Genomic DNA, 124,272 nt, shown 5'->3' with positions numbered 1-124,272 from the left:
GGCTGAGGACCAGACACGGCCGCCGGGCCCGCTCCTGGAAGGGTTCAGTCCTTTGATCAGGTGAAGTCATAGATGGACACCTGGACGAGAGCTCGTGACATCGGGTGTGTGACAGCAGCGAGTGTGGTTGACTTCTGGGAGTGTGGAGCTCTGGCTGCGGAGTCAGGGCTGGGCTGCGTTCTCTTCCCACATCTCCGTCTAGACTGTGGGCGGACGGGCGCCGCTTCAGGTCCTCCAGCCTGGCCAGCAGCTCTGCCCCCACCCTCCCTGCTCCAGGGAGGTCGCCCGCCGCTGCGTCCTTTCCACCCTCGCCTCCCTCCTTGTCCAGTCTCAGGCCCTTCGACGCTCTCAACCCCACGGGTCCTCTCAGCATCGGTCATGTTCACTGGAAAAGCCCTCCCTGCGGCCCAGGCTGCCTTGTCCCTCGCCCTTGAATGTGCCCGCAGTGCCGCCTGACCTGCGGGCCCTGAACTCTCCTGTGCGCCTAGATGGCGATTTCTGAAGTCTCCTCTCTTCTCAAGTCCCAGCACTTCCTCCACCTGTCTCAGCTGATGGCCGCGCTTGCTAGGTCACCCAGAAAACTAGAGGCAGTTGGAGCGCAGATCTGCCACTTCCGCTCCCACCCCGAACGCCTCCCTGGCTCTGTCCAAGGGCCGTGGCTCTGGCAGTCTCCCGCCCTGCATGGCTCACCCTGCCTTAGGACACATCTCAGTATACCTCTCCACCCACTCATGGGCTTTCACACCTCTTTTGTGAATAAAGCCTCTGACCCTTGCCCTCCAGGAACCGTCTGATCTTTCTGCCCTACTCTATAGCCTGAAGTCCAGGCTGGGCTTCAGTCCCTCCTTCCCCATGCTGTCTCCAAGCTGCTCCACTCAGACTGCTCTGCAGAAGTTCAGCTGTCCTTCAAGTTGCTGAATCCACGGCTCGATTCTGCAGCCCTCCTCCCCCTCCTCTTCCTCTCCTCTTCCTCTCCTCCTCCTCCTCCTTCTCCTTCATACTAAGGATTGGCCAGGGGGCTCTGTCACTGAACTACCCCTCCAGCCCTTTCTATTTTTTATTTTGAGACAGGATCTCACTGCGTTACACGAGCTGTCCTGGGACTTGCAACACTGGGCCTCCTGAGTTCTGGGATGGTAGCATGAACCACTGTGCCCGTCTTCTTGACTGACCTGGAAGCAGTAGGTCACAACCTGTCAGCCTGACTTCCTTAGACACTTCAGTTAGCCAGGCGTGGTGGCGCACGCCTCCAGCGCTCAGGAGGCTGAGGCAGGAGGATCTCGAGTTCAAAGCCAGCCTCAGCAACTTAGGGAAGCCCTAAGCAACCAATAAGACCCTGTCTCTAAATAAAATATAAAGAAGAGCTGGGGATGTGGCTCAGTGGTTAAGAGCCTCTGGGTTCAGTTCCCCATACGCCCCCCCAAAAAAAATAAAAACAATACCTTAGACACTTCAATCTTTTGGCTTCCAGGATCTAGCAGTGGGCCTGCTGTCTCTCCCTTGTGTGTGGCTGCTGTTTTGGCCCCTTTGTTGGGAATTCTTCATGTCCTGGCCTCTTTCAGTCACAGAGACCCAGGACTCAAGCTGTCTTCTCTCTATACCATTTCCTAGGCAATCTCACCCAGGCTCATGGCTTTACATACTGCGGTGGCCAGTCTCCAAGCTGGCCTTGAAGGACAAACAGAAACTGCACTGTATACGCCAAGGTAAGGTTCTAAAAGACATTGTGGTTCTTTCCAGGTGAGGTGGCACACACCTGAAATTCCAGTGACTCAGAAGGTTGAGGTGGGAGGATCACAAGTTCAAAGCCAGTCTCAGCAAATTAGTGAGGCCCCAAGCAACTTAGTAGGACCCTATCTCAAAATAAAAAAAATAAAAAGGCTGAGGATATAACTCAGGGGTAAAGCACCCCTGGGTTCAATCCCCAATACGAAAGAAGAAGAAAAAAAAAAGAAAGAAAAAACCCATCGTGGTTTCTGCCTGGCTGTCCCTTGGATCCTTTGCCAGCTGCCATGTTATGAGCACACTCAAGCAGCCCTATGGACGGGCCACAGGCTGAGGAGCCATCTGGGAAGGGGGTCCGCCAGGGCCGGCCAGGCCTTCCAAAGACTGCAGCCTCACTGACATCTCAATTGCAACTTTGCAAGAGACCCTGAGCTTGGACCACCCCATGAAGCCACTTCAAAATTCCTGATCTTCGGAAACTGTGTGAGATACTCAATGCTCATGAGTTTAACCTGCTAGGTCCGGAGTGACAATGGCACAGTGAGAGCCAATACAAATGACCAAGCAGAAGTTGAAAACCCCCAAGTTTATGTCTCCAACCTGAGCCTGTCCCCTGAACTCTACCACTGCTTCCAGTTGCCTACTCACATCCACACTGGGGTGGTCAAGAGGCAACTCTGAGGTCCACCTGGCTCCTCCTCTTCCTCCTCTTCCTCCTCCCCCACGTTGAGGCTGCACTTTAACAGCCACTCCATCTTCCAGTCACTCTTTTTATTCTTCTTTCTCTTATATTCTACCTCTAGGCTGTCAGGACAATGCGTTGGCTGTACCTTCAGAACAAATGCAGAATCCACCCTGGTCCAGACTCCTCCATCTTTCCCCTGGATTGCAGCAACAGTCTTTCCCCTGGTCTCTGATTTTTTTCTTGTCCCTGTCCCAGTTCATTTTCTGTTCCTCTAATAGAACACGGTCCACCCAGTGACATGAAGAAGTTTATTTGGCTCACAATCTGGAGGCTGGGGAGTCCAACACTAACCAGCAGTTCTCAGGCTGCATTGTCTCATGGTGGAAAAGCCCTCTGGGCGAGCCGGCATGGCAAGGGGACAAAGCACAGGGGCACACTTGCTGTTAACAACCGGCTCTCAAGATTACCCCCCACAGGAGGGTGGGGTCCTGGCGACCTACCCACCTCCCAATGCTGCCATGCTGGGAATTAAGGTTCCAACACATGAAACTTCGGGGTACATGTTTAGACCCCGGCATCCCCCTGGGTCCCTTCTCCACACAGCAGTGACCTTTCAAACGCAGCCCTCCGAGGCTCACTGGGCTGCTGTGGCCCTGGAGCCCTTCACGTGGACAACCTCCCTTTCTCCTCCTGCCCGCATTCACTCTGCCCTTCCACTGTCCACTGACCCTGCCAGGCACCTCCTAGCTCAACACTGTCAATGTGGCCACCTACTTTGGGGAAACAGCAGAAGAATCTGGTGGGGCAGGAAGCCTGCAGGAGCACAGGAAGGAGAACCCACACCCCTGAAGCCCGGCTGGGGCCTAGGCAGACCACCAGAGAGTGTAAAATAACCAACACTCACTGAGCGCTAGCACCGAGTCACGTCTCGCTCCACACGCCACCAGTCAAGTGCGTCACCAGCCGTTTTGCTTGGGAATAATTCCTAGGAGCCTAAGTCAATCCAGGGCAGAGAGGTCAGAGGAGGAGCCACAAACCTGAATTTCTGTCCTCTTGGCTGGTATCTCCTTGCAGTGTGCTCCAAGCAGAGATCATCCCTGCCTGCCCAGGTCACATCAGAGACAGAGTTCTACTTGACTGGCCTTTTACCATTGTCAGAGCTGAGGCTCTGTAAAGTTAGAGGTTCAGACGCCCCGGGGTTGGGGATGTGACTCGGTGGTAGAGCGCATGCGTGAGGCCCTGAGTTTGATTCCCAGCACTGAAAACTGAAAACAAAGTGTGTGTGTGTGTGTGTGTGTGTGTGTGTGTGTGTGTGTGTGTGTGTGGTGTTTCTCTGCAGAGCTGGGGCTGGGGCGAAGCACCTGCCTACAGTGCTGAGGCCTGGGTTCAATCCCCAGCACAGAAGAGGAAAAAAACCTGTAGAATATTCTCCTATTTTGTATCTAATTTAGCAATCTGATTGCAGGATTTCCTCTTTTTTTCCTCTTGACTACATGTTAGATCTTTCTTTCTTTCTTTCTACGGATTGAACCCAGGGGTGCTTAGCCACTGAGCCACATTCCCAGCCTTATTTTGTATTTTTTTTACAGACAGGGTCTCACTGAGTTGCTTAGGACCTTGCTAAGCTGCTGAGGCTGGCCTTGAATTCTCAGTCCCCTGCCTCAGCCTCCCCAGCTGCTGGGATTACAGGTGTGTGCCGCTACCACACCTGGCTGCACTCTTCTTTAAACTGGCTTTGCCATCTCACTGTTTCTCTTGTTAAATAGTTAAAAGGAAAAAAAAAAAAAAAAAGCACGCACCAAAAACCTGAAGTAGGCTCATTGTCTAATTGTATAAAAATTCTTTTTCTTTCCTTCCTTTTTTTCTTTCCCTGTACAGGGATTTAACCCAGGAATGATTTACCACTAGGCTCTATTCCCTAGTCCTTTTAATTTTTTTTTTTTTTTAGCTGTAGATGGACACAATATTTTTATTTTATTTATTTTATGTGGTGCCGAGGATCAAACTCTGTGCCTCACACATTGCTAGGCAAGCACTCTACCACTGAGCTACAACCCCAGCCCTTTAAACTTTTTATTTAGACTCAGGATCTCACTAAGAGGTCCAGGCTGACCTCAAATTTGCAATCCTCCTGCCTCAGCCTCTCAAATCATGGGAATTATAGGTGTGTGCCACTAGGCCCAGTTCAGAATTGTTCCTAAATTTCTGAAAATTAAGGCTTAACTATACTTATCCACACACACATTCATATCCCCGCTTACCTAAGAATCACGAGACGCTAGACAGAATCCCCAGAGCTGAACACCTGTGTAGGGCAGCAAAGTCCTAGGAGTAAGTGCAAAAGGCCAGAAGCAGACCTCAACGGATTCAGAGAAGCCTTTTATTCATTTTTGGACTCAGGCACCGGTGGGGCTCATTTTTCAGATGCAAAAATGGCCCCCGTTACAGAGGGGATTTTGGTTTTATAAGGTACCATGAGGATGGTTTAATCATTGGAAGCTGCACACATGCAGTTTGGGCAATTCAGGGCTAATTGTACAGGTTACGAGGGTGAAGGTTGAAACTCATTGTCTGGGGAGATAGGAATCTAGATCCCGAGGGACTAGTACCTAAGAGAGACAGCATGTCCCTCTTGGTGGTCGGTAGGGGAATGTCTTTTAAAGCCTGGAGTTTTTCTGGGGATGGTGTGGGAGGTGGGGGTTAATGGGATGCCTAAATATGGTACTCCAGGGGAGCAGAGCTGGGCCTTAGATTGAGAAACCCAGTAGCCCCAGGAGGCCAGGGAGTTAAGCAGGATGCTAGTGTGACGCGTGGAATGTTTGGAGGAAGGGCGACAGAGCAGGAGGTCATCCACATACTGTGTAAGGTGGCTAGGGGATAAGTTTAGGGTGGCCAGGTCGCACTGGAGAGCCTGGCCGAAGTAGTGGGGGCTATCCTAGAAGTCCTGCGGAACAAGGGTCCAGGTGAGCTGCTGCGAGAAGTTAGTGTTGGGGTCTGTCCAGGTAAAGGTGAAAAGTGCCTGAGGCAGGACAGAGGGGATAGTGAAGAAAGCATCCTTCAGGTCTCACACTGAGAACTGTGTGGTGGAGGCCGGGATAGGAGGTGAAGCGGGTAAGGGTTGGGCACCACAGGATATGTAGGAGCAACTGCCTCCTTGATTTTTCTGAGGTCCTGGACTAGTTGGACTGGCACTGGGTCTCCTTACTCCGAGGATGGAAATCATGAAGCAAGTAGGTTGGCACAAGGAGTTGGGCCTATGACAAAGGGTAGATGGCAGCTTCAAACCTTTGAGGATTGAGGGGGTTAAAGGATGTTGGGGGAGGGTTACATAATGGGCAGGGCCTCTCAGTTGGATGTGAACTGGGGAATGGTGTTTTGCTACTTTAGGTTGAGAAGTATCCCAGACTGTGGGGTTAATCGTAGCAAGTAAAGGACAACCGGGAGGCTTAGGGGATGTAGGGACCGGTCCTGGTCAGTGTGAATTAAAAAGATGGTAGTGGGGCTGGGGAGATAGCTCAGTCGGTAGAGTGCTTGTCTTGCAAGCACAAGGCTCTGGGTTCGATCCCCAGCACTGCCAAAAAAAAGAAAAAGAAGAAGAAAGATGGTAGTGGATTTAAAGGGGGGATGATCACGGAGGCTTTTAATTTGTGAAGGAGATCTTGACCCAAAAGGGGGACAGGGCAACGTGGCATAACTTTAAAGGAATGATAACGAAAGGGATCCAAATGCTCACAAAGAGGGGGTGTTCGCAGTGGACATAACTGGGGCGTCTGATTTAAAAGTATATCCATGCCATTCATTCAAGAGCGAAAGGCTTGCCCCACTGTGGACCGCAAATGAAGCTGCATGGCCGTTCACCGTCCCTGTGACCCGGGGCTCCTCCGATGGGCCATCAGAGGTGGCAGGGGCAATGGAGCCCGGGCCCCGTCATTCCAACAACTCAGTGAATGGGACTTGGAATCGGGTGGCTGTGCTGGGGGAAGGGTGTCCTTCCCTGAAGACAGTCGCCTTCCCATGTCCCCGTTGTCCACACTTGAGACAGGGTTTGGAGGGGTTCCTCGGGCTAGGGCAGGCTTTTGCCCAGTCCCTGTTGCCCGCATCGGAAGCAGGGTCTGGGAGGTGGATGGGTGGGGCCATGAGCCGTGGCCACAGGGCTTTCCTCGGGCTCTGGACGGATTCAGCTTTAAGATGTCGCCCTTCCTCCTTTTTGGTCGCATCTTCCTGGCTGGTAAAAACTTTGGAAAGAAGTATCTAAGAGTAACTGCTGAGGAGACTCAGGCCCCTTCTCTAACTGAGTTCCTGGCGGACGTCAGGTGCAGACCCGCTGATAAAGTCAAAATGAAGAGAGAGACTGCCACCAGGACTGTGTATACTCGGTGACAGCCTCAGCAAGCGGAGCCAAAAATAGGCTGGGGTTTTCATCAGGTCCCGAGTAATTTCCTTGATCTTTCCCAATTAACTCAAGTGTGAGAATTTTTTGTCATTCCTTCAAGGAGGCAAGTGACCATGTGTTGGAGTCTGAGGACCCCGGGCTCTTGAGGCCGATAAGTCCGATTAGGTCAACTGCAGGGATAGCAGCGCCTGTGGCCGGATGGACATTAGGGTTTGGCCCCGCAGGAGGTCCGCATGATCTTCAGCAGCCTGCCAAATGCGCGTGCGTTCGTCAGGGGTCAGGTGGGTGTTAATATATGGACACACCTGCGCACATAGGGTGGTAGGCCCGAGCCAAGCGGGTGAACGCCTTCCTATATTTAGCAAGGTTTTCGGAAAAAGATCCCAATCTATCCTCTATTGGGGACATATCTGTCATGGAGAAGGGAACATGAACCCGGACTATATCTTCAGCTCCTGCCACCTCCTGGAGAGGGAGCATGTGTTTTGCTGGGAGATTTTTAGGCCTTGTGCAGGGAGGGGAAGGAAAAGGGAGGGGGAACTAGTGTTTGGGGTCTGGGGAGGTGGATCTGATGGCAGGGCAGCTGCACTTTGTGGAGAGGAGTCAGCTATGGGGGACTTTGCTGAGGAGCACTTGATGGGGTAGCAGTGGGACCTGATGGGGGGAGGACCTGATGGGGGGCCATGGGACCCCGGTATCTGAAAGGAGGAGGTTCATCTGCTATTTCTGGGGCTGTAAATGAGGGAGAGAGTTGTGAGTCTGTAAGAATTAATTGCAAAGTGGGACAAGCTTTGTATAATGAGGAGTTTGAGCGAAGGACAAGAAAGGCTTCGAGGTACGGGACCTCGCTCCATTTGCCATTTTGCAATGAATGATTTTTTAAGGTTTGGAGAATTTCTTGATCAAAGGTTCCATATTTGGGCCATTGGTGCAGATTATCTAATTTGTAGTGTGGCCAAGTTGGAGTGCTGAGCTTGATGAGGCGTTTGATTTTGAGGTCAGTTTAGGACTAAAGGGTCTTAAAATTGCTAATGAGACAACCAAAGGGGAGCCCCGTGGAATTGACTGACATTCCCATGTCGGGGGTGATCAGGGTGTCAGACGAAACCAAAGCGTCCCCTGGATTCATTTCAACACCAAGCTGGACAGTGCCATCAGAAACAGGGGAACATTTTCACCCCAATTTCAATGGTGGGGGACCCCCGGGGTTCCATGGGTCAAAAGACGTTGGTCTCAGGGCAGTTGTCTATCTGCTTGAGACCAGACGGTTGGACAGTTTTACCCCTCTGGAGAATTTAAAGGCCAGTGTTGGATGCAGGAACAAAATGGCAAGAGGTCTCTGACCCAGAGGTCTGCAGGGTATCCAGAAGGAGGGAGTGGGGAGAGGGTACCAAAGGTTAGGGGAGGGGGTCAGAAAGAGGACGCCTCCAGCAGCACTAAAGGACTCCATACAAGTCCTTGCACCATCCATGTGGCATAGGCCGTGAAAACCTAGCCCAGGGTTGGGGTCAGTTTCAGAGAAGGTGTGAAGGGTCTCTTTCTGCAGGGTGGGGTGTGCATAGTCAGTCTGGGGATTCAGCTCTAGTGTAAGTGGTGGTTGGAGGGACCCCTGACTTCAGAGGACATAGGGGTGCTGGACTCTGGATGGTCACTCCCTAAGTCTCATCAGCCGTTTAACTTAACCATGGGGAGAAGGAATGGGTTTCATGGGACGGGGAAGGGCACACATTGCCTTACACCCATTTCCAGTTCAGGAGGACGGCTGCAGACCTCCACGGATGCAGAGAAGACTTTATTCACTCGGGGACTTGGGCGCCACCAGGGCTCATTTTCCGGATGGGAAAATGGCCCTCAGTTACAGAGGGGCTTTTAGTTTCATAGGGTACAACGAGGATGGTTTAATCATTGGAAGTCACACACGTGCAGTTTGGGCAATTAGGGGCTATTTGTACAGGTTACGAGGGTGAAGGTTGAAACTCATTGTTATCTGGGAAGATAGGAATCGGGATCCCAAGGATGAGTGCTCAGATCTTGCCCATTGTTTTACTTTCTCTGGGATCCATTGTTTCCCAGGGTTTCAATATTTGCTGTGCCTCCATTCAGAACAAATTTGCCATGGGGGAGGGTAAAAGTCCAGGGCCCAGCGTTCAGTATTCGTCCCTTTCCCCCAGGGCCCACGGTTATTAGGAAAGGATTTATTATTAGGAAAGGATTTACCTGGAGGTCAATCCCTGGCTAGTTTCCCCTCCCTCCTCCTGGGCTGCATTATCCCCCCCGGGGGTTTTCCTGCAGGAATATTATTTGCATAACCCTTCACTAGGCACAAGCCCTCAAGCTCTGAGAGCCAAAATTCAGATGCACCTCCAGTCCTAAAGAGTGTGGGGCCCTAGGGGAGTTCCCTCTACCTCTCTTCTCCCCATTGCATAATCTACCAAGGGGAGGTGGCTTATCCAAGGCCACCAGATGGGCAGTGGCTCTTCCCACCCCTCCCTGGTATCTTTCTGCACTTTGGAGTTAGAGCAGGTACCTGGATCTCCTGGGGGAAGGAATGGGAGGAGGGAACTCAGTCCCCTTTCTTGTCCCACCCCAATGCTTACCTTGGGAACATCACCTCTGAGTGAGCCTAAGGGCAGGGCCATGAGTGTAGGGGGCCAATCAGGGAACAGAAGGAGGTTGAGGAAGTCAGGGGGTGGTCCAGAGACTGGCTCACTTCAGAGCTGGTGGCTGCTTGCCCCCCACCCAAGTCCCAGGCCCACAGACACAAGGTGGAGTTGCATTTCAGCTGGGAAGTTTATTGCTGGGACCTAGAGAGTTGCTGGCTGATTACGTGGCTTCTGACAAAGTGCCCAGTCTTTGGCCCTCCCAGGTCTGACTTTGGTTACTGTATATGTGGCGGGGAGGTAGGACGGCAGGCCCAGCAGCACTGCCTTCTGGGGGAGGAGAGGCCATAGAAAAAGGTGTGCTTGTGGGAGGGCTCGGCCTGCCACTGGTGATGGGCGGCAACAGTGGCGCCTGCAGGGCGGGGCTTCCTCCTGCCAGGCCTGTTTCCCTCCGCAGGGTCTGGTACAGCAAGGTGGGCTGGAACACAGGGGTGCAGGGCTGCAGTGGGTAGCGAGCAGCAGCAGCTGGGCTGGGATGCAAGGAGGAGGCAAGCAGCGGGGCTAGGCTGAGGGTCTCACCAGGTTTTGTAGCTTCTCCCCCAAGGTCAGGTTGTCCGCTTGGGTAGTGATGAGTGCCTCCCGAAGCCTAGGGTTGAAAGAGGGAGCCCCTCAGCGCCCAGGCTGTGGTCCCAGGAGCCCCGAGCCCAGCCTTCTGCATCGGCTCTGTGACCTGGCACAGCTCCCTGAGACCCGTGTTTCCTGCACGCCCTGTCTTCTCAGCACCACTGTTGGGAAAAAGGCCCGTGCTCCCCATAAGACTCGGCAGGGCCCCAGAGGGACTGATCTTGCTTTTCCCCCACTTTAGCAAGAGGAGGACAGGCTGCTTCATCCCGTGGGCTAGGCTGCAAATTCTGAGGTTCCCTTGGAAGGGGATCAGTGGCAGAGGGTGGCCACCCCTGTGGGCTGTGACAGGAGTCTGTGTGGCTCCAGGTCACTGAGGGTCAATGTGGAGTGCCCAAGCACTCCAGGCCAGCTGTGGATGGCAGCATCATCACTCAGATCCACGGTCAGGGGAGCCCGTCGGTGGAGCTAGGGGAGAGCTGTCAGGCCCTCTGCCACCAGGTGGGGCATGACCCTGCCCTTACCACGGAGGGGCACGCAGCCACGGGATTGTGCAGACAAGTTTCCAAGCCCAACATCTGGAGAACAGCCCGTCTCCCCGAAAGACAGCCCCCCGCCAGTTCCTGGACAATTAAAGGCAGGGGATGGTTGCTGATGGGCAGCTACTAGACTGCCTACCAGTCCTGCCGTGTGGACGTGACAGACTGAAACTGAAGAGCTGTGGCCAGATGTGGCCCCACACTTGTGCAGCCCATCCTGCTCGTGTAGAGGAAGGGAGGAGGGGGGGTGAGCAAAGACTTGAGCCTTCTGCCGTCAGCCACAGTCCTGGCTCACCTCCTGCAATCACTCTGCAGATTCCTCATCTCCTTTGAGGTCCGCTGGGGGCCCCAGTCTTCCTGATCAAGGAACAGGTTCTCCTGGATCTCCGAGTCCCTGGGGCAGGTGGGCAGTGAGAGTTGGACCAGAGGATCTGGAAGCTGGGCAAGGGGCAGAGTAGGGGTGCCTAGCCCCAGGCCCAGGCTCCTGGAGTCCTGTCTGCACAGCCCAGGGTGGAGTCCTACCCTGGTCTGCATGTTCCTGTGGGGAGGATGCACCCTCTGCCCTCCGCCTGATTCTCCCCCCACTCCTCTCTCTCTCTCTCTCTCTCTCTCTCTCACACACACACACACACACACACACACACAGCCTTACGATTCAGAGCCTCCGGGTGCGTTCAGAAGTGTAAACAGGAACGTGAAGGCAGGTTCTGGCTGCAGGTCTAGCTTTTGCTCTGAAAAAGGTGGCTTTGCCGAGAAGGTGCTGCGATGACTCCAGTGACTTGAGGCTGCTGCGCCTGCCATAGCCCTGCGCAGTCCCAGCCCCGGGAGGAAGGTGTGGTGGGAGGGGTGGATGAGAGCTGTCCAGGACAGTCTCCCGTTTGCTGGGCCCAGACTCCCCAGTGGCTGAGGCCACAGCAAAAGGTTAGGTTTTCACCTGGGCCCAGGAAGAACCTCTCCAGTCCCCCTCTGCCTTGGGAGGCCCAGTGTTTGCTGTCACCTCGGTGTTTGACTCCCCGGAGACCTGAGGTTTAGGTATTTCCTCTTCACCAGCCTGCACCGCTGGATTCAAGACCTGCTTGGAGTGGGCTCCTTGCCTGCCCTTGAGAGACTGAGGGAGACACAGGCCTGGTTGGTGATCCACACCCACCTTGCCACCAGTCTGCCTTCCCTGGGGCAGCGTTCATGCCTCCCTGTCCAGCAATCTAGAGCCTGCAGCGTTGTCAGATTCAGCAAATACAACACAGCGTGCCTAATTAGTTTTTTATATCTTAGAAACACAGGCTTTGTGTATGTGTGTGTGCACAGTGCTGGGGAACTAACCCGGGACTTTGCACACAGGCAGCAAGTACTCTCCCACTGAGTTTGACCCTCAGCCCGAGACCCTTGCTTTCTAACCCACCTAACTGTCCACTACCATCAAACAAGCTTCTACTCAGACTAGACTTCACTTCCTGACACCATCCCATACTTGTCCCTGAGACCATGTTCTTAGTCATGTCACTCCCACCCCACTGTCCTCTCCACTCTGCCAGTGAGTCCTGTCTACTTTTCTCTGCTGAGCAAGTGCCCCTCCCCCAGCACCTGAGAATGGGTCCATGGGGGTGCCATGGATGAGGCTGAGCCTGAGGACATTTCATTTCCACCTCTAGAGGTGGTGTGAGTCTACCAATGGGACTAGAAATAGCAATTTCGTCCCAGGTCACAAGTCTGAAGCTGTGGGTAATTCAACGCTCGCCCCTCCTGTTCTCCACCTTCTTTCCATGCCACCATGAATGTTCTGGCTGATGCTCTCAAGAGCAGCAAGAGAGAGGCAAACACCAGCCTCTCATCAGATTGTGTTCCAAAGTCATTGGTTGCTAGCTGTGATGAGAAAGCATGGGGACACTGGCAAGTTTGAAATCTCTGATGATCACAGAGCTGGGGAAATTGTCACCCTCACAGGCAGGTTAAGCGAGAATGGAGGGATTAGCCCAGATTTGATGTACAACTCAGGATCTAGAAGACGGTGAGGTCATCTACCCCCATTCCGTCAGTCTGGTTTCCTGAGACCAATGATCTCAGCTGGCATTACAGACCACAAGGAAGCAAGATAAAAGTACAGGAGGGAAAATCCCAGGGTCTTCTTTCTAGGAACCTAATACATCTATTACACATGCAAGGACTATAAAATAATACTATATTTTATAAAATATTATTAAATGCATATACTATTTATGTAAAATATGTATAAAATACCTTGATGGGAAAAAAATGTCATGTCAATAGACAAGATTGTCACCATTTTCACCCTCAGATTTTTCAGAACCCTGTGCATCTGTTGGCCATGTGACTAAGGACAAGCTGTGACCTTAAATGTAGGCCATCTTCGCCCTGAATTCTGCCTGGGCCTGAGGGACCTGTGGGCTTCTGTGCATGTGCTCTGTCGTATGGAACCTTTCCAGACAGTCACACTCTTGTGCACGTGGTGTAAACAGATCCCTTTGTAGAGTGCCTTGTCGCCCATCACTCCAGGGACTTGCCAAGCTTCAGGGTGGCTGCTCAGAAGTACACATCTGTCATCAGGGAACCTGGCAGAGTATAATGAGGTCCACTGGCAAGACTCTTGCCTCTGATCAGTTTGCTTTGGAAACTAGGTTTAACAAAACAACTTTAAAGAAGATAAAAATATTCCCAGCCCACTGTCTGTGGCATGGGACACAGGCCAGGTCCTGAGTGTACAGAACCCATGAGTTGTCTGAAGTTCCTGGGGAACTGACACCCAGGTACGCAGATGACTACGGTGCAGGGAGAAGGGGCCTGTGCAGAAAGCCCGGGTGCCAGCGGAGCCACGATCCACTGCAGCTCCAGGAAGACTGCCCAGAGGGGGTGCGGCCCGATCCCAGTGAGGGGGGATGTGAAGGCAGAAGAGTGCAGGAAAAGCAGGATGGTTGAGGGCACGTGCGCACAGGCATGAGACACTCCACTGGTGTGAGCAGGTAAAGGGCTATGGCAGGGCCTGGGCCATGGTCCCCGGTGAGGAGAATGCAGGGAGGTCTTGGTGTTTGTCTACGGAGTTGTCTGGGTCATAGTTTGGGGGGTGGGTGAAAGAGGTGCACCACGGGCAGGAAGCCAAGAGCCTCAGGAGCGAAGGAGAGGCAAAAGCAACTGCTGCCACCACACTGCTGTCTCAACTGATATCGCCGGGGAGGACGTACACGGGACCATGGAAGCCGGCCCCAGGATGGCAGGCACCCATTGGGTACTAGCAACCCCATGAAGAGCGGCCAGTGAAATACAGGATATCCAGTGAAATTTAAATTTGGGATAAAGGACATTCTTTTTTGCTTTGTATAGCATGTCCCAAATATCGCTTAAGACATACTTGTATTATCAAATAATTTATCTAATTTTGGATATCATTATCCTAAAAACAAAAAAGAAAAACACAAGCCTCAAGGAAGCCGAGTGAGCCAGGTGCAGCAGTACACACCTATGACCCCTGCACTGCCAGAGGCTGAGGCAGGAGGATCATAAGTTTGAGACCAGCCTCAGCCACTCAATGAGATCCTGTCTTAAAATAAAAAGTGAAAAGGGCTGGGGATGTGGCTCAATGGTAAAGCGCCCCTGTTCAATCCTGGGTACCAAAAAAAAAAAAAAAAAAAAAAAAGTCCAAAGAGGCCAAGTGACTTCTCTACGACCTCAGAGGAGTCAAAGGGTCAGGTGGATCAGCAAGGGATGCTGTTGGAGAGCTTGCCATCTTGTCAGTTACAGTGGCAGCACAGGGGAGGAAGTCCATCTGGTCTAGACCAGATGTGGGAGGAGAGGGCCTCGGGCCAGAGCCTCAAGCAAGGGCTGGCAGCACCCAGGGCTGAGTTGGGGTGAGAAGGCAGGAGGCTATGTGGCCCTGAGGTCACTGGTTACTTCTGTCAGAGCAGTGACTTGAGTGAGCCAGGGCACAGGGAATAAAGGGGAAGGAAGCAGGTCTCTCAGCTCAGCCTCAGGAGGGAGCAGGGGCTGCGGCCCCAAGATGCTGTCGAGACTGCTGGATGGCATCTGTCACAATAAAATGAGAACCAACTGGCCAGAACTTGGAGGAGAGAGGAACAAAGTCCTGGAGATGACAGAACTGAACTCCAGGGTGGAAATCTGGCCTTGAAGAGGCCTGTCTCCCCTGGGTAGGGGAAGTGGATGGTTCTGGGGAGAATTTCCCGACCTCTTCTTTGGAAGACCAGAAGGCAAGAACAAAATAAGGGTTGGTGGCACCTACATTACCGTTCCTGAGCCTTACCACAGAGCAACTGGGAGAATTCCTAGGAATTGGCCTGTCTGACCCTTTCTCCAGGGGCTCCTGCATCACGTACTGCTGAGCGGAGTCCAGGCTGGGCCACCGGGTGAGGGCCACAGGCTCCTTCAAAGGAAAGGGAACGAGGCTGCACTCAGGGGGGTGTGTGTTCCCAGGTACCTCACCCAGACCTGCTTTCTTCCCCTGAGGACAGGGATGAAAGAAACAGACCAGGGTGTGGGTGCAGGGATCTACCGCAGGGCCAATGAAGAGAGGCAAGGCTGGCAGCCTGTACAGAGAGACGATACTTGTGAATATCCTGGGCTTGGCATCCTGGGTTCTGCCTCTGACATAATAAAAGCACACTCTTGTGAACAGGCAGAAACTCTTTAATCAGGTCTGTTTTATTTTAAAACAAAATCCCAGCTTTTCCTTACACTGCACACAGTTTCTGGAACATAGAAAGGTTTGCTGTGACAACCCAACATCATGAGGCTCCTCCTGATTCTGCAGGACTGAGACTTCCCAAAGGTTCTGCCCTGCTGGCCAGCTGAGCAAAAAGTTCTGCAGGTGCGGTCCAGTCAGACACCTGGATTGGTCCCAGCAAGGGGGCCTGCACACAGCCTCCCACAGGGCACAAGGTGCTGGAGAGACAGCCTGGGCCTCCCAGGGGTTTCACACGTGCCCACCAGGCCCACACTGCTGCACCCAGTCCCCTGACCAAGTGCTCCTCTTCCCTGGTGGTCCACCAGCCTTTCCACATGCCTCTCAGCATCTACCTCCACAAGCTTTAAGCATTAAAAGTGCACCGGCCTGGGGCACAGTGGGCCTCACAGTGGGAGGGCAGTCTTTGAAACCACATCCTCTACCAATATGGAAAAAGGAACAGTGCGGAAAATCCCAAGACAGTGAGATGGACCCCCAGCCATCTCAGCTCCCAGCACCCACCTGGGCAGCATTCTCACGTGAGGGCCTAAGGAGACGAAAAGTGAAGCTGCCACCAACCCCAGCAGTGTTCTGGCACACGAGAAAAGCTTCCTAAAGCTTTGTAAGTATATCTGCAAAATGCTATTGGGACTAGGACCTTCCAACCATTTTTGTCTTCTAGGGTTGAGGAGACTACGCAACTCATTTTGTAAGCAACAGGTGTGGGCGAGAAAAGGGGTCACCTCCTGACCCCTGCGTGGGCTGCCTGTTCAGAGACGATGAGCCCCAGGGTGCAGGGGATTTGGAGTCCATGGCCCCTGGCAGCCACGACCTGAAATGCACTCTGCCAAGCAATAGCGCCCCATCAGCCTGGCATTCACCAAGCAGCTCGGCAGCAGTACAGCGTACACAGCTCCGGCATAGTCGACGCTGGTGGTCTGAGACTCAACTCAGGCTCCCCACGCCTCTAAAACCTGTCACCATAGGTTGAACATCCAGCTTCTTCCTTGAGGGTACAAGTGTCCTCCAGCCCACGATTTCTCTCCTGAACTACCCACAGAATCTAACTCAAATCCTCTTTACATAGATGTACCTGTGGCTGGGGACCAAGCCATCAAGAAGGCAACTCCAGAGGGACAGCCTAAGGCCGGCCACACACTACGGGTCCTGCTTAGAGCAACCACAATTCCCAAGAAAAGCAGAGATAGCCACTGAGCCCTAATACTTTGGAAAGACAGGAAGGAGGGGATGACCAGTCAGGACCCCAATGAGTGGCCAGGCCAGGTAGGCCCCATTTCCTGAACCTGAGGCTGCTGTTGGGGCTGCCCAAGCCTCACGTGCAGCCAATAGCACTGCACAGGCCAGCAGAGGGACCCCCCAGTGTCTTCTCCATTGAGAGGGACTATGTACAGGGAGAGGAGGGGAGTCTGGCCAGGGGCACCCCCACTTCATTTCATTCAATCAGGAGGTCAAACTGCTCAGCAGCTTCAAACTCAGCATTCATGGCCGCGGCCCACTCATCCAGCTCGGATTTCTGGGGAAGAGAAATGGGGGCAGGTGAGTGGCAAGGTGGCTGTACTGGCTAGAGCACATCACCCACACCCTGGAGGTGCTGCCTTCCCCCAAGTCAGCTGAGCCTGGCCCTGCATGTCTCCTGTGTGTGTGGCCAGACGGCAGAAATGGCCACGCCCCTCACTCACCAGGATCTCCGGCAGCTTTTTCTTCTTTCGTTTCTCTTTCAGGACAGGGGGAGAGATTCCAGGGAGCGTTGTGTCTGGGGCCCAGGGCTTTGCAGGGGCCCCGGTTACATTTGAACACACCACAGGTGAGACTCCGGACAAGTCTTCAGGACCCCCAAAACCAAAGTAGGAGCGTCGGCCTGGAGTAGAGGTGGAGGCGGAGCCGAGGGCCTCCAGCCGGCTGTAGGACCGCCTAACCTTCTTAGACATTTCCAAGTCTCTGGCATCCAGTTCTCCTTCTTTGAAGCTGGCCTCACCATTCAGGGCACATGACATAGGAGTGGTGGTGGGTGTGACAGGGATACTAGGTGTCTTGAAGAGGTCCTCTTTAGTAGGCTCCCTGTTAGGAGGGTTGTTTTCTTTCTCCAAGAAAAAAGCAATCTGTACCAGAACAGGAGAGAAAACACCTCTCTGGACCACTAACTTCCAGAAAGGCCCAGGAGACTGGATGGGAAGGGCAGGTACTTTTAAAAGAAACCAGTTACTGCTTCTGAGGAGCCTGCTTTTGTGACTTAAGAAGACTTGCCCCATCTGCTGGTGCTGTCACTGTTTCCAAGTGTGCCCAGCATCCAGTTACTTCTGTCACCCAAGCTTCCATCTAAATGAGCTCGACAACCTCCTAACCCCTGCCTGTCTCCAGCCTTGCCTTCTGTGGTGCATTTGCTGCACAGCTGCTTAAGTTTTCCCTAAAAGGTCCACTCAGTCAGTAAGTACCTATTTGATCACCTGTCTTGTGCTGGGCACTGATCTAGGCACTGGGAACACAGCAAGGAAGAAAATGACAAAACCTCTACTGCCACAGGGCTTCAGTTCTAGTGGGGGAAAGCGTGACAAGAACCCATGTGTTATGTTAGGGGTGTTAAATGCTACAGAAAACCAGAACCCCCCCAAAACCCCAACCGAACAGGATAGAGCTATGGGAGTGGGCTGGAACTGCAGGCCTCACTGAGGAGACACATGAGCTACAACTTGACACTGGTGAGGGAGCGGGTCACGTGGACATCCAAAGGAAGTGCTCTCAGCAGCAGGAACAGAGATGCAAACGTCCTGAGGCAAGAGTGTGCCAGTCAGGATGAAGAAACAAGGTGACCACTGCAGCTGCCGTGCATGACCCCCGGGGAGAGGAGCTGGAGATGAGGTTTGAGAGGTAACGGGCAGGGGTGTTTCACAGGGTCCTCTGCAAGCCACTGTAGAGCTTCTGGAGAGACCAATGAGCCACGGCAAGGGTGTGAACAGCAAAGGCAGCAGACGTCTATTTTAGAGGTACATGTGTTGGCTCCTCATAATTCCACTCAGCTCCAGTGCTTCCTCAGAGAGGCTGTCCCTCACCATGGAATCCACATCAGCCTGTCTCACCTCTGCTAGCTATTCTGTCACAATGACCTCTTTTATTTCCTGTCTAGCAATACTGCTATCTGATGTTGGCTTACTGAATGGTTGACTCAGTCACCCAATCAGAATGGGAACTTCCAGAGAGCAGGGGTCTTTCCTGGCTGACCTGCCTACACCTGGCACTTCCAACAGAGACTGCATGTTGTAGTGCTCATAAGTACTCACTGAATTCATGCCCATGAATCTGGCACTGAGTTTTCTGGAGGTCAAGACAAGGGCGGGCAGGACAAACTTAATGACTCTTGTGGTCTAGAACCAAGGAAGTAGATGTTATCAAAAGAAGCTTTTCCTTGCTTCAAGCTTTGGGAAATCAGCCCAATAGGTCTTGGTAAAAGGGACGATGAACAGAATTGGAATCACCCTTGACTACTTCTTCCTCATTTCCTATGGCCAGCTGCCCAGATCCTAGCAACTTTATCCTGCTCAGTGTCTCATGAATCTATCAGTTAACAAATAAGAAGGAGTGGCTACCACTGGGGAGATGGAAGGCCCTGCTCTCAGGTGTCTGTGTTCATAGAGGGAGAGAAAGACATTAAACATGCAAGCAAATACACTCATGCTGATAAGGCCTAAGGAGAATTACACAGAGAAAGTAACAGCGATCGGGTAAGGATGTCAGGGAAGGTCTCTGGGAGGAGATCCCTGAGTCCAGTCCTGTGTGACTGGCCAGTCATGTGGAAGGTGGGGAAAGGAGGGGTGCCACCCTGCCAACACCTTAGTCAGGCCCTCATCATCTTACTTCAGGACTTCTGAGCTTCACATCCTCACACCTGGTCTTAGGGCCCCAGCATAGCCATTCTCCTCATGGCCTCAGAGGGATCTTTATGTAATACTCAAGCTTGACTCAGTCACTACCTTGCTTAAAACTTTTCAAAGGTTGACTGGAGGTATCTTAGTGGCAGAGTATAAGGCCCTAGATTTGATCTGCAGCACCACCCACAACAACAACAACAACAACAAAACATTTCCAAAGGCTGCTCACAGAACAAGGATGAAGGCCAAATCCCAGAAAATGGTTTTCATGTCTCATCAGGATCCGCCCTGACTTAGCAAGCTCTCTCCCCTACCCTGACTAGGTCTGTTACAGAAACAAACTGCCATTTCCCACACCTCCTAATTGTCTTTGGACTTTAGATCTCTGCAAACATGGCTTACTTTGCCCAGAGTACCCCTACTTTAAAAATTTGGTTTAAGTCATAAAGAAGAATAAAATTATGGCATTTGCTGATAAATGGATGGAACTGGAGAACATCATGATAAGTGAAATAAGCTAGACCTAGAAAGTCAAGGGCAGAATGTTTTCTCTCATATGTGGAAACCAAGCCAAAATAAGGAAAAAAAAGAAAGAAAAAAAAAATAAAAATAAGAAGGGGAGAATCCCAGGAAAAGAAGAGAGAGATCCATGGAACAGAGGAAAAGGATTGAGGGGAAGGAGAAATAGGGAAGAACAGTGGAATGATTTTGAGCAAACATCCCTATGTACATGAATATAACAGTGAATCTCACCTTTATGTATATCCACAATACACTAATTAAGAAAACTATACATAAACAGAAGAAAGATGAATGCAGTAAAGGGAAGATGGAGAGGAAGAAGGGAGGGAAAGGGGACATACTGAGGATTGAATTGGAGCAAATTATGTTCCATGCTGTATAATTATGTCAAAATGGACCCCAATATCAATACACATATTAATAAACTAATATAAATGTAAAAAATAATAAACATATGTTAATAAGTAAAATACATATTAATAAACTAATTTTTAAAATTCTAAAAATTTTGGTTTAAGTATTTCTTTGTAAAACACTCCCTGAGCCACTGGGTTGGATATCATCATGGAACCTGGTTTTCCTTATTGTAGCCCTGGGCATACAATATTGTACTCACTTGGTTACTTGTCTTTCTCCCCATTTGTAAGTCCCACAAACTCTTCAAAGGCAATTAGCATTTCTCATTGACTATTTCTTCAGATTTCCTCTTAATGAAATATTCTCAGTAACAATTTCTGCTAAAACTGTAAAAGCACCATGATACATAACTCATAACAACCACAAAGAAAAACTGAAGACACAATGGATTTGAAAGAAGACAGCGGACTGGATAGGACACAGCTCAGCATTCTAAGGAAAATGGTATAAATATGCTCGTCATAAAGAGCTGAAAATGAAAAAAGTCTGCAGAGAGTAATCAAGATTGGCAACGCAATGCACAATGGTATCCAAAAGCAAATTGTTCCAGAATACTACAAAAGAGCTCCCTGGGTAGATGTGAGAGGACAATATGCCACCCCCAGCTCTAGAGTGACCTGGCTCCCACTCAACTAAACAGGTGGAAATGAACTCACCCTAGAGCTCCTGCGAGGCGAATGGGTGGATGGGATCTGTGGGGAACAACACCAACTGGTCAAATAGCCAGATCCCAGTATTGGCCTCCCACTCAAAACCCCGTCTCTTAGTCCTCACCTCTACAGCATGAGCCACGATCTTCTTCAAAACGATGGGCTTTCTGACTGGAGCCGCATGGGGTGCCTGGAGAAGAGGAGTGATCATGAGTTCTACATCAGTGCTGGGGCCTCTCGGGCAGTAACTGAGAAATCCTGGGCTCACCTTCCCACTGACTACAGGAAGGATGCTCGGAAGATCCGAGCCTGATTTCCGCTGGGACCTCCGCAGAGGCGTAGTTGGAGATGGGGTCCTGGGCCCTATAAAGAGAAAAATGATCAGAAGTTGGGAAAGACTCCAGGCCCGAGTCGAGAGACAGGTGCCGGAGTGGGCAAGAGAAGGTTCCCAAACGAACCCTTTGGGGGCGCCTTCCTGGGGCAGAAAAGCATCCTTCGGCGTGGTGGGGAAGGGCCTGCGTTCCCCAAACGGCTTGGTCCCACCTCTCCCGCGTGCCCTCCGCTCACCCGAGAGCCGAGCGGCCCCTCCGGACCGCGTTCGCCTCTCAGACATATCTAGTCCTGGCCTCGACGTCCTCTGCCGCAGCAGCCGGGGGCTCGCGCTAACTGGGAGAGCCGTCTGCTGCGGGAAGTGTTCGAATTACCCGCCCGGCCAGAGAGGAAGCGGAAGTGACGTGAGGCGGGAGGGCCGCTACGCTCGGATTTCCGCCTTCTTCGCCCGCCTTCACTTTTCGCCTCTGCAGGGGTGTGGCCGGTGGCCGGTGGCGCGGTGTCGTCATCAGCGCGCGCCGCACCCGGAAGAGACGTGGCAGCGGAGGGATAATCGGAGCGGCTGGCGCTGAAGAGGGCAGAGCGGGAGCTACGAAGAGCGCAGTCCCGGTCCTTCCGCGCCTCGAATCACCTCTCGCGCACATCGGGACCGGTGCCGCGGCGGATCAGTAACATCGAGAGTGGGGGGTCTGTAAAGAGAGGGGCGGGGCTAGTAAGGGGTGGGGCCCAAAGGGACTTTGGGGGCGGGGCCACTGGTATCAGGGGTTAGCCGATGGAGAGGCCTGCCTGGGGGCGGGCTACAGAAAGAATGAGGGGTCGCTGGAGGCGGGACTTATGTAGGGGGCGTGACCGACACCAGCCAGATGGGGAATTTGGGTTTGTGTGCTTGCGAGATGTGTCGGCGGAGTTGAGTGGAAATGGACCGGGCTGGTGAGAACCAGGTGGCGGCTTAGTACGACCTGGCTTCTTCCCCAGGGTCGGTCATGGGACTTTGCAAGTGCCCCAAGAGGAAGGTGACCAATCTGTTCTGCTTCGAACACCGAGTCAACGTCTGCGAGCACTGCCTGGTAGCCAATCACGCCAAGGTGGGGTATTGAGAGCAGCGCCTTACCAGGTCTCTGGGTGGGCTATGGATTTTGGCTTCCTCCAGACCCTTAAGGGACATGGCTCTAGAATGTAAGCTCCATAAGGGCAAGGACTTGGTTTATTTTGCTCACTCCTATAGCCCCATCCCCTAAGAGAGTCAGGCACACAGTAGGCTCTCAATAAATGTTTACTAGTTGAACAAACATAAGGATGTGTCTCTGTGGTGAGAGAAAAGAGGCAGCTGGACTTTGGAGTGGTTGGTCTTGGAGCCCAGGTTCCAACTGTGACTTCTCTTTCCCACTCCATCCAGTGCATCGTCCAGTCCTACCTGCAGTGGCTCCAAGATAGTGACTACAACCCCAATTGCCGCCTGTGCAGCACACCCTTGGCCAGCCGAGAGACAACCCGCCTCGTTTGCTATGGTGAGGCTTGGTCATCCTGGAGGGATCAGGGTAGCCCCAGAGCCCATCTTCGTGACTGGTTTACATGCCCTCCTCCAGAAAGAATAGAATGAATTACCCAAAACTGGGAGGCCAGAGCCCCAGATTCCTGTCCTTTTAGGTTACTTCCCTGCTGTGTAAGCTCAGGCAAGTCATTTTCCCTTTCTAGGCCCCTATGTCTTTTCCTAATACTGCTTCCTGCCCTACCAGTCTTGGAATGTTGAGCAAGAGCCCGTCAAACTTATGGGGGTGGCAGTCTGTAGCCACACCAGCATGGAACTTTCAGATATTTCAGATCTGTTACTAAACAGAGGAAGAGTTTCCCACATTAAAGTTAGCTAGAGGGAGCCAGCAGTCATATGTGTTATGACTTTGGTCTGGTGTAAGAGCCTCAGCTTCAATTTTTGAAGGAGCTGATGCCAAAAGGACAGTTGTGTTTGTGTGTTTCTCAATGTGACAGTGTGTGTAGCTTGCGAGACTTTAATGTACATTGTCTTTACATGGATGTTCGTTAGTACTTGTGGATGATCACAGGTGTGTTGTGGACATACAAGGAGAACACATGGCTGAGGGACTTGAGTGTTAGCAGCCACATGAGCGTGCAGGAGCTAGTGTAGATGTAAGGAATGGCGCTTGTGTTGGGGTTACAAGTTCATAAGCACAGGCGTATTTGTGTCCATAGATGTGTATGTGCATCTGTGTGCCTATGTGTGTATCTACGAATCCTTGTTGCAACTACTCTTGATTCACTGTTAGCTCAAGGGGTGTGATGAGTGCAGGCCTGGAAGGGACTCCTTGAAAGGGTAGGTGGCATTTTCTTCCCACCCATTCCCACCTCTTTGTGGGCGAGGCAGTTTTGTAGCATCTGCCTTGACTTGGTGGGTGGTATCCAAGAAGGCCAAAGTCTTAGGGAACACTGCCGAAATGGACCCGGAGAGAGGAGGGGAAGGAGAGGCTTTAGTCATACATATAGGTATCCATTCATCCCTGCAGTGGGCTGGGGGCTGTTGCTGGCCTAAGAACCCAAAGAGTCTTGTTCCTGTGTCTCTCCTCCCTTACATCATGGGCCCTCAGATCTCTTCCACTGGGCCTGCCTCAATGAACGTGCCGCCCAGCTACCCCGAAACACAGCACCTGCTGGCTATCAGTGCCCCAGCTGCAATGGCCCCATCTTCCCTCCAACCAACCTGGCTGGCCCTGTGGCCTCTGCACTGAGAGAGAAGCTAGCCACAGTCAACTGGGCCCGAGCAGGACTGGGCCTCCCTCTGGTGAGTTTCTTTGTCTCACTATTTGTTTGCCCTGAGCCTTACCTTAGCCATATGGGTGGGTGGGAACAGCACAGGGCAGGCTGGTGACCCAAATTCCTTCCTACAGATTGATGAGGTGATGAGCCCAGAGCCGGAGCCCCTCAATTCCTCCGACTTCTCTGACTGGTCCAGCTTTAATGGTAAGTGGTGGCCTTCACCTTCTTTTGGGCCTTTGCCTCCCTGCATTACTGACAGCTCTCTCCCTACCCACAGCCACCAGTCACCCCGGACAGGAGGACATAGACAGTGCTTCCGCTGCCCCAGCCTTCTACAGCCAGGCCCCCCGTCCCCCTGCCTCTCCCAGCCGACCTGAGCAGCATACAGTCATTCATATGGGCAGTACTGAGCCCTTGACTCATGGTGAGCCACAGGATTATCCCAGCCAGAGGACAGAAAGGGCATGGGTAGTGTGGGTGGAGGGAACTTAGGAACCCAGAGCCTCCCCCAAAGTGGCACTTCCACACCCCAAGCACAGACATGGCCTCCCCATACTTCTAAGGTGCTCTGTCAGGCTGGGGAGGGTAGGAGACCCTCGTGTACAGGGCCAGTTTCCCTGAGTCTGTTGATGCTGGTGGCTTCATCCCTGCAGCCCCAAGGAAGGTGTACGACACACGGGATGATGACCGGGTACCTGGCCTCCACGGGGATTGTGACGATGACAAGTATCGCCGCCGACCAGCCCTGGGCTGGCTGGCCCAGTTGCTCAGGTACACGGGGTCGATTGGGGCAGGATGACAGGAAGGGAGGAGAGAAGTAAGCCGGGAGAGGAAGAGATGGATGACAGAGGGGCTGGTTCTGGGCAGTGGTGGTCTCTAGTGCAGGGGCTGTGCAGAGAGGCCTCAGCTGGACAGCAGCTACCTTGGTGTGCCCCTCTCTGGGGCTGTCCTTGCCTCCTAGGAGATCTGGACTTGGGTTCTTTGTGGCCCCTTCCTGCTCCAGCAGCACCCAATCTTTTAACTCTCCCCCATGCCCGACACCCCAGTTTCTAGAACATAGTCGTGCGCCTCAGCTGCTGTGAGCTGCACAGTGACTCCATTTGGTGGCAGGTACAGGGGCGATCATCCCTGTGGCACAGATGAGGAAACCAAGGCTCGAGAATGGTGACCAAGGCTCTTCTCTGTGCCATGGGGGCCGCCAGGGACCAAGGGCCTGACCTGACTCTCCCCTCATTCCCCCCAGGAGCCGGGCTGGGTCTCGTAAGCGGCCGCTGACCCTGCTCCAGCGGGCGGGGCTGCTGCTACTGTTGGGGCTTCTGGGTTTCCTGGCCCTCCTCGCCCTCATGTCTCGCCTGGGCCGGGCTGCGGCTGACAGCGATCCCAATCTCGACCCACTCATGAACCCTCATATCCGTGTGGGTCCCTCCTGAGCCCTTGCTTGTGGCTGGGCCAGTCTAGGACCTGGGATCCTGAGGGGGAAGGCAGGGAGGCCAGGGGTCTCTTTTCTGCTCCTCTTCCTCAAGCCTGAGACACTGAGCTCCCTGACCCAAAGCCAAGGCCACCGGAGTGGCTACAGGCTGGGCCGGGAGTCCTGTAGGTCAAGCATTGATCTTAACCTACTTCCCCCTGGGTTTCCAGCTTCCCACCCTCACCCCTTGAAGGAGCTGACAGGTGCAAATAAACAGCAGACTTTATTAAAACACCCAAAGTAGCCTTTTCCTTCTCCCTCCTCAGCCCCATCCCTAGTCCCCAGGCCTCAGTGGTTCTCTTCCCGGTATTGGATGGCCAGAAACTCCAGGGACAGGCGGTTGAAGAACATGGCTTCATTGAGCACTGGCAGAAGAGAGAGCCCTCATCAGCCCCACACCCCTGCCCTCTCCTTGTCACATCTTAGGGTTCCGAAGCACCCCCTCCTCTTAGCACACCTCCTCCCACTCACTCAGGATGGTCAGGGCAAAGCACCGCAGAAACTTGTCATCTGTCATCTCCGCGTAGAGTGACCCCATGGCAGCCCAGCAGATGCTGATCACCTGGGAGAACTGTAGGCCCATCCAGTGGGAGAGTGGTCCCCTTACATGTCAGCAGGTCTCCCTCAGTCCCTCAGCCCGAGCCCCTACCCCAGGCCTACCATCAGGACGATGGTGTATTGGAAGCTCATGTGGTCGTAGTGGTGGGTGATGCAGAAGTTATGCACGTCGTTGGCAAAGACGGCCAGGTGTATAAAGAAGAGCATCAGTGCGGTCATGGTGAGCATCAAGCCTGGCGGAAAGAAGAACACAGCTATGCGGTCGCGCCACCGCATCCTGGCCGCTGTGTGGACTCAAGTCGGACGTGAGAGCCTGACAGCAGCACCCCAGAAGAGCGGCAGAATCCTGAGGACCTCGGGCTCCCCATGGAACGGCAGTGGGATTCCAGAACCAGAAGGACACTGGAGGGGACAGAATTCTAGAACACAGGCTGCTTCCAGCAAACACAAGAGCGCTTCCTGGATGGCTGGGGTTGCTCTGAGTTGGGAGGAGTGGGCACAAGGTGCAGGGCAGCGGGGGCAGCACCCACCGTGGTTCCACCCTGACTGCTGTGTGCATCCCCACAGTGTGAGCACGTTCCACAGACGAGTGCCTGGGACGGTCAAGTTGAAGGGCACGTCCCAGGTCCACAGCAAGTCTTAGGCAGATGAGATTAGGACCCTGGGGTGGCTGGAAAGCATCCGAGGTGAGGGTGCCAGGCTGGACCCCAGTTCCAAGTGTTTGCCCCACTCCCTGCTGGGGTGGAACTAAGGGAAGAGAAGGGACGACATGTCCTCTGTTGCTGTCCGGGGACCTCCGAGCCCTCCCAGGTGTAGCTCGGAGCAGCTGGCTCTCCACCTTCCCTCCTGTTCCTTAGCTCCCATGCCGGCCAGCTTCCCCCTGTCTTCAGATGCTCAGAGCGTCTTCCCGCCCAGCACCTCTGCGTTCCCGGAGTCCCAGGGGAGTGCCGGGGCTGGCGACATCAGTCTTCCTTTGTTCTCCAGTCTGAGTCACGGGTCGTTTTCCTCAGACTTGTGCAGCCATTGAGCCACACTGAGTCTGTTCTGAAACGCAGATCCCATCCTTCTTGAGGCTGTGACAGCAGGGGCAGACAGCACAGAAGAACCAATTCCTCCATGCAGGTGAGGGGAGAACTCCAGGGCTGCCACAAAACAAACCAGAGGAAGAGCGGGAAATGGTGTCAGGGCACAAAACCTCCCAGGGACTGAAGCAGGAGAGGGCACTGGCGTCCGGCACGCCAGCCTGCTGTCTCCCGCCCAGCTGCCTGCCCAGGAAGTTAGGCTCTAGATCAGGCCAAGACCTGAGGTCTCCCACCTCCAAGCAGTAGGACTAGACCCACAGCCGTCATCACGCTTGCTCCCCGCTCCCATCTGTCATCCATCACAGCAGTTCCTCAGACCCCCTCCCTAACCATGTGGCTCTGTCATTTACCCAGGACCTTGAACATGAGAAACAAGTGCCACACCCCCAGCCCACTAGAGTTTGAATATATGGTTTGTCCCTCTTGAACTCATGCAAGAGTTTAATCCCCTAAACCTCATATTCATGGTATTAAAAGGGCAGAAGCTTTAGCAGGCTTTGGTGTTCAGAGGTGAGGCTTTGGGGTAGGTCATTAGGGTAGAACCCCTTTAACAATTCTCGAGGCTTTACATGAAGAAGAGAGACCACACAGACAGATGCACACATGATGTGATGCAGTCAAGGGGAAGGGGGCTTGCCAGAAGCTCTGTCATGTGTGGACTTCCAGCATCCAAAATAAACCTCTTTTTATAAAGTAGCCTGCTTCAGGCATTTCATTATAGTAACGAAATTACTATAGGACATGAACCTATGTCCTATAGTAAAAAGGTGATGGCCCAACACATGTCCATGGTCCCATTGTTCAGACAGATATTGCACATAAGTTTTCATTTGAGTATAAGTGGAATTTGAAGTTTCTAGTTCAATGCTATTTTAGAAGGAGCCCAAACAATATATGAATATGTTCTTATAAAAGATTAGCATAATCTACAGGCATACAGAGGATGATAACAATTTCCCTCCTGAACCCTGATCCCACAGAGGTAACCTCTTCAGTTTGAAGAGGCAGCACCTTTTGGAACTTTGTACATCTAAATGTACACATATATGCATGATTTTGTTTATTTGCTGATACCAAATGTTGAACCACTTAACCACTGAGCCACATGCTCAGCCCTTTTTATTTTATAATTTTAGACAGAGACTTGCTAAATTGCTTAGGGCCTCACTGAGTTGCTGGGGCCAGCTTTGATCTTGCTATCCCCCTGACTCAGCCTTCCAGGTCACTGGGATTATGGGAATGTGCCACTGTGCTCAGCTATCATGCATAATTAAAAAAAAAAAATAACATGCCTCCAGTCCCAACTACTCAAAAGGCTGAAGCAGGAGGATCACTTCAACACGAGTTCAAGACAAGCCTGGACATCACAGCGAGATGAAAAAAAATTTTTAAAATCATACCATGGGGCTGGGGAGATAGCTCAGTTGGTAGAGTGCTTGCCTTGCAAGCACAAGACCCGGGGTTCAATCCCCAGCACTGCAAAAATAAATAAGTAAATAAATAAATCATACCATATGTACTAACAAAGTATGATTTTTGAAGAGATAAAAACATTACATCTAAACATAGGATGAATATGTAACCAAGATCTTTTATGAACTCATCAATTAGGGGAGTCCTCCTTATTAAGATGGTAATCCACCTTGATGACCTGGATGTGGACAGGTATTTAAAGAGGAATGTCAAAATATGATTACTGGAGCCATGCACTGTGGTACATACCTGTAATCCCAGCAACTTGGGAGGCTGAGGCAGGAGGATCACATGTTCTGAGGCCAGTTTCAGCAACTTAGACCATCTCAAAATTTAAAAATACAATGGGGATTTAGCTCAGTAGTAGAGTGCCCCTGGGTTCAATCACCAGCACCAAAAAATATAACAAAATATGATTATTGAGTTAGATACAAAATTGGTTCATGTCCTACAGGACAATAAAATTTATTACCTTTTATTTTGCTACTGGATATAAATATTTTCCATCTCTCCTGGGCAATATCTAGTTTTTACTTCAGAGTCTGAACTCCATAGTAAATACTAAAAACAAGTGTACATTCCTATGAGTAATTGCATAATCCTCAGATGGGCTTGTGAAATAGTGCCCCACTATGACATCAAAAGCAAATGCTGTACTCTTCCAATTTTGGGGTAGTGTTGCCTGACATTATTCTGCAGTTTTTTAAAAAAAAGTTTATAAACTTCTTGGAATAGATCTAAACTTGTGTGTTGCGGGGTGCTGGGACAGAGCTCAATATTTATACTCTTTATTTAAGTTTATAGATATAGCTTCATAAGCTGAAATCTAATGTATTTATGCTTAATTTTTTTAAAAATTCAGTACCAGGAATTGAACCCAGGGACCACTGAACCACATCTCCAGCCCTATTTTTTTTTTTTTTTCTCGTGAGACAGGGTCTCACTGAGTTGCTTAGGGCCTTACCAAGTTGCTGCAGCTGGCCTCAAACTTGCAATCCTCCTGCCTCAGCCTCCCAAGTCACTGGGATTACAGATGTGCACCATCACACCTGGCTTAATGTGTTTTTTAAAAGAGTCTCTGAACATCCCATTGATTCAGAGGTCAACAAACTTTTTTTTTCTGTCAAAGATCAGATAGTAAATGTTTTAGGTTTTGTGGGCTTTAAGGTCTCTGGGGCAAGTGTTTGAGTCTGCTATTGTAACTCAAAAGAAGTCATAAATAATAAACAAATGATCATGACTGTGTTCCCGTAAAACTGTACTTATGGACACTGAAGTATGAATTTTGTGTAATTTTCAAAAGTTATGAAATTTTTTTTTCAACCATTAAATTTTTTTTTAACTTGGCAAGACCCTGCCTCAAAATAATAAGTAAATAAATAAATAAATAAATAAATAAAAGGGCCGGGATGTGGCCCAGTGGTTAAGAGCCCCTGGGTTCAATCCCCTGGTAAAAAAAAAAAAGTAAAAACACTGTAGTTCATAGGACCTATGAAAACAGGTGGTGTCCTGCATTTGGTCTGCAGGACCCCTGGCAAAGAATTAAATGAATAGGCTTTTTTCCATTCCATTCCATCCCCACTCCCAGCCCATGGTAAGTAATGTTTCAAGGGCTACGCTGATGAAGTCTTTCTTTCCTTCCATTCTGACTCAGTATGTTCCCATTTGAACTTCAAGTCATTCCCCACTCCTGTGCTTCTGCTGCCATTAGCTGCACCTTTTTCCAAGGCAGAAACCTGGGAATCATCCTTCATGCCTTACCCAACCCTCCAGTGGCACATCCCGTCAATCATTTACGGTCTGCAGGGTGTGTTCTAAGCATGAGGGAATAGAGGTTCTCAAATGTGCACGCCAGAACTTTCTCACTTTCTCTCTCTCTCTCTCTCTCTCTCTCTCTCTCTCTCTCTCTCTCTCTCTCTCTCTCTCTCTCTCTCTCTCTCTCTCTCCTTTTTTTTTTTTAACGCGCCACAGGTACTTCTAAACAGTTCTGATGCATCACAGGACTGGGTCCCAGAAACACTGCGCTAGCTGCACCGTGTGGGTTACCGTTCAGGCATTAATCCCCGCAGTCCCCTAGGGAGTATTTAGGTGAACAGATTTCAGTGATTGTCCAATCTATCTGTGCACATATTCCGTGTGCCTCTTTCCAGCAGGGATGAAGGATTGGGGAGCCACGACCTGGCCCTCTTCCGAGAGAGCAGCAACCCAAGGCAGTTCCAAACTGGGGGAACTCAGGGCTCTCCCGGAACCGTCGTCACTCGGGAAGGACCGGATGTGAGGGAACTCTACTCTCGAAGGACCTAGAGCTGCAGGGGGACATTTCACCTGAAGGACTGCCACGTTTCAACAACAACTTTATGGGTCCCGGAAGTGCTGCTCCGTTCTCCCTTTCCATCCTCACGCCCGTGGGCTGCAGTTGGAGCGATGGCGGCGACAGCCGCCGGGCCAGGCCCAGCATCTGGACCTGGAGACTCCCCGGAAGGGCCCGAGGCGGAGGCTTCGGAGCGGCGGCGGAAGGCGCACGGAATGCTGAAGCTTTACTACGGACTCTCGGAAGGGGAGGCGGCTGGCCGCTCCGCGGGGCTGGACCCCCTGGACCCGACTGATCTCAATGGGGCACACTTCGACCCGGAAGTGTATCTGGACAAGGTGTGTGTGGAGTCGGGGGTCCAGGCTCCCGATGTCTCCGACCCCCAGAACCCTCCGACATTGTCGTGGGGGTGAAGGGAGCAGGGGTCATAAGAGGAGAACGACCCCTGGCCAGGGTCGAGGTTCGGCCGGAACCCCAGAGCGTGGGCAGGTTGGGACTGGCTCAGGTGGTGATGGGGTCTGAAGTCCCGCGGCTGCGGTTCTGGTAGGGCTCGGGTAGGGGGCGTGGCCCAGGCCCTGACCGCCGGGCTGCGCATAGGCGGAGCCTGAAGGTTACAAGTGCTGACAAACCCCAAACCGGGTCTAACCCAGTGATCTCTGAGGCATGCCACTTGTAGGCTCCATACCTGGGATTCGTGACAGGGGCGGGATCAGGGTTTTCTTGCACGGAAATCCTACCGTTTGGGGCCAAGGGTGGGGGACATGAGTGCCCTCTGACCTGAACACTAACCACCCTACTTCTCTAGTTGCGTAGAGAGTGCCCCCTGGCCCAGCTGATGGACAGTGAGACCGACATGGTGCGGCAGATCCGGGCTCTAGACAGCGACATGCAGACCCTGGTCTATGAAAACTACAACAAGTTCATCTCAGCCACAGGTGATCCCCGCGAGGACACGAGTCTAGCATCTCTCATTCCTCCTGTACTGGGAGAATCAGGGGTTTAGAGGGAGGAGACCCAGTTTCCAGTCCTGCCCTGACAGTACACTATCGCCTCCCTCCCTCTGGGGCTTCAAGAGGGTTGTTTTAATACCAAAGAGGAGAAATGATGAAATGAAATTTTTAAAATGAATTTATATAAAGCATGTAAAGAATTCCCAACACTAAGGAAGCCTCAGAAGAGTTTTTTGTTTGCTTTTAATTAGTGGTAGTTTTTGTCTCTATTTCAGACCTGCTTCAAGGTGGATGGCCTTGTTCTTCTGTTCCTTCCTTCTTACTCTCCTTCCTCCTTCCCTAATTAAGCAAGGAGAGAAAACTGATGACATTAGAGACACAAGATCACATAAAGTCTTCTTTAGTCTCTAGCACTAGACAGTGTTCAGCTATCATCCTCACTACCTTCTTTCCTGTTTTGAGGAGCTGTGCCTCAGACTTGGGTAATAATTTTGGACCCTCACATACTTAAGTCCAGGAGACAAGATCCCAAGGGTTTGACTGCAGTCTAGAATGTTCTGGGAGCCTCTGTGGGTGTTGTTCTCACAATATGGTATTGTTGTACCATAGGTACCCTCCTAGTGTCACAGTGCTGGATGTAATAACACATACTCATGGTTTTGTTTTTTTTTAATCTGATGTGAAGCAGGTCCATCAATGAATAGGCACCTCTCTGTTTACTAATGCCAGCATTAATACACACACACACACACACACACACACACACACAACAAAATAATTTATGTGCTGAGAAATTTCTCAGGCATTTCATAAACATTACATTTTTACATTTATTAGAATATGCACAATATTTTGACCCTTAGCTCTTGCTTAATACCAATGGTTTGGCTTATTTAAACTTTTTTTTTTCCTAAGAAGAAGGGGAAAAAAATCAGAGTAGATGTTAGGAATATTAGGTGTGTTAATTTATAAACACAATGAAGTCTTATATTCATTCAGGAAATATACACTAAATGCCTTTTTTAAGGTTTTTTTAAAATTTATTTTGCACATTGGGGTTCGGTGAACCAACGTGACAAAGCTCCTGCCTTTTGGAGCCCACATTCTAGTTGAAAAGACAGACAATAAGTAAACACAGAAGTAAAGGTGGTAGTAAGTGCTTCAAGAAAAAATTGAGTAAGAGGAAAAAGTATGTTGGAAGTCCTCCTTTAGTGAGGGTCAGTATGAGAAGGCCATTCTGAGGTGTGACCTTTGAGCAGGGCTTTGAGAGACAGAGCCAGCCAAAGGAGGGGGCGTTGGGGCAGGAGAGACAGGCCTGGAAGAGAAAGCACATCTGGAGCATCCAAGTGCAGCAGTGGAGTGTGGTGAGCTTAGTGGGCTAGAGGGTTGGTAGGGATCAGGTTATAGAAGGACCTGGTGGTTTTAAGGAGCCTGCTTTTTACAGTGAGATGGAAGAGCGAAGAACTGTTGATCTGGCTTATGTCTTAAAAGGGCCCTTCTGTCCACTTTGTTAAAAATGGGGCTGGGATCATAGCTCAGTGGTAGAGCGCTTGCCTAGCTTGTGTGAGACACTGGGTTCAGTTCTCAGCACAGCATATGAATAAATGAACAAAATAAAGTTCCAAACCAAACATTACAAAAAAAAAAAAAAAGGGACTAGAGCCAGACACATTGACACACACACCTTTAATCTCAGCTTGGAACATTGAGGCAGATGATCACAGGTTCAAGGCCAGTCTCAGTAACTTTGTGAGACTCTGTTTCAAAATAAAAATTTAAACCATCTGGGGATGTGGCTCAGTGGTGAAGCACACCTGAGTTCAATCCATAGTACGGAAAAAAAAAAAAAAAAGGACTATAGAGTTGGGCATGATGGCACATTCCTATAATTCCAGCAACTTGGGAGGCTGAGGCAGGAGGATTGCAAGTTTGAGGCCAGTCTCAGCAACTTAGCAAGACTGTCTCAAAAAATAAAGGCGGCTGGAGATGTAGCTCAGTGGTAAGGTGCCCCTGCGTTCAATCCCCAGTACCCCCCCAAATTAAAAGGACTGTAGGGAAGTGAGGATGGCAGGGACTATAGGCGGCTGTTGTAGCAGTCATGCTGGTGACACAAACCAGGATGTCAACAGTGGAAAAGTAGAATGATTCAAGATTTTTCTGAAGGTCAGTCTTAAGGCATTTATTGATTGAATCACGTGATACACGAGAGAACGAAGATTCAGGGTGATGGAGGCTTGGGACCCAAACCATTGGGGAGAATGGTAATGCTTCTTATTTTAAAGAAGCAAGTTGTGGTGGGAGCAAAATTCAAGGGTCAGTTTTGGCACTGTCAGGCTGAGGTGCCTATTAGAGGAGGAGCCTGGAGCTCAGGGTGTATGGAAGAAGGTGAGGGATGACCTGGGAGGGAATGTGGAGAGAGGAGAGATCTGAGAACTGAGCCCGAGGCATCCTGACAGTCCAGTCAGGAGGACAAGGAAGACCCCGCAGAGGGAGTGAGCAGTTGGAGAGGTTTGAACAGCCAGAAGCATGATTGTCTTGGAAGCTGAGTGAAGAAAACATTCCAAGAAATGGTGGAACTGACAAACGTGATCAAGCACCCAGGAGAGCAGGGCAGCATGGAGTCCTTGTGGACTGGGCAGGGTGTGCAGGGGGAGAGCTCAGAGCCGCCGGAGCAGTGCTGGTGGAAGGGCTGCCTGTGGCCAAGCACGAGCGAGCCCTCATCTACCAGCTGGGTGTAGCTCCGGGGCAGCAGGTCCCTAGCACTGCCAAGGGGAGGATGGGCGGGCCAGTGCTTACCTCCTTAGCAGAAGGGGAAGAAGAATGTGGGCAGGGCCAGGCAGGTGGTAGGTGTAGAGCTTCACTAGAGGCCTTCCAGAACATACCAGGGGTTTTCTCCTTTATCCACAGAGTGCTGAGGCAATGTGTTTAGACAGAGCGTCATGTGGTCAGAGTTGTGATCTGAAAAGATCCCTCCAAGATGGGTAGGGTGGTGCACGCTTAGGCCTGTAGTCCCAGCCGCTTGGGAGGCTGAGGCAGGAGGATGGCGAGTTCAAAGTCAGTCTCTGCAAAAAGCAAGGTGTTGAGCAACTCAGTGAGACCCTGACTCTAAATAAAAGACAAAATAGGGCTGGGGATGTGGCTCAGTGGTGGAGTGCCCCTGGGTTCAATCCTTGTTGCTGCCCCCCACCCCCCACCGCCAAAAAAAAAATCCCTCCAGCTGCACTGGGAGGAGTAGATGGAGAGGAGGCAGGAGTGCAGCCATATCTGTAGTCCAGGCCAGAAATCCTGGGAGCCTGCACCAGGATGATGGGGATGGGCAGGCTGACAGGCACTTGGGGCAACATTGACAACCCCAGGAGCTTTGAATGTAAAGAATCGCCTCTCGTTTCAGCGTAAGTGAATATAGCAGCAAACAGGTGATCCCGAGCTCTCTCAGAACGCGCATTCCAGAGAGGCGGGTGGTGAATGAAGACGTTAAGAAAACAAAACAGGATCATTTATTAGAGTAGACAGGTTTAGAAATGGTGGTCGAGAAAGGCCTTCCTGAGATGGGGACAGCTGAGGCGAGTGGTGGGATCCCCCAGGAGGATGTGGGGGCAGGAGGACTCCAGCCGAGGGAACAGCCTAGACAAGGCCCTGGGAAGTCCTCCAGTGCACTGGGGACAGCAGGTTTGGTGGTGGAGGGAGCTGCACTTGACTGGAGGAGGGATGGCAAACCTTTTTTGAAAAGGACCACAGTATGTGGCTTTCTGGGCCATCTGGTCTGTTGTATCTATTCAGCTCCACCACTGTCACCTATAGCTTCCGTGGGTGGCGTGTGGATGAACGAGCGTGGCTGTGTTCCAGCACAACCTCGTTTACACAAGCAGGTGGCGAGATTCTGGAGTGACATGAGCAAAAATGCTGGAGTAAATGCATTTGATATCTCTCTCCTCTATAAAAGCAATGAAAATTGCCACAATAGCCTGAAACAACTTCTTTAGAACTGTAGAAATTAACCAAGGTTTGCAATAATCTAGGAAATAAGAAAAATGGCTGAATCTTGGTAAGAATAGTGAATGCTATGACTTTCCCCCCACCCCCAGTACTGGGGATTGAACCCAGGGCACTTAACCACTGAGCTATATCCCCAGCCCTTTTTCATATTTTATTTAGAGACGGGTCTCACTTAGTTACTTAGGGCCTCCCTATGTTGCTGAGGCTGGTTTTGAACTTGCGATCCTCCTGCCTCAGCCGCCTGAACCACTGGGAATACAGGCGTGCACCCAGCCCTGTGATATTTTAACTTGCCTTAGCCCCACTGCTTGCTCTCTGACTGAGCTATAGCCTTGAAAAATCATAGCCCATAGTTTTGGTCCTGGACGGAACACAACAGAGATGGAGCCCTTTCCAGACCACATACTCAATGAATTGTCCTTATCTGACCTGTCTGGTGGTTTCTTCTTTTTCTTTCTTCTTTTCGAGATGGGGGTCTCACTGCATTCCCCAGGCTGGTCTTCAGCTCAGGAGCTCACGTGCTGCTCCTGCCTCACTCACCTCCCAAGTGCTGGGACTAAAATTGTTCCTGGTCCTGGCTGTCTGGGGTTCCTTGAAAGACTTCACTCTGTAGGTCTGTCATTATTTGACTTGACTTAGAGGTTGCCTAGTGCCAAAGGCCTCTCAAGGGGGAGCTTGGGGCTGGGGAGATGGCTCAGTTGGTAGAGTGCTTGCCTTGCAAGCACAAGGCCCTGGGTTCCATCCCCAGCACCCAAAAAAAAAAAGTGGAGGGGCTTGTCAAAACAGTTATAGAGGGGCTGGGACTGGGGCTCGGTGCAGAGAGCTCACCTAGCATTTGCAAGGCACTGGGTTCAGCCTCAGCACTGCGTGAAAATAAATTAATAAATAAAGGTATTATGTCCATCTACAATTAAAAAAACAAAACAATTATAGATAAGTGGTATGATTGCCTAAGTTCATGGATACTAGTTGGGTTAGCTAATAGTCTAACCAAAAAATCTAAAAGGAAAAGCTCTGAAATTAGATGTCCATATCTCAGGAAGGCCACGCATTTGCTGGGCTGTACGTGTGCTCAGGAAGGGCCTCAGGGTGCCCTAAGCTCCCCTGTGGCTTATCTGGAGTCTCTGTACGAGCAGGAAGTAGAGGCCAAGGCCACCTGGCTGGCTGCATGTTAAGGTGCCAATACATACACACACAACCAGGGAGAGTTATGGGCTCCAGGAATTTAAGGAATTTTTAGTCTAATTATTAGCTGACCATTAAGCCAATCAAGTGAAGATATCAGTAACCATATACAACAAAGAACACAGACTTTGTGGAATTTACTCAGAAACTAATTATATCAGGTTAGTAACTCACAAAAGTCACTAAACAAAAACAGCAACTACAACAAGCAGCAACAGTGAACCCTGAGGAGGGAGGAAAATCTGATTCACTGAGTTGTCATATTATTTTAAATGTCTCATTTTCAACAAAAATTTACGAGACATGCAGAGACAAGAAAATATGGCCCGTTGCAGTAAAAACAATAATAAAAACTGTCTCCAGTGAAGTCAAAACACTGAATTTACTACATAGACCTAAATCTGTTGTTTTAGGTATATTCAAAGAGCTAAGGGGGCTGGGAATATGGCTCAGTTAGTAGAGTGCCTGCCTTGCAAGCACAAGGCCCTGGGTTCAATCCCCAGCACTGCAAAAAAAAAAAAAAAAAAAAAAGAGCTAAGGCAAATGATGTCCAAAGATGTAAAGGAAGAGTTAGCTGATGCACGCCTCTATTCCCAGCAACTTGGGAGGCTGAGGCAGGAGGATCAAAAGTTAAAGGCCAGCCTTAGCAACTTAGTGAGGCCATCAGCAACTTGGTGAGAACCTGTCTCAAAATAAAAAAATTAAAAGGTTTGGGGATGTGGCCTAGTGTGAAGTACCCCTGGGTTCAATCCCTGGTACCAATAAATAAGTAAATAAAATTTTAAAAGAACTAAAGGAAGATATGAAAATAATGTTTCACCAAATATAGAATATAAAAAAATAATAAATGTAAAATAGAACCAAGTAGAAATGATGTAGTATAATAACTATAATGAAAGTTTTGTATTAAAATGTCTCAACAGGGGTAGGGAGATAGCTCAGTTGGTAGTGTGCTTGCCTTGTAAGCACAAGGCGCTGGGTTCGATCCCCAGCACCCCCTCCCTCCCAAAAAAAAAGGCTCAACAGCAGATTTGAACAAGCAGAAGAATCAGCAAACTTGAATATATGTCAACTGAGATTATCCAACGTGAAGAATAAAAAGAAGGGCCGGGGCTGTGGCTCAGTGGCAGAGCACTTGCCTAGCACATGCAAGGCACTGGGTTCGAGTCTCAGCACTGCATAAAAACAAAAGTCCATTTCTAACTAATATTTTTTAAAAGTTTTTTAAAAGTGTGGTTTCTGTCTTCAAAAATTCTTTAAAGAAAAGAATAAAAAGTAAAAATGATAAAATTGAGTAGAACCTCACAGATTGGTGGGACACGATCTGGTGTGTCAACATGTACACTGGAAGTGTCAGATGGAGAGTGAGAGGAGAGAAAGAATATATGAAGAAATAATGGCTGAATTTTTTTTTTGGGGGGGGGGTGCTGGGGATCGAACCCAGGGCCTGTGCTTGCAAGGCAGGCACTCTACTGACTGAGCTATCTCTCCAGCCCCTGACATTTTTGATGAAAAACATTTATCTGTGTGTCCAAGAAACAAACTACAAGTAGAATAAATGTTACAAGATTGACGCCTGGACACGTTATAGTCAAGACAGAGAAATTAGTGTGTCAGGAGAGAAGCACTCCCTCTTGCAGGAGGGATCATAGCCAACGTCAACAGCTGGGCCTGGGGCCTGAAATCAGCACCCAGCTCAGCAAAAAACAAGACCAGAGATCAACAGCTGATTTCTTAGAAGCCATGGAAGTCGGAAAGCAGTGGAATGACGTTACGAAGTGCTGGAAGGAAGACAGATGCCAACCAAGAATCCTGTACTCAGTAATAAAACTACCCTGAAAAAGAAGAGGAGAGGCTGAGTGGGATTGTGTGCTCCCAAAGTCCTGGCTGTGCAGGAGGCTGAAGGACCCAGGAGTTTGAATACAGCCTGGAAAGAGAGAAATGGGCAAGAGGATTATAAAAATTAATAAGGAAATGTGAGGAACCCAAGATAGCCCAAATGGTCTTGCAGAACAAAATTTGCAGACTCACATTTACCAGTTTCAAAACTTACTTCAATCTAATTAAGATGATAAAATACTGGCATAGGATAGCCATCTAGATCAATTGAATAGAGTTGAGTCCAGAAACAAATGCGTCTTTGATCAATGAATTTTTAACAAAGGTGCCAAGATCATTCAATATGAAGAATAGGTTTTTTTTCAACATATGATGCTGAGACAGCAAATGTCCACATGCAAAAGAATGAAGTTGGATCCCTATCCCACATCACAGATAAAAATTAACTCAGCATGGATCATAGACCTTAATATAAGAGCTAACAATGTAAAACTCTTAGAAGAAAAGTGTAAATTTTCATGACCTTGGATTATGCAATGGTTTCTTAAATATGATACCAAAAGCACAAATAACCAAGGGAAAAAAAGAGATAAATTGAACTTCTCACAATTATCTTGTTTCAGATGGCACTATTGAAAAAAATAAAAGGACAACCCAAAAATGGAAGAAAATATTTACAAAGCGTATATCTAATAAAGGTGCAATACTCAGAATATAAAAAGAACAGCCTGGTGTGGTGGCACATAGCTGTAACCCCGCCTTCCAGGAGGCTGAGGAGGGAGGCTTGTAAATTCTAAGTTAGCCTGGGCAGCTTCATGAAACCCTATCTCAAAAATTTAAAAGGGCAGCCGTGGCACACGCCTGTAATCCCAGAGGCTTGGGAGGCTGAGGCAGGAGGATTGAGAGTTCAAAGCCAGCCTCAGCAAAGTTGCACTAAGCAACTCAGTGAGACCCTGTCTCTAAATAAAATACAAAATAGGGCTGGGGATGTGGCTCAGTGGTCGAGTGCCCCTGAGTTCAATCCCTGGTACCAAAAAAAAAAAAAAAAAAAAAAAAAGAACAAAAGCAAAAACCGTTTGAGCATCTTTTATCAGTTATTCTTTTAATAAGCTGCTGAATTCCTTTTGCTAATTTACCCCCACATCTCCATTCATAAGAAAGACGAATGTGTTGTTTTCATTTTTTCTGTACTCCGTTGTGTTTTCATATCAGCATTGGCCCTACCAAGTTCAGGTGGAAGCTTCTTTTCTGCTGGAGTGCTAGAGTGAGCAGCACTCTCCATGTCCTCTGGGACTGGGTCCTACATACAGAGGGTAGGGACACCTTTCCTTAGCAACTTCTCTGGAAACCATTTTGGTAAATTCTATTTTTGTAGCAAAATACCAGTTTCATCCTTAGAATATAGTCCTTATTAATTCAGTGTTTTCATTTTGTTATCTTTTACATATATTGCAACTTCAGTTGACTTGCTGATGGAGCGAATGTGAGGTGAAGGAAAGATAGGAATCAGAAAGAGCCAGGAGCCAAGATGGAACAGTGGAGAGGCAGGTTTAAGAAGCATGAGGAGTTTTGTTTTGGACACGAGGTGCTCGTGTATCCACACTGAGGTGAGGTGGTCCTTAGGCAGGGCTGTGGTCAGAACTTGGGCAGTGCTGCTTCAGTCACACAGCTGCAGCCAAGAGACTGCATAAGATGCTCAGGGTGGGAGAGCAGAGGGCAGGGACTGTGCACAGGTGGCTGTTCATTCTGCAGATCTGAAGGGAGCTGACGTTTGCTTTTGTTTTCTCCACGAGGTATGAAGCAGGGTCTCCAGTAGAGAGTTACCGAGCATAAGCTGGGTGCAGTGGCACACACCTGTCACATCTGACTCTGGAGGCTGAGGCAGGAGGATGGCAAGTTCAAGGCCAGCTGCAGCAACTTAGCAAGGCCCTGAGCAACTCAAGGAAACCCTGTTTCAAAATAAAAAAAAGAACTGGGGAATGTGGCTCAGTGGCAGAAGTATCCGAGTTCAATCCCCAGTAGGGCGAGGGAGAGAAGGAGAGAGGGAATTGGAGGCTTGAGAACTGAAGAGAAAATATTACTTTGGAAAATGGTAAAGCAGACCCACTCTGAGTTGGGAGGATGGCTGGGTAGTCTGGAGTGCTACTTAGTGACGTGAGGTGATGCCATTTCAAGGGAGAACAGTTCGGGTGATTTTGTGACCCCTCTTGGCTGTTCAGGTTACAAGATTACATAAGTGACTGGTTGGGCTTAACCTGCACTAGTCATGGAAGGAGGGGGCAAGAGAGGCCAGGGGCTGGCAAACACTGATGCCGATAGAGGATTCAAGTGGTCAGAGGGGCGCTGTGAATAGTGATCAAGTGCCAGGGTCCTCGTGTCCAAGGCTCCAGGGAGACCACAGGGTTGTCTGGTGGGTGGACAGGTTGTTGGTAGAATTATAGCTGAGATTTTTGGAGAGGCAGTTCCTGGTGATGGCAAGGAGGTGTGGACCAGATGAGGCAGAGGGAGGAAGAGGTGGTTGAGGAGGTCAGTGACCAGTCAGTGTTCAGGGGCTTGTCCTTGTCACCAATGTCCACCAAGAGGTAACAGGAGGGAATCCAGAGGGGAAACTGATCAGGAACTGAGAGTGGCAGTGGGTAGCACCAAGGGTGAGTATTACACATGGTCTTAAATGCAGTGTGGTTCTGAAGAGAGGTGGGGTAGAAACGATCTAGAAGCATTAAGGGGCCAGGCCCTGAGGTGGCTTGGATGTAAAAGGCGCAGCTTCCTTAGGCAGGTTTCTTTCAGGCAAAATGGAAAGGACCCTTCAAATAATAAAATAGACCATGTTCCAGAAGATGAGTGAAAGGGTTGGGGGGCGGGCAGCCTAGGAAGGAGGAGAACGGAGGGAACAACTATTTATTTCTCCCACACCGGGCATAGAGGAAGCCCCTGGGAGCGAGCAGACAGGTCCCTGCCTTTGCAGAGCTATGTTGTAATGCCACATCAGCCAGTGCTTGTCTTGAGTTCTCCTTAAGATCTAGACACCTTCTGAAGGCAGAGAGTCAAGGGTACAGAGTAGGTACGTGTGTGCAAATGGCGGTGCACTAACATAATGACCCCCAATTTGTGCTGTGAGAAGCCCTGGCAGCCCTTTCACGCTGAATCATGAGTGTGTGCAAGAGCCTTAGATCCAGATCGCAAGCTGGGAGCTGCACCCGCCCGCCCCCAGGTCATCTCCCTTTCCCTCTTCTGGGCCCTTGCTCTGCTAGACACCATCCGGAAGATGAAGAACGATTTCCGGAAGATGGAGGACGAGATGGACCGGCTGGCCACCAACATGGCGGTGATCACCGACTTCAGTGCGCGCATCAGCGCCACACTACAGGACCGCCACGAGCGCATCACCAAGCTGGCAGGTGGGCTCCATCCCGAGCAGGTCCTGCAGCAGGCAGTCCTCTGCTGCGGAGCTAACATGCCCTCCCGGCCCCCCAGGGGTACATGCGCTGCTGCGGAAGCTGCAGTTCCTCTTCGAGCTGCCCTCGCGCCTCACCAAATGCGTGGAGCTGGGCGCCTACGGGCAGGCGGTGCGCTACCAGGGCCGCGCGCGGGCCGTGCTGCAGCAGTACCAGCACCTGCCCTCCTTCCGTGCCATCCAGGACGACTGTCAGGTCATCACGGCCCGCCTGGCTCAGCAGCTGCGACAGCGCTTCAGGTGCGGTCCCTGGCCCTAGCCCCTGCCCACCAGCCAGTGCGGAGTGCATACCTCCAGGGCCCTGGCGGGCTGTGGCCCTGCCTAGTGCCTCCCCTGACTCCTGCCCACCCTGCCAGCCGCTCTAGACCTGCCTCTCACTGCCATTCCCTCCCTGCAGGGAGGGTGGCTCGGGCGCCCCTGAGCAGGCCGAATGTGTGGAGCTGTTGCTGGCCCTGGGCGAGCCCGCTGAGGAGCTGTGCGAGGAGTTCCTGGCGCATGCGCGCGGGAGACTTGAAGAGGAGCTGAGCAGCCTGGAGGCCGAGCTGGGGCCCTCACCTCCTGCGCCTGATGTGTTAGAGTTCACTGACCGTGGTGGCAGTGGCTTTGTGGGTGGCCTCTGCCAGGTGGCGGCAGCCTTTCAGGAGCTGTTTGCGGCCCAGGGCCCCGCCGGTGCTGAGAAGCTGGCAGCCTTCGCCCGGGAGCTGGGCGGCCGATACTTTGTGCTGGTGGAGCGGCGACTGGCCCAGGAGCAAGGTGGTGGTGACAACTCGCTGCTGGTGCGGGCGCTGGATCGCTTCCACCGGCGCCTGCGGGCTCCTGGGGCCCTGCTGGCTGCTGCAGGGCTCGCCGAGGCTGCCACTGAGATAGTGGAGCGAGTGGCCCGCGAGCGCCTGGGCCATCATCTACAGAGCCTGCGGGCAGCCTTCCTGGGCTGCTTGACCGATGTGCGACAGGCGCTTGCTGCTCCTCGCCTGGCTGGGAAAGAAGGCCCCAGCCTCGCCGACTTGCTGGCCAATGTAGCCAGCTCCATCTTGAGCCACATCAAGGCCTCTCTGGCGGCTGTGCACCTCTTCACTGCCAAGGAGGTGTCCTTCTCCAACAAGCCCTACTTCCGGGTACGGCCTGCTCAGGGGCCTTTAGTTATTCCTTCTGCTAATTGGCTCTCCAATGCCCTTTTACTAGTACACATTCACAGGTGATTGGGGAGCTGGGGACTAGTTACCACGGCTCACACAGTCCTTGCCCCTAGGGGGCACTCTAGATGCCTGCCCCCTTCTCCAGGGTGGGGACGACTCAGCACCTAGAGCCTAAGCTACAGCAGAGGAGAATGCCAGGGTGCCTAGTTCTGCCACTGCCACACACACACACACACACACACAAACACACACACACACACCAGAGAGAAGCTGCTCCTGGGCACTTGAGATGCAGGATTAAATTGTCCCTGGGAGAGGGGCCAGGGTAGAGGGTGGAACAGCCCTGGCCTAGAAGAATGGAAGTCTATCTGGGCCCTTCTTCCTCACAGGGTGAGTTTTGCAGCCAGGGTGTCCGAGAGGGTCTCATCGTGGGCTTCATCCGCTCCATGTGCCAGACCGCTCAGAGTTTCTGCGACAGCCCAGGAGAGAAGGGAGGGGCCACGCCCCCTGCCCTGCTCCTGCTGCTTTCCCGCCTCTGTCTGGACTATGAGACAGCCACCATCTCCTACATCCTCACTCTCACGGATGAGCAGTTTCTGGTGCAGGTTAACTTTTGGCCCATGGGAAGAGAGAGGGTGGTGGTTCTGGAAACACAGGAGACTGGGCAGTCCCTTGTGGCCAGGCCCAACCTCCACCCTGTGTTGGCTGTGCCTAACTCTTGACTGGCAGTGGCCCCTGAACTGTCCCTAGTACCCACTGCCTCTGTCCTCTGCCTCTCTGGCTCAGGACCAGTCTCCAGTGACACCTGTCAGTACACTGTGTGCAGAGGCCAGGGAGACAGCACGACGACTGCTGACCCACTATGTGAAGGTGCAGGGCCTGGTCATATCACAGATGCTACGCAAAAGCGTGGAGACGCGGGACTGGCTGAGTACCCTGGAGCCCCGGAACGTGCGTGCTGTCATGAAGCGGGTTGTGGAGGACACCACAGCTATCGACGTGCAGGTGCTGCCCCAGGCTGGCTGCCGTATCCCTGGCAGGCTGGGGGCACTGGGGAACAACACTGCCAGGATCGAGACAAAGTGGGCCAGCAATGCCTGTAGCCATGTCTTATTCCTCAGCCCCATTTCACCTACAAGGAAGCAGAGGGCTAGGGTCACCCAGGAAGTTGGGGCAGGGCTAATGCTGAAGATTGGGTTTCACACTGACTCTTAAGTCCTGCTTTGCCCCATTCCACTGATTCTGTAAATGGTGACCATTTACCCTGTGATTCTTGAAACAAGTGAGTAGACAATGGGGCATCCTCTGCTGAGGCTCCAGGGCACCTGGACTCCTTGTGGTACCTCTTTCACCCCCAGGTGGGGCTCCTGTATGAAGAGGGTGTTCGCAAGGCCCAGAGCAGCGACTCCAGCAAGAGGACCTTCTCAGTGTACAGCAGCTCTCGGCAGCAGGGCCGCTATGCACCCAGCTACACACCCAGGTCTGGCTGGTAGGGATGCTTCAGGGAAGTACAAAAAAGAGGACCGAGAACAATGTGTGGGGTGGACTCTTGACTGCTTGTCTGATTCCTCATGCAGTGCTCCAATGGACACCAACCTCTTGAGCAACATCCAGAAGCTCTTCTCTGAACGGATCGATGTGTTCAGCCCTGTGGAGTTCAACAAGGTCTGAAGTCCCAGGGAAGCCTGGCTGGAGCAGCTCTGCACCAGCCCAGGAAGCCCTAGGACCCTGTCTGTGCCCATTTGGGAGTGACCTTGATCCTCCAGTCTCTATTTCTAGGACTGTTTCTAGGTAGTTCAGAGTACTACCATATCACTTCATGGCCCCAGCCTGGATGCTGGCCTCGAGGCCTCTGCCTTTGTCTCCACAGTAGTTCTGGGTCCTTAGGGATTCCTGGTCACACCTTGGTCTTTGCCCAACCCCAGACCAAGCTCAGGGATCTGTTTTTTTCCCTCATTTCATAAATGGATTTCCTACTGGCCCCATCTCTGCCTCTGATTGCGGGATCCTACTTGTCCCCTCCCCTTCAGATGATGGTGCTAACAATGTCCCTGGGACTTTCTGCCTGGGACCTTCTGTCACCCTGGCCCCTGCTCAGCAGTTGGATGCTCCTCCTCTTAACACCTACAGTTACTCAGGTGCCTTCCTTTGTCCCTGCCTCCAGGTGTCAGTGTTGACGGGCATCATTAAGATCAGTCTGAAGACGCTACTGGAATGTGTAAGGCTGCGCACCTTTGGACGCTTCGGGCTGCAGCAGGTGCAGGTGGACTGCCACTTCCTGCAGCTCTATTTGTGGCGCTTTGTGGCGGATGAGGAGCTTGTGCACCTGCTGCTCGATGAAGTGGTGGCCTCGGCTGCCCTACGCTGTCCGGACCCTGTGCCCATGGAGCCCAGTGTTGTGGAGGTCATTTGCGAGCGCGGCTAGGCCCATCCGATGGGCCGCCGCAGTGACCGTCGGTTCGACACCATGCTCTGGCCTTGCGTTGCGACAGACCTTCACCGAACGCAGGGGTCAGGACCAGCTTAATAAACCTGTTTACGCCTCTGTCTAGCGTGCGCGTCAGAACCTGCGAGGGGTGGGGTTTTGGGGTTGAGCCTTCTGAGAAGCCCGTGAGAGGCCCGCCCCTGAATGCCGATTGGCTGGTGTGCTGGGCCCAGGATGGGTAGGGGGCGTGTCCACTTAAAGACCTCGGGACACAGCACCGCAGCCTCAGCTTTGTGTGCTGACAGGTGCCGGCGCAGCGGGCTGGGTCCTCCGTAGCCGAGCCCTTCTCCGGGATGGGGCGGGCCACGTTTCCTTGACCGACTTTTGTGAGCCCCCACCCCGGGTAGATCGGAAACCATGGCTCCTCGTCAGGGTCCCCAAGCCCCGCTGGAATTCGGGGGGCCCCTGGGTAATGAGGCAGAGACAGGGACCTTGGGGGCGGAAGCTGAGCGGGGGAGGGTTGGAGGGGCGAACTAGGAACTGGACGAGGCAGGATCTGAGGGGGGCACTCGGAGGAAAGAGGGATGGAATTGGCAGGGGGAACGTCTCGAGAAGGAGACGGCACTTTGGGGGGTTGCAGCGCTGCGATTTGTGGACTGGGAGTGTGGGAAGGAGGGTCTTCTAGGGAAAGGGATCGAGAGGCGGCGGGGAGCTCCGGGGCTGACCACCGGGTTCGGAGGCGGACAATGACAGCCTGTGGGGTCAGGAGAGATGGGGGGCGGACGTCCGATGCTGTGGCGCCCTTCGCAGGCGCTGCGGCGCTGATGCTGCTGCTACCGGCCACCATGTTCCACCTGCTGCTGGTGGTCCGCTCAGGCCCGGCGCGCCTACTGGGCCCACCCCCGTACCTGCCAGGGCTGGAGGTGCTGTGGAGCCCGCAAGCGCTGCTGCTGTTACTCACCTGGCTCGGCCTGCAGGCGGCGCTGTACCTGCTGCCGGCGCGCAAGGTGTGAGCTCTGTTCCAATGCTCGGGGGAGGCGGGAGGAAGGAGGGCGAAAAGGCCCACAACCCTTATCAGATCGCCCTGTACCCGCAGGTGGCCGAGGGGCAAGAATTGAAGGACAAGAGTCGTCTGCGTTACCCCATTAATGGTGCCTGGAAGACCGGCCTTTGCGCTGGACTTGCACGGGTGGGGGTGGGGTTCGAGGTCTAGCCAGACGGTCCATGGAGATTAGCTCCCGACCCCAAGCTCCCTTACGTACCTCTTTTATGCCTAGGAGACTCCAGGGAGTTTCCCCACGCCCCTTTATCCCCACTCCCTTACTTCATTTGCTGCTACTCTATGCACCGGGGCAGCTGCTGGGTGGCTCTCCCAAGGCTAAGGTGGTAGCCTAATGGTTTAGAGCAAGGTCTGGGACCTCCGTAAGTTTGCTTCGGGGTGTGCCTGTGTTGGGAGGGCAGTGGAGGTGCCCAACACCAAGGCTTACTCTGCTGTGGTTCAGGCTTCCAGGCCCTGGTGCTGACAGCCCTGCTGGTGGGGCTGGGGTTGTCAGCTGGGCTGCCCCTGGGGGCACTCCCGGAAATGCTCCTGCCCTTGGCATTTGCAGCCACCATCACCACTTTCATCTTCAGCCTCTTTCTCTATATGAAGGCTCAGGTGGCCCCTGCCTCAGCCCTGGCACCTGGGGGAAACTCAGGTGAGAGGGGTCCCAGTAGGGTGGAAATTCGGTAGATGGGTCACTTGCCTGCACCTTCACTCTCCGTTATTCTCTAGGCAATCTCATCTATGACTTTTTCCTGGGACGGGAGCTCAACCCTCGAATTTGTTCGTTTGACTTCAAGTATTTCTGTGAACTGCGACCTGGCCTCATCGGCTGGGTATGCTGGGCTTGATGGGGCTGGCCTCAGGCCAGGGGAGGGCAGGGCCACAACAATGCAGACACAAATCACTGTCACACCTTCGTCCATGTTGAGCCACTGTGTCCTCTACATTGCTCTGGTACCAGGAGACAAAAGAAAGTCACAGGAGAGGAAAGAAAAGAAAAAAAAAAAAAAAATCTGAGCCACAAAGCCTTCATTCTAGTGGAAAAGACAACCAAAATCAGTAAAATATATATAGTGAGCTGGGGGGTGTAGTGCAGTAGTGGAGCACTTGCCAGGCATGTGCCACTCCCTGGATTCCATCCCCAGCATCGCAAAACACACACACTATGGAGGAAAACCAAGCAGGGAGGGAGTTAGGAAGGGACATGCAGTTCTAAATGCAGTAATCAAGTGTAAAATCTATTTTGAGGACAGTGATGACCACATGCTGTTTGATGGTCAAGGTAGTACAGAACCTAGAACTGATCACTGGGCTTAGCAACCTGTCAGTCACTGTTGGCCTTGACAAGGTTCCATTTCTTTCCTTTTCTTTCTTTTTAAAGATGTTGATAGATCTTTATTTTATTCATTTATTTATATGTGGTGCTGAGAATCGAACCCAGTGCCTCACACATGCTAGGCAAGCGCTGTACCACTGAACCACGACCCCAGCCCCACAGTGTTCCATTTCTGTCCTAGGGTTTTGATCACCCAAGATGGCCAATGGCCAAGATTACCAAAGGGACTCTTGAACCAGGTCCCTCATGTCACTTTAGAAATGACCTCACCCTGAGGACAGGAGTGTGATGTGTTCACCATGAGTGTGTTCCCCCGCCGCCAGTCTTTTATTTTTTGATATGGGTTCTGACTATGTTGCCCTAGCTGGCCTCAAACTCAAGATCCTCCTGCATCACCTTCTAAGTAGCAGGACAACAGGCATGCACCACCCTACCGGGCCCCTCTATGGTTCTGGATCCTGTCCTGCTCACAGACATTTCAGGCTCTAAGGCTATTTGCTCACTTGTGAAATTGGATCAAATTAAAGCTTTCTCCCAAGATTAGTGTGAGAATTAGAAAGGTAACCTTCATGCTAGCACTGAGCTCAGCACTGCTCAAATGAGGGTGCTCAGCACGGACTGGATTCCAGCTAACTACTAGTGCTGCACATTTTATGTCAAGTCCTCAAACAGCACCCCAAGGCAGGTCCTCATCTCTGTATCCTACATGGTGGTGGAAAAGTGGGCTTTGAAAAGGGCAGCAACCTGCCCAAGTGGCAAAGCTCAGATTCAAAAGGAGGAGTTTTAACTCTGGAGTCAGAGTCGCAGTCTGTCTACAAGGGGCTGAAGAGTGACTGACCACAGCTGAAAAAAGTGGAGAGGCTGGCACTGCCCCACCCAGGTGCTGCCACTTGGGTGGAGGCAATGGCCTTGTTCCCCACTATCCCAGGTCTTCATTAACCTGGCCCTGCTGGTGCAGGAGGCAGAGCTGCGAGGGAGTCCTTCTCTTGCCATGTGGCTGGTCAATGGCTTCCAGCTACTATACGTGGGTGATGCCCTCTGGCATGAGGTGAGGCTGGACTCAGCAGGGGAGGCTGGGGAGGGTCCCTGAGGATATACTACTAAGCCAGTATACCTGGGTCCTGTCCCTGCAGGAAGCTGTCCTCACCACTATGGACATCATGCACGATGGCTTTGGCTTCATGCTGGCCTTTGGGGACCTGGCCTGGGTACCCTTCACCTACAGCCTGCAGGCGCAGTTCCTGTTGTACCACCCACAGCCCCTGGGATTGCCTATGGCTGCAGTCATCTGCCTCATCAGTGGTCAGTCAGGAAGGGCAGTAAGCTGGGCCCGTTATTTCCCCTTCACTCTTTCATTCATTCACTTTGTTCGGTATCCAGTAGGTAGGTGCTAAGCCCAGGGGATTATCTAAAGCTGGGGCTGAGTTCTGGGTATCCGGGCAATCAGCTGTGGACAGGCTGGTAGATAGTCAGGCAGAAGACTATGGCCCTCAACCCTGACTACCTGCTCATGCTCTCCCCCAGCTATTGGTTACTACATATTCCGTGGAGCCAATTCCCAGAAAAACACTTTCCGAAAGAATCCTTCAGATCCCAGTGTGGCTGGTAAGTTGGGTCCCTTGGGCACCAGAGGTAAGATGGGGCAGGAGGGCTTTCTGGGGTTTTCCACCTCACTCTCTCTTTCCCAGGCCTTGAGACTATCCCCACTGCCACTGGGCGGCAGCTGCTGGTATCTGGCTGGTGGGGTATGGTCCGCCATCCCAACTACCTTGGAGACCTCATCATGGCTCTGGCCTGGTCCTTGCCTTGTGGTGAGTGGCCTGGGTGGGTATGAGGAGCAGTAGCATGGTGACCGTAGGATGCCCAGACAAGTCAGCTACTAGGGAGGAATCCAGTGTGTGTGCTGGGGCAAACCCCAGTGCTGGGTTGGGTTCGTTCCCTGCTGAGCCCTGATGCTCTGAGCCACTAGGCATGGAAACCTTTGTGAACTGCTGTCTGGATGGTCACAGAGCATTTCTGTACAGGGGTGTCCCACCTGCTACCCTACTTCTATGTCCTCTACTTCACTGCACTGTTGGTGCACCGAGAGGCCCGGGACGAACGGCAGTGCCTGCAGAAGTACGGTCGGGCCTGGCACGAGTACTGCCGGCGGGTACCTTACCGCATCCTGCCCTACATCTACTGAAGCAGCTCCCCTGGCCACCAGCCCACCATGATCAGGAACCTGGACACAACTGGGCCCGGAGCTCACGCAGAAAGGGATAAACAGCCTCTGAGAAGGGGTTATTTGGAGCAAGAAGCCACTGCTCCCAAATGGAGACATTTTTCCCCTTTTACATAAATGTCTGGAACCTTGGTGCATTTTTCTCCCATTCTGGGACCAGTGTGTTTATGACCCAGAGCTGGGTCAGTTCTGACCAAAAAGAAGCTGAAAGGCGGTTTGTGGACCCGAGTCTGGGCTAGGTAGGAGAAGAGCTATCACTCAGAAATGGGCCCTGCCAACAGTTGGGCAGACCAGTCATAGTTTTATTAAAACAAGGGTCCCCAGATCAGCCAGGAAGCTCCTCAATGAGAGTCCTCGGGGCAGGTGGCACAGATCCTCCCCAAAGGCGCTCCAGCTCCCCAGTGAGTGCTGCCACCTCCTCCGCTGCCACCGTATGGGCTCGGTGGGCCCTGGTGCAGTCTAAAGCCAAAGGTGTCAGGGCAGCCTCGTTTTCATTGGTCCAGGCCAGCAGAAACTGGCACTTCTTCCGAGCCCGGAAGAGGCGATCTCGCTCTTCCCTAGCGTTGACCTGTTTCCTGGCCCTGCCCAGGGTCTGCGCCAGATGCCCCAATGCTGCCAGCGTGTAGCCTTTCTGGTTGGCAGGACCCTCGCCCAGCAGGATGCGGGCGGCCTCTTGCATAGCACCCCGTGTACCCAGGGGCCCTGGTGGGTGCTCGCCGGTTTCCAGCACGTTGGCTGCGGCCAGCAGGGCTTCCTCCGCAGAAGCGAAGACTTGCTGGGCGCCCAGGGCTCCAGAAACACCCAGCAGCGTGGCACAGAAGTCGGAGAGCAGCTCATCGTCCCCGCCATGATAAAGGGCCAGAGTGTGCGCATAAGCGAAGAGCACGTTGGGGAGCTGGAAGCGCACGAGCGGTGAGGCCGGGCAGCGGCTCAGGCTGGCCAGGGCGGGGATGCGGGGCGGCACTGCGGGCTTGTAGGCCCTGGGGGCGTCTCCAGGAACCGGCTCCGCGGGGGCGGCAGGTTCACTGCTGGGGGCACCATCCAACTCCTCCAGAAGCCGCGGCCCGGCCCCGCGGTCCCACCACCACGGCCGCCACGGGGGCAGCAGCTTCCCGGCCTCGCCGCGGCTCAGCAACCGCTCGAAGGCCGCCTTCTCCGCCGGTGCCAACCCTCCCCAGAGTCTTGAAAGGCCGCCGGGTGCGGGGCCAGTGTTCAGGCCTGCCTCCTCGGGCTCGTCCTCGGTCTCGCGTTGCTCACGCAGCCGGCGTAGGGCGCCTGCCAGGCGGCTGGGCGAGGCGCTGCGGCCACGGAGCTCTCTGAGCACCTGGTCACGGTAGAAGTCTTCGGCGCAGGCACCATGGGCGCGGTAGCAGCGCAGTGAACAGTAGGGCACATTACAGCGTGGACAGGTGTAGCGCGCTGGCTGGGCCTCACCGGCCGGGCAGAAACCACAGAGCCCGGCCGGCTCCATGGCAACTTACTAGCATAGAACACACACCGGCCGAAGCGCAGCCACTTCCGGCGCCTCTTCAGTTACTTCCGTCGCTTTGCCAGGCCGAGGGAGCTTTAGGTTCGGCAAAGCTCCGAGGCTTCTCGTCAATTTCCGCCCACACTCAGAAGTCAAGCTCCACCCCTCTCTCAAGTGGCGCTTTAGGCAGGCGCAGAAACTGCCGCAACGTATGAGCCCCGCCCACCACGGTGACGCAGGAAATCGGAAAAATGCGTAGGCGAGCGCTTCGGTGGTCCCAGCTCGCCCCCTAGTGGTTGTACCAGACCCTGCTCCCCACCGCCCAGGTGTCTAAAAGTGAAAAACTACCTTTAAAGAAGAGCTGGGGGCAGAAATCAATCTTTGCTAAGCGCCTACTTTGGACCATTAATTGTGCCAGTCCTATGGGGGATGAGATACGTCTCTATGCTGAAGGAACAGACATTCTGCTAGGGGAGACAGACAAATTAAGGGGCAGTTAAAGTGGAAGAAAGGCCAAGATGAGGACACCTAGCCTAGATCTGGGTGTTGAGGGCATTGCTTTAGCAGAAAGCAATGTTTAACAAATATCTGAGCTCCTGTTCGATTTCCTAATCTAAATCTGCCTCTTTTTTAAATACCTTCTTCGTAAATACCCCATAGTAGCCAGGCACTGTGAGGCCTATAATTCCAACTACTTGGGAGGTCAAAGCAGGAAGATAGCAAGTTAGAGACCACCCTCGACAATTTAGCCCACCCAAAATAAACAATAAGTGATGGGGATGTAGTTCAATGTGTATATGTACACACAAACAATATTTTATATACACATAAAAATCATCATTCATCTGTTAAATGCAGACTCCATATTGAGGAACAGCAACACAATGAGGATCCTGTCCTAAATGATGAGATGAGATTCCTGTCCTAAAGCTATCTTGTGGTATAACAGATGATGAACCACAAACAAGCCTGTCAAGAACAATAAGGTGTTTGTGTGTGTGCTGGGGAGTGAAACTAGGGGCACTGAATCACTGAATTACATCCCCAGCACCCACCTCCCCACACCACACACATCTTTTCTTTAATTTTGAAAACAGTCTCAAGTTGCTGAGGCCGGCCTGGAGCTTGCCATCCATCCTCCTGCCTTAACCTCCCCAGTTGCTGGGATTACAGGTGTGTACCACCATGTCTAGCTGAAAAATGAGGCCTTGATCTATGGTACCTGTGACATATACCCTGGTTCTTTGGTCTCATCTCACATTCATTCTTTTTTTTTTGGGTGCTGGGGATCGAACCCAGGGCCTTATGCTTGCTTACAAGGTAAGCACTCGGGGCTGGAGATATAGCTCAGTTGGTAGAGTGCCTGCCTTGCAAGCACAAGGCCCTGGGTTCAACCCCAGCCCTGCCAAAAAAGAAAAAACAAGGTAAGCACTCTATTGACTGAGCTATCTCCCCAGCCCCTCATCTCACAATCACATATCCTATCACTTCTGCCTCTAAAATACCTTACATCTATCTTAATATGTTTCATTTATTTCCTACAAAGACTTGGATGGACCACCACTGATGGGCTAAGCTACCTGCCTCCTGATCTGGATGACAGTGTCAATAACTGTTTTCCTAACTTACTTGCCAACCCTCTAGAAAAAAGCCTGAGAGATAGATTATAAGGTTGGGGACATAACTCAGTGGTAGAGCACTTGTTTTGACTAGTACAAGGCCTGGGTTTGATCTCCATCAATGAAAAGCAAAAAAAATCCACAAGAATTTAGATCACAAATCAGGGTTCATCAGTCCCTTGCTTAAATCCCCTTCACCACCCTCTGTTACATTTAGACTCAACCCCAGCTATGGTTTGAATGTCCCAATCAAAACTTATGTTGAGTCCAGTGGCCCACACCTTTAATTCCAGCAGCTCAGAAAGCTGAGGCAGGAGTGTGAGTTCAAAGTCAGCCTCAGCAACTTAAGAGATGCCCTAAGCAACTTGTATTTCTAAATAAATATAAAAACTGAGGCTGTTGCTCAGTGGCTAACTACCCCGGGGTTCACTCCCTGGTACAAAAACAAAACAAACAAACAAAAAACAAAACCTCCACAAAGCCAAAAACAAACTCATGTTGAAACTTAATCCCTATTGTGAAGCATTAAGAGGCAAAACCTTTTACAGGTGATTAAATCAAGGGCTCCACCTTAATGGATTGAGCCATTCATGGATTAATGCAGTGCGGATAAAATAAACCTTTTCTTTCCCATGGCTAACAGGGTCCTGCAGGATCTGCACTCATTGTAGACATCAGTTCTGCTTCTGCCTTTGGAATTCTCTTGGTTGGAACTCTCCCCAGTTCAACACTGGTACTCTGGTCTCATCCTCAGTGGTCTTCCTTAGGGATGCTCCTAAGCATGCCCACAATTCCCCCACACCACACCCTCATTGCAGCACCCTTTGTATGAGGTCATTAACATTTGTAATGAGTTTCCTCATATTTCCCCACAAAAAATTTAAATGTGGGCTAGGGAATGTCATCAATGAGCAAGGACTTGAGGACTTGGGATCAATTGTCTAGCAACCACACACAAAAAAATAACTGCTAAATAACTCAGGGACTGTCTTTTTTTTTTGGCCAGTGCTGGGGATCAAACCCAGGACCTGGAGCATATTAGGCAAGCTCCCTACCACAAAACTACATTTCCAGTCCTAGCTGTGTTCTTTCTTAAAAAACACTACAATATTGGCTGTGACAATAAGCCAGGTGCTACCTAAGCACTTTATATCCTTTAATCTTCACAGCAACTCTCAGATGATGCAGAGACTAAATTAGTTCAAGATCTGCCAGCCAGTAAGAACAGGTTAAAAAAAACCAAAAAAAAAAAAAAAAAAAAAAAAAAAAAAAGGCAGCAGTCTAAGCCCAAGGGCTTTCCCCTGTGGCATGTTATATTAAGAACCAGCAAGTTCAAAAACAGATGAATGGATAAATGGGTTTCAGATGTGCTGGAAGCCTTAGTTGCTGGGAGGGAGCCTTAAATCAGCTCTAGAACTGTTTTTGGGGACATTTAATCCAATCATAGCCTGATTAGGTTTGCAGGGCCAGTCGAGCAATCAGAAGCAAACAAGGTCACCTATCACCATGGTGCCAATGTAATCATGCAATATTGATTTCTGGAGCTGAGGCACAGCAGCTTTCTTGTGCCCTGGACTTTAGTAAGGCCACAGCTAGTTCTAAGTTCAATGAAGGACTAGATTGGCATTTCCTGACTTATCTTCTACCCAAACCCCCTTCCTTCCTAGCCCATTGCTGCCTCCATTTTTTTATGCTTTCTCTTACTAGAAGATGAAAAAAGACTTGTGGGAGGAATTGTCAAAATTATTCGGGATGGGTAATTTTCCAACTCTGTATCTAAGGGCTGGCAAGTCTCTTCTGTAGTTTATCATTTCTTTCTGCCAGATTAAAGGCCTATGCCCTTACTGCCTCTCAGTTCTGGAGGACAGATGACCAGCCCTGAAAACCATACCTCTTCCTAATGCCCTGCAAATGAAGATGAAACAGTGAGCTGTCTGGATGAAGTGGCTTTATTAGAGAAAGCAAAGATTACATAGGGACTTAAGAGTTGGCATTGGGGCCTTTCTTCTTGCCAAAGGTGGGCACAACATTGACAAAGCGCCGGTTGTACTGCATCCGCCATCTTGGCCCGGCCTGTCTTCTTCTTCTTCTTCTCCTGTTTGGCCACCTAGGAAATGGAGGGCTGATCAGACCCTGACTGACCCCTCTTACATGCCTGGCATCCTTCCCTCAGGCTCCTCTCCAGGAAGGAACAAGGCAAACAGACATCAAGGGTCTTTACTTAGCCGTGACAGTAAAGAAACAAAGTCCAACACCACCAAGTCTCACTCACCTTGGGAGTTTGACCTCTCACTTTTCCAGCACGAGCCAGAGAACCATGGACTTTACCTTTGGTGAGAAAAGAGGACAGCAGCAGGTTGAGATGTTTGGCCCCAAAAGGAAATAAAACATAAGCCAGAGTTTGAACCTGTTTTAATTCAGGATTTTCCAGCTCCCGACTTTCAACAAGAACTTAAGAAACACCTTGGGGATCTGACCTGACCATTGATTTTAGTGGGGAAACTGAAAACCAGTCAAAAGTCTGCTGAAAGACTAAGAACTATACATTCTGGCTCATTCTCTCACACCTCTTTAGTCCATTTACAGGTAAACAGAAAAAAAATAACCCGGAATGAAGATTCTAGAAAACACCAAGTGTCTTGTCAGAGAAACAATACTGAGCTGCCAGGACTATGTACCCCATACCCACTGGCTTATCACAGTTCAAAGCGCCCTCCTCCCCGACTTACCTCCAAGCATGCGGGCCGGCTACTTCCAAAAGTGGTCAGGGGCCCTCCACCCCACACTGGCCTAGAGTAGCCTCATCCTCCAGCGGCGTGCCTGCCAAGGAGCACGACTTGATCTTCCGGGGCGATGCCTCCAGTGAGGCTACATGGGCCTACAAGGGGAACCAAGGTTCGTACGCACTCCCGCGGGGCACGAGGGAGAAGAGCACCGGAGGATGGGAGGAGTGCAAGAAGCACCGCGCAGATTTACCTTAACCTGGGCGACCGTCTCCTGGCCGGTTACTTCGAGGGTGTGTAGCTCTTGTGGCGCGGACAAAGAGCTGCATGTCGGCGACTGAGGAAAGAAAGGCTTGTGTGAGAAGAGGAAAAGCGTCCCGGGATTAAGGAGTCAGAGGAGGGAAACGGAGCAGGGCGATCGCGTCGGGATGAAGCAGGCGCGGTGTCTCAACGTGAGGAAAGGCCGGGCCTGATAGGAAGCTCAGGTGGGACTGGAGCCCGGGTCGCCGTAGAGCAGCCCCTGCCTTCAGACCCCGCGCCAGCCTGCTACCAAGCCGTCTTCAAGTCTTACCTGAGCCGCGGCCCGAGCTGCCGCTACCGTGAAGATGGAGTCGAGAAAGAGGAAGAAGCGAGGACGCACACGTCCTCACGCCTGCCTTCGTGCCACGTCACTACTAGCGACCGCACGCGGCCTCTGATAGTTTGTACCGCCCAACCACCGTCCTGGCTCCGCACCCTTACGCTACGCGCAGGCGTCCTTTCGTCCTGGACTGTGCGCGCGGGCGGGGCGGCGGGACCAGGCCGGTTGCGCGCGCAGAGACTACCAAAGGGGCAGGCCAAGATGGCGGCGGCCGCGCTGCGGGCGCGTCGCTGCGGGGCTGGAGCATTGGAGTCCAGCGGGGCTTGGCGCTGCGGCACCAGGTGAGAGCGCCGAGCTTGGAACTGAGGAAGAGGGCTGGGTGCGCGGCTCACTGTTGTTTATTGTAACTCTGCAATTCACTTCCCAGCTTGTGGCCTTAGTTTTCCAGCTAATCGGCGGCACTTGTTCGAAGGTAAATACAAGATTTAGTGGGAAACTGGCAGATCCTGGGGTGCGCTTGGGGAATATGGGGGTTGGGATGGGATGGCAAGAGAGCGCTGGTTAGTCACGACTGAGGGTTCCTGCCCACGACAGTGCGCTGCCTGGGTCCTGTTCTGAATGAGAGAGAGCGGGGGATTGCCATTACTTAAAATGCCGAATCTGGGACTACACTGTCTCAACAGAATGTTCAGATACAACTTTTAAATACTGAAAAATGCCATAGTGGTCAATCTTACTGTTAATTTCCTGTCAGAAAGGAAAAGGGCCATGCGTTTCAGAGTGCCTGAACTTCTTTTCCTGTCCCACTTACACCCTGCACATGGAAAACTGAAGCTTGGTACTTTTCCCACCTGTCACACCTTTTATTTATGCCATTCTCTCTCTGATTGAAATGTTCCCTTCTTAATAAGTTATCTTTTGTTGGGTGAGCCATGTACAGATTTTTTTTTTTTTTTTTTTTTTTTTTTTGCTCAGATGTCAGGACCCCAGGGGCCTCCTGATTACCCCAGCTTCGTGGAATCTGTGGATGAGTATCGCTTTGTGGAGCGCCTGTTACCTCCCACCAGCATCCCAAAGCCCCCAAAGCATGAACATTATCCCACCCCTAGTGGCTGGCAGCCTCCCAGAGGTGAGGTGGGTGGCAGGGGTGGGTTGAAGGTTGCAGGGGAGCATCCCCTCCCCAGTGGGTTCAGGACTCATGTTGAAATCCTGCAGGATTAGCATTGTTTAGTGCCCAAGTAAAGGCTCAGGAGTGGAGCCCTCTGTTCACTAGTACCCATCCATCCACATTGTTGGGATGGAGTCTTTCCACATGGGGCAAAAAAGGAAGCATAGAGAGAAGACTCAAGTGCTTGGACCTCTGTTCTCCCTCAGCAGACCGTGTACCATAATTGAGAACACATTCTGGGAATCAGGCAGTTTGGATTTGAATTTGATTCTGCTATTCATTGCTGTTATGGACTTGGGTTAATCACTTGAATTCTCCCAACCTCAGTTTCAGCAAAATAGAGATAATTTTCTCAGCACCTAAAAACACTTAGTGGAAAGCCCAGCCAATGGTAGGTGTTCAGTGCTTGTAAGTCCTTTGTTCCAGGGATTGTTTTTGGCCTCCTTGACCCAGTGGAAAAGGGCACAGATTGACCTGAGAGGGGACCCAAAGATCCAGGAAGGCATGACCCTGACTTCATTTTTTTCTTGAGCACTTATATGATACCAGGTCCAGTGCAAGGCCTTGTGATACCAGGGTGAACAGTTTGGTCCTGACTGTAAACTGAAGGAAAGAGAAGCCCTGATATCAAGTGGAGGTAGCTTGGTCCACTTGGTTACCATAACCATCTGCTGATTTTGTGAGGGGAAGGACCTTGACTGAGGTTGGGTGAGGCCTGTGATGACTTGGCTTATCATTATCCATCACTGATACAGATCCCCGCCCCAACCTGCCTTACTTTGTGCGGCGCTCTCGAATGCACAACATCCCTGTCTACAAGGACATCACACATGGCAATCGCCAGATGACTGTGATCCGGAAAGTGGAGGGGGATATCTGGGTAAGTGTGTGGGGAAGGGGTGGTAGCAGGGTCTGGTTCGGGACAGGAGTCCTCTGGAGAGGAAGGACTATTGATCAGACCCAATTTGTCATCTTTCCTCAGGCCCTACAGAAGGATGTGGAAGATTTTCTGAGCCCACTGCTGGGGAAGACACCTATCACCCAGGTTAATGAGGTGACAGGTACCCTACGAGTCAAGGGCTACTTTGATGAGCAGCTAAAAGCCTGGCTCCTTGAGAAGGGCTTCTGAGGCCTGCCGAGCAGCCTGCATGGCATAGTCCCCCATAGAGTTCAGGGATCTTGGGAATTGAGAAGTATGTTGGAATCCCTGGGACAGGAAACATATCAGGGCTAAGGACTTGGGGCGGCAGAGTACAAGGGCTAAGACTATGAGCCTAGGCCTTTCTTACATAAGAGGAAAACAGGTATCCACTAGGGAGAGCTGTCAAGCATGAGAGACTCACCTTGAATAGCCAAGGGAGGAGAGGACATTATCTGCTGTCCCTCCCCTCATTGTGGCCTGTTACTTGGGGCGGAAGTGACAGCCCAACCCCCTTTGGGGAAGGGTTCACAGGGCAGAGCCATTGAGCACATCCTTCCTTGGCCCTCGGAACTCACTGCCGGGATCATTCCTGAGCCTTTGCTGTAGGTCAGACCTGGCTGTCCTAGAGGCTGTGTGAAACAGTTGACTCCGGCATAGGGTCCCGGGAGCCTTAAGCTCCAAGTGCAGTGTTGGGCATCAGGGCAGAGTGCCATGAAGTCCAGGGGGAGGTGGGAAGTCTAGTCCTGGTCCCTGCTCTATTCCAAACCCCTTAGGTTTGACTGGGTTTCCATCTCTAAGAAGTCAAGTGATCAGCTTTTGCTGGCCAGGCCAGGCCATATCATGGTGCTTGGGAGCTCCTCACAGGCCAGTCCAAGACCATCCTCCCAGCATGTTGACCTGCATGCAGGAAGTTCCTCACCCTAGAGTCACAAGGGCCAAAGGCCTGAGGGTCCTCCCTCACCCTCAGACTGGCTAAGACAGTGTTTGGATCTGGCTTCTGTAATTGGTCTCTGACCTAAGACAGGGTACTGATTCTCTCTGGAACTCAGTTTATATGTAAAATGGGTATGTCTTTGTAGTTAAAATACAGACCATTACCAAGTCTACAGCCTCAGCAAGGAAAGGGAGCCCAACCCTGACCCTGACACAAGCCCCAGCAGTCGTTAATGCAAGTTTTTATTTGGCCGTATATACAATTTAAGCTATTAAAATTTGTACAATATTTACAAATTAAATAATCATCTGAAACTGTCTCCAGCAACTCTTGTAACACAAAACCAAGGGGAAGAAAGACAGGGACAGGCAGGCCTTGGCTCTTGTGGTCCCTGCCTGGTCCAGAGCCTGTTCTAAACTGGAAAGGAAGAGCTGCACTCCTGGCTCCTCTTTCCTGGGGTCAAGCATTCAAATTCAAAAGATAAAATTTAAGCAGAAAGCCACTGGGTAAGGAAGTAGTTCTGATCCTTCTGAACTCAAGAATCTCGAGTCCCACAATGAGAAGTGGCCTTCCTTTGGATTCTGGTTGCAGTGGTTAAGGAGCAGCACGCTGGCCTCAGCCTGGCTGTGGCTGGGCAGTGGCTGCAGGGTGAGATCGACAGCCTCACCTGAGAGAAGCTGCAGGGGAAGGGACCTGGGGGAGGGGCGGGGCAGGGTCCCTCAGTGCTGCCCGCCTGCCCCCACCCCCAGGCACTCCTTTCCCTGAGTTGTGTGGTTGCCAGTAAGACGTGGAAATGCCACAGGGCATAGGGGGCACAGCCACCACCACAAAGGGGCTTCCGGGGTAGAGCAGGATAAGAAAAGGAAATTGGTACCAGTCTTGGCAGGAGGGCCAGGGCAAGTGCCTGGCCTGCCTCCAGCCCCTTTGGGGTCCACACTTGGGAATGGGAACTAATACTGTTCGGCACTGCAGTGTGACCCCGCACACAAGTAGGGCTTAGAGGGGCTGCCCCTTTTCCCAGAAATGGGTGGGAAAGAAGGGTTTCTCAGAAGCTGAGCCTTTTGCCTTCACAGCTCCAGCTATGCCCCAGCAGAACACAGGGCTGAAGAGGTGGCAAGGAATGCTGCAGCTGACCCAGCATCCCCATGCCTGCCTGGGCCTCAGGGCTGGAGTCCTGGACTGGGAACTCAGCCTCTTTTCACTTGGCCTCAGGGATGCCTCCTCCTCTTTCTCAGAGCTGGGGTTACTACTCCCTGGTGCAGAGAGGGAGCTGGCACTTGGTGGCAGGACATGTTCCAGCGAGGGCTGCTCAAGAGAGCAGGGGCAGGGTGAGGATAGGGGCAGTGTCAGTGGGCAACAGGGGACTCCAACTTTTGTAGGCGGCGGCGGCGGAGCTCTGCAGCATCAGGCTCTCCATCCTCAGGCAGCTCCTCAGCACCCACTGACTCAGGAGCTAAGGACAGAGGGGTCAGAAGTGGAAGAGGGGTCAGAAGCCCTAGCCCACCCTAAAAGGCTGATCAAACCTACCTGGCGGCTTTTCAGTTTCTGGGGCTGGTGGGGAGGCTCCTGGAGATGGGGTGGTGGCTTCAGAACTGGGGATGCTGGTAGAGGAGGCAGCAGCGACCACTGGAGAGGCAGTCTCTTCAGCAGGGTTCACAGAAGTGGCAGGCCGGGGGGGCCTGGGGAGAGGGGAAAGAAAGCAGGTCCAGCCTTGGTAACCTAGCTTAGGCTATTGTCCTGCTCTTGTCAGCCTTGCACGACACAGTTTAGGACAGACTGCCCCTACAGTCCCAGTGACTAGTAGGCACAAGGTAACACATGTGGAATAGACTCTCCAACGGAATGACTCAACAGCCAAGTGATTATTTCCTATGGATTGTGAAACAGCCATTCCCTGTTATCCTGCAGTCTCTGTGCAGGGGTATCAGAACTTGCCCACTGAATAAATCACAAAGTGCTCAAATCTTAACTGGCTACCCTCCAAGCCTGTACTGTCACTGCTAGGTGTAAGGCCTTTAGTACATGTCACCTCTAAACAAGAATTAGAACTCCTCTATTCTTATAAAATAAAGGAGGTCACAAAGCAAGTGAATGGGATAACATTTGAACTCAGGTCAGGCTGGCTCCAAGTGACTTTTTTTTTTTTCTTTTTTTTCTTTTTCTATTTTTGATGGAACCAGGACTTGGTACATACTAGGCAGGTTAGGCAGGTGCTCTACCACTCAACCATGGCCCCAATATCTCCCACCCCCAAGTACATCTCTCTTAACTGCTCCCTCAATTCAGGGGCAATTCCCAGTGTCAGGAGGGTGTTGGGTGATGAGCTAAAGCTAGGAATAATGAGTTTAGAAAAACAAAGTAAGATTCAAGGTCAGCTCACTAGTAAATATCATTCTTCCTTAGCTCCAGATGTGGCTCTGGAGTGGGAAGATAAAGGCACTGGAAATAACTTCCAGAGACCCTGAGTAGGTCTGAAGATAAGTGACCTGAGTAAGCAGGTGATATCAGGAGAGACAAATGCCAAGAACAACTGTGAGGGACCTTTTGGCAAACTGTATAGCTCCCCACTCCTTGTGAACATTCCATGGCCCCCATCCCCCCATGCAGACGTACCCCAAGGAGGCCAGCACAGTGAGGTACTGGTTGATTTGCAGCATGGCGGCGTCCAGCAGAGTGTGGATGTTGCGCAGGCTCTGTAGCCGGGCCTCCAGGTGCTGCCTCTCATGGCCCTCCAGAGCCCGCAGCTCCTCTGGGGTCAGCCCAGCAAAGCCCGCAGGGGGGGCACGGGCTCGGGGGGAAGGCTAGAGGGATGTGGAGGCTCAGTTTGACCGCCTGGACCTGACACCCCGCTACATACACCTTCCAGAACATCCCAGAGAGTGGTCCAACTTACCAAAGGGTGGTGGCAGGGGCATACCCATCCAGGGGGGAGGGAAGGGAAAGCCTGGGGCAGGGCCAGCCTCTGGGGCAGGGGTAGAGCCAGGTGTTGGGGCAGAGGCACCCGTGCCAGCAGCTGTGGTTGTGGCTGCTCCACTGGGCCGAGAAAGGGCTGCTGAAGTGCAGAATGGAAATCAGTGCTGTGGGGTCTTTGGATCCATCCCTGCCACCCTCCAGCTGCTGCAGTACCCAAAAGGCTCACCTGCACTGGTGGATGGAGGGGCTGCAGCCTCTCCTGAGCTTGGGGGAGGTGGAACAGGTGGAAAGGGACCCATGGGGGGCCACAGTGGGAACATGCCTGGAGGAAAAGGAGGCAGGAGGCCCTGGGGGACTGCAGAGAGAGGACAGCGTGGTAAGAAGAGTGCTGAACTGAGACTGACCCCTCCCACTCCCAGACAGGGAGCTTGACTACTGAGAGCTGTGTCCTCTCTCCAGGGACCCGAGCTCAGCACTGGTCACAGTGATTGTAATTGCCTGTTTCTTTTCATCCTCTGACCTGGAGGGCAGAGACTTGGAATCTGCAGCATCTCCCATTCCCAACTCTGGGAAAGTACCCAACACATGGTGGATGGCCAAATGAAGGAATACTCACAGTTAGGGGGCTGAGGCAGGAGTGGTGGGGATGAGGGGCAGGGGGTGGCCCCTGATCCGCAGGCTCAGGAGGTGGTGGTGACTGGGCTGGCAGAGATGCCCGCAGGACATCCATTCGGCAGGTAGGGCAGGTCTGCTGTCGCTGGAACCAGGAGCGCAGACAGCTGAGGAGCAAGACCAGGTAATGGTCAGCGGTATCCAGGGGCCTGTGATCTGCTGTGCAGCCTCCCCAGGGCCCCTCCCACCTGGTGTGGAAGATGTGGTTGCAGGGCAGCCTCTTGGCTCCAGTCACCATCTCTTCTCGGCAGATGATACAGACGTTGTCCATTGCCTGAAGTTCCTCGGGAGTGGCATCTGGATACCTGGTTAGGATGGCAGAACACATGTCAGACCAGAACTGGAAGCAAAGTGACCTGGGACAGAGTTGGGAGAGAAGCTGGGACCAGCCCACTTACAGTGTGTTCATGTTGCGAATTGCTCGGCGAGACATGATGGCGTCTGTCACGGCTTTCTTGAACTGCCTGAAAGAACAGTCAGTAAATGCAGGGAGAGGGATGGGAGGGATCAGGTTAGGAGAGTGAAGGGACAGGGCTGGGCTCACCTCATGGCCAGGTACATGGGTCGAATGGCAAAGAGTGGGAAGGTGTGCACCTTGATCATGATGGTCATGAAGGCCATGTATAGCAGAACCTTGATGAAGCCTGCGGGGAGGGATGCAGAAAGCTGGTCACCGGGTCTGGCAGGTAGAACAGGGGATGCTGGTCTGGGTCAGGAGAGGTCCAGGCTGTCCTCACCTGTAAACAGCTCTGTGTAGAGCATGTACACAGCTTTGTTGTCCCAAGGGTTCTCGCTCTGGAGGTCCACAGAGTGTAGCACATACTTGATGAAGATGGTGAGCACCATAGTCATCAGGATGGCATACTGAAGGGAGAGGGGGAGGTAAGCACCAGCTCCCCTTGCTCCAGCCACGCTCTGCAGTGCCCGGGCCTCAGCACGGCACAGGGCAGTGGTACCAGCACAGGATCTGAACACAGCTGGTCCTCCCAGCTCCCCAACTCACTATGACTTCAGGCAGCTCACTCAACCTCAATTACTCATCTGTAAAATGTAGAATTAACTATTTATTCATAGCAGCATTGTCTTGCCGATTAAAAACTGCAGGTCAGGAGCTCAGCACAAGACTGGCACACAGTGGACACTCGGCAAATGCGAGCTGACACACCTCCCCAGTGGCCCGTCCAGCTAATTCTTCCCTGTCCATCCACTATGCAGAGCCAACTCTAGCATCAGCCTCCAGGTAACCTTCCCTGAGACCCAGGTCAGGCCTCCTCTGCAACAACCTCTTTTGTGCCCTTCTGCTATCAACTAGGAGTGTGGATTGGGGTGCCATGTCTGACTGATCACTGTTCCCTGGTGGCCACACAGCAGGTGCTCAGTAAGGGTCTGTTCAGTTACTCAAGGCACATACAGTGTCACCTTGGACTTGTCTCCCCAAACTCCCAAGCCAGTTTTACCTCAAAGCCAAACACCAGCTGCACAGAGGCCCACGGGTCAGGATGCTGTGATAAGCGTGGCTGACGAAGAGGAAGTCCAGGATACCCAGGAGGAACATAAGGCTGTGGGGACCCCAAATGGGGTAGGGTAGGATCAGCCCAGGGCCTGATGGCCACTTTTGCTCTAGGACAGCCCCCATTCAAGCCCACCATGGCCCAGCCATCTAGTCAGGTGGGCACACTCCACTGGTCTCAGCCCTTGGGAACTCAAAGCTTTGCCAGGGGAGGGTTGTTGGGGTACCCGCCAAGTGAGGAGGCAGAAAGCTAGGGCCCAGGCAGTTGAGAAGCTCTGGAGTGGAACAGGGCAGAGACAATGCAAATTAACTTCCTAAATTATCTTTCCTGTACAGCTGTGGGAGGAGGGGTGGCTTGTGCTCTGGGGTACAGGTCCACAGTAAGTGACTTTTCACCTTCCATTCCTCCATGGTGCCTCTCCTCCCCCAGCTCCCCTTCCCTTCCATAGATCTCACTTACAGACAATTCGGCAGTGAAAGAGCCAGGAGATATTGGGACTGCGTTCCATCTAAAGCAGAGCAGAGTGGGCCCATCAGGAAGGCTGGAGTCCTCCCAACCCCCAACCCAGTCCTCACTGCTCTACAAGCCTGCCCACTGGCCACTCTCAACTCACAAAATCCACACGGTCCTCAGCCAGCCAGTGGAAACACTTGAGGAAGAGGAGGAGAGTGAAGAGTGCAACAAATCGAGGGCTGAAGTCATCCCGAAAAACGGTGAAGGCCAGACAAGTCTCAGTAACAGCATACCAGGAACGCTCCAGAAGGTGCTAGGGGTTGGGCAGGGGATGATGTGGAACCCAGACATTCTGCTTGCCCCGCACCCTGCCCTTCGCTTTCGGGCCAACAACATCTTACCTCCATCTCCGCTGCCCTCAGCTGCCCAAAGAACACCTTGCCCATTACCTTGCCCAAGAGGAAGACAAGGACGAAGGCCTGGATGTACAGGACCTAGGAGTGGGGAAAGTCTATGGTTTGGGGTCACTTTCTGCTGTCCTCTGCCTGGAGCTCATCATTCAGGAACCTCCCCAAGTCTTTATCAGTTTATTTAAACTTAAGCGGCTAGTGGCTACTTCTCCCCTACTGACCTGTAGCCCCGCCTCTGCCCCAAGCAGGCTCCTCCTTCCCTCCCAGAGAGTTCCGCCCTCCCTGAGCCCCGAACTCACTGCCATGCTGGGGCTGGACTTGGTCAAGTACACCACAGTGGGGTAGAACTGGTGTTTGAGGTAGTAGGCATGAGCCACCACGGCCCCGGTCAGCGCCAGGCTGGCCGCCATCATCACTGCGGTGCGGAACATTGCCCTGGCCCGCAGACCTGCGTGGGGAAAGACAATAACGTGTGTGTTCCCCATACTATGCAAATCTAGCAAAGTTCCTGGCACAGCGTCAACAGGAGAAGGGGTAAATCTCACTTCACTCTCGCAACCATCAGATAAAGGGGAGCATATGTTTCCCTGTTTCACAAATGAGAAGCTGAGCCTCAAAGGGGTTAAACGATCACACCGATGCAAGGCCTGAAACCTAGGTCAGTCTAGTTTCAGATCTAGGGCTCTTTCCACGCCGCCTGCCAAGCCGCCGCCTCCTCTGGGGGGCAATGAGGAAAAGCAGCATTGTTGGAGGACCGGGGGGTGGGGGCGACTGCCACCGCTGACCCTGGCGTGAAGGTGCTGGGGTTTAAGGCAAAAGCAAAAATCTGCTCCAGAGGCGGGAACGCTCAGCACGGAATGGGCGAAGCAAAGGCACAGAGGGGCACAGCCTGGGGAGGCGGCAGTACGGGTGACAGCTGTGCCAGGGTGGTCAGTGCGGACGCGCGCCCCGCGGGAGCGGGCGGGGTACGTCAGCCTGGAACCCTGGCGCCCCCCAACCCCCGGGGCTGTGTCAACTCGGGGCACCAAGAAACGGCCGACCAGCAGAGTGCAGCGCGGGGCAGAGGGAGCCGGGTCGCCTTCGCAGCCGCGCACCTGTGAGCGCCAGGAGTTGTGAGCGTCGCAGGCGGGGCCCAGCCTCGGTGACCGCGCCGGCGCCTAAGGTCTACCACCAGCTGACAGGCCGAAAACAGGCGGCGGGACTGAGGGGGCGAGCCAATCCCGGTGACCTTAACAGGAAGGTCGTGGTCCCGACCCCAACCACAACCTGGGGCCCACTTCGCTTCACTCACCAGGAGCCCAGCGCCGCGAGGCCGCTCAATCCCCGCGACTGCGGCAGCCGCTCGGGTTAACAACACTCCCCACCCCTGCGAACCGGAACTTCGGGGGTAAGACACCTCACTTCCGGCGGCGCGGGGCGCGGCGTGGACCGTACCAAATGTGCCCTTCGTTTGCTCGCCTCGCGCGCCTTGCGTGGTGCGGGGAACAGTAGCCTTGCCGCGGTTTCGGGAGTTCGTGCCCACCGAGAAGGGCTAGGCAAAGGGCGAGAAAGGCGGTCGGAAGGGAAGAGGGCAAGGGGAAGGGCTAGTCCCCCTACCCACTAGTCACACATGGTACTGCCTCTGCCGCTGGGGGCACTCAACCCAGTCAGGACTCGGGCTCTCAGAGCTACGGGAAGGTGGGGCATTTTGCAGGCCGTGCCACTTGGAGTGGGCAGTGTGCAAGGGACAGGCTTTACAGTAGCCCTAAGAGAAATGAAATGTTTTAGCGCCTCGTTCCAGGAGTGTTCACAACAGTCTGACAAATAAGGCGCTTTTTGGAAGAACTGGATGCGGAAAACAATTCCTCTCCTCCCTGCTCACCCCTCGAGTTGTGTGGGAGTGAGTTGGGTCCCGTGGCTGCCACTGATTGGTTTCGAGAAAGTTACGCGGACCAATAAGAAAAAGAAAGGAAATTTATTGGCCTATAGAAAGGGAAAAGCGGGTGAGTGGTTGCTAAGGGCGGTAGGCAGCGTTGCCTAGGACCGGGCCCTACCCCAACTGCAGCGAGTGGGCCAAGCGCTGTTCTAGGGCAGGTGATCCCCATCCCACCTCGGGAAACGTTTGCGGCCCCACGAAGAGGAGGGGCGGTCAGCTGTGCGGAGACGGGAGAAGGCTGAGCCTTAATTCCCGCTAATCTTGGGACCGAGTATTCTGCGCAGAAATTGACTTTTAAGCGCCGAATGCCGGTGCCCCTTTCTGTCCCTACGGTTTTGCTGTCCTTACCTGAGGACACTGGTCCAAGGCTGCCCGCTATTTCATTCGGTGTCAGGGTCGCTGACAACTTAGTGCTCTCGTTAACAAAGCGGAGCTAAAGCACTCACTTTGTGTCTTAGGTTTTCCTTCGTCATCTCTTCTAACCATCAGTCACCGAAGTTTTCCAGCTAGGTGGTGCTATCGCCATAGTAAAATGGGACAGTTGGGGTTCAGAGGCTGAGTAAGACCTGTCCTAGGATTCCTAAGGTCCGTCAGCCTATAAATGCCCACGTTGTTCTTCTGTTATCCTCCCCGCCTCCCACCTGTTGACTTTACAGGTTAAGCTTCTAACCAGTAACTGAGTTGCCTCCCCCATAAGCCATTTATGACTTTCTACTGACTACATCCAACCGTCAACTTTCAGTCCTCATTGACTCAGTCCCTCTCACCTTGAAAGTCTCCTAAACTTCTGCCACCCATACGCCCCTACTTTTTTCTTTCTGGCTATGCATCTGCCCCTTCCCTTTGCCCACCGTTTATAAAATATTGTGTCCACGTTAGCCCCATTGCTACTTTTCTTGCATGATTTCTTCTGTGGATTCAACTCCACCACCACCAACCAGATGTTGATGATTTCCAACTGAGGTCTCCTTTGCTTTCAAAACAATTCAGTGTCCCTGGAGTCCACCCACACCCCAACTCCAGAAATCTGGGCAGCATGCTGTGTTCCTCTCTCTGCCCCGACATCCAACCTGGTATGCCATTTCACCTGTAGTCTACAAGTGTGTCTTCTCTTCTAGAAACAGTGAACAAAAGATCTCTGCCTTTGTGACATTTTCCCTAGTAAATGTGATAAACAATAAACAATATATATAACATGAACGAATTATATAATATGTTGGAAGGTAGTAAGGTTAGAGGGGAAAAGAAGAGCAGAATAAAGGGGATCAGTACTGTGGGGGCACTTGAGGCAGGATGCAGTATTGGCAAGGACAGTCAGGTAAGCATCAATGAGAAGGTGACATCTGAGCCAAGACTTGAAGGAGGTGAGGGCATGAGTCAAGTGGATTTCTGGGTAAAGAAATGAAGCTAAAGGTGGCCTGGTCCTGGTTTGTTGGAGGAGGTGAGTGCGGCTAGAGAAGACCTAGCAAAGGATGAGTCATAGGAGAGGTGTCAGGGCCATATTGTGTTGCCCATCGCCGGTATTCTGAGTGACACAAGGACCTGTTGGAAGGTGTTGAGCACCTGACATAGACCTAAAGGATCACTGCATTTTCTCTGTTGGAATACACTGAATGGGGGTGGGGGAGGTGGGAGGCAAGTGTGGAAGCACCCAGTCAGAAGGCTCTTGCAATACATCAGGCAAGGAAGGAAGTCCCAGCGATTCCACCTCCTGTCTGTAGAATTCGTTCTTTCCTTGCCATCTCCACTGCCACATGCCTGTTGCAGACCACCATCATCTATGCCTACACAAATGGAACAGCCTCCTTTCCTGTACTCTTCTCCTTATGTATTATTCATTTAGTGACTAGAAAGACCTGACATCTTAGCGAGGCATAGTGGCACACACCAGTAGCTTGGGAGGCTGAGACAAGAGGCTGAGGCAGGAGGATCACAAGTTCAAAGCCAGCCTTAGCAACATAGCGAGGCCCTAAGCAATTTAGTGAGACCCTGTCTTTAAATAAATATTTTTTTTTTTAATGGGCTGGGGATGTGACTCAGTGGTAAAACCCCTGGGTTCAATTCCTGGTAGCAAAAAAAGAAAAGAAAGAAAGAAAGACCTGACATCTTAGTCGTAGCTTGTCTCATGACTCCCCTCCCCCACTCTGCCCTTTGACCATAAGGCCTTGTTTGTGGGCACCTCAGATACACCACACTCCTTATTCATTTTCTGTTACCATAACAGAATACCAAAGACTGGGTAATTTATAAAGAATAAAAGTTTATTTGATTTATGGGTTTTTAAAAATATTTTAGTTGTAGACGGACACAATGCCTTTATTTTATTCATTTATTTTTATGTGGTGCTGAGGACTGAACCCAGTGCCTCACACGTGCTAGGCAAGCGCTCCACCACTGAGACCTGATTTATGCTTTTTGAACTGGGAAATCCGAGATCACGGTGCTGCATCTGTGTGGCATCTGGTGGGGGTCTTCTTACTGCATGATCATATGATGGAGGGCATCTATGACAGGTCAGAGCAAGTGCGTGTCAGCTCAGGTCTCTCTTCCTCTTTCTAAAAGCTACCAGTCCCATCATGGGGTCCCACTCTGGTGGTTTTAGCTAATCCAGCCAAAGGCCTTACCTCTAAATACCATCAGATACTTAATTTGGAAGTTAACTTTCCAGCACATGAAATTTGAGGGCCATGTTAGAAATCCTAGCTATCATGCCCCAGCCAGGTGTGTCATCTTTTGCATGGGACTTTCCTCCTCCCTGGAATGTCTTGCTCCTCAAGCATTGTCAGGTTGGGGCAGGGTTTCCTGTCTCTGGGTTCCCCTGGTGCTCTGTGGACCTTACTGCATTGGAATTGGCAGTGAATTTCGATCTAGCTTGCACAGACTCTGAGCTCAAGATTGGGACCTGAATCTTCTTTTTTTTTGTACTGGAGATTGAACTCAGGGGCACTCGACCACTGAGCCGCATCCCTGGCCCTATTTTGTATTTTATTTAGAGACAGGGTCTCACTGAGTTGCTTAGGGCCTTGCTGTTGCTGAGGCTGGCTTTGAACTTGCCCTCCTGCTTCAGCCTCCCAAGCCTCTGGGATAACAGGTGTGCGTCACTGTGCTTGGCGGGGCCTGAATCTTTTTTATCTCAACTGAGCAGGCAAGTAGATTTCTGAGCAAAGAATACTACCAGGATTTAAGAAGGTCATTTTATAATGGTCAATTAATTGAGAAGAAATAACAATCCTAAATACTTAGGTACCCAATAACAGAGTTTCACATTACAAGAAACAAAAACAAGAAAGGAAAGGAAAACCAGACAATTCACAATAGCAAATTCAAATTCTCAATCATTGAAAGAAAAAGTAGACAGGAAACCAGCAAGGAGAGAGGGTACCTGAGGAATACTAGCAACCATTCTGACCCAATAAACATTTGGAGAACACTTCACCCAATAGCAGCAAAACTGGTGTTTTTCTTAAGTACTTACAGACTGTTTCAGATGCGACATTCTGGAATATGACAACTAAATTTAAAAGAATTTTAAAAGAAAATTCAAAAGAATTCAAGTTACATAAAGTATATTCTGTGACCACAAAATTTAGAAATAATGAGAAAGATTCCTGGAAAATTCCAAAATAACATACTTTTTTCTTGGGGGCGGTACTAGGGATAGAACCCAGAATGCTTTACTACTGAGTCATATCTCCATTCCTTTTTTAAAAAATACCTTTGTTTTATTTATTTTTATGTGGTGCAGAGGATCAAACCCAGGCAAGTGCTCTACCACTGAGCTACAACCCCAGCCCCCCCAATTCCTTTTCTATTTTTAGGTTGCTAAGTTGCCCAGACCGGCCTTGAACTTGCGATCCTACTGCCCTCTGAGTTGCTGCAATTACAGGTGTATGCCACTGGTGCCCGGCAAAATAGCACTCTTCTGTATGACTCATGGGTCAAAGGAGAAATCAAAGAAGAAATGAGAAACTTTTATTTTTATTATTTTTTTCTAGAAGCTGTTTTGAACTGAGTGAAAAAAAAACACAATATGTAAGAATTCCCAGGATGCCAATAAAGAAGTATTTCAGGGGATGTCTATAGCACTAAATTCTGATGTTAAAAAAGAAAAAAGAAAAAAAAAAAAGAAGAAAGGAAAAAGGTCTGGAATCTAGTATACCTCAGATTCCAACTTAAGGAATTAGAAAGAGGAGAGAAAATCAAAACCAAAGTAAGCAAACAAATAAACAAAAAGGAAGTAGTAAAGTCCAAAGAAGAAATTAATGGAGTAAAAATAGAAAAGCAGCAGAGGAAATCAACAAGACCAAAATCTAGTTTTTTGAGATGGATAAAATTGATAAACCCTGAACTGGATTGATTGGGGGGTGGGGAAGACACAAATTACCGATATCAGAAATGATATCACCATGGATTCTGTAGGCTTGTGTGGGGTGTGTTGTGTGTATACTGGGGATTGGACCCAGGGGCACTTAACCACTGAACTCCATCCCCAGCCCTTTTTATTTTTATTTTGAGACAGGGTCTCCCTAAGTTGCTTAGGGCCTCACTAAGTTGCTGATGCTGACTTTGAACTTATGATCCTCCTGCCTCAGCCTCCTCTGGGATTACAGGTGTATACCACCATGTCCGGTGGATTCTGTAGATATTAAAGGAATAAAAAGGGCCAGATGCAAAAGATTTTTGGCAGTAAACTAGATAACTCCTAAGATTAAGAGCAAGTTAGGAATGTCAGCCTTCCCCGATTGTTTTTTTTTTTTTTTTTTTGTGGTGCTGTGGATTGAACCCAGGGCCTTGTGTTTGCAAGGCAAGCACTCTACCAACTGAGCCAAATCCCCAGCCCCCCCCCCCCCGATTATATTTGATATTGTACTAAAAGTCCTGGCCAGGGTAGTAAAGCAAGAAAAATAAATGAGGTGGGCGCAGTGGCACGTACCTGTTATCCCAGCTGCCCGGGAGGCTGAGGAAGAGGATTGCTGCAACCAAGGAGTTCAAGGTCAGCCTGGGCAACATAGCAAGACAAGGAAGGAAAGGACAGAGGGAAAAAGGGAAGGAGAAAGGAAGAAAAATAAATAAAAGGCACACAAATTGTAAAAGAAGAAATAAACTTTATTCATAGCAATATGATTGTAGAAAATCCTAAGAAATCCACACGCACACACACACACAAAGCTACTAGACCAAATAGTGGATTAGATAGTGCTGCAGAATACAAAGGTCAACATGCAAAAAGCAATTGTATTTCTAATACTAATAATAACCAAGAATTTTTAAAATACCACTTACATAGTATCAAAAATAGCAAAAGTTAGTGATTTTTAGTAAAACACATTCAAGAACTATACACTGGAAAATACAAATTAAAGATCTACATAGATGTTCATGAATCAGAATACTCAGTGCCCCTACAATGTCAGTTTGTACCAAACTGATCTGTAGCTTCAATGCAATGCCAACCAAAACCTCAGTGGGCATTTTTAGAAACTAACAACTGATTCTAAAATGTATATGAAACTTAGATCTAAAAAAATAACTAAAACAATCCTGAAAAATATGAACAAAGTTGGAGGACTTGCATTACCTAAGTTCAAGTCTTATAATAAATCTACAGTGATCAAGAAAGTGTGGCATTTGGGTATAAGGACAGACATATGAAACAGTGAACAGCCAAACAGAACATAGCCCAGAATAAGTCGACACATATGTCGATTTCCTGATTTCCAGATTTCCAGCAGAGTACTAGGCAGTTTATTGTTCCTGTGTGGTGTGTGTGTGTGTGTGTGTGTGTGTGTGTGCACGCATGTGTGTGTCACAATTGCTGGGATGGAACCCAGGAGCTCATGCATGCTAGGCAAGGGCTCTGCCACGGAGCCACACCCCAGGTCCCAAGGCAGTTTGATAGTGAAAGATAATGATTATTACTATCAAAAAGAAGGTCTGAAACAATTGGATAACGTGTGAACACCAAACCTCAGCCCTTACCTTGCATCATGTGTAAACTTTAACTTGAAAGGCATTATAGACCTAAGTGTAAAACCTACAACTACATTTTCTAGAAGAAAACAAAAGTGAAAAAGTTTAGGGAAAAAAATTCCTAAATAGGACCCAAATAGCATAAACTTTCAAAGGAAAATTTGATAAATTAGGCAATCAAAATTGAACATTTTTTGCTGTTCAAAAGATACCATTAAACTGAGAGCAGTGGCACATGCTTATAATCCCAGCAGCTCAGGAGGCTGAAGCAGGAGAACCATGAGTTCAAGCCAGTCTCAGCAACTTATCAAGGCCCTGAGAAACTCAGGGAGACCCTAAATTAAATATAAAAAGGGTTGGGATGTGGCTCAGTGGTTTAAGTGTCCCTGGGAAGAAGAAGAGAGGAGAAGGAGAAGGAGAAGAAGAAGACGACATAATTAAGAATATAAAAGGGCAAAATCAGTTTGGGAGAAAATGTTTGCAAAAACATATATCTGACAAAGGACTTACATCCAGCAAATGAACAATTTTATAATTCAATCATAAGAAAAATCAAAAGCTAATACAAAATTGACAAATTTTTTGAGCAGATATTTTATCAAAGAAGGTTTTGAGATAACAATCAGATAGAAAGATGCTTGGTGGGGGCAGTGGTATGCACGTTTAATCCCAGCAACTCTGGAGGCTGAGGCAGGAGGATCACAAGTTCTAGGCTAGCCTCAGCAACTTAGTAAGATCCTGTCTCGAATAAAAATAAAAGGCTGAGGATGTAGCTCAGTGGTAGAGCACCCCTGGGTTCAATCCCAGTACAAAAAGCAAAACAAAACAAAACAAAAAAATGCAAAAGAAAACTGATAGATAAATGCAAATGAAAACAAGGAGACAATTTTACCTGTAGAAAGGTTGAATGCAGATCTTACAGGGCTGGGGATATAGCTCAGTGGTAGCATGTGTGAGGCACTGGGTTCAATTCTCAACACCACATATAAGTAAATAAAATAAAGGCCCATTGACAACTTAAAAAAATTTTAAAAAGAGAGTCATTCAGATTTTTAAAAAATGAAACAAACTTTGGGGAAAAACTTCATCGTCATAAACATACATTTGCATTATGTCTCAGCAATTCCATTCTAAAGTTACCCAGGAGAAATGAAAACATGTATCCAGGGGCTGGGGCTGTAGCTCAGTGGCAAAGTGCTTGCCTAGTATGTGTGAGGCATAGGTTCAATCCTTAGCAATACATAAAAATAAATAAAATAATTATTTAAAAAAAGGGGGGGAGTTGTGGCTGTGGCTCAGCGGTGGAGTGCTCGCCTCGCACATGTGGGGCACTGGGTTCGATCCTCAGCACCACATACAAATAAACAAAATAAAGATATTTAAAAAAAGAAAAGAAAATACGTGTCCATACAACTAGCAACAGAGAGCATCTCCAGGGATTTCCTGGACGGGACTGGGGTGGGGAATGGATTGCACACTGGTCCACACAAACGATTTGGATGGAAACGTTCTGTATCATGGTGTTGGTGGTAATGATGTGATTTATGCATGCTTGTTGAAGCATGCCAAATTGTACTTAAAGTTGGCAAATCTTGGGGCTGGGTTTGAAGCTCAGTAGTAGAGCACTTGCCTGGCATGGGTGAGGCACTGGGTTTGAGCCTGAGCATCATATAAAAATAAATAAAACAAAGGTATTGTGCCCACCTACAACTAAAAAAAAATGTTTTTTAAAAAAATTGGCAAACCTTACTGTGTGTATATATATATATATATATTTTTTTTTTTTTTTTTTTTTTCTCGCAGTGCTGGGGATTGAACCCAGGGTCTTGTGCTTGCAAGGCAAGCACTTTACCAACTGAGCTATCCCCAGTCCTACTGTATATTAATTGTACATCAGTAAAATTGGCACAAAATTTGTCGTAAGCGAATAGACATTTTGACTTAGACCTTCCCCCTCGCAGGAGCCGATCCTGTTTGTTTGTTGATTTGTTTTGAGATACGGGGGTTAAACCCAGGGGCACTATGCCACGGAGTTATAGCCCCAGCCCTTTTAGTTAATTATTTTGAGACAAGGTCTTGCTAAATTGTTGAGGCTGGCCTGGAACTTGCAGTCTTCTTGCCTCAGCCTCCTGAGTGGCAGGGATTGTGAGTGCCATTGTGCCCCACATGAATTGTTCTTGTCTCCAATAAGTTATCTAAAACTTCTTTTCACACCGTGGACACCATCTTCAGATCCCCACATCCTCCCTCTCTCCAGTGAGAGGAACTGTCCTCCTCCTGGGTACTCCTAGCCTGGAGGGCCAGCCCAGGCGGCTTCCCCAAATATCCCCCAGAAGCGCACCAACTGTGGACTGCCCACACAAGAGCCAGCTTGTCTGTCTGTTGGTCTGTCTAGATGACTCTGGACTTCCTTGTCCTCTGATCGCATTCCTTCAATTAACGAATATTTGCTGAGGATCTACTAGGTACTGGCTGCAGGCCAGGTGCTCGGGACACCGCAGAGAAAGAAATGCAGCCCCAGCCTGTGCAGCTAGTCTTGTGGTGGAGACATGCACTAACCATGAGGGCAGCTGACCCACCTGTTGAATGAACGAATAAGTGAATGGGTCAGTAAATGCTAAGATGATTTTATTGAGCACTAATTATGTGACCAGGCTTAGAGTTGAGCTTTTGGAGTACTCACAATGTAACACTTGGTCTTTTTCTGCTTCAGTACCAACTGAGAAATAGACCAAAATGTTAATTTTGTTACAAATAAACTCCCTGGGAAAATGACGCTTCAGCTCTGTTCACCCTTCCCTGAGTTGGACAGACTTACCCACTCTGCTTCTGAGGATCTCACTTCCTTTGGGTCCCTTATGAGTTTATCTAGTTTCTTCTACTAACCTCACCTAGAAAAGTCTCTTCTCTTTGGGAGGAGTGAGAGTGAGTGAGACAAGGCCAGGAGTGTTAGTTACTCCAGAAAAGCCGGCCTCGTGGAAACAAGAGGAATGGAAATAATCCTTAGATTGCATCAATCCAACCATAGTAACCAACTTCCAACCAATCAGTCAACTGATCAGTTTCAGAGTTCAATGTAACCCAGGCAGCCTAAGACTGGGCACTACTTGATGAATTTGTGTATTACAGATGGCCACGTTCTTCATCACTTCCCCCATAGAGAGGTACGGTTTTCTCCCCATCCCCTTGATTCTGGGCTTTGCTTGTGACTTGCTTTGATCCAATAGAATATGGTAGAAATGACATTGTGCCAATTCTTGGCTTATCCTTGAAGAGAACTGGCAGCTTCTATTTCCTTCTCTTGGAATTCAGCCACCATACTGTGAGGAAGCCCAAGGAGTCTTGTGGGGAGGCCCATGTAGAGGAGAATCAGAGTCCCAACCAATAGCCATAACTAAGCTGCATCCATGGGGATGCACCATCTTGGAAGCAGATCTTCCTGCCCAAAGTGAGGAGCTCCAGATGATGCCTTGTGAAGGAAGGAAGAGCCATCCCCTCGCGGTCTTGCCCAGATTGCATGATGGAAAGAAAATAAATGAGATATTTATTGTAGACCTCTGTGTTTTAGGGTGGCTCGTTTCATAGTAACAGTCTGATTGTCTCCCTGTTCTCAGCTCAGGTCCAGTGCCTACTAAGAGCTCGGTGAATGTTGAAGGGAATAAACAAATGATTGAGTGGGTGGATGGATGGATGGGTGGGTGGATGGTTGGTAAATCAATTGTTGGGCCTGACAGCCCTGGACGGTGAGTTCTGGCAGAATCAGGGACCCAAAGCTTCATGAAGAATGAGGAGACATCTCTGCTGGAATCCTTATAAGTAATTTCCTGGGCAGGGTCCCTAGCAGATCTACTTGTAGTGGTTGTCACAGGCAGAGCAAAACTGAGCTGTCCAAGCGAGGCGAACTACAATTCAAGGGCTAGAAGCCCCTGGGTGCAGGGGCCCCAGAGCCATGCCAGACCTAGTGGAACCGCAGTCACAGGAGGGAAGCCTAGAGCACCACGCTTCTCCTTCCACGCCACTTGGCTCCAGCTCTAAGTTTCACATGCTGGAAACTGTGGAGGAAATGTGAAATAACTTCAGCTTCTGCAGTCCAGGAAGGCAGCTGAAGGAGCTGGACAGAGGTGCAGAAGCCAGCGCCTGCATGCCGCTCCAGCACAGACCTCCCTACCCGGGCATCTGGATTTCTGCAGGGCCTGCTTCCAGCCTGCCTCCCAGCCCCACCGCACACTTTGTATCAAACTCAGCTTGCCTCTCCCCAAACGCCACTTGCCTCTTCAGCCTACCTATTTCACTGGCTCCTCCCAACACCAAGTACCATAGCGAGCTTTTCCCTCTCCTGCTTGCCCAAAAAACCCTTAATGTACACCCAAAGACATTTCTAGTGTCAGCCACAAACCTGAGTGAGTCTCAGTCTTCTCTGCCCATGACATGATGCACACACGACCTTGTATAACCCACACCAGGGCAGGGCTCCGAACAACAAAAACACCTACCACTTAGGTGCTGCAAAAGTCAGAATAATAGCACAGCCAGCCCAGAAGGTCTGAGCTCTGACTCTCCGCCAGGCAGTTTCCATCCTCATGCCAATCCTGTGAGCCAGGTGCTATTATCATGCCTATTTTATAGGTGAGGAAACTGATGCACAGAGAGATTAAGCAACTTACCCAGAGTTGCGCAGCTACTAAGGAATAATAGTCAGGATTTAAACCCAAGCAGGGTGACCCCCTGCACTTTGCTACATGTTCATTTTCTCTATCCCTATGACAGCTTGCCATTTTATTGATGAGAAAACAGATGCTCAAAGGACTAAGAACTGGGGCTGGGGTCGTGGCTCAGTGGTAGAGTGCTTGCCTAGCATGCGTGAGGCACTGGGTTCCATCCTCAGCACCACATACAAATAAATAAATAAAATAAAATGCATTGTGTTCATCTACAACTAAAATATATATTTATTTTTATTTTTTTTTATTTTTAAAAAGACTAAGAACTTGGCCCAAGTCACCCAGCTGGAGAGCGGCTGAGCTAGGATGCTGTCTGCCTCTCACCCGCACCCTCACCTCCACTGAGGGCCTCAGGGGAGCTCCTCCCCAACCCAAGCAGGGTCTGGGGGCCGAGTCATTCCTAACGGTTTCTGGGAAAAGCCAAGGAACAGCTGAAGTCTCTTTGGCACCCTGGCAGACTGCCACCTGAGAGAGTTGTTGAGCCTGGGTGTCCTCAGAGGGCAGAGCAGGGACAGGAAGCTGGGTAGCTCCCTTCTGCAGGGGGCAGGCAGCTGGCTGGTGAGGCCAGTCTGGCACTATGAAAGGAAGCTGAATTCGGGGCAGGTGGAGGACAGAAGCGGGGCAGCACATGTCACCCAACCACGGCACAAGGGAAGGTGCTAGGGCTTGTGTGGCCTTGGCAATCAGCTGGCAGCAGGCCGATGGGCACACATTTACAGGACGTGCAATGAGTGAGATGAGAAATACCAGGGACAGTCAGGAGTTCAAAGACACCTTCCGCCCTCTGAGTCTGCTCACCTGGTTTCAGATCATTGGGGAGGGGGCGCACACCTGTAATCCCAGCGGCTCGGGAGGCTGAGGCAGGAGGATTGCAAGTTCAAAGCCAACCTCAGCAACGGCGAGGCCCTAAACACCTCAGTGAGACCCTGTCTCTAAATAAAATACAAACTAGAGCTGGGGACGTGGCTCAGTGGCTGAGTGCCCCCAGGTTCAATCCCTGGTACCAAAACTCCCCCACTGCCCAGCCTGCTCATCCCTCCGGATGAATGGGTGGTGTCCCTCCCCTCATTCATTCAGTCATTTATTCAACAAGTATTATGCATTGAGCCTGATGAGCCAGGCCTCATTCTGCAGGTAGAGAATAAATTAGTGACTAAAGCAGACGTCAGTCCCTGCCCTCATGGAACTTACAGTGCAAAGACAAAAAAAAAAACTAAAAAAGGAAGAAAGAAACCAGGAGGACTGGAGATGTGGCTCAGAGGGAGAGCGTTTCCTAATGCGTTTGAGGCACTGGGTTTGAGCCCCAGCAGGGGGAGATGGGGGAGAAAGACAGAAAGACACAGAAAAACAGGAAACAGAGAAGTGATGACTGAGAGATCAGGAGGGGAGAGGAGGCTGGAGGAGCAGGAGCTTTGAAAGGAGAGAGTAATTCCACCAGGCAGGAGGGAAGCAGAGGAGATATGCAAGCTGCTGATCCAGGGGGTGGAGGAGCAGAAAAAGGGAGAGATGTTGGAGGTTTGAGGAAGGAGAAGGAATTGTGATTACTCACCTCTGAAGAAATGGAATGGAAACTTAGGAGGGACGCACAGTGGGATTGCCAGGGAGTGCGAGTACAGCCCTGAGGCCGAAGCACAGTGATCCTCTGGCTATGAGTTGCTTTCCCTCCAGTGCAGGTGCCAAGCAGGCTTTGGGATGGGTTCCACGTTGGAGTCTCCCAGGCGTGGTGGTTTTAGGAATGTCCACACATCCTCCGTACTTGTTTCAAGGGGTGGACCCATGAGCTGGGCTCACTCGTTCTAATCAATAGAACTGAATGTAAGTCATGGTGAAAGACTTCCGAGACCTGGTCACTAAAGTCACTTTGACTTCCTGCTTGCATCCCTCCAGGGTCACTTTTCAGGAGAAGCCAGCTGCTGTGCCATGGAGACGCTCAAGCAGACCTATGGGCAGGTTCATGTCAGGAACTAAGGCCTCCCAGCCAACAGCCATGTGAGTGAGCCCCCCAGGAGGAAACCTCGAGCACCACAAAAGACTTCACATGACTGTGGCCCCGACCAACATCTTAACAGCAAATCTCATGAAAGATTTGAATCCAAACCTACTGACCTGAGGGCTGGGTATGTAGCTCAGTGGTTAGAGTACTTGCATAGCATGTATGAGGCCCTGGGTTCAATCCCCAGTACCAAGAAAAAATAAGTCCTGACTCACAAAGACTGTAAGATAATATGCTGCATTTGGATTTAAACCACAAAATTCTGGGGCTAACCTTTATACACCAATAAATAATGTATCAAGTGTCCTTCAGAAGGTCACAACCAGGGGGCAGCGAGCCAGGCTTTCTCTCTTTCAGGATTTTAGGGTTCCTGGAAATCTACTTTTGGTCAGAAGTTAGGAAAACAGAGAGTAAGACAGATCATAAGAGAGGGAAGCTTTTTGTTTGTTTTTCTCCATATATATATATTTTTGTTCTTATAATTATACATAAGAGAGGGGGGTTTTCAAGGGTTAATAATAAAAAATAAGGTAAGAAAATATTTAGTCAATTTTCTATTACTGTGACAAAATACCTAAAAAATCAACTTATAAGGAGGAAGATTTTACTTTGGTTCTTGATTTCAAAGGTTTTACCCTATGGTGATTGGCTCCATTGTTTTTGGTGAGGCAGAACGTCGAGGTGGGAAATACCATGGAAAAGCAAAGCTGCTCACTGGTTACCACAAAGCAGAGAGAAGGGGAAAGAGGCACACAGCAAGGACCTACTTCCTTCTGCCAGGTTTCACCTAAAGGTTCCACCAGCTGGGCTGGGGATCTAGCTCAGTTGGCAGAGTGCTTGCCTCCCAAGCACAAGGCCCTGGGTTCAATCCCCAGTACCACAAAAATAAATAAATAAATAAATGAATGAAATATTCCAACAGCAACCCAGGCCAGCACAAGCCTTCAACACTGGGCCTCTGGGAATGCTTAAGACCCAAACTACAGCAGGCAGTGACATTTAGAATGAAATTAGAGCCAGACACAGGGGTCCCACACCTATAATCCCAGGGACACAGGAGACTGAGACAGGAGGATTGCAAGTTTAAGACCAGCCTCAGCGACTTCACGAGGTCCTGTCTCGAAAAACAAAAAAGAACTGGGGATGTGGTTCAGTGGTCAAGTGCCCCTGAGTTCAATCCCTGGTACCAAAACCACTAATTAATTAATTAATTTTAAAAAATAAAATAAAAATGGCGAGAGGCAGGTGGAAGGGAGAAGGGACTAGGAAGATCCTCTGGTCTGAAGACCTGGGTATGTTAAAAAAGACGAAGAGGATCTCGGAGTGAGGCGGGGTGTTGTGCAGTGGCAGGGCGCTTCTCTGCATGCACAAGGACCTGGGTTCCATCCACAGCACCACAAGCAAATAAGTAAATGTAACAGCAAGATAATAATAATAAATCCAGGACGCCTGGGGCTTGGGGAGTGGAGCTCAGGATGACAGGGAAGGAGTCTGCGGAGGGAGATAGAGGCAGATCAACAGGGCCTGTGAACAGTCTCTTAACGACTTTGGGACTTATATCAGGTGTGGTAAGGCACTGACGGGTTTTGGCAGGACTGAACTGGGAGATAGCGCCCATGGGGCAGGAAGGGTGGTCAGGAAGCAGATGCAGCCACCACAGAGAGAGGACAGCAGCCTGGGCAGCGCAGGGCTGGGCTGGGTGGATGGAGATGCCAAAGGTGCAGAGGGCCAGGATGTGCTCGTGAATGGATGAGGGGCGTGGGGGAGCCTGCTCGCTCCAGGCTTAGATACAGAAGGTAGAATGATTCTCTAAGCGGGGGAATCCAGAAGGTTTAGGGGCAGCACGGTGAATTCACTTTTTAAAATTATAAAATGTTAAGAACAAACAAACAAACAAACAAAAAGGACAAACAAACTTGGATCTGGGCACAGTGGCATGTGCCTGTCAGCCCAGCAACTTGGGAGGCCTACGCAGAAGGATGGCAAAATCGAGGCCAGCCTTAGCAATTTAGTGAGCACCTCAGCAATTTAGTGAGACCCTATCTCAACTTTACTTATTATTTATTTATTTATTTATTTGGTACCAGGGATTAAACCCAGAGACATTTAATCTCTGAGCCTCATCTCCAGTTCTTTTTATTTTTTATTTTGAGACAGGGTCTGCTAAGTTACTCAGAGCCTTGCCAAGTTGCTGAGGCTTGCTTTGAACTTGCCATCCTCCTGCCTCGGCCTCCCAAGTGGCTGGGATGACAGGTGTGTACCACAGTGCCAGGCACCTGAATTGCAATCCTAATTAGCCCCAAATAAATGTAATTTTCTTTGTTCTTAAAAAAATATGAAATATTTTAATTATATGTACTCAAATCATATATTGTTCAGGAATGCATAAAATCTTGTCAGTTTAAAATAAATGAAAAAATTATACAGACGCAATATGAAATTTTTGATATGTATGAAATAATTTATACCAAATGTACCTAAGCAACAGAGTGAACTACAAAATAAACACCCAGCTTGAGAAACATTAGCAAGACCAGGTTTTCCTACTCTTTCCTCCCTGTCGCATCTCTCCCAGCCCAAGACTCTGCAGCCCCGCATTTTATTACCATTTGGAAACTCATCAGCTTCAGTTTATTTTTCTCAAATTCAAGTGGTTATTTTATTCTAAGTGCTTCAGTGAAATGTTTCAGTCGAGGATTGAAGGGATTTGCTTTTTCAGTGCAAAACGAACTGCAGGGAAGTTCCTGGTGTCTAGAGCCTCTCTCAACCAGGCTCCAGGCCTCCCTGCCTGCCGGCCTCCTGTGGTTCCTAGCCTCAAGTTCCCACAGCGGAGACCACAGAGCATGGCTGGCGGGATGCGCTCTGCGTTCATTGACACTGTCCTGCTTCTCTAATCTGCTGAAGAGGTAAAGTACGTTAATTAATGTTCTGATCTCTAACTTTGCATTTTTAGAATAAATTCAACTTGGGCGCTGTGTGTTATCCTTTGTATACATCACCAGACTGATTTCCTCATCCGTTTCAGAGGCTGCATACTTCCTTTTTTTTTTTTCTTGGTACCAGGGATTAAATCATGGTCACTTAACCACACAGCCACATCCTCAGCCCCTTTTGTTTTTATTTTGAGATAGCATCTTGCTAAATTGCTTAGGGCCTTGCTAAATTGCTGAGGCTAGTTTTGGACTTGTCCTCCTGCCTCAGCCTCCTGAGTCTCTAGGATTACAGGAGTGCATCACCACAACCGGCTGTCCTCATACCTTCCAATTGGTTATTGTTTATGTATAGAAAGACTACTGGTTTCTTGTTTTGTTTTGGTACCAGGGATTGAACCCAGGGGCACTTAACCACCGAGCCATATCCCCAGTCCTTTTTTCAAAATCATTTTTATTTTGAGACAGGATTTCACTAAGTTGTAAGGCTGGCCTCAAACTTGAGATCCTCCTGCCTCAGGCTTCTAAGCCGCTGGGTTTATAGGAGTGCACCACCATGCCTGGCAAGACTATTGGCTTCCAAGTGCCAAGTTGGTATCCTGTCAAATTAATTGAAATATTATTTGAATTCGTTTTATCATTGATTCCCTTGGATTTTAAAGTCAACTTTCATATTATAGCATTCACAGATTTATTTTCTTTAAAAATTCTTGTGCTTGTACATGATTTCTCTTATCTACTTGCAATGGCTAATACCTGTAGTAAAATGTTGAATAGTAGTGAGTATTCTTGTGTTCCTGAACTTAGTGATACATTTCTACGGTTTCTGCTTTTAGTAAGATACTGGCATTAGCAATCTCAGAAAAACCAAAGGCGGAATGTTCTCTCTGATTTGTGGATGCTGACTGACAATGGGCAGTGTATGTGTGTGTGTGTGTGTGTGTGTGGTGTGTGTGTGTGGAGTGGATTGGACAGGGGCGTGTGGGGAGAGGAGAGGAGAATGGGAATAGGAAAGACGGTGGAATAAATCGGACATGACTTTCTCCGCGTTTGTATTTGAATACATGACCAGTGTAATTCCACATCATGTCCAACCACAGAATGAAAAGTTAAACTCCATGTAGGTACGATACGTCAAAATATACTCTACTGTCAAGTATCACTAAAAAGAACAAATAATAAAAAAAAATACTGGCATTAGAATATCTATCATCTAGCTAGCTAGTTAGCACTTTTATTAGTATTATTCCATATCTATAGCATAATATTCATATCTATTTATATTAAGAAAGTATCACTCAAGGGCTGGGGAGATAGCTCAGTTGGTAGAGTGCTTGCCTCGCAAGCACAAGGCCCTGAGTTCAATCCCCAGCACCACAAAAAAAAAATAAATAAATAAATAAAAAAGAAAGTGTCACTCAATACCTATTTGCTTAAGCATTTTAATAAAGTGAGATGTTGAATTTTGTGGAAGGTTTCTTTCAGTGTCTATGAAGATAATCATATATTTTTTCTAAAATCTATCAATATAGTATTAATGGATTTCCTAATATTAAACCAATCTTGAATTTCTATAGTAAATTCCACTTGGTCATAGTGTATTGTTTTCTTATTGTGATGTTGGGTTCTGTTTGTGAATTTATTTAGTATGTTATTTAGTAATATTTTTCTTTCTTTTTTTTTTGTACCAGGTAGTGAACCTGAGGGTCTTAACCACTGAGCCACATCCCCAGCCCTTTTATCTTTTATTCAGAGACAGGATCTTGCTGAGTTGTTTAGCCTCACTAAGTTGCTGAGGCTGGCTTTGAACTTGTATCCTCAGACCTCAGCCTCCTGAGCCACTGGGATTACAGGCTGGCACCACCATGCCCAACTTCATAGTTCACTTATTTAAATGTTAATCTCATCCCAAAACACCTTCTCCAGAAATATCCAGAAGAATATATGTCTAGGTGCCAGGGCTCAGTAAAATTGACATATAAAATTAGCTAATAATGGCCTCTTTTTTTAATCACTGAATGTTCTATGAATATACCATGTGAATCATATGAATGGATATACCACTTTTTTTTTTTTTTTTTTTTTTTTTATCTATTCACCTATTGAAGAACATCTTGGTTGAATCCTGTTTGGGGCAATATTAATAGAACTGCTATCAACATCATGTCCGGGTTTTTGTGCAGACATTTGTTTTCACCTCAGATGGGTAAATATCTAGGAATTTCCAACTCAATTAGATAAATACCTAGTATCCAATAATTGCTGGAATATGAAATAATAATCTATTTAGCCTCGTAAGAAACCGCCATCTGTCTTCTGGGTGATGGAACCATTTCACGTCCCGGCCCCAGTGCCTCTGGTCTCGCCGGTGCTCGGATGCTGGCATTTCTAATGGTTGCATGGTGGCATTTCTTGTCGCCTTCCCGCATTTCCCCGATCTCTGTTCACTGTCCCCATTCCTTCCCCTCTCTGTCTCCAGTCTGCATAATTTCTATTGGCCTGTCTTCAAATTCACCGATTCCTCTGCTGAGTGGAACCTGCTGCAAAGCCCTTCAGTGAGTTTTTAATGTCACTGCTGTCCTTTCCGGATCTGGCATGTTCTCTTGGTTCTTTTTGGTTGTCTCTTCAGTGTGTCCTGTTGCATGAGCCACCACCATCGTTTTATAACAGTTGCTTTGAAGCCACTGTCTGCTAAGTCCGATGTCCTGCAGAAACAGCGTCTCTCGCTGCCTTTTCTGCGTAGCAACCACGCTCTGCAGTTCCTTTGCATGTCTTCTGATTTCCTGATGGAAAACTGCATGTTTTTGATAACATTGTAGCAACTCCAGGCACTGATCTCAGGAGACAGTGCAGCTGTCCTGTGCCTGGTCACTTGTTTGTGCCCTGACCCTGTGACATCTATTTTCCTTGCTGCATGTAGCCTAGGACATCTGGGCTCAGAGGTTTCTTTCTTATTTTTATTCATGACCTTGTCTTCCTAGGGGTTGCCCCTGGGTCAGCATAACCTCAGTTATTGGTCAAAGTTTGGACTTCAGTTTGACTGGCCAGTGAGAGCCCCGCTCCTGTTGGGCTGAGCGTGTGGCCTGCAGGCTGCTCTTGGGGCTGAGTGTTTATGTTTTGGCCCAGATTGGGACAGGTACTGGTAGTTTGCAATTTGCTCCCTGCCTGCTTCTGAGATAGTGCGACCTTGTTTGGTCTTCCAGGCTACCAGGGAGCCATGTGGTGTATTTTAAGCCAGGTTTCCTAGGAGTGGCAACTGGGGCAGAGTAACCAAGGTCATGCTTCAGCCCCTGTATCCGCGTAGCTGCTGCCTGGTGTTGAGGGTCTGTGTGTGGCTCTGACTGTTCCTGAGTGGGTGCAGCCTGGTGTATGGGCACAGCCCTCTCAACCCCAGGAGGGACTGTGACCCCTAGGGCTCTTGGCACCTACTCCTTCCCAGCTTCTGTGACTCTTCTGGTTGTTCTGCTGCTTTCTACGTGCTACTGCTATCCAGGGGAGGTTAAGTGCTCTCAGCTACTGTCATTCAAGATCTCTGGCATGTTGGACAGCGCTCACAGGCATTGTTCCAGAACAAACCGGATCCCAAGGGCAAAACTACGGAGCTCTTCCTTCTTAGGCTGTCTCTCCACCTGGGCAGAACTTTGCTCCGCTCTGTAGAAACTGCAAGGATGGCAGAAGCAACTGCTTACCTAGAAAAGACACCCCTCTACAAGCCCGTGGGGCATGGGAATAGTAGCCTCTGGTCTTTTTTTTCTGGCAGTGCTGGGCATGGAACCCAGGGCCTCACACATGCTAGGCAGGTGCTCTACCACTGAGCCACATGGCCAGCCTGGCCTCTGCTCCTCTTAGTTTGCTTTTCCTGACGTGAGCGGTGGGGTCCAGTCTTGTGGGCTGTCTTGCCTATAGTAGGGCTTCTTCCTGGGAAGCATGGACTGCCTGGGGAAAGACGCTCTGCCGCACCTGCCTGGGGCAGGGCTTCCACACGCCAGGTGGGAGGATGAGAAGCAGACAGGCTGTCCCTCCTGGGTGGAATCCACAGCACTACACTGGGAAATGGAGTGGCGGGAGCAATGGGAGCCCTCATTTTCTTGGTGACTCAGCTTGGAATAGGGAACTTCCTGAAGACAGAAGCAGAGGGGGGAAGGAGGGTGTCATGGCCTCCATGCCAGGCTCACTGTTCCTATTGTCAGAGAGGTGATGTCTCCAGAGAAGGGTTTGCGATCCCAGAGAGAAGGGGGTGTTAGCACAGAAAGACTGGGCAGGACGCAAACCTCACAAATTATCTCAGCTGTTTATTCAAAGTTTCACAGGGGAACAGGGAATGCAGGGATGAAATGGCACCCGTGGACCCACGTCCCTGGTGGAAAATGAGTCACTGAACACAGAAAGGGACTGGGTCTATATAGGTATTTTGAGGGGTGGTCTAGCGAGCATATCAGTTTTCTTGGGCACTCAGGAATTTGAGCTGTTTGGGTCAGTGGTCTGTGGGTGTCTGGAGAAGATTTACTTTGGAGGAAATGAACGCCTCCTAGAGATGTTACCTCAGGGGTGACAGAACACCTCCTCCTGTCTGCAGCTGGCACCTGGGAAACCTTTGTCTTGGGAGATGAAGACTATCAGTGTGTGGCCTTCCTTTTCACTCCCTTTTCCCAGACCACAGTACCCTGGGGGTTTTCTCATTCTCCATATCTATTAGGAGGATGCAGGACCATCCGGGTTCTTGGCAGACAGGAGGGAAAAGAATTTCAGCATGTACCAGTCAAAGGCATAGAGGTTTATTTAGGAAAGTAGATATACATTTGAGAGAGGAGGGGTCAGTCTCAAAAGAGAGATGCCCTTGGGTAAAGCAAGGGATACACACTCAAGGGGAAATGCGGGCCATCTCCAGAGGGAGAGAGAATGGGGTGTTGATATGTACAGAAGGCAGGTGCTGGGGCTGGACTAGAGGTGGAGGCAGGCGGAGCTACGCTATTTCCAGCCAGTTTTTCCTTTGCGTGGGCATTTCTCTCTTTTCACCAAGGGCCTGATGCTCAAGCTCAAGATCCACAACTGTGCTTTCTGCATCTCAAGGGCTTGTGGGTAATGCTCTAAGATACAGTATCTCTCTTTATCCTAAATCCCCATTTCATTACCAAGATTTCCCATAAGGAGTGCTTCCCCATATCTGTTACGAGCCTCTGAGATAATTTCCAGACTTTAATATTTTTAAGATCATTTTTCCTGTTAACCGCTGCTTTGTTGGGAAGAGAGGTGTCTATCAAGCTCCTCCCTCCACGGTTCTACACATGGGTAAGTCTTAAAGTTTCTTCATCTAGTAGTTATTTCCCACTTGTCACACGTTTGTTACATTTGTACTTTCTCTCTCTCTCTTTCTTTCCTGAGCAAGTTAACCTAGTGGTTTGTCTTTCTTTCTTTAATCTATGGGGTTTAAAAAAAAACTTTTTTAATTAATTTATTTTTATGTGGTGCAGAGGATGGAATCCAGTGCCTCACACCTGCTAGGCAAGCAGCTCCACCACTGAGCCACAACCCCAGCCCCTTTCTGTTTTATTTTTATTTTTAGAGTGCATTTCGAGTGCACAAATGGGGTACAACTTCTCATTTCTATGGTTGCAAATGCTGGAGATTCACACCATTCATGCAATCACACATGTACATAGGGTCATGATATTTGTCTCAGTCACTATCTTTCCCTCTCCTTTCTTTTTTTTTAATATTTTTGTAGATGGACAAGAAACCTTTATTTATTTTTATGTGGTGCTGAGGATCAAACCCAGGGCCTCACACATGCTAAGCAAGCGCTGTACCCCTGAGCCACACCCCAGCCCCTCCTTCATGTTTCAAAAAATTCAAGTCAAAGTTCCTCTAGAAGCAAGTCCACTGATTTTCTATTCTCTACCTCAACAATCTCTGCTTTGTCCATGTTCAAAAAAAAAAAAAAAATCCTTATTCTTTTCCCTCTTGGTACTTTCTTTCTGGTTATTTTGTTCCTTTTCTTCTTGATCTTAGAATCAATTTATTTTCATTATTTTATGTTATAGAGATAAAAGTGGTTAGTGCTATAAATTTCTTCTGTTCACTGTTTTAAACATCTTATAGATTCTGATGGTAGTATTTCATTATTATATTTGTTTTGGTACTAGGGATTGAACCCAGGGGTGCTTTCTAAGTTACTTAGGGCCTCACTAAATAGCTGAGGCTGTCTTGAACTTGCCATCCTCCTGCCTCAGCCTCCTGAGTTGCAGGGATTAGAGGTGTGCGCCACCATGCCCAGTCATATTGTTGTTTTATAGACATTTTTAAATTCTAGTTTGTTTTTACCTAATTACATTTCTAGTTAGAATTGCCTTGTTTGTGACTTTGTTAGCATTTCTCATTGTGTTCAGATAAATTGTTTGTATTTTTTTTTTTTTTCCCAGTACTGGGGATGGAACTCAGGGCCTTGTGCTTGCGAGACAAGCACTCTACCAGCTGAGCTATCTCCCCAGCCCTGTTTGTACTTTTTGAACTGACTGAAGATTTAATGTAGGATCTTTGAACAGGATGGTGGTTTTTCCAGGGGAATTTTCTTAAGTGCTGGCTTTTGTTTCTTAATTAAAAAAAAAAAAAAAAAAAAAATAGCTCCTCTTGGATATGTTCATCTTTCTTGTTCATTTTTGCTTGCATGGGAATGGTTTACAGGATATTGAGTCAACAGGCTATAGTGGTGCTGGCCTGTAATCCCAGCTACTTGGGAGGCTGAGGCAGGAGAATTCCAAGTTCAAGGCCAGTTTAGGCATTTAGCAAGACATGGTCTCAAATTAAAAAAAAAAAAAAAAGAAAGTCTTAGAAGAAAAGTGTAAATTTTCATGACCTTGGATTATGCAATGGTTTCTTAAATATGATACCAAAGCACAATAACCAAGGGAAAAAAAGAGATAAATTGAACTTCTCACAATTATCTTGTTTCAGATGGCACTATTGAAAAAAATAAAAGGACAACCCAAAAATGGAAGAAAATATTTACAAAGCGTATATCTAATAAAGGTGCAATACTCAGAATATAAAAAGAACAGCCTGGTGTGGTGGCACATAGCTGTAACCCGCCTTCCAGGAGGCTGAGGAGGGAGGCTTGTAAATTCTAAGTTAGCCTGGGCAGCTTCATGAAACCCTATCTCAAAAATTTAAAAGGGCAGCCGTGGCACACGCCTGTAATCCCAGAGGCTTGGGAGGCTGAGGCAGGAGGATTGAGAGTTCAAAGCCAGCCTCAGCAAAGTTGCACTAAGCAACTCAGTGAGACCCTGTCTCTAAATAAAATACAAAATAGGGCTGGGGATGTGGCTCAGTGGTCGAGTGCCCCTGAGTTCAATCCCTGGTACCAAAAAAAAAAAAAAAAAAAAAAAAGAACAAAAGCAAAAACCGTTTGAGCATCTTTTATCAGTTTTTTTAATAAGCTGCTGAATTCCTTTTGCTAATTTACCCCCACATCTCCATTCATAAGAAAGACGAATGTTTGTTTTCATTTTTTCTGTACTCCGTTGTGTTTTCATATCAGCATTGGCCCTACCAAGTTCAGGTGGAAGCTTCTTTTCTGCTGGAGTGCTAGAGTGAGCAGCACTCTCCATGTCCTCTGGGACTGGGTCCTACATACAGAGGGTAGGGACACCTTTCCTTAGCAACTTCTCTGGAAACCATTTTGGTAAATTCTATTTTTGTAGCAAAATACCAGTTTCATCCTTAGAATATAGTCCTTATTAATTCAGTGTTTTCATTTTGTTATCTTTTACATATATTGCAACTTCAGTTGACTTGCTGATGGAGCGAATGTGAGGTGAAGGAAAGATAGGAATCAGAAAGAGCCAGGAGCCAAGATGGAACAGTGGAGAGGCAGGTTTAAGAAGCATGAGGAGTTTTGTTTTGGACACGAGGTGCTCGTGTATCCACACTGAGGTGAGGTGGTCCTTAGGCAGGGCTGTGGTCAGAACTTGGGCAGTGCTGCTTCAGTCACACAGCTGCAGCCAAGAGACTGCATAAGATGCTCAGGGTGGGAGAGCAGAGGGCAGGGACTGTGCACAGGTGGCTGTTCATTCTGCAGATCTGAAGGGAGCTGACGTTTGCTTTTGTTTTCTCCACGAGGTATGAAGCAGGGTCTCCAGTAGAGAGTTACTGAGCATAAGCTGGGTGCAGTGGCACACACCTGTCACATCTGACTCTGGAGGCTGAGGCAGGAGGATGGCAAGTTCAAGGCCAGCTGCAGCAACTTAGCAAGGCCCTGAGCAACTCAAGGAAACCCTGTTTCAAAATAAAAAAAAGAACTGGGGAATGTGGCTCAGTGGCAGAAGTATCCGAGTTCAATCCCCAGTAGGGCGAGGGAGAGAAGAGAGAGAGGGTTGGAGGCTTGAGAACTGAAGAGATATTACTTTGGAAAATGGTAAAGCAGACCCACTCTGAGTTGGGAGGATGGCTGGGTAGTCTGGAGTGCTACTTAGTGACGTGAGGTGATGCCATTTCAAGGGAGAACAGTTCGGGTGATTTTGTGACCCTCTTGGCTGTTCAGGTTACAAGATTACATAAGTGACTGGTTGGGCTTAACCTGCACTAGTCATGGAAGGAGGGGGCAAGAGAGGCCAGGGGCTGGCAAACACTGATGCCGATAGAGGATTCAAGTGGTCAGAGGGGCGCTGTGAATAGTGATCAAGTGCCAGGGTCCTCGTGTCCAAGGCTCCAGGGAGACCACAGGGTTGTCTGGGGGTGGACAGGTTGTTGGTAGAATTATAGCTGAGATTTTTGGAGAGGCAGTTCCTGGTGATGGCAAGGAGGTGTGGACCAGATGAGGCAGAGGGAGGAAGAGGTGGTTGAGGAGGTCAGTGACCAGTCAGTGTTCAGGGGCTTGTCCTTGTCACCAATGTCCACCAAGAGGTAACAGGAGGGAATCCAGAGGGGAAACTGATCAGGAACTGAGAGTGGCAGTGGGTAGCACCAAGGGTGAGTATTACACATGGTCTTAAATGCAGTGTGGTTCTGAAGAGAGGTGGGGTAGAAACGATCTAGAAGCATTAAGGGGCCAGGCCCTGAGGTGGCTTGGATGTAAAAGGCGCAGCTTCCTTAGGCAGGTTTCTTTCAGGCAAAATGGAAAGGACCCTTCAAATAATAAAATAGACCATGTTCCAGAAGATGAGTGAAAGGGTTGGGGGGCGGGCAGCCTAGGAAGGAGGAGAACGGAGGGAACAACTATTTATTTCTCCCACACCGGGCATAGAGGAAGCCCCTGGGAGCGAGCAGACAGGTCCCTGCCTTTGCAGAGCTATGTTGTAATGCCACATCAGCCAGTGCTTGTCTTGAGTTCTCCTTAAGATCTAGACACCTTCTGAAGGCAGAGAGTCAAGGGTACAGAGTAGGTACGTGTGTGCAAATGGCGGTGCACTAACATAATGACCCCCAATTTGTGCTGTGAGAAGCCCTGGCAGCCCTTTCACGCTGAATCATGAGTGTGTGCAAGAGCCTTAGATCCAGATCGCAAGCTGGGAGCTGCACCCGCCCGCCCCCAGGTCATCCCTTTCCCTCTTCTGGGCCCTTGCTCTGCTAGACACCATCCGGAAGATGAAGAACGATTTCCGGAAGATGGAGGACGAGATGGACCGGCTGGCCACCAACATGGCGGTGATCACCGACTTCAGTGCGCGCATCAGCGCCACACTACAGGACCGCCACGAGCGCATCACCAAGCTGGCAGGTGGGCTCCATCCCGAGCAGGTCCTGCAGCAGGCAGTCCTCTGCTGCGGAGCTAACATGCCCTCCCGGCCCCCCAGGGGTACATGCGCTGCTGCGGAAGCTGCAGTTCCTCTTCGAGCTGCCCTCGCGCCTCACCAAATGCGTGGAGCTGGGCGCCTACGGGCAGGCGGTGCGCTACCAGGGGCGCGCGGGCCGTGCTGCAGCAGTACCAGCACCTGCCCTCCTTCCGTGCCATCCAGGACGACTGTCAGGTCATCACGGCCCGCCTGGCTCAGCAGCTGCGACAGCGCTTCAGGTGCGGTCCCTGGCCCTAGCCCCTGCCCACCAGCCAGTGCGGAGTGCATACCTCCAGGGCCCTGGCGGGCTGTGGCCCTGCCTAGTGCCTCCCCTGACTCCTGCCCACCCTGCCAGCCGCTCTAGACCTGCCTCTCACTGCCATTCCCTCCCTGCAGGGAGGGTGGCTCGGGCGCCCCTGAGCAGGCCGAGTGTGTGGAGCTGTTGCTGGCCCTGGGCGAGCCCGCTGAGGAGCTGTGCGAGGAGTTCCTGGCGCATGCGCGCGGGAGACTTGAAGAGGAGCTGAGCAGCCTGGAGGCCGAGCTGGGGCCCTCACCTCCTGCGCCTGATGTGTTAGAGTTCACTGACCGTGGTGGCAGTGGCTTTGTGGGTGGCCTCTGCCAGGTGGCGGCAGCCTTTCAGGAGCTGTTTGCGGCCCAGGGCCCCGCCGGTGCTGAGAAGCTGGCAGCCTTCGCCCGGGAGCTGGGCGGCCGATACTTTGCGCTGGTGGAGCGGCGACTGGCCCAGGAGCAAGGTGGTGGTGACAACTCGCTGCTGGTGCGGGCGCTGGATCGCTTCCACCGGCGCCTGCGGGCTCCTGGGGCCCTGCTGGCTGCTGCAGGGCTCGCCGAGGCTGCCACTGAGATAGTGGAGCGAGTGGCCCGCGAGCGCCTGGGCCATCATCTACAGAGCCTGCGGGCAGCCTTCCTGGGCTGCTTGACCGATGTGCGACAGGCGCTTGCTGCTCCTCGCCTGGCTGGGAAAGAAGGCCCCAGCCTCGCCGACTTGCTGGCCAATGTAGCCAGCCATCTTGAGCCACATCAAGGCCTCTCTGGCGGCTGTGCACCTCTTCACTGCCAAGGAGGTGTCCTTCTCCAACAAGCCCTACTTCCGGGTACGGCCTGCTCAGGGGCCTTTAGTTATTCCTTCTGCTAATTGGCTCTCCAATGCCCTTTTACTAGTACACATTCACAGGTGATTGGGGAGCTGGGGACTAGTTACCACGGCTCACACAGTCCTTGCCCCTAGGGGGCACTCTAGATGCCTGCCCCCTTCTCCAGGGTGGGGACGACTCAGCACCTAGAGCTAAGCTACAGCAGAGGAGAATGCCAGGGTGCCTAGTTCTGCCACTGCCACACACACACACCACACACAACACCACACACACACCAGAGAGAAGCTGCTCCTGGGCACTTGAGATGCAGGATTAAATTGTCCCTGGGAGAGGGGCCAGGGTAGAGGGTGGAACAGCCCTGGCCTAGAAGAATGGAAGTCTATCTGGGCCCTTCTTCCTCACAGGGTGAGTTTTGCAGCCAGGTGTCCGAGAGGGTCTCATCGTGGGCTTCATCCGCTCCATGTGCCAGACCGCTCAGAGTTTCTGCGACAGCCCAGGAGAGAAGGGAGGGGCCACGCCCCTGCCCTGCTCCTGCTGCTTTCCCGCCTCTGTCTGGACTATGAGACAGCCACCATCTCCTACATCCTCACTCTCACGGATGAGCAGTTTCTGGTGCAGGTTAACTTTTGGCCCATGGGAAGAGAGAGGGTGGTGGTTCTGGAAACACAGGAGACTGGGCAGTCCCTTGTGGCCAGGCCCAACCTCCACCCTGTGTTGGCTGTGCCTAACTCTTGACTGGCAGTGGCCCCTGAACTGTCCCTAGTACCCACTGCCTCTGTCCTCTGCCTCTCTGGCTCAGGACCAGTCTCCAGTGACACCTGTCAGTACACTGTGTGCAGAGGCCAGGGAGCAGCACGACGACTGCTGACCCACTATGTGAAGGTGCAGGGCCTGGTCATATCACAGATGCTACGCAAAAGCGTGGAGACGCGGGACTGGCTGAGTACCCTGGAGCCCCGGAACGTGCGTGCTGTCATGAAGCGGGTTGTGGAGGACACCACAGCTATCGACGTGCAGGTGCTGCCCCAGGCTGGCTGCCGTATCCCTGGCAGGCTGGGGGCACTGGGGAACAACACTGCCAGGATCGAGACAAAGTGGGCCAGCAATGCCTGTAGCCATGTCTTATTCCTCAGCCCCATTTCACCTACAAGGAAGCAGAGGGCTAGGGTCACCCAGGAAGTTGGGGCAGGGCTAATGCTGAAGATTGGGTTTCACATGACTCTTAAGTCCTGCTTTGCCCCATTCCACTGATTCTGTAAATGGTGACCATTTACCCTGTGATTCTTGAAACAAGTGAGTAGACAATGGGGCATCCTCTGCTGAGCTCCAGGGCACCTGGACTCCTTGTGGTACCTCTTTCACCCCCAGGTGGGGCTCCTGTATGAAGAGGGTGTTCGCAAGGCCCAGAGCAGCGACTCCAGCAAGAGGACCTTCTCAGTGTACAGCAGCTCTCGGCAGCAGGGCCGCTATGCACCCAGCTACACACCCAGGTCTGGCTGGTAGGGATGCTTCAGGGAAGTAAAAAAGAGGACCGAGAACAATGTGTGGGGTGGACTCTTGACTGCTTGTCTGATTCCCATGCAGTGCTCCAATGGACACCAACCTCTTGAGCAACATCCAGAAGCTCTTCTCTGAACGGATCGATGTGTTCAGCCCTGTGGAGTTCAACAAGGTCTGAAGTCCCAGGGAAGCCTGGCTGGAGCAGCTCTGCACCAGCCCAGGAAGCCCTAGGACCCTGTCTGTGCCCATTTGGGAGTGACCTTGATCCTCCAGTCTCTATTTCTAGGACTGTTTCTAGGTAGTTCAGAGTACTACCATATCACTTCATGGCCCCAGCCTGGATGCTGGCCTCGAGGCCTCTGCCTTTGTCTCCACAGTAGTTCTGGGTCCTTAGGGATTCCTGGTCACACCTTGGTCTTTGCCCAACCCCAGACCAAGCTCAGGGATCTGTTTTTTCCCTCATTTCATAAATGGATTTCCTACTGGCCCCATCTCTGCCTCTGATTGCGGGATCCTACTTGTCCCCTCCCCTTCAGATGATGGTGCTAACAATGTCCCTGGGACTTTCTGCCTGGGACCTTCTGTCACCCTGGCCCCTGCTCAGCAGTTGGATGCTCCTCCTCTTAACACCTACAGTTACTCAGGTGCCTTCCTTTGTCCCTGCCTCCAGGTGTCAGTGTTGACGGGCATCATTAAGATCAGTCTGAAGACGCTACTGGAATGTGTAAGGCTGCGCACCTTTGGACGCTTCGGGCTGCAGCAGGTGCAGGTGGACTGCCACTTCCTGCAGCTCTATTTGTGGCGCTTTGTGGCGGATGAGGAGCTTGTGCACCTGCTGCTCGATGAAGTGGTGGCCTCGGCTGCCCTACGCTGTCCGGACCCTGTGCCCATGGAGCCCAGTGTTGTGGAGGTCATTTGCGAGCGCGGCTAGGCCCATCCGATGGGCCGCCGCAGTGACCGTCGGTTCGACACCATGCTCTGGCCTTGCGTTGCGACAGACCTTCACCGAACGCAGGGGTCAGGACCAGCTTAATAAACCTGTTTACGCCTCTGTCTAGCGTGCGCGTCAGAACCTGCGAGGGGTGGGGTTTTGGGGTTGAGCCTTCTGAGAAGCCCGTGAGAGGCCCGCCCCTGAATGCCGATTGGCTGGTGTGCTGGGCCCAGGATGGGTAGGGGGCGTGTCCACTTAAAGACCTCGGGACACAGCACCGCAGCCTCAGCTTTGTGTGCTGACAGGTGCCGGCGCAGCGGGCTGGGTCCTCCGTAGCCGAGCCCTTCTCCGGGATGGGGCGGGCCACGTTTCCTTGACCGACTTTTGTGAGCCCCCACCCCGGGTAGATCGGAAACCATGGCTCCTCGTCAGGGTCCCCAAGCCCCGCTGGAATTCGGGGGGCCCCTGGGTAATGAGGCAGAGACAGGGACCTTGGGGGCGGAAGCTGAGCGGGGGAGGGTTGGAGGGGCGAACTAGGAACTGGCGAGGCAGGATCTGAGGGGGGCACTCGGAGGAAAGAGGGATGGAATTGGCAGGGGGAACGTCTCGAGAAGGAGACGGCACTTTGGGGGGTTGCAGCGCTGCGATTTGTGGACTGGGAGTGTGGGAAGGAGGGTCTTCTAGGGAAAGGGATCGAGAGGCGGCGGGGAGCTCCGGGGCTGACCACCGGGTTCGGAGGCGGACAATGACAGCCTGTGGGGTCAGGAGAGATGGGGGGCGGACGTCCGATGCTGTGGCGCCCTTCGCAGGCGCTGCGGCGCTGATGCTGCTGCTACCGGCCACCATGTTCCACCTGCTGCTGGTGGTCCGCTCAGGCCCGGCGCGCCTACTGGGCCCACCCCCGTACCTGCCAGGGCTGGAGGTGCTGTGGAGCCCGCAAGCGCTGCTGCTGTTACTCACCTGGCTCGGCCTGCAGGCGGCGCTGTACCTGCTGCCGGCGCGCAAGGTGTGAGCTCTGTTCCAATGCTCGGGGGAGGCGGGAGGAAGGAGGGCGAAAAGGCCCACAACCCTTATCAGATCGCCCTGTACCCGCAGGTGGCCGAGGGGCAAGAATTGAAGGACAAGAGTCGTCTGCGTTACCCCATTAATGGTGCCTGGAAGACCGGCCTTTGCGCTGGACTTGCACGGGTGGGGGTGGGGTTCGAGGTCTAGCCAGACGGTCCATGGAGATTAGCTCCCGACCCCAAGCTCCCTTACGTACCTCTTTTATGCCTAGGAGACTCCAGGGAGTTTCCCCACGCCCCTTTATCCCCACTCCCTTACTTCATTTGCTGCTACTCTATGCACCGGGGCAGCTGCTGGGTGGCTCTCCCAAGGCTAAGGTGGTAGCCTAATGGTTTAGAGCAAGGTCTGGGACCTCCGTAAGTTTGCTTCGGGGTGTGCCTGTGTTGGGAGGGCAGTGGAGGTGCCCAACACCAAGGCTTACTCTGCTGTGGTTCAGGCTTCCAGGCCCTGGTGCTGACAGCCCTGCTGGTGGGGCTGGGGTTGTCAGCTGGGCTGCCCCTGGGGGCACTCCCGGAAATGCTCCTGCCCTTGGCATTTGCAGCCACCATCACCACTTTCATCTTCAGCCTCTTTCTCTATATGAAGGCTCAGGTGGCCCCTGCCTCAGCCCTGGCACCTGGGGGAAACTCAGGTGAGAGGGGTCCCAGTAGGGTGGAAATTCGGTAGATGGGTCACTTGCCTGCACCTTCACTCTCCGTTATTCTCTAGGCAATCTCATCTATGACTTTTCCTGGGACGGGAGCTCAACCCTCGAATTTGTTCGTTTGACTTCAAGTATTTCTGTGAACTGCGACCTGGCCTCATCGGCTGGGTATGCTGGGCTTGATGGGGCTGGCCTCAGGCCAGGGGAGGGCAGGGCCACACAATGCAGAACAAAATCACTGTCACACCTTCGTCCATGTTGAGCCACTGTGTCCTCTACATTGCTCTGGTACAGGAGACAAAAGAAAGTCACAGGAGAGGAAAGAAAAGAAAAAAAAAAAAAAAAAATCTGAGCCACAAAGCCTTCATTCTAGTGGAAAAGACAACCAAATCAGTAAAATATATATAGTGAGCTGGGGGTTGTAGTGCAGTAGTGGAGCACTTGCCAGGCATGTGCCACTCCCTGGATTCCATCCCCAGCATCGCAAAACACACACACTATGGAGGAAACCAAGCAGGGAGGGAGTTAGGAAGGGACATGCAGTTCTAAATGCAGTAATCAAGTGTAAAATCTATTTTGAGGACCAGTGATGACCACATGCTGTTTGATGGTCAAGGTAGTACAGAACTAGAACTGATCACTGGGCCTTAGCAACCTGTCAGTCACTGTTGGCCTTGACAAGGTTCCATTTCTTTCCTTTTCTTTCTTTTTAAAGATGTTGATAGATCTTTATTTATTCATTTATTTATATGTGGTGCTGAGAATCGAACCCAGTGCCTCACACATGCTAGGCAAGCGCTGTACCCACTGAACCACGACCCCAGCCCCACAGTGTTCCATTTCTGTCTAGGGTTTTGATCACCCAAGATGGCCAATGGGCCAAGATTACCAAAGGGACTCTTGAACCAGGTCCCTCATGTCACTTTAGAAATGACCTCACCCTGAGGACAGGAGTGTGATGTGTTCACCATGAGTGTGTTCCCCCGCCGCCAGTCTTTTATTTTTTGATATGGGTTCTGACTATGTTGCCCTAGCTGGCCTCAAACTCAAGATCCTCCTGCATCACCTTCTAAGTAGCAGGACAACAGGCATGCACCACCCTACCGGGCCCCTCTATGGTTCTGGATCCTGTCCTGCTCACAGACATTTCAGGCTCTAAGGCTATTTGCTCACTTGTGAAATTGGATCAAATAAAGCTTTCTCCCAAGATTAGTGTGAGAATTAGAAAGGTAACCTTCATGCTAGCACTGAGCTCAGCACTGCTCAAATGAGGGTGCTCAGCACGGACTGGATCCCAGCTAACTACTAGTGCTGCACATTTTATGTCAAGTCCTCAAACAGCACCCCAAGGCAGGTCCTCATCTCTGTATCCTACATGGTGGTGGAAAAGTGGGCTTTGAAAAGGGCAGCAACCTGCCCAAGTGGCAAAGCTCAGATTCAAAAGGAGGAGTTTTAACTCTGGAGTCAGAGTCGCAGTCTGTCTACAAGGGGCTGAAGAGTGACTGACCACAGCTGAAAAAAGTGGAGAGGCTGGCACTGCCCCACCCAGGTGCTGCCACTTGGGTGGAGGCAATGGCCTTGTTCCCCACTATCCCAGGTCTTCATTAACCTGGCCCTGCTGGTGCAGGAGGCAGAGCTGCGAGGGAGTCCTTCTCTTGCCATGTGGCTGGTCAATGGCTTCCAGCTACTATACGTGGTGATGCCCTCTGGCATGAGGTGAGGCTGGACTCAGCAGGGGAGGCTGGGGAGGGTCCCTGAGGATATACTACTAAGCCAGTATACCTGGGTCCTGTCCCTGCAGGAAGCTGTCCTCACCACTATGGACATCATGCACGATGGCTTTGGCTTCATGCTGGCCTTTGGGGACCTGGCCTGGGTACCCTTCACCTACAGCCTGCAGGCGCAGTTCCTGTTGTACCACCCACAGCCCCTGGGATTGCCTATGGCTGCAGTCATCTGCCTCATCAGTGGTCAGTCAGGAAGGGCAGTAAGCTGGGCCCGTTATTTCCCCTTCACTCTTTCATTCATTCACTTTGTTCGGTATCCAGTAGGTAGGTGCTAAGCCCAGGGGATTATCTAAAGCTGGGGCTGAGTTCTGGGTATCCCGGGCAATCAGCTGTGGACAGGCTGGTAGATAGTCAGGCAGAAGACTATGGCCCTCAACCCTGACTACCTGCTCATGCTCTCCCCCCAGCTATTGGTTACTACATATTCCGTGGAGCCAATTCCCAGAAAAACACTTTCCGAAAGAATCCTTCAGATCCCAGTGTGGCTGGTAAGTTGGGTCCCTTGGGCACCAGAGGTAAGATGGGGCAGGAGGGCTTTCTGGGGTTTTCCACCTCACTCTCTCTTTCCCAGGCCTTGAGACTATCCCCACTGCCACTGGGCGGCAGCTGCTGGTATCTGGCTGGTGGGGTATGGTCCGCCATCCCAACTACCTTGGAGACCTCATCATGGCTCTGGCCTGGTCCTTGCCTGTGGTGAGTGGCCTGGGTGGGTATGAGGAGCAGTAGCATGGTGACCGTAGGATGCCCAGACAAGTCAGCTACTAGGGAGGAATCCAGTGTGTGTGCTGGGGCACAACCCCATTGCTGGGTTGGGTTCGTTCCCTGCTGAGCCCTGATGCTCTGAGCCACTAGGATTGGAAACCTTTGTGAACTGCTGTCTGGATGGTCACAGAGCATTTCTGTACAGGGGTGTCCCACCTGCTACCCTACTTCTATGTCCTCTACTTCACTGCACTGTTGGTGCACCGAGAGGCCCGGGACGAACGGCAGTGCCTGCAGAAGTACGGTCGGGCCTGGCACGAGTACTGCCGGCGGGTACCTTACCGCATCCTGCCCTACATCTACTGAAGCAGCTCCCCTGGCCACCAGCCCACCATGATCAGGAACCTGGACACAACTGGGCCCGGAGCTCACGCAGAAAGGGATAAACAGCCTCTGAGAAGGGGTTATTTGGAGCAAGAAGCCACTGCTCCCAAATGGAGACATTTTTCCCCTTTTACATAAATGTCTGGAACCTTGGTGCATTTTTCTCCCATTCTGGGACCAGTGTGTTTATGACCCAGAGCTGGGTCAGTTCTGACCAAAAAGAAGCTGAAAGGCGGTTTGTGGAACCCGAGTCTGGGCTAGGTAGGAGAAGAGCTATCACTCAGAAATGGGCCCTGCCAACAGTTGGGCAGACCAGTCATAGTTTTATTAAAACAAGGGTCCCCAGATCAGCCAGGAAGCTCCTCAATGAGAGTCCTCGGGGCAGGTGGCACAGATCCTCCCCAAAGGCGCTCCAGCTCCCAGTGAGTGCTGCCACCTCCTCCGCTGCCACCGTATGGGCTCGGTGGGCCCTGGTGCAGTTCTAAAGCCAAAGGTGTCAGGGCAGCCTCGTTTTCATTGGTCCAGGCCAGCAGAAACTGGCACTTCTTCCGAGCCCGGAAGAGGCGATCTCGCTCTTCCCTAGCGTTGACCTGTTTCCTGGCCCTGCCCAGGGTCTGCGCCAGATGCCCCAATGCTGCCAGCGTGTAGCCTTTCTGGTTGGCAGGACCCTCGCCCAGCAGGATGCGGGCGGCCTCTTGCATAGCACCCCGTGTACCCAGGGGCCCTGGTGGGTGCTCGCCGGTTTCCAGCACGTTGGCTGCGGCCAGCAGGGCTTCCTCCGCAGAAGCGAAGACTGCTGGGCGCCCAGGGCTCCAGAAACACCCAGCAGCGTGGCACAGAAGTCGGAGAGCAGCTCATCGTCCCCGCCATGATAAAGGGCCAGAGTGTGCGCATAAGCGAAGAGCACGTTGGGGAGCTGGAAGCGCACGAGCGGTGAGGCCGGGCAGCGGTCTCAGGCTGGCCAGGGCGGGGATGCGGGGCGGCACTGCGGGCTTGTAGGCCCTGGGGGCGTCTCCAGGAACCGGCTCCGCGGGGGCGGCAGGTTCACTGCTGGGGGCACCATCCAACTCCTCCAGAAGCCGCGGCCCGGCCCCGCGGTCCCACCACCACGGCCGCCACGGGGGCAGCAGCTTCCCGGGCCTCGCCGCGGCTCAGCAACCGCTCGAAGGCCGCCTTCTCCGCCGGTGCCAACCCCTCCCCAGAGTCTTGAAAGGCCGCCGGGTGCGGGGCCAGTGTTCAGGCCTGCCTCCTCGGGCTCGTCCTCGGTCTCGCGTTGCTCACGCAGCCGGCGTAGGGCGCCTGCCAGGCGGCTGGGCGAGGCGCTGCGGCCACGGAGCTTCTCTGAGCACCTGGTCACGGTAGAAGTCCTTCGGCGCAGGCACCATGGGCGCGGTAGCAGCGCAGTGAACAGTAGGGCACATTACAGCGGGAAGGTGTAGCGCGCTGGCTGGGCCTCACCGGCCGGGCAGAAACCACAGAGCCCGGCCGGCTCCATGGCAACTTACTAGCATAGAACACACACCGGCCGAAGCGCAGCCACTTCCGGCGCCTCTTCAGTTACTTCCGTCGCTTTGCCAGGCCGAGGGAGCTTTAGGTTCGGCAAAGCTCCGAGCTTCTCGTCAATTTCCGCCCACACTCAGAAGTCAAGCTCCACCCCTCTCTCAAGTGGCGCTTTAGGCAGGCGCAGAAACTGCCGCAACGTATGAGCCCCGCCCACCACGGTGACGCAGGAAATCGGAAAAATGCGTAGGCGAGCGCTTCGGTGGTCCCAGCTCGCCCCCTAGTGGTTGTACCAGACCCTGCTCCCCACCGCCCAGGTGTCTAAAAGTGAAAAAACTACCTTAAAGAAGAGCTGGGGGCAGAAATCAAATCTTTGCTAAGCGCCTACTTTGGACCATTAATTGTGCCAGTCCTATGGGGGGATGAGATACGTCTCTATGCTGAAGGAACAGACATTCTGCTAGGGGAGACAGACAAATTAAGGGGCAGTTAAAGTGGAAGAAAGGCCAAGATGAGGACACCTAGCCTAGATCTGGGTGTTGAGGGCATTGCTTTAGCAGAAAGCAATGTTTAACAAATATCTGAGCTCCTGTTCGATTTCCTAATCTAAATCTGCCTCTTTTTTAAATACCTTCTTCGTAAATACCCCATAGTAGCCAGGCACTGTGAGGCCTATAATTCCAACTACTTGGGAGGTCAAAGCAGGAAGATAGCAAGTTAGAGACCACCCTCGACAATTTAGCCCACCCAAAATAAACAATAAGTGATGGGGATGTAGTTCAATGTGTATATGTACACACAAACAATATTTTATATACACATAAAAATCATCATTCATCTGTTAAATGCAGACTCCATATTGAGGAACAGCAACACAATGAGGATCCTGTCCTAAATGATGAGATGAGATTCCTGTCCTAAAGCTATCTTGTGGTATAACAGATGATGAACCACAAACAAGCCTGTCAAGAACAATAAGGTGTTTGTGTGTGTGCTGGGGAGTGAAACTAGGGGCACTGAATCACTGAATTACATCCCCAGCACCCACCTCCCCACACCACACACATCTTTTCTTTAATTTTGAAAACAGTCTCAAGTTGCTGAGGCCGGCCTGGAGCTTGCCATCCATCCTCCTGCCTTAACCTCCCCAGTTGCTGGGATTACAGGTGTGTACCACCATGTCTAGCTGAAAAATGAGGCCTTGATCTATGGTACCTGTGACATATACCCTGGTTCTTTGGTCTCATCTCACATTCATTCTTTTTTTTTTGGGTGCTGGGGATCGAACCCAGGGCCTTGTGCTTGCTTACAAGGTAAGCACTCGGGCTGGAGATATAGCTCAGTTGGTAGAGTGCCTGCCTTGCAAGCACAAGGCCCTGGGTTCAACCCCAGCCCTGCCAAAAAAGAAAAAACAAGGTAAGCACTCTATTGACTGAGCTATCTCCCCAGCCCCTCATCTCACAATCACATATCCTATCACTTCTGTCCTCTAAAATACCTTACATCTATTAATATGTTTCATTTATTTCCTACAAAGACTTGGATGGACCACCACTGATGGGCTAAGCTACCTGCCTCCTGATCTGGATGACAGTGTCAATAACTGTTTTCCTAACTTACTTGCCACCCTCTAGAAAAAAGCCTGAGAGATAGATTATAAGGTTGGGGACATAACGTCATGGTAGAGCACTTGTTTTGACTAGTACAAGGCATGGGTTTGATCTCCATCAATGAAAAGCAAAAAATCCACAAGAATTTATATCACAAATCAGGGTTCATCAGTCCCTTGGCTTAAATCCCTTCACCACCCTCTGTTACATTAGACTCAACCCCAGCTATGGTTTGAATGTCCCAATCAAAACTTATGTTGAGTCCAGTGGCCCACACCTTTAATTCCAGCAGCTCAGAAAGCTGGCGGCAGGAGTGTGAGTTCAAAGTCAGCCTCAGCAACTTAAGAGATGCCCTAAGCAACTTGTTTTCTAATAAATATAAAACTGAGGCTGTTGCTCAGTGGCTAACTACCCCGGGGTTCACTCCCTGGTACAAAAACAAAACAAACAAACAAAAAAACAAAACCTCCACAAAGCAAAAACAAACTCATGTTGAAACTTAATCCCTATTGTGAAGCATTAAGAGGCAAAACCTTTTACAGGTGATTAAATCAGGGCTTCCACCTTAATGGATTGAGCCATTCATGGATTAATGCAGTGCGGATAAAATAAACCTTTCTCTTTCCCATGGCTACAGGGTCCTGCAGATCTGCACTCATTGTAGACATCAGTTCTGCTTCTGCCTTTGGAATTCTCCTTGGTTGGGAACTCTCCCAGTTCACACTGGTACTCTGGTCTCATCCTCAGTGGTCTTCTTAGGGATGCTCCTAAGCATGCCCACAATTCCCCCACACCACACCCTCATTGCAGCACCCTTTGTATGAGGTCATTAACATTTGTAATGAGTTTCCTCATATTTCCCCACAAAAAATTTAAATGTGGGCTAGGGAATGTCATCAATGAGCAAGGACTTGAGGACTTGGGATCAATTGTCTAGCAACCACACAAAAAAAAGATAACTGCTAAATAACTCAGGGACTGTCTTTTTTTTTTGGCCAGTGCTGGGGACAAACCCAGGACCTGGAGCATATTAGCAAGCTCCCTACCACAAAACTACATTTCCAGTCCTAGCTGTGTTCTTTCTTAAAAACACTACAATATTGGCTGTGACAATAAGCCAGGTGCTACCTAAGCACTTTATATCCTTTAATCTTCACAGCAACTCTCAGATGATGCAGAGACTAAATTAGTTCAAGATCTGCCAGCCAGTAAGAACAGGTTAAAAAAACCAAAAAAAAAAAAAAAAAAAAAAAAAAAAGGCAGCAGTCTAAGCCCAAGGGCTTTCCCCTGTGGCATGTTATATTAAGAACCAGCAAGTTCAAAAACAGATGAATGGATAAATGGGTTTCAGATGTGCTGGAAGCCTTAGTTGCTGGGAGGGAGCCCTTAAATCAGCTCTAGAACTGTTTTGGGGACATTTAATCCAATCATAGCCTGATTAGGTTTGCAGGGCCAGTCGAGCAATCAGAAGCAAACAAGGTCACCTATCACCATGGTGCCAATGTAATCATGCAATACTGATTTCTGGAGCTGAGGCACAGCAGCTTTCTTGTGCCCTGGACTTTAGTAAGGCCACAGCTAGTTCTAAGTTCAATGAAGGACTAGATTGGCATTTCCTGACTTATCTTCTACCCAAACCCCTTCCTTCCTAGCCCATTGCTGCCTCCATTTTTTTATGCTTTCTCTTACTAGAAGATGAAAAAGACTGTGGGAGGAATTGTCAAAATTATTCGGGATGGGTAATTTTCCAACTCTGTATCTTAAGGGCTGGCAAGTCTCTTCTGTAGTTTATCATTTCTTTCTGCCAGATTAAAGGCCTATGCCCTTACTGCCTCTCAGTTCTGGAGGACAGATGACCAGCCCTGAAAACCATACCTCTTCCTAATGCCCTGCAAATGAAGATGAAACAGTGAGCTGTCTGGATGAAGTGGCTTTATTAGAGAAAGCAAAGATTACATAGGACTTAAGAGTTGGCATTGGGGCCTTTCTTCTTGCCAAAGGTGGGCACAACATTGACAAAGCGCCGGTTGTACTGCATCCGCCTCTTGGCCCGGCCTGTCTTCTTCTTCTTCTTCTCCTGTTTGGCCACCTAGGAAATGGAAGGGCTGATCAGACCCTGACTGACCCTCTTACATGCCTGGCATCCTTCCCTCAGGCTCCTCTCCAGGAAGGAACAAGGCAAACAGACATCAAGGGTCTTTACTTAGCCGTGACAGTAAAGAACAAAGTCCAAACACCACCAAGTCTCACTCACCTTGGGAGTTTGACCTCTCACTTTTCCAGCACGAGCCAGAGAACCATGGACTTTACCTTTGGTGAGAAAAGAGGACAGCAGCAGGTTGAGATGTTTGGCCCCAAAAGGAAATAAAACAAAGCCAGAGTTTTGACCTGTTTTAATTCAGGATTTTCCAGCTCCCGACTTTCAACAAGAACTTAAGAACACCTTGGGGATCTGACCTGACCTTGATTTTAGTGGGGAAACTGAAAACCAGTCAAAAGTCTGCTGAAAGACTAAGAACTATACATTCTGGCTCATTCTCTCACACCTCTTTAGTCCATTTACAGGTAAACAGAAAAAAATAACCCGGAATGAAGATTCTAGAAAACACCAAGTGTCTTGTCAGAGAAACAATACTGAGCTGCCAGGACTATGTACCCCATACCCACTGGCTTATCACAGTTCAAAGCGCCCTCCTCCCCGACTTACCTCCAAGCATGCGGCCGGCTACTTCCAAAGTGGTCAGGGCCTCCACCCCACACTGGCCTAGAGTAGCCTCATCCTCCAGCGGCGTGCCTGCCAAGAGCACGACTTGATCTTCCGGGGCGATGCCCTCCAGTGAGGCTACATGGGCCTACAAGGGGAACACAAGGTTCGTACGCACTCCCGCGGGGCACGAGGGAGAAGAGCACCGGAGGATGGGAGGAGTGCAAGAAGCACCGCGCAGATTTACCTTAACCTGGGCGACCGTCTCCTGGCCGGTTACTTCGAGGGTGTGTAGCTCTTGGGCGCGGACAAAGAGCTGCATGTCGGCGACTGAGGAAAGAAAGGCTTGTGTGAGAAGAGGAAAAGCGTCCCGGGATTAAGGGAGTCAGAGGATGGGAAACGGAGCAGGGCGATCGCGTCGGGATGAAGGCAGGCGCGGTGTCTCAACGTGAGGAAGGCCGGGCCTGCTAGGAAGCTCAGGTGGGACTGGAGCCCGGGTCGCCGTAGAGCAGCCCCTGCCTTCAGACCCCGCGGCCAGCCTGCTACCAAGCCGTCTTCCAAGTCTTACCTGAGCCGCGGCCCGAGCTGCCGCTACCGTGAAGATGGAGTCGAGAAAGAGGAAGAAGCGAGGACGCACACGTCCTCACCGCCTGCTTCGTGCCACGTCACTACTAAGCGACCGCACGGGCCTCTGATAGTTGTACCGCCCACCACCGTCCTGGCTCCGCCCCCTTACGCTACGCGCAGGCGTCCTTTCGTCCTGGACTGTGCGCGCGGGCGGGGCGGCGGGACCAGGCCGGTTGCGCGCGCAGAGACTACCAAAGGGGCAGGCCAAGATGGCGGCGGCCGCGCTGCGGGCGTCGCTGCGGGGCTGGAGCATTGGAGTCCAGCGGGGCTTGGCGCTGCGGCACCAGGTGAGAGCGCCGAGCTTGGAACTGAGGAAGAGGGCTGGGTGCGCGGCTCACTGTTGTTTATTGTAACTCTGCAATTCACTTCCCAGCTTGTGGCCTTAGTTTTCCAGCCTAATCGGCGGCACTTGTTCGAAGGTAAATACAAGATTTAGTGGGAAACTGGCAGATCCTGGGGTGCGCTTGGGGAATATGGGGGTTGGGATGTGGATGGAAGAGAGCGCTGGTTAGTCACGACTGAGGGTTCCTGCCCACGACAGTCGCTGCCTGGGTCCTGTTCTGAATGAGAGAGAGCGGGGGATTGCCATTACTTAAAATGCCGAATCTGGGACTACACTGTCTCAACAGAATGTTCAGAGACAACTTTTAAATACTGAAAAATGCCATAGTGGTCAATCTTACTGTTAATTTCCTGTTCAGAAAGGAAAAGTGCCATGCTGTTCAGAGTGCCTGAACTTCTTTTCCTGTCCCACTTACACCCTGCACACTGGAAAACTGAAGCTTGGTACTTTCCCACCTCACACCTTTTATTTATGCCATTCTCTCTGCTTGAAATGTTTCCCTTTCTTAATAAGTTATCTTTTGTTGGGTGAGCCAATGTACAGATTTTTTTTTTTTTTTTTTTTTTTGCCTCAGAGTCAGACCCAGGGGCCTCCTGATTACCCCAGCTTCGTGGAATCTGTGGATGAGTATCGCTTTGTGGAGCGCCTGTTACCTCCCACCAGCATCCCAAAGCCCCCAAAGCATGAACATTATCCCACCCCTAGTGGCTGGCAGCCTCCCAGAGGTGAGGTGGGTGGCAGGGGTGGGTTGAAGGTTGCAGGGGAGCATCCCCCTCCCCAGTGGGTTCAGGACTCATGTTGAAATCCTGCAGGATTAGCATTGTTTAGTGCCCAAGTAAAGGCTCAGGAGTGGAGCCCTCTGTTCACTAGTACCCATCCATCCACATTGTTGGGATGGAGTCTTTCCACATGGGGCAAAAAAGGAAGCATAGAGAGAAGACTCAAGTGCTTGGACCTCTGTTCTCCCTCAGCAGACCGTGTACCATAATTGAGAACACATTCTGGGAATCAGGCAGTTTGGATTTGAATTTGATTCTGCTATTCATTGCTGTTATGGACTTGGGTTAATCACTTGAATTCTCCCAACCTCAGTTTCAGCAAAATAGAGATAATTTTCTCAGCACCTAAAAACACTTAGTGGAAAGCCCAGCCAATGGTAGGTGTTCAGTGCTTGTAAGTCCTTTGTTCCAGGGATTGTTTTTGGCCTCCTTGACCCAGTGGAAAAGGGCACAGATTGACCTGAGAGGGGACCCAAAGATCCAGGAAGGCATGACCCTGACTTCATTTTTTTCTTGAGCACTTATATGATACCAGGTCCAGTGCAAGGCCTTGTGATACCAGGGTGAACAGTTTGGTCCTGACTGTAAACTGAAGGAAAGAGAAGCCCTGATATCAAGTGGAGGTAGCTTGGTCCACTTGGTTACCATAACCATCTGCTGATTTTGTGAGGGGAAGGACCTTGACTGAGGTTGGGTGAGGCCTGTGATGACTTGGCTTATCATTATCCATCACTGATACAGATCCCCGCCCCAACCTGCCTTACTTTGTGCGGCGCTCTCGAATGCACAACATCCCTGTCTACAAGGACATCACACATGGCAATCGCCAGATGACTGTGATCCGGAAAGTGGAGGGGGATATCTGGGTAAGTGTGTGGGGAAGGGGTGGTAGCAGGGTCTGGTTCGGGACAGGAGTCCTCTGGAGAGGAAGGACTATTGATCAGACCCAATTTGTCATCTTTCCTCAGGCCCTACAGAAGGATGTGGAAGATTTTCTGAGCCCACTGCTGGGGAAGACACCTATCACCCAGGTTAATGAGGTGACAGGTACCCTACGAGTCAAGGGCTACTTTGATGAGCAGCTAAAAGCCTGGCTCCTTGAGAAGGGCTTCTGAGGCCTGCCGAGCAGCCTGCATGGCATAGTCCCCCATAGAGTTCAGGGGATCTTGGGAATTGAGAAGTATGTTGGAATCCCTGGGACAGGAAACATATCAGGGCTAAGGACTTGGGCACGGCAGAGTACAAGGGCTAAGACTATGAGCCTAGGCCTTTCTTACATAAGAGGAAAACAGGTATCCACTAGGGGAGAGCTGTCAAGCATGAGAGACTCACCTTGAATAGCCAAGGGAGGAGAGGACATTATCTGCTGTCCCTCCCCCTCATTGTGGCCTGTTACTTGGGGCTGGAAGTGACAGCCCAACCCCCTTTGGGGAAGGGTTCACAGGGCAGAGCCATTGAGCACATCCTTCCTTGGCCCTCGGAACTCACTGCCGGGATCATTCCTGAGCCTTTGCTGTAGGTCAGACCTGGCTGTCCTAGAGGCTGTGTGAAACAGTTGACTCCGGCATAGGGTCCCGGGAGCCTTAAGCTCCAAGTGCAGTGTTGGGCATCAGGGCAGAGTGCCATGAAGTCCAGGGGGAGGTGGGAAGTCTAGTCCTGGTCCCTGCTCTATTCCAAACCCCTTAGGTTTGACTGGGTTTCCATCTCTAAGAAGTCAAGTGATCAGCTTTTGCTGGCCAGGCCAGGCCATATCATGGTGCTTGGGAGCTCCTCACAGGCCAGTCCAAGACCATCCTCCCAGCATGTTGACCTGCATGCAGGAAGTTCCTCACCCTAGAGTCACAAGGGCCAAAGGCCTGAGGGTCCTCCCTCACCCTCAGACTGGCTAAGACAGTGTTTGGATCTGGCTTCTGTAATTGGTCTCTGACCTAAGACAGGGTACTGATTCTCTCTGGAACTCAGTTTATATGTAAAATGGGTATGTCTTTGTAGTTAAAATACAGACCATTACCAAGTCTACAGCCTCAGCAAGGAAAGGGAGCCCAACCCTGACCCTGACACAAGCCCCAGCAGTCGTTAATGCAAGTTTTTATTTGGCCGTATATACAATTTAAGCTATTAAAATTTGTACAATATTTACAAATTAAATAATCATCTGAAACTGTCTCCAGCAACTCTTGTAACACAAAACCAAGGGGAAGAAAGACAGGGACAGGCAGGCCTTGGCTCTTGTGGTCCCTGCCTGGTCCAGAGCCTGTTCTAAACTGGAAAGGAAGAGCTGCACTCCTGGCTCCTCTTTCCTGGGGTCAAGCATTCAAATTCAAAAGATAAAATTTAAGCAGAAAGCCACTGGGTAAGGAAGTAGTTCTGATCCTTCTGAACTCAAGAATCTCGAGTCCCACAATGAGAAGTGGCCTTCCTTTGGATTCTGGTTGCAGTGGTTAAGGAGCAGCACGCTGGCCTCAGCCTGGCTGTGGCTGGGCAGTGGCTGCAGGGTGAGATCGACAGCCTCACCTGAGAGAAGCTGCAGGGGAAGGGACCTGGGGGAGGGGCGGGGCAGGGTCCCTCAGTGCTGCCCGCCTGCCCCCCACCCCCAGGCACTCCTTTCCCTGAGTTGTGTGGTTGCCAGTAAGACGTGGAAATGCCACAGGGCATAGGGGGCACAGCCACCACCACAAAGGGGCTTCCGGGGTAGAGCAGGATAAGAAAAGGAAATTGGTACCAGTCTTGGCAGGAGGGCCAGGGCAAGTGCCTGGCCTGCCTCCAGCCCCTTTGGGGTCCACACTTGGGAATGGGAACTAATACTGTTCGGCACTGCAGTGTGACCCCGCACACAAGTAGGGCTTAGAGGGGCTGCCCCTTTTCCCAGAAATGGGTGGGAAAGAAGGGTTTCTCAGAAGCTGAGCCTTTTGCCTTCACAGCTCCAGCTATGCCCCAGCAGAACACAGGGCTGAAGAGGTGGCAAGGAATGCTGCAGCTGACCCAGCATCCCCATGCCTGCCTGGGCCTCAGGGCTGGAGTCCTGGACTGGGAACTCAGCCTCTTTTCACTTGGCCTCAGGGATGCCTCCTCCTCTTTCTCAGAGCTGGGGTTACTACTCCCTGGTGCAGAGAGGGAGCTGGCACTTGGTGGCAGGACATGTTCCAGCGAGGGCTGCTCAAGAGAGCAGGGGCAGGGTGAGGATAGGGGCAGTGTCAGTGGGCAACAGGGGACTCCAACTTTTGTAGGCGGCGGCGGCGGAGCTCTGCAGCATCAGGCTCTCCATCCTCTGGCAGCTCCTCAGCACCCACTGACTCAGGAGCTAAGGACAGAGGGGTCAGAAGTGGAAGAGGGGTCAGAAGCCCTAGCCCACCCTAAAAGGCTGATCAAACCTACCTGGCGGCTTTTCAGTTTCTGGGGCTGGTGGGGAGGCTCCTGGAGATGGGGTGGTGGCTTCAGAACTGGGGATGCTGGTAGAGGAGGCAGCAGCGACCACTGGAGAGGCAGTCTCTTCAGCAGGGTTCACAGAAGTGGCAGGCCGGGGGGGCCTGGGGAGAGGGGAAAGAAAGCAGGTCCAGCCTTGGTAACCTAGCTTAGGCTATTGTCCTGCTCTTGTCAGCCTTGCACGACACAGTTTAGGACAGACTGCCCCTACAGTCCCAGTGACTAGTAGGCACAAGGTAACACATGTGGAATAGACTCTCCAACGGAATGACTCAACAGCCAAGTGATTATTTCCTATGGATTGTGAAACAGCCATTCCCTGTTATCCTGCAGTCTCTGTGCAGGGGTATCAGAACTTGCCCACTGAATAAATCACAAAGTGCTCAATCTTAACTGGCTACCCTCCAAGCCTGTACTGTCACTGCTAGGTGTAAGGCCTTTAGTACATGTCACCTCTAAACAAGAATTAGAACTCCTCTATTCTTATAAAATAAAGGAGGTCACAAAGCAAGTGAATGGGATAACATTTGAACTCAGGTCAGGCTGGCTCCAAGTGACTTTTTTTTTTTCTTTTTTTTCTTTTTCTATTTTTGATGGAACCAGGACTTGGTACATACTAGGCAGGTTAGGCAGGTGCTCTACCACTCAACCATGGCCCCAATATCTCCCATCCCCAAGTACATCTCTCTTAACTGCTCCCTCAATTCAGGGGCAATTCCCAGTGTCAGGAGGGTGTTGGGTGATGAGCTAAAGCTAGGAATAATGAGTTTAGAAAAACAAAGTAAGATTCAAGGTCAGCTCACTAGTAAATATCATTCTTCCTTAGCTCCAGATGTGGCTCTGGAGTGGGAAGATAAAGGCACTGGAAATAACTTCCAGAGACCCTGAGTAGGTCTGAAGATAAGTGACCTGAGTAAGCAGGTGATATCAGGAGAGACAAATGCCAAGAACAACTGTGAGGGACCTTTTGGCAAACTGTATAGCTCCCCACTCCTTGTGAACATTCCATGGCCCCCATCCCCCCATGCAGACGTACCCCAAGGAGGCCAGCACAGTGAGGTACTGGTTGATTTGCAGCATGGCGGCGTCCAGCAGAGTGTGGATGTTGCGCAGGCTCTGTAGCCGGGCCTCCAGGTGCTGCCTCTCATGGCCCTCCAGAGCCCGCAGCTCCTCTGGGGTCAGCCCAGCAAAGCCCGCAGGGGGCACGGGCATCGGGGGGAAGGCTAGAGGGATGTGGAGGCTCAGTTTGACCGCCTGGACCTGACACCCCGCTACATACACCTTCCAGAACATCCCAGAGAGTGGTCCAACTTACCAAAGGGTGGTGGCAGGGGCATACCCATCCAGGGGGGAGGGAAGGGAAAGCCTGGGGCAGGGCCAGCCTCTGGGGCAGGGGTAGAGCCAGGTGTTGGGGCAGAGGCACCCGTGCCAGCAGCTGTGGTTGTGGCTGCTCCACTGGGCCGAGAAAGGGCTGCTGAAGTGCAGAATGGAAATCAGTGCTGTGGGGTCTTTGGATCCATCCCTGCCACCCTCCAGCTGCTGCAGTACCCAAAAGGCTCACCTGCACTGGTGGATGGAGGGGCTGCAGCCTCTCCTGAGCTTGGGGGAGGTGGAACAGGTGGAAAGGGACCCATGGGGGGCCACAGTGGGAACATGCCTGGAGGAAAAGGAGGCAGGAGGCCCTGGGGGACTGCAGAGAGAGGACAGCGTGGTAAGAAGAGTGCTGAACTGAGACTGACCCCTCCCACTCCCAGACAGGGAGCTTGACTACTGAGAGCTGTGTCCTCTGCTCTCAGGGACCCGAGCTCAGCACTGGTCACAGTGATTGTAATTGCCTGTTTCTTTTCATCCTCTGACCTGGAGGGCAGAGACTTGGAATCTGCAGCATCTCCCATTCCCAACTCTGGGAAAGTACCCAACACATGGTGGATGGCCAAATGAAGGAATACTCACAGTTAGGGGGCTGAGGCAGGAGTGGTGGGGGATGAGGGGCAGGGGGTGGCCCCTGATCCGCAGGCTCAGGAGGTGGTGGTGACTGGGCTGGCAGAGATGCCCGCAGGACATCCATTCGGCAGGTAGGGCAGGTCTGCTGTCGCTGGAACCAGGAGCGCAGACAGCTGAGGAGCAAGACCAGGTAATGGTCAGCGGTATCCAGGGGCCTGTGATCTGCTGTGCAGCCTCCCCAGGGCCCCTCCCACCTGGTGTGGAAGATGTGGTTGCAGGGCAGCCTCTTGGCTCCAGTCACCATCTCTTCTCGGCAGATGATACAGACGTTGTCCATTGCCTGAAGTTCCTCGGGAGTGGCATCTGGATACCTGGTTAGGATGGCAGAACACATGTCAGACCAGAACTGGAAGCAAAGTGACCTGGGACAGAGTTGGGAGAGAAGCTGGGACCAGCCCACTTACAGTGTGTTCATGTTGCGAATTGCTCGGCGAGACATGATGGCGTCTGTCACGGCTTTCTTGAACTGCCTGAAAGAACAGTCAGTAAATGCAGGGAGAGGGATGGGAGGGATCAGGTTAGGAGAGTGAAGGGACAGGGCTGGGCTCACCTCATGGCCAGGTACATGGGTCGAATGGCAAAGAGTGGGAAGGTGTGCACCTTGATCATGATGGTCATGAAGGCCATGTATAGCAGAACCTTGATGAAGCCTGCGGGGAGGGATGCAGAAAGCTGGTCACCGGGTCTGGCAGGTAGAACAGGGGATGCTGGTCTGGGTCAGGAGAGGTCCAGGCTGTCCTCACCTGTAAACAGCTCTGTGTAGAGCATGTACACAGCTTTGTTGTCCCAAGGGTTCTCGCTCTGGAGGTCCACAGAGTGTAGCACATACTTGATGAAGATGGTGAGCACCATAGTCATCAGGATGGCATACTGAAGGGAGAGGGGGAGGTAAGCACCAGCTCCCCTTGCTCCAGCCACGCTCTGCAGTGCCCGGGCCTCAGCACGGCACAGGGCAGTGGTACCAGCACAGGATCTGAACACAGCTGGTCCTCCCAGCTCCCCAACTCACTATGACTTCAGGCAGCTCACTCAACCTCAATTACTCATCTGTAAAATGTAGAATTAACTATTTATTCATAGCAGCATTGTCTTGCCGATTAAAAACTGCAGGTCAGGAGCTCAGCACAAGACTGGCACACAGTGGACACTCGGCAAATGCGAGCTGACACACCTCCCCAGTGGCCCGTCCAGCTAATTCTTCCCTGTCCATCCACTATGCAGAGCCAACTCTAGCATCAGCCTCCAGGTAACCTTCCCTGAGACCCAGGTCAGGCCTCCTCTGCAACAACCTCTTTTGTGCCCTTCTGCTATCAACTAGGAGTGTGGATTGGGGTGCCATGTCTGACTGATCACTGTTCCCTGGTGGCCACACAGCAGGTGCTCAGTAAGGGTCTGTTCAGTTACTCAAGGCACATACAGTGTCACCTTGGACTTGTCTCCCCAAACTCCCAAGCCAGTTTTACCTCAAAGCCAAACACCAGCTGCACAGAGGCCCCACGGGTCAGGATGCTGTGATAAGCGTGGCTGACGAAGAGGAAGTCCAGGATACCCAGGAGGAACATAAGGGCTGTGGGGACCCCCAAATGGGGTAGGGTAGGATCAGCCCAGGGCCTGATGGCCACTTTTGCTCTAGGACAGCCCCACCTTCAAGCCCACCATGGCCCCAGCCATCTAGTCAGGTGGGCACACTCCACTGGTCTCAGCCCTCTGGGAACTCAAAGCTTTGCCAGGGGAGTGGGTTGTTGGGGTACCCGCCAAGTGAGGAGGCAGAAAGCTAGGGCCCAGGCAGTTGAGAAGCTCTGGAGTGGAACAGGGCAGAGACAATGCAAATTAACTTCCTAAATTATCTTTCCTGTACAGCTGTGGGAGGAGGGGTGGCTTGTGCTCTGGGGTACAGGTCCACAGTAAGTGACTTTTCACCTTCCATTCCTCCATGGTGCCTCTCCTCCCTCCAGCTCCCTCCCTTCCCTTCCATAGATCTCACTTACAGACAATTCGGCAGTGAAAGAGCCAGGAGATATTGGGACTGCGTTCCATCTAAAGCAGAGCAGAGTGGGCCCATCAGGAAGGCTGGAGTCCTCCCAACCCCCAACCCAGTCCTCACTGCTCTACAAGCCTGCCCACTGGCCACTCTCAACTCACAAAATCCACACGGTCCTCAGCCAGCCAGTGGAAACACTTGAGGAAGAGGAGGAGAGTGAAGAGTGCAACAAATCGAGGGCTGAAGTCATCCCGAAAAACGGTGAAGGCCAGACAAGTCTCAGTAACAGCATACCAGGAACGCTCCAGAAGGTGCTAGGGGTTGGGCAGGGGATGATGTGGAACCCAGACATTCTGCTTGCCCCGCACCCTGCCCTTCGCTTTCGGGCCAACAACATCTTACCTCCATCTCCGCTGCCCTCAGCTGCCCAAAGAACACCTTGCCCATTACCTTGCCCAAGAGGAAGACAAGGACGAAGGCCTGGATGTACAGGACCTAGGAGTGGGGAAAGTCTATGGTTTGGGGTCACTTTCTGCTGTCCTCTGCCTGGAGCTCATCATTCAGGAACCTCCCCAAGTCTTTATCAGTTTATTTAAACTTAAGCGGCTAGTGGCTACTTCTCCCCTACTGACCTGTAGCCCCGCCTCTGCCCCAAGCAGGCTCCTCCTTCCCTCCCAGAGAGTTCCGCCCTCCCTGAGCCCCGAACTCACTGCCATGCTGGGGCTGGACTTGGTCAAGTACACCACAGTGGGGTAGAACTGGTGTTTGAGGTAGTAGGCATGAGCCACCACGGCCCCGGTCAGCGCCAGGCTGGCCGCCATCATCACTGCGGTGCGGAACATTGCCCTGGCCCGCAGACCTGCGTGGGGAAAGACAATAACGTGTGTGTTCCCCATACTATGCAAATCTAGCAAAGTTCCTGGCACAGCGTCAACAGGAGAAGGGGTAAATCTCACTTCACTCTCGCAACCATCAGATAAAGGGGAGCATATGTTTCCCTGTTTCACAAATGAGAAGCTGAGCCTCAAAGGGGTTAAACGATCACACCGATGCAAGGCCTGAAACCTAGGTCAGTCTAGTTTCAGATCTAGGGCTCTTTCCACGCCGCCTGCCAAGCCGCCGCCTCCTCTGGGGGGCAATGAGGAAAAGCAGCATTGTTGGAGGACCGGTGGGGCGTGGGGGCGACTGCCACCGCTGACCCTGGCGTGAAGGTGCTGGGGTTTAAGGCAAAAGCAAAAATCTGCTCCAGAGGCGGGAACGCTCAGCATGGAATGGGCGAAGCAAAGGCACAGAGGGGCACAGCCTGGGGAGGCGGCAGTACGGGTGACAGCTGTGCCAGGGTGGTCAGTGCGGACGCGCGCCCCGCGGGAGCGGGCGGGGTACGTCAGCCTGGAACCCTGGCGCCCCCCAACCCCCGGGGCTGTGTCAACTCGGGGCACCAAGAAACGGCCGACCAGCAGAGTGCAGCGCGGGGCAGAGGGAGCCGGGTCGCCTTCGCAGCCGCGCACCTGTGAGCGCCAGGAGTTGTGAGCGTCGCAGGCGGGGCCCAGCCTCGGTGACCGCGCCGGCGCCTAAGGTCTACCACCAGCTGACAGGCCGAAAACAGGCGGCGGGACTGAGGGGGCGAGCCAATCCCGGTGACCTTAACAGGAAGGTCGTGGTCCCGACCCCAACCACAACCTGGGGCCCACTTCGCTTCACTCACCAGGAGCCCAGCGCCGCGAGGCCGCTCAATCCCCGCGACTGCGGCAGCCGCTCGGGTTAACAACACTCCCCACCCCCTGCGAACCGGAACTTCGGGGGTAAGACACCTCACTTCCGGCGGCGCGGGGCGCGGCGTGGACCGTACCAAATGTGCCCTTCGTTTGCTCGCCTCGCGCGCCTTGCGTGGTGCGGGGAACAGTAGCCTTGCCGCGGTTTCGGGAGTTCGTGCCCACCGAGAAGGGCTAGGCAAAGGGCGAGAAAGGCGGTCGGAAGGGAAGAGGGCAAGGGGAAGGGCTAGTCCCCCTACCCACTAGTCACACATGGTACTGCCTCTGCCGCTGGGGGCACTCAACCCAGTCAGGACTCGGGCTCTCAGAGCTACGGGAAGGTGGGGCATTTTGCAGGCCGTGCCACTTGGAGTGGGCAGTGTGCAAGGGACAGGCTTTACAGTAGCCCTAAGAGAAATGAAATGTTTTAGCGCCTCGTTCCAGGAGTGTTCACAACAGTCTGACAAATAAGGCGCTTTTTGGAAGAACTGGATGCGGAAAACAATTCCTCTCCTCCCTGCTCACCCCTCGAGTTGTGTGGGAGTGAGTTGGGTCCCGTGGCTGCCACTGATTGGTTTCGAGAAAGTTACGCGGACCAATAAGAAAAAGAAAGGAAATTTATTGGCCTATAGAAAGGGAAAAGCGGGTGAGTGGTTGCTAAGGGCGGTAGGCAGCGTTGCCTAGGACCGGGCCCTACCCCAACTGCAGCGAGTGGGCCAAGCGCTGTTCTAGGGCAGGTGATCCCCATCCCACCTCGGGAAACGTTTGCGGCCCCACGAAGAGGAGGGGCGGTCAGCTGTGCGGAGACGGGGAGAAGGCTGAGCCTTAATTCCCGCTAATCTTGGGACCGAGTATTCTGCGCAGAAATTGACTTTTAAGCGCCGAATGCCGGTGCCCCTTTCTGTCCCTACGGTTTTGCTGTCCTTACCTGAGGACACTGGTCCAAGGCTGCCCGCTATTTCATTCGGTGTCAGGGTCGCTGACAACTTAGTGCTCTCGTTAACAAAGCGGAGCTAAAGCACTCACTTTGTGTCTTAGGTTTTCCTTCGTCATCTCTTCTAACCATCAGTCACCGAAGTTTTCCAGCTAGGTGGTGCTATCGCCATAGTAAAATGGGACAGTTGGGGTTCAGAGGCTGAGTAAGACCTGTCCTAGGATTCCTAAGGTCCGTCAGCCTATAAATGCCCACGTTGTTCTTCTGTTATCCTCCCCGCCTCCCACCTGTTGACTTTACAGGTTAAGCTTCTAACCAGTAACTGAGTTGCCTCCCCCATAAGCCATTTATGACTTTCTACTGACTACATCCAACCGTCAACTTTCAGTCCTCATTGACTCAGTCCCTCTCACCTTGAAAGTCTCCTAAACTTCTGCCACCCATACGCCCCTACTTTTTTCTTTCTGGCTATGCATCTGCCCCTTCCCTTTGCCCACCGTTTATAAAATATTGTGTCCACGTTAGCCCCATTGCTACTTTTCTTGCATGATTTCTTCTGTGGATTCAACTCCACCACCACCAACCAGATGTTGATGATTTCCAACTGAGGTCTCCTTTGCTTTCAAAACAATTCAGTGTCCCTGGAGTCCACCCACACCCCAACTCCAGAAATCTGGGCAGCATGCTGTGTTCCTCTCTCTGCCCCGACATCCAACCTGGTATGCCATTTCACCTGTAGTCTACAAGTGTGTCTTCTCTTCTAGAAACAGTGAACAAAAGATCTCTGCCTTTGTGACATTTTCCCTAGTAAATGTGATAAACAATAAACAATATATATAACATGAACGAATTATATAATATGTTGGAAGGTAGTAAGGTTAGAGGGGAAAAGAAGAGCAGAATAAAGGGGATCAGTACTGTGGGGGCACTTGAGGCAGGATGCAGTATTGGCAAGGACAGTCAGGTAAGCATCAATGAGAAGGTGACATCTGAGCCAAGACTTGAAGGAGGTGAGGGCATGAGTCAAGTGGATTTCTGGGTAAAGAAATGAAGCTAAAGGTGGCCTGGTCCTGGTTTGTTGGAGGAGGTGAGTGCGGCTAGAGAAGACCTAGCAAAGGATGAGTCATAGGAGAGGTGTCAGGGCCATATTGTGTTGCCCATCGCCGGTATTCTGAGTGACACAAGGACCTGTTGGAAGGTGTTGAGCACCTGACATAGACCTAAAGGATCACTGCATTTTCTCTGTTGGAATACACTGAATGGGGGTGCGGGGAGGTGGGAGGCAAGTGTGGAAGCACCCAGTCAGAAGGCTCTTGCAATACATCAGGCAAGGAAGGAAGTCCCAGCGATTCCACCTCCTGTCTGTAGAATTCGTTCTTTCCTTGCCATCTCCACTGCCACATGCCTGTTGCAGACCACCATCATCTATGCCTACACAAATGGAACAGCCTCCTTTCCTGTACTCTTCTCCTTATGTATTATTCATTTAGTGACTAGAAAGACCTGACATCTTAGCGAGGCATAGTGGCACACACCAGTAGCTTGGGAGGCTGAGACAAGAGGCTGAGGCAGGAGGATCACAAGTTCAAAGCCAGCCTTAGCAACATAGCGAGGCCCTAAGCAATTTAGTGAGACCCTGTCTTTAAATAAATATTTTTTTTTTTAATGGGCTGGGGATGTGACTCAGTGGTAAAACACCCCTGGGTTCAATTCCTGGTAGCAAAAAAAGAAAAGAAAGAAAGAAAGACCTGACATCTTAGTCGTAGCTTGTCTCATGACTCCCCTCCCCCACTCTGCCCTTTGACCATAAGGCCTTGTTTGTGGGCACCTCAGATACACCACACTCCTTATTCATTTTCTGTTACCATAACAGAATACCAAAGACTGGGTAATTTATAAAGAATAAAAGTTTATTTGATTTATGGGTTTTTAAAAAATATTTTTAGTTGTAGACGGACACAATGCCTTTATTTTATTCATTTATTTTTATGTGGTGCTGAGGACTGAACCCAGTGCCTCACACGTGCTAGGCAAGCGCTCCACCACTGAGACCTGATTTATGCTTTTTGAACTGGGAAATCCGAGATCACGGTGCTGCATCTGTGTGGCATCTGGTGGGGGTCTTCTTACTGCATGATCATATGATGGAGGGCATCTATGACAGGTCAGAGCAAGTGCGTGTCAGCTCAGGTCTCTCTTCCTCTTTCTAAAAGCTACCAGTCCCATCATGGGGTCCCACTCTGGTGGTTTTAGCTAATCCAGCCAAAGGCCTTACCTCTAAATACCATCAGATACTTAATTTGGAAGTTAACTTTCCAGCACATGAAATTTGAGGGCCATGTTAGAAATCCTAGCATCTATCATGCCCCAGCCAGGTGTGTCATCTTTTGCATGGGACTTTCCTCCTCCCTGGAATGTCTTGCTCCTCAAGCATTGTCAGGTTGGGGCAGGGTTTCCTGTCTCTGGGTTCCCCTGGTGCTCTGTGGACCTTTACTGCATTGGAATTGGCAGTGAATTTCGATCTAGCTTGCACAGACTCTGAGCTCAAGATTGGGACCTGAATCTTCTTTTTTTTTTGTACTGGAGATTGAACTCAGGGGCACTCGACCACTGAGCCGCATCCCTGGCCCTATTTTGTATTTTATTTAGAGACAGGGTCTCACTGAGTTGCTTAGGGCCTTGCTGTTGCTGAGGCTGGCTTTGAACTTGCCCTCCTGCTTCAGCCTCCCAAGCCTCTGGGATAACAGGTGTGCGTCACTGTGCTTGGCGGGGCCTGAATCTTTTTTATCTCAACTGAGCAGGCAAGTAGATTTCTGAGCAAAGAATACTACCAGGATTTAAGAAGGTCATTTTATAATGGTCAATTAATTGAGAAGAAATAACAATCCTAAATACTTAGGTACCCAATAACAGAGTTTCACATTACAAGAAACAAAAACAAGAAAGGAAAGGAAAACCAGACAATTCACAATAGCAAATTCAAATTCTCAATCATTGAAAGAAAAAGTAGACAGGAAACCAGCAAGGAGAGAGGGTACCTGAGGAATACTAGCAACCATTCTGACCCAATAAACATTTGGAGAACACTTCACCCAATAGCAGCAAAACTGGTGTTTTTCTTAAGTACTTACAGACTGTTTCAGATGCGACATTCTGGAATATGACAACTCAATAAATTTAAAAGAATTTTAAAAGAAAATTCAAAAGAATTCAAGTTACATAAAGTATATTCTGTGACCACAAAATTTAGAAATAATAAGAGAAAGATTCCTGGAAAATTCCAAAATAACATACTTTTTTCTTGGGGGGCGGTACTAGGGATAGAACCCAGAATGCTTTACTACTGAGTCATATCTCCATTCCTTTTTTAAAAAATACCTTTGTTTTATTTATTTTTATGTGGTGCAGAGGATCAAACCCAGGCAAGTGCTCTACCACTGAGCTACAACCCCAGCCCCCCCAATTCCTTTTCTATTTTTAGGTTGCTAAGTTGCCCAGACCGGCCTTGAACTTGCGATCCTACTGCCCTCTGAGTTGCTGCAATTACAGGTGTATGCCACTGGTGCCCGGCAAAATAGCACTCTTCTGTATGACTCATGGGTCAAAGGAGAAATCAAAGAAGAAATGAGAAACTTTTATTTTTATTATTTTTTTTCTAGAAGCTGTTTTGAACTGAGTGAAAATAAAAACACAATATGTAAGAATTCCCAGGATGCCAATAAAGAAGTATTTCAGGGGATGTCTATAGCACTAAATTCTGATGTTAAAAAAGAAAAAAGAAAAAAAAAAAGAAGAAAGGAAAAAGGTCTGGAATCTAGTATACCTCAGATTCCAACTTAAGGAATTAGAAAGAGGAGAGAAAATCAAAACCAAAGTAAGCAAACAAATAAACAAAAAGGAAGTAGTAAAGTCCAAAGAAGAAATTAATGGAGTAAAAAATAGAAAAGCAGCAGAGGAAATCAACAAGACCAAAATCTAGTTTTTTGAGATGGATAAAATTGATAAACCCTGAACTGGATTGATTGGGGGGTGGGGAAGACACAAATTACCGATATCAGAAATGATATCACCATGGATTCTGTAGGCTTTGTGTGGGGTGTGTTGTGTGTATACTGGGGATTGGACCCAGGGGCACTTAACCACTGAACTCCATCCCCAGCCCTTTTTATTTTTTATTTTGAGACAGGGTCTCCCTAAGTTGCTTAGGGCCTCACTAAGTTGCTGATGCTGACTTTGAACTTATGATCCTCCTGCCTCAGCCTCCTCTGGGATTACAGGTGTATACCACCATGTCCGGTGGATTCTGTAGATATTAAAGGAATAAAAAGGGCCAGATGCAAAAGATTTTTGGCAGTAAACTAGATAACTCCTAAGATTAAGAGCAAGTTAGGAATGTCAGCCTTCCCCGATTGTATTTTTTTTTTTTTTTTTTTGTGGTGCTGTGGATTGAACCCAGGGCCTTGTGTTTGCAAGGCAAGCACTCTACCAACTGAGCCAAATCCCCAGCCCCCCCCCCCCCGATTATATTTGATATTGTACTAAAAGTCCTGGCCAGGGTAGTAAAGCAAGAAAAATAAATGAGGTGGGCGCAGTGGCACGTACCTGTTATCCCAGCTGCCCGGGAGGCTGAGGAAGAGGATTGCTGCAACCAAGGAGTTCAAGGTCAGCCTGGGCAACATAGCAAGACAAGGAAGGAAAGGACAGAGGGAAAAAGGGAAGGAGAAAGGAAGAAAAATAAATAAATAAAAGGCACACAAATTGTAAAAGAAGAAATAAACTTTATTCATAGCAATATGATTGTAGAAAATCCTAAGAAATCCACACGCACACACACACACAAAGCTACTAGACCAAATAGTGGATTAGATAGTGCTGCAGAATACAAAGGTCAACATGCAAAAAGCAATTGTATTTCTAATACTAATAATAACCAAGAATTTTTAAAATACCACTTACATAGTATCAAAAATAGCAAAAGTTAGTGATTTTTAGTAAAACACATTCAAGAACTATACACTGGAAAATACAAATTAAAGATCTACATAGATGTTCATGAATCAGAATACTCAGTGCCCCTACAATGTCAGTTTGTACCAAACTGATCTGTAGCTTCAATGCAATGCCAACCAAAACCTCAGTGGGCATTTTTAGAAACTAACAACTGATTCTAAAATGTATATGAAACTTAGATCTAAAAAAATAACTAAAACAATCCTGAAAAATATGAACAAAGTTGGAGGACTTGCATTACCTAAGTTCAAGTCTTATAATAAATCTACAGTGATCAAGAAAGTGTGGCATTTGGGTATAAGGACAGACATATGAAACAGTGAACAGCCAAACAGAACATAGCCCAGAATAAGTCGACACATATGTCGATTTCCTGATTTCCAGATTTCCAGCAGAGTACTAGGCAGTTTATTGTTCCTGTGTGTGTGTGTGTGTGTGTGTGTGTGTGTGTGTGTGCACGCATGTGTGTGTCACAATTGCTGGGATGGAACCCAGGAGCTCATGCATGC

At 50.8% G+C, this 124,272-nt stretch overlaps 13 protein-coding genes and 2 pseudogenes across 22 annotated transcripts; 7 read left to right on the top strand and 8 right to left on the bottom strand.

Annotated features, from left to right (window-relative positions):
- Nucleotides 1–9,460: 9,460 nt before the first annotated feature.
- On the bottom strand, nucleotides 9,461–21,447 carry CDCA5 (cell division cycle associated 5). The gene is made up of 10 exons (XM_079105380.1): nucleotides 21,291–21,447; nucleotides 20,992–21,086; nucleotides 20,848–20,913; nucleotides 20,730–20,765; nucleotides 16,951–17,370; nucleotides 14,831–16,784; nucleotides 11,216–11,671; nucleotides 10,859–10,957; nucleotides 9,983–10,049; nucleotides 9,461–9,881 (listed from the first exon to the last, which is right to left on the bottom strand). The coding sequence occupies exons 1-6, from the start codon at nucleotides 21,334–21,336 to the stop codon at nucleotides 16,704–16,706; spliced, it is 744 nt and encodes a 247-aa protein (XP_078961506.1). The 5' UTR covers nucleotides 21,337–21,447; the 3' UTR covers nucleotides 9,461–9,881; nucleotides 9,983–10,049; nucleotides 10,859–10,957; nucleotides 11,216–11,671; nucleotides 14,831–16,703.
- Nucleotides 21,448–21,583: 136 nt separating this feature from the next.
- ZFPL1 (zinc finger protein like 1) lies at nucleotides 21,584–25,524 on the top strand. 3 transcript variants are annotated; one of them, XM_079105379.1, is made up of 8 exons: nucleotides 21,584–21,705; nucleotides 22,029–22,138; nucleotides 22,450–22,561; nucleotides 23,654–23,847; nucleotides 23,954–24,026; nucleotides 24,100–24,246; nucleotides 24,476–24,593; nucleotides 25,066–25,524. In XM_079105379.1, exons 2-8 carry the CDS (start codon nucleotides 22,037–22,039, stop codon nucleotides 25,250–25,252), a joined length of 933 nt encoding a protein of 310 aa, XP_078961505.1. In that variant the 5' UTR covers nucleotides 21,584–21,705; nucleotides 22,029–22,036; the 3' UTR covers nucleotides 25,253–25,524. The 3 variants fall into 3 exon arrangements, with proteins under 3 accessions (XP_078961505.1, XP_078961504.1, XP_078961503.1); XM_079105378.1 differs by having other exon boundaries at nucleotides 21,585–21,721; XM_079105377.1 differs by having other exon boundaries at nucleotides 21,585–21,740.
- TMEM262 (transmembrane protein 262) lies at nucleotides 25,524–29,235 on the bottom strand. Of its 2 annotated transcripts, XM_079105382.1 has the most exons (4): nucleotides 28,653–29,235; nucleotides 25,951–26,990; nucleotides 25,762–25,861; nucleotides 25,524–25,655 (listed from the first exon to the last, which is right to left on the bottom strand). In XM_079105382.1, the coding sequence occupies exons 2-4, from the start codon at nucleotides 26,122–26,124 to the stop codon at nucleotides 25,579–25,581; spliced, it is 351 nt and encodes a 116-aa protein (XP_078961508.1). In that variant the 5' UTR covers nucleotides 26,125–26,990; nucleotides 28,653–29,235; the 3' UTR covers nucleotides 25,524–25,578. The 2 variants fall into 2 exon arrangements, with proteins under 2 accessions (XP_078961508.1, XP_078961507.1); XM_079105381.1 differs by lacking the exon at nucleotides 28,653–29,235 and having other exon boundaries at nucleotides 25,951–27,272.
- A 1,482-nt stretch (nucleotides 29,236–30,717) lies between these two features.
- On the top strand, nucleotides 30,718–45,821 carry VPS51 (VPS51 subunit of GARP complex). The gene is made up of 10 exons (XM_079104052.1): nucleotides 30,718–31,052; nucleotides 31,520–31,649; nucleotides 41,936–42,082; nucleotides 42,159–42,378; nucleotides 42,536–43,253; nucleotides 43,664–43,879; nucleotides 44,061–44,279; nucleotides 44,633–44,754; nucleotides 44,852–44,939; nucleotides 45,439–45,821. The coding sequence occupies exons 1-10, from the start codon at nucleotides 30,828–30,830 to the stop codon at nucleotides 45,697–45,699; spliced, it is 2,346 nt and encodes a 781-aa protein (XP_078960178.1). The 5' UTR covers nucleotides 30,718–30,827; the 3' UTR covers nucleotides 45,700–45,821.
- A 157-nt stretch (nucleotides 45,822–45,978) lies between these two features.
- LOC306640122 (delta(14)-sterol reductase TM7SF2) lies at nucleotides 45,979–50,433 on the top strand. 3 transcript variants are annotated; one of them, XM_079104056.1, is made up of 10 exons: nucleotides 45,979–46,168; nucleotides 46,510–46,706; nucleotides 46,796–46,850; nucleotides 47,202–47,396; nucleotides 47,474–47,577; nucleotides 49,009–49,128; nucleotides 49,214–49,382; nucleotides 49,605–49,685; nucleotides 49,769–49,891; nucleotides 50,105–50,433. In XM_079104056.1, the coding sequence occupies exons 1-10, from the start codon at nucleotides 46,117–46,119 to the stop codon at nucleotides 50,263–50,265; spliced, it is 1,257 nt and encodes a 418-aa protein (XP_078960182.1). In that variant the 5' UTR covers nucleotides 45,979–46,116; the 3' UTR covers nucleotides 50,266–50,433. The 3 variants fall into 3 exon arrangements, with proteins under 3 accessions (XP_078960182.1, XP_078960181.1, XP_078960180.1); XM_079104055.1 differs by lacking the exon at nucleotides 45,979–46,168 and having other exon boundaries at nucleotides 46,266–46,706; nucleotides 47,307–47,396; XM_079104054.1 differs by lacking the exon at nucleotides 45,979–46,168 and having other exon boundaries at nucleotides 46,271–46,706.
- Nucleotides 50,434–50,585: 152 nt separating this feature from the next.
- Nucleotides 50,586–52,070, bottom strand: LOC306640123 (zinc finger HIT domain-containing protein 2-like). The gene has a single exon (XM_079104057.1). It carries the CDS (start codon nucleotides 51,773–51,775, stop codon nucleotides 50,630–50,632), a length of 1,146 nt encoding a protein of 381 aa, XP_078960183.1. The 5' UTR covers nucleotides 51,776–52,070; the 3' UTR covers nucleotides 50,586–50,629.
- Nucleotides 52,071–55,324: 3,254 nt separating this feature from the next.
- On the bottom strand, nucleotides 55,325–56,443 carry LOC306639653 (small ribosomal subunit protein eS30-like; annotated as a pseudogene). Its single transcript has 4 exons — nucleotides 56,368–56,443; nucleotides 56,176–56,269; nucleotides 55,664–55,719; nucleotides 55,325–55,498 (listed from the first exon to the last, which is right to left on the bottom strand). The product of its transcript is annotated as a small ribosomal subunit protein eS30-like (transcript).
- A 1,226-nt stretch (nucleotides 56,444–57,669) lies between these two features.
- Nucleotides 57,670–59,054, top strand: LOC306639652 (large ribosomal subunit protein mL49; the record flags this gene model as incomplete). The annotated part of the gene is made up of 3 exons (XM_079103438.1): nucleotides 57,670–57,823; nucleotides 58,618–58,742; nucleotides 58,845–59,054. The coding sequence occupies 3 exons, from the start codon at nucleotides 57,670–57,672 to the stop codon at nucleotides 58,989–58,991; spliced, it is 426 nt and encodes a 141-aa protein (XP_078959564.1). The 3' UTR covers nucleotides 58,992–59,054.
- Nucleotides 59,055–59,944: 890 nt separating this feature from the next.
- LOC306640408 (E3 ubiquitin-protein ligase synoviolin-like) lies at nucleotides 59,945–67,063 on the bottom strand. The gene is given in 19 exon segments (XM_079104659.1): nucleotides 59,945–61,171; nucleotides 61,246–61,397; nucleotides 62,332–62,501; nucleotides 62,503–62,519; nucleotides 62,612–62,770; nucleotides 62,858–62,986; nucleotides 63,248–63,277; nucleotides 63,280–63,410; nucleotides 63,492–63,608; nucleotides 63,702–63,767; nucleotides 63,848–63,947; nucleotides 64,041–64,167; nucleotides 64,761–64,789; nucleotides 64,792–64,862; nucleotides 65,270–65,322; nucleotides 65,428–65,580; nucleotides 65,669–65,761; nucleotides 65,977–66,125; nucleotides 66,969–67,063. Coding segments are annotated over 18 exon segments (1,836 nt in total). The 5' UTR covers nucleotides 66,109–66,125; nucleotides 66,969–67,063; the 3' UTR covers nucleotides 59,945–61,064.
- A 24,952-nt stretch (nucleotides 67,064–92,015) lies between these two features.
- Nucleotides 92,016–96,638, top strand: LOC306639651 (vacuolar protein sorting-associated protein 51 homolog; the record flags this gene model as incomplete). Its single annotated transcript, XM_079103437.1, is given in 14 exon segments — nucleotides 92,016–92,048; nucleotides 92,693–92,918; nucleotides 92,995–93,106; nucleotides 93,108–93,212; nucleotides 93,370–93,996; nucleotides 93,998–94,085; nucleotides 94,490–94,502; nucleotides 94,505–94,600; nucleotides 94,603–94,703; nucleotides 94,885–94,933; nucleotides 94,936–95,102; nucleotides 95,454–95,575; nucleotides 95,670–95,757; nucleotides 96,256–96,638. Coding segments are annotated over 14 exon segments (2,088 nt in total). The 3' UTR covers nucleotides 96,517–96,638.
- A 280-nt stretch (nucleotides 96,639–96,918) lies between these two features.
- On the top strand, nucleotides 96,919–101,247 carry LOC306639557 (delta(14)-sterol reductase TM7SF2-like). The gene is given in 12 exon segments (XM_079103225.1): nucleotides 96,919–96,985; nucleotides 97,326–97,522; nucleotides 97,612–97,666; nucleotides 98,018–98,212; nucleotides 98,290–98,304; nucleotides 98,307–98,392; nucleotides 99,822–99,915; nucleotides 99,918–99,940; nucleotides 100,026–100,194; nucleotides 100,419–100,499; nucleotides 100,583–100,708; nucleotides 100,919–101,247. Coding segments are annotated over 12 exon segments (1,254 nt in total). The 5' UTR covers nucleotides 96,919–96,933; the 3' UTR covers nucleotides 101,080–101,247.
- Nucleotides 101,248–101,400: 153 nt separating this feature from the next.
- LOC306639556 (zinc finger HIT domain-containing protein 2-like) lies at nucleotides 101,401–102,675 on the bottom strand (annotated as a pseudogene). The gene has a single exon. The product of its transcript is annotated as a zinc finger HIT domain-containing protein 2-like (transcript).
- A 3,447-nt stretch (nucleotides 102,676–106,122) lies between these two features.
- Nucleotides 106,123–107,620, bottom strand: LOC306639636 (ubiquitin-like FUBI-ribosomal protein eS30 fusion protein). Its single transcript, XM_079103373.1, has 5 exons — nucleotides 107,480–107,620; nucleotides 107,159–107,241; nucleotides 106,915–107,059; nucleotides 106,462–106,517; nucleotides 106,123–106,296 (listed from the first exon to the last, which is right to left on the bottom strand). The coding sequence occupies exons 2-5, from the start codon at nucleotides 107,231–107,233 to the stop codon at nucleotides 106,171–106,173; spliced, it is 402 nt and encodes a 133-aa protein (XP_078959499.1). The 5' UTR covers nucleotides 107,234–107,241; nucleotides 107,480–107,620; the 3' UTR covers nucleotides 106,123–106,170.
- Nucleotides 107,621–107,669: 49 nt separating this feature from the next.
- Nucleotides 107,670–109,900, top strand: LOC306639635 (large ribosomal subunit protein mL49-like). 2 transcript variants are annotated; one of them, XM_079103371.1, is made up of 5 exons: nucleotides 107,721–107,825; nucleotides 107,925–107,957; nucleotides 108,456–108,606; nucleotides 109,402–109,526; nucleotides 109,629–109,900. In XM_079103371.1, the coding sequence occupies exons 1-5, from the start codon at nucleotides 107,748–107,750 to the stop codon at nucleotides 109,773–109,775; spliced, it is 534 nt and encodes a 177-aa protein (XP_078959497.1). In that variant the 5' UTR covers nucleotides 107,721–107,747; the 3' UTR covers nucleotides 109,776–109,900. The 2 variants fall into 2 exon arrangements, with proteins under 2 accessions (XP_078959498.1, XP_078959497.1); XM_079103372.1 differs by lacking the exon at nucleotides 107,925–107,957 and having other exon boundaries at nucleotides 107,670–107,825; nucleotides 109,629–109,891.
- An 833-nt stretch (nucleotides 109,901–110,733) lies between these two features.
- On the bottom strand, nucleotides 110,734–117,932 carry LOC306640835 (E3 ubiquitin-protein ligase synoviolin). 2 transcript variants are annotated; one of them, XM_079105454.1, is made up of 16 exons: nucleotides 117,774–117,932; nucleotides 116,779–116,927; nucleotides 116,471–116,563; nucleotides 116,230–116,382; nucleotides 116,076–116,124; nucleotides 115,551–115,654; nucleotides 114,831–114,957; nucleotides 114,638–114,737; nucleotides 114,492–114,557; nucleotides 114,282–114,398; nucleotides 114,037–114,200; nucleotides 113,645–113,773; nucleotides 113,399–113,554; nucleotides 113,120–113,306; nucleotides 112,036–112,187; nucleotides 110,734–111,961 (listed from the first exon to the last, which is right to left on the bottom strand). In XM_079105454.1, the coding sequence occupies exons 2-16, from the start codon at nucleotides 116,908–116,910 to the stop codon at nucleotides 111,855–111,857; spliced, it is 1,836 nt and encodes a 611-aa protein (XP_078961580.1). In that variant the 5' UTR covers nucleotides 116,911–116,927; nucleotides 117,774–117,932; the 3' UTR covers nucleotides 110,734–111,854. The 2 variants fall into 2 exon arrangements, with proteins under 2 accessions (XP_078961580.1, XP_078961579.1); XM_079105453.1 differs by lacking the exon at nucleotides 117,774–117,932 and having other exon boundaries at nucleotides 113,399–113,557.
- Nucleotides 117,933–124,272: the final 6,340 nt, after the last annotated feature.

This window comes from Sciurus vulgaris (genome assembly GCF_902686455.1).
Source record: "Sciurus vulgaris genome assembly, chromosome: 11".
NCBI lineage: Eukaryota > Metazoa > Chordata > Mammalia > Rodentia > Sciuridae > Sciurus > Sciurus vulgaris.
Note: the sequence above shows the minus strand (reverse complement) of the source record. Positions and strands in the feature narration are given on the sequence as shown.

Excerpts from the sequence above, each read along its gene's own strand:
- LOC306640835 (XM_079105453.1), bottom strand. The coding sequence starts at position 116,910 with ATGTTCCGCACCGCAGTGATGATGGCGGCCAGCCTGGCGCTGACCGGG. Across the intron at positions 116,564-116,778 it reads AGTCCAGCCCCAGCATGGCA|GTCCTGTACATCCAGGCCTT; the intron begins GTGAGTTCGGGG and ends CCCCACTCCTAG. Across the intron at positions 112,188-113,119 it reads ACTGTGCTGGCCTCCTTGGG|GCCCCCCCGGCCTGCCACTT; the intron begins GTACGTCTGCAT and ends CCCTCTCCCCAG.
- LOC306640122 (XM_079104054.1), top strand. The coding sequence starts at position 46,284 with ATGGAATTGGCAGGGGGAACGTCTCGAGAAGGAGACGGCACTTTGGGG. Across the intron at positions 46,851-47,201 it reads TCTGCGTTACCCCATTAATG|GCTTCCAGGCCCTGGTGCTG; the intron begins GTGCCTGGAAGA and ends GCTGTGGTTCAG. Across the intron at positions 49,129-49,213 it reads GTGATGCCCTCTGGCATGAG|GAAGCTGTCCTCACCACTAT; the intron begins GTGAGGCTGGAC and ends CTGTCCCTGCAG.
- VPS51 (XM_079104052.1), top strand. The coding sequence starts at position 30,828 with ATGGCGGCGACAGCCGCCGGGCCAGGCCCAGCATCTGGACCTGGAGAC. Across the intron at positions 43,254-43,663 it reads CCAACAAGCCCTACTTCCGG|GGTGAGTTTTGCAGCCAGGG; the intron begins GTACGGCCTGCT and ends TCTTCCTCACAG. Across the intron at positions 44,940-45,438 it reads GCCCTGTGGAGTTCAACAAG|GTGTCAGTGTTGACGGGCAT; the intron begins GTCTGAAGTCCC and ends CCCTGCCTCCAG.
- CDCA5 (XM_079105380.1), bottom strand. The coding sequence starts at position 21,336 with ATGTCTGAGAGGCGAACGCGGTCCGGAGGGGCCGCTCGGCTCTCGG. Across the intron at positions 20,914-20,991 it reads TTCCTGTAGTCAGTGGGAAG|GCACCCCATGCGGCTCCAGT; the intron begins GTGAGCCCAGGA and ends CCTCTTCTCCAG. Across the intron at positions 17,371-20,729 it reads CGCCTCGCAGGAGCTCTAGG|ATTGCTTTTTTCTTGGAGAA; the intron begins GTGAGTTCATTT and ends GTTCTGGTACAG.
- ZFPL1 (XM_079105379.1), top strand. The coding sequence starts at position 22,037 with ATGGGACTTTGCAAGTGCCCCAAGAGGAAGGTGACCAATCTGTTCTGC. Across the intron at positions 22,562-23,653 it reads AACCCGCCTCGTTTGCTATG|ATCTCTTCCACTGGGCCTGC; the intron begins GTGAGGCTTGGT and ends ATGGGCCCTCAG. Across the intron at positions 23,848-23,953 it reads CAGGACTGGGCCTCCCTCTG|ATTGATGAGGTGATGAGCCC; the intron begins GTGAGTTTCTTT and ends TCCTTCCTACAG.
- LOC306640123 (XM_079104057.1), bottom strand. The coding sequence starts at position 51,775 with ATGGAGCCGGCCGGGCTCTGTGGTTTCTGCCCGGCCGGTGAGGCCCAG.
- LOC306639635 (XM_079103371.1), top strand. The coding sequence starts at position 107,748 with ATGGCGGCGGCCGCGCTGCGGGCGTCGCTGCGGGGCTGGAGCATTGGA. Across the intron at positions 107,958-108,455 it reads TCGGCGGCACTTGTTCGAAG|AGTCAGACCCAGGGGCCTCC; the intron begins GTAAATACAAGA and ends TTTTTGCCTCAG. Across the intron at positions 109,527-109,628 it reads AAGTGGAGGGGGATATCTGG|GCCCTACAGAAGGATGTGGA; the intron begins GTAAGTGTGTGG and ends ATCTTTCCTCAG.
- LOC306639636 (XM_079103373.1), bottom strand. The coding sequence starts at position 107,233 with ATGCAGCTCTTTGTCCGCGCCCAAGAGCTACACACCCTCGAAGTAACC. Across the intron at positions 106,518-106,914 it reads AGCCGGCCGCATGCTTGGAG|GTAAAGTCCATGGTTCTCTG; the intron begins GTAAGTCGGGGA and ends TTCTCACCAAAG. Across the intron at positions 106,297-106,461 it reads TGAGAGGTCAAACTCCCAAG|GTGGCCAAACAGGAGAAGAA; the intron begins GTGAGTGAGACT and ends TCCATTTCCTAG.
- TMEM262 (XM_079105382.1), bottom strand. The coding sequence starts at position 26,124 with ATGCGGTGGCGCGACCGCATAGCTGTGTTCTTCTTTCCGCCAGGCTTG. Across the intron at positions 25,862-25,950 it reads AATACACCATCGTCCTGATG|TTCTCCCAGGTGATCAGCAT; the intron begins GTAGGCCTGGGG and ends ATGGGCCTACAG. Across the intron at positions 25,656-25,761 it reads CTTTGCCCTGACCATCCTGA|TGCTCAATGAAGCCATGTTC; the intron begins GTGAGTGGGAGG and ends CTCTTCTGCCAG.